Raw genomic sequence first — 144,179 nt, forward strand, 5'->3', positions numbered from 1 at the left:
AATACTCATCATCCTGTTATCCCTTTCCCCTACCTTCCTCCCCTCTGAAACCACCAGATTGTTTCTTGCAGTCCATAGTCTCCCATGGTTCATCTCCCCCTCTGATTTCTCACCTTTTGGATTTCCCTCCCTTCCCCTATGGCCCTCTGTGCTATTATTTATGTTCCACATATGAGTGAAACCATATGATAATTGTCTTTCTCTGCTTGACTTACTTCACTTAACACAATCTCCTCCAGTTCCATCTATGTCAGTACAAATGCTGGACATTCATCATTTCTGATGGCTGAATAATACATATAAAAAATAATCAAACTATGCAATTTTGGTTAGTAAGCTGATCTTGAATATCTAATAAATACTTCACCATGGCACTATATGCTTTCCCTTATGAACCATTATCAGTGCATTTGAGAATCTGGGAACTATTTTTTAACTAATTATCTAACATGGTATTGAACATTTTGCAAATGAGTCCTCAAAATTTCAGGCTTTGTTCAAAATTATTCAAAAATCTTGAGTGTATTCACTGAATGAGGTGTCAGAATACTTCAGACTTTGAAGCATTTATTGAATTGCTATTACTGAAAACAAAGCTTGCAAACAGGAAGACATTAAAATTTATTACTTAATATCAAGGGAGCAATTAAACAAGTTGAATATTAAGAGCTGAAATGATGTACAATATTAAATTTTAAAATTCTGTAATTGTGCTTTAGAATTGTATTTTCCAAACTATCTGTGATAAAGAACCAGTTTTGTTTTTAATTTTCAATAATATACAGAACAATAGTTTTGTAAATTATAATAACAAAAATAAAATGGACAAAAAACATAACAAAATTCAAGCCCACATTTTTCATCATTAGTTTATGTAGACATAAAATTACATTTTAATAAATATAATTACAGCTTTCATAACAGAGGAAAAATAAATTATAAAAATTACACATGTTGCTCAATGAAACTGTGCATATAGGCAACTAACATTTAGGGATTTTATTAAAATGTTTTTTTGTCATTCCACAATCATAACACAAGTAAAAATTATGATTGAAATTGGTTTCCCATATTAAGCACCTATATGCACACTTTCAATGAGAAGCATGTAAATCAATATTTAAAGTTTTTAATGTGACAATCGAGTTTGATTCCTGATTGCTAATTTATGTACTTGTAAGAGACAATATATATCTAAAGTTGTTCCTTTTTATATTAGTATGAAAACACAGTAGAGAAACCAGAGTCACAAATATGTTGATGGAAATAGCAGAAGAGATTTTTAAAACTCTTCCAACAAGTTCAAGGTATTATTTATTAACTATTATTTAAAATTGAGCAGGTGATACTTGATGTTAAAAATTCATATTTAATCCTTCAGTAACCAGTTCTGACAGTTTGTCCTATAAAGTTAAACTTCTTATATAATTTTGTTAAAGAAATGAATTTCCTCTGCAGGATCTTCTTGTGATGAAAAATAAAATTCAAGACATTCCATTCAATTCAGGAAGTATTTGATGTAAATTTTTACATACATATATACAGTATCAAGTTCACTTCCTTGATAAGTGTTGTTTAATCACAGAACATGTTAAAATAATCTATAGAAACTCTGTCTTCCAAGCTTCTAACTTAAACACTTTTCTAAAAAAAAAGTCTTTTCTGCCATTGAAAAATGTACTGCTTTCCTTCACTGTATGCATGCAATAAGATCATTAAAAATTCCAAAAAATATCAATAAGCATATTTAGTGCCCAATTTACAGCTTTAAAAACCTGAATCAAGTTATTTTCTTATCTTGCATAAACCCATTCTTGACAGAACTTTACCCTTGATAACAATCATACCTCCACATACAACAGCAGTTATAGATGATCAGTTCCCCTATTATCACATAACAGACAATATTTTATATTTTAACATCTTTATAAAACTAGTATGAAATCTATTGTTCTCTGTTTCTCCCGGATCACTTCCAACAACACCATCACTGTTTCATTTACTACTATCATCACATTCAAAGAAGGCCTGTCTTTCAAGTATCAGAGCAAAGCTAATTTTGCCATCATTAAATTAAATTAAATAAGGGTCAAAAATGAGTAATAATACACTAAGAACCAAAACAATCCAGGTGAGCCAAATGAGTCATTTGGAAATCCGTTAAAAAACTGAGTACTAAAAACCCTAAATGATCCAAATTCCAGAAAGTTACATTCTCACAAAAAAGAAAAACAATTCGCATCTGCTGTCATCTCTGAAATAGACCGGGAACAATCTGCTGCTAATAAAGGTAATGAGGACCAGCCTACCTTAAAATAAACCTTTTACGGTTATGTGTGAGCTGGTCTGTTGGATTAATAACTTGAGCCCAGTGGTGCACCTGGGTGGCTCAGTGGGTTAAAGCCTCTGCTTTCAGCACAGGTCATGGTCCCAGGGTCCTGGGATCGAGCTCCACATCAGGCTCTCTGCTCAGCTGGGAGCCTGCTTCGCTCTCTCTCTGCCTGCCTCTCTGCCTGCTTGTGATCTCTGTCTGTCAAATGAATAAAATCTTTAAAAAATAAATAAATAAATAACTTGAGTCCAAGACACAAAAGAAGACTATACCACTTTCCAACTCTTTCCCCCACATCTTTATTGGGGGTGATACCCTTAAATTAGGGCAGGGAAAAAGACCTGAAATTGCCCTTAGCACTTCAAGCTTTCAATTAAGGAAGAACATGAAGGGGCAGGAAAAGCTATGTGAAATCTCTCAGGGGTAAGTCCTGTTTCACAGAGTGTAGACCAGCAAAAGCAACTCTCCAAAGGCCAAGAATGGTTAACAGGGATGAAAAAGATCATCAATTTTTTTTCCACAGAAAGCAGAGAAAGCAGAGGACAGGACTAGAGAGCAAAGAGAACTCCCCAAAACACCCCAAAATGCTGACAGTCAAAATGTAAAGTGAGGAGAGCTCTTCCACAGTTCAGAAGTCATGCAGTTCAGCAATGAGAAGCTGCAGAAATCCTGAAACTTGCCAGTGCTGGGATCCCAGGCCCTGCTGAAGGGAAAGGCTAGATCCATTCCAGATCCCATGATGCATTGTTTTATTGACCCAGTAATCATCTAGATTTTCCCATTTTCCCTTCTTTCTGTTGACTTACATTTTTTCCTGAATCTGAATTTTCTTTTGGAATAATTTTTCTCTTCTTGAAGAACATTCTTTAGTACTTCCTTTAAAATAAGTCAACTATAAGCTAAATGTCTTCACTGTATCTCCATTTTTGGAGAATATTTTTGCTGAGCCAATAATTTTATTACGTAACAGAACTACCAGTTTAATGCTCTTTATATGGCCCTTCCCTTGAAATTTCAAGGTATTCTCTCTTCATTTGAGGTTAAAGGTAATTGAGCACTGTCTCCCAGAGACGCATATGCTAAAAACAGACATAAATTGAAGATCTCTGTGAGGTACCAGACTCTTCATGACCCAAAAATCTTACCAATATTGGTAGGATTTGGGGCACTCAACCCATCAAAACTCACACTGACTTAATCAACCCTTCATAGAAGCTTATACAATACCTTTTGAAATCAGAACCAAAGGAAATATCAAGACCTATCTTATACCATAAACACCAAGAGAAATTTGATGTAATATACATTTCATTATCCCTTGAATTACTCCTGCCTTAGGTAAGAGTTCAAGATCCTAGGGCTATTAATAGAATGATTATACCTTACTTTTTGGAACTGCTGAATTCTCTGAATAACATTTTTATAGTCATCACTCTATGCTAGTCAGTCATTTCCTTCCATTGGCCCCTTCTGATACTTAACATATCCCTGCACTACCAGAAATACAACAAATTAAGAATAAGCAATGGGGTTATTTTTTCTGCCTAGTTCACTTTTTCTCCTTAGAGACTCTTCAACAGCTTTATAGGAGTTTTTCAACTCCACGGAATCTTCCTTTCCCCCCAAATTGTTGTTCCTGTTATATTAAATGATTCCAACATTACCACATAGGCTGTGCCCTCTAGGATACTATTTTATTATATAAAACCAATTCTTTGCTTATTTACCACTAACAACCAATCCCTTGGGAAGTAAATCTCCTGGAAGTATGTGCCTAGGAACTTAGGAAATGAAGTCACATAGTATATTCTGGAGAATTAACCAGAAGAATCACTAATGTACCTTTGTATTGACACCATTCAAGCAATAGCTCCTACACGGTTGTTTATACAAATGGAAAGAAGGTAAGAAATTAAACCTTAGCTGATATCACAAATCATAATTGTATCACTACTGAAGCTCATTAGACGAATCTGAACTTTTTAGTCCAAGTATTAAAGACCAAAATAAGAGCTTTGGATTTTCTATTAGCTAGTTAGTGTGGTAACCATCTCACAGCTATACTTCAGCTGCACTTGGATGAACACTACTGGCCAAATAGAACAATTCATCTCTAAGGAGATATTCACCTGGCTCTTTAAAATAGATCCAAATGAATTCTGCAATGTGGGTATTTTTGTGTTTTTTTTTTTTTTCTTGCTCAGGATTTTAATCATCATTTTACTCTGATCATTTTGTTAATGGCCAAATGTGAATTCTCCAGAGTCTTAAATGTCTCTGCACAGCCACTGTCACATCACATGATGTAGCAACTCCTAACTTGATAAAAGGAGGTAAAAAGACAAAATGTGGTCCAAAGTGGTGTTTGTTGTTTCTCAGATTACATACTATCTAGAGATTAGGACAGCAGTGTAGATCTGGAATGAGAGTCTTCTCTGGAGGGAGATGGTGGAAGATGGACTTGATCGGTGATAGGTATTAAAAAGGGCACTTCTTGTGCTGAGCACTGGGTGTGGTATGTAAACGGAGAATCACTGTATTCTACTTCAGAAACGAGTACTGCACTGGATGGTAAGTGAAATTTAAATTAAATTTCAATTAAGTTAAGAAAAATAAATCTTTTCTAAAAAGTCTTCTCTGACTGCCTCTCTGGCCTGGCTAAAGGCTGGCCAAAGGAGAGTGGTACAGAAAAGACCAAGAATAGAAGAAATCACCATCAGATACGCAAGACTGAGAACAATCTCTTATCAGCTAAATATTTATAAGCACATGAAGTCACGATTTGCTTAATACTGCTTAGTTCAGAATATCATCTACTTTGCATTGATCCTCCCACCTTAAATTAATCAACCCAAAGGCTCATTCTGCTTCTGATATCATAACCTAAGAACTTCTGATGCCAATCCATAAGCAATACAAACCCATGTTTTCTTTGTTAACTAAGATGCTTTTTAAGGTTTTCCTTGTATTGGTTCTCCTTTACTACAGAGTGTGAATAAATCTCCTGTTACTTATGTCATAGCAGCTTTCTTTGAGTACAAATACATAGAATACAGAACAACACATAGAATACAGAAACACATACACAAAATACAAAACACATAGAATACAGAAACAACATACATACAAAATATATCCAATTAGATTATAGATTAATATAAATATGCCTGGCTTAAAAAAGAAAAAAATGATTAAACAGAACTTAATCTATAAGCCAGAAAAGTAATCTCTCATCACAGAGCATCAAAATGCTATATTGTTTGATAACTCTTGAAAAATGGCATGTTAAACTATTCTAATAATTATTAGTAATACTGAATCATAGTATGAAAATACAAAAAGATATTCCAGACTAAAATAATAACATTTTATACTAATGACCACTGAAGAAATCCTGGGTTGAAGACAGCTTGCTAGATACTTTAGACCTCTATCTTCTCACATAAAATAAAATGATAATATCTGCCATGCTCAACTGAAAGTGTTACTCAAAGAGTAAAAGTAAATAACGAATGTGGAAAAATTGTAAAATGTCAAGTTCTATACAAACTTAAATGATTGTGACTGGGTATATGCTTCAGGTTTTATACAGCTTTTTTCATGATTTACACCAATGCCACACCACTCTGCTATCCCCTGGCCTATCCATTCTAAATTCCTGTGCCAAAAAAAAAAAAAAATCAAAATATTATAGCATTTGGAAAATTGAATCTACACATTGTAAACTGAAGATCCCATTCAAGTTACTTATTTACTTGAATTTAAACCAGTAGTAGGATTGAGGGATCGGGATGCAGCATAACAAATCAACTTCAATAAATGTCAACACTAAGAAATCAACTTCTCATAGTTTTGGTATATATAGTTTGGGTAACTATATGAATCAAAAAACCAATTCATTTAAAATGTAATTTTGCATGTGATTAATCTATAATCTGGTCTGATTGCCTGTGGTACATTTTTATAATTATAAATTGAATGAAGAATAAAGATAATTCAAATAATCTTATTGGCTAAGGCACAGGGCATTAATTCAGTTTATAATGGCAATAATGACCTCAGCCCAGGGCATTTCCAGGCAATTAATGACTGGTTGGAGTTAATGGCCCGAGTTTCAGCCAAGGACCATCAACTCTTCCTCGCTGGCCATCAATCCTCAGAAATGCCCAGTGCTCAGAGCACAGTCAGACCCATTCAGAGTTTGACATCATCTCAACTTTTAATTTTCAAGTATATTTGTTGCTATATTTTCCCTATAAACCCATTTTACTTGTAATCTAGGTTAAAATGATTGATACTATTTTTGAATAATAAATTAATTCCTAGAACATAAGAGCTGGATGTCACAAGGCATAATTTATTAAGTAGCACTGTAATATTGAAAACAGTACAGACCCAAAATATAAGATATCCATTTTCCAACTCTATGAATGCCTCAAAATAGTCCTACTAAGGATAGCCTGGGTGGTGAGCCCCCATTTTCATGGTTTTATTTTATGTATCCCAGAGTGAAAATTGGAGCTAATCTGTAATAGACACATTTCTACTTTCTACCTAATAAGCTGCCCTGTTTGACTTTAAATTTTTCCTAAGTAGGAGACAGCAGAGAGAAACGTGATTTTTAATATGCAAGCCCAAGCAATACCACATGACAATATCATCAGTCATTTCAAGCTCCTATAGAGGACTTAACATATTTTTTTTTCCATCTCACAGGAGACATATGAAAAAGATGACCTAGATCACAGGCATGTCACACACAAGCTCTTTGTGAACCATTCAAGTAGAGAGAAGGATTCAGCCGGCCAGCCCCCATCTCTATGGGAAGCCACCAGGATGCTGCTCACCCAGGGAGTCAGAGCCTACGGGAAAAGCACTATACTGTCTCATTGAATTTGCCCCCCACCAGCTTCCCTCTAGCACTTAAAAAAACAAAACAAAACAAAACAAAAAGATTTCTTTGTTGTTTCAATCCATTAAAGGCAGAAGTCATGAAATAACAGTGTATAAAGTGGCCTGTACAGTTAGGGTCACTGGCCCGGAAGACATGAATTCAAACCACCTGTGGTGGTTAATGAAAGAGATGCCTTTATTCAGAGATTACACATGCCTGTAGTCCTGTTGTGGATGAACTTTTTGCCTTCTATTCATTATCTATTTGAAATGGCAATCCTTTTAGAAGTATGCATATTATATTCAAGTGGACAATTCATTATCATTATTACCCACATTAAGAGCCAATGCCCACAACAGGCTTCATGCAGGCTATGCAAAGTCGTTGTCCATATAGGGAAAGAGAAAGCCCCCCAGAAGCTGAACTAATGCCTCCCAGAGGGGATTTCTCAATGGGACTGGGAGATGCATTGCTAAAGAATAAAGTCTGGTTATCAAAGATGATTGATGACAAGAATAGTCAAAATAATGTTAATAATAATACACTTTAAAAATAAAGGAAAACATTGCATTCCCATGTTTTCTTATTTATTGGGATGATGAGTATCTATCATTAAAACCATTATTTTTCCTGTCAAAAGACAGAATGAAATAACTCAAAAACTGTCACAAAGAACATTTACGTACTGATGGTTTGATGCTTGATGGTGCCAAAAAGAAAAAAGAAGTCTAAAATATGGGACATTGCTCATGCTCTAGGATGGCTTTTAAGGGAGTCTGAAGCTTCAGTCAGAAGATAGCAAAGAAGTGATGTCAAGGGGCGCCTGGGTGGCTCAGTGGGTTAAAGCCTCTGCCTTCGGCTCAGGTCATGATCTCAGGGTCCTGGGATGGAGCCCCGCATCGGGCTCTCTGCTCAGTGGGGAGCCTGCCTCCCCCTCTCTCTGCCTGCCTCTCTGCCTACTTGTGATTTCTGTCTGTCAAATAAATAAATAAAAACTTTAAAAAAAAAAAAAAGAAGTGATGTCAATATCCAAATGGCAAAGCATGTTTTAAATATTCCCCCCCCCAAATTTTAAGCATTAATAATCAAGAATCAATTTTGCAAGTAGCATAAAAGTAGTCTAAATGTTATTTAAACTAGGCCTGTAAGAAAAAAGTCATGCAGTTAAACATTGACTTCCAACAGAGTTGAGGAGGACCAAGAAAGAAGTAGAAGTATGTATACTTTTCTGGGAACCAAGTTGACAGTCTGTCTTCTTAGTTCCTAGGATTAAAGGGTCTCTAGGATGTGTTTATCTTGTGAACTCCTATATTTAATTTCCATTAAAATTATACAGTAAGCATTAATTGATGGTCTTTCCTCTGTCTACTGAGAATATGCTTTAGTGGTTATTTCTACAGATGCTCTGAGCATGTACAGTGAAGTTGTTTTACCTTTAGAGAGCAGAGTTAGGAAACTGAAAAACTGAAAAATCTCCTACCAAAGGAGATAGCTTTTAATTCTCTTTTAAGATAAATATTGCAGGAGGTTATGATGAAAACACCTCAGTCTACCTCCTTTTTTACGGAGCTGACACAAGATGCTCTTTCTAAAGGCAGTCCATTTTTAAGATGTGGGGCACTCTCTTTAGAAGTATAATAACAAACCCTGAAATACAGATAGGGAATTAGTTTCAAAATAGGCCTTATTCCCAATATCTATAAAGTCGTTGGTCAAACTGACTGCTTTTTCCCTTATAACTGTATACATAGGGATCATGTTGCTGAAACATTGCAGAAAATCAACCTAATTATTAACATAGTTGAAATAGGACCTAAGATCTAGGTCCTGGGATCAGACCTAATAGTGCAGAGAAGGAGAAGAGAGAAAAATGACAAAGTAAACGTTCTTTTCTTATCACAAACATCAGGGATGAGCCTCAGAAGAGTTTTGAAACAGGCAAATTGTATCTTGGAAGTTTCCTCACTTCCTTTTCTATATTGCTCCTGAGTATGGTATTTCTCTCCAACGCTGACCACACGGCCAAGGCTCTGCTCTTCAGCTCCCCTTCCCCAGCTTCACTCTCAGAGATCACTTACTTCATTTTCCTAAAACCTCATTTCAATCTCTTTGTACAGTAGTACTTGGGTAGGAGGTAGAAAAAAAAAGACAATTTTAACTTAAACCCCTATACTCCATTTTCTTCCGGTGAAAAGTGGTAATAGTCCTTTGCCTAAATCACGTGCTCGTAATAAGGAATAAAATTTAAAATACAAACAACATGAACTGCAAGCTGAATTTTAGGTGTTATTTTGTTGAATGAATTTACACAAATGTGTGAAGGACTTGCAGCCCATTAACACTTTAAGAATTATATATACTTTAATCAGTGAATAATGACTAACCCTCATTAATCTTAAATGGGGAAGATTTAAGGTAGCATTAAAAACACTAGTGAAACAGTCGGTAATTTGGAATAAAGAGACTCTGGGCAAAGGGATCATTCAGATAGCCAGTCCCACAGAGTCTGCCAAAGTTGGGTCTAAGAGATCATCCTGATATCTCAATTTTTCCCCTTTCTTTCCTTTGTTTTTATTCCTTATCAGAGACAAAGATATATAGATAGATAGATAGATAGATAGATAGATAACCTTGCCCAGCTGTCCATTCTATCATCTCTGATATGATAGCACAAAAATTTCAGCTGCAGGAAATGATTCAAGTCTATAGTTTCTCCAATCTGGGAAAGGTAACCCATTTTCTTGGTGCTAAATGGCACATGAACTAAGTCTGCATCTTAAGACGTATGAGTGACGATCAACTACAGAACTTGCTCTAGAACACGTTTTAGATTAAAAAAGGAAAGACCATATGAAATGGTATATGAGGGTGCCCTCTACAGGAAGGTCAAAGAGACAAAAACATTCAGTGGATTGAGAATGGACTAAATAGCTTCAGGATCACTGTGTGTCTCTGTGGTTCTTCACAGTAAATAATGGTAAAGATAATTTGATCTTACACTTTAAGATAAAAAAATTTCTCCTGACCACATCTTCTCCCATCAAAAAGCCTTGTAACTTGTCAAGACACTTAGGTGGAAGACTTTAGACATACTATCATAGGGCTTTAGCCCACAGTGCTCCCTTGTTCAATCCCTGAAATATTCTCAGGAGAGGTTGAATCTTGATAAGTGCAAAAAGGCATTAGGAGCACTAAACGTTATCTGATCACTGTCTGTGATGGACCAAGAGTAGAAACCCTGGGCAACTGAAGGGTAGCATGCCTTCTGCATCAGTTAGTTATCACTGCATAAGGAACTATTCCAAGTTTCCTACCTTAAAACCACAATCACTTACTTAATCACAGTCCTGTCATTTGGGGAAGCTGGGTAGAAATGGCTTATCTCCATATCATATCAGTTAGATTGCTCAAAAGGCGATATTCCGTGGAAGTTCAACTGAATTTCCACTGGATATCTTGATATCCACGATGGTATTAATGTAGGAAACAGCAGCAGAAGAAAAATTATTAAATTTCCTTACCTACTGACAAGCCCTTAAAACAGGCAGAGTGACTCTCCTCTTAGGGACTCAACTATCCTCACCTTGAGGCTTTGCTAAGGGCAAAGGACAATCCTAGCCTGACTGACCCCTACCCCCAACCAGGATCCTGTAGGTCTACTTTAACAATTCCTTTAGGAAACTTTATCTCTAAACCTCCAAGACAGTGCCAAAAATCATTCCCAAGCATATGGCCCACTGATACACATCTAAAGGGTATCATGAGAAGGTTTTATTACTGGTAATGAATAACCTTTTCCCCAGACAATAGCTAGCCCCCCAAGGTCCTAGAAACCTTGCTTCTAAAAATTCCTTAGAGACTTATGCTATCCCTAGTCCCTTCCCCAACTTACAAGTATATAATAGACCACTCCTCACATGCCCGGGGCAGCAGCTCTTCCTGCCCACGGGTCCTGTCCCCGCGCTTTAATAGACCACCATCTTGCACCAAAGATGTCTCAAGAATTCTTTCTTGGTCATCGGCTCCAGACCTCACCCCACCGAACCTCACCTATATTCTAGAACTTCATCAGTATCACGCTTATGCATGATGATTCAGCTAGATGGCTGGAATATGTAAGACCCCACTGAACATCCCTGTTTCCATATAGTCTTTCCATCAGGATAGCTGGATCTCTTTATAGGATTGCTCAGAGTTCCAAAAGAGTGAAAGCAAAAGTTCCAGGTGTCTTAAGACTTAGCTCTGGCACTGGTACGGTGCTACTTCCATGGCACTCCTAAATATTCAAACATATCACAAAGCCAGTTTTCATTCAAAGGGGAGATAAAGAGACTCTTGATGGAAGAGCCCCCCCCCAAAAACACAAAACTTTAATATACTATATTATTATTATTATTTTTAAAGATTTTATTTATTTGACAGACAGAGATCACAAGTAGGCAGAGAGGCAGGCAGATAGAGAGTGAGAGAAGGAAGCAGCTCAGCAGGGAGCCCGATGTGGGACTAGATCCCAGGACCCTGAGATCATGACCTGAGCCGAAGGCAGAGGCTTAACCCACTGAGCCACACAGGCGCCCTTAATATACTATATTAAATATAGTATATATTTAATATACTATATTAAATAATATACTTTAATATACTTTATCCCTGCATGTAAAATTTGGCAGTCATTCTAAATAAGATAGAACTTAATTCAGAAAGGGAGACTGAGAATGACTTAAGACATTTGTTGGTTTTTTCTTTTTCTTTTTCCAGTTTTGTAGCCTGCTGGCCAAGCATAGGGTCTTTGGTCCTACATTTAAATCTGACCATTCACAACCCCTTTAGCACCTATTTATCAGAGCAATAAGAACAGCAGTGGCAAACTACAGCCATGTCAACTGTTTTTGTATTTAAAGTTTGACTAGGACACGTCCCTTCCCAGTCATTTATATATTGTTTATGGTTGCTTTTGTGCTACAACAGCAGAGCTGAGTACTTGTGACAAAGACCAGTGTGGTCCTTAAAGCCAAAGTTGTTTACTTTGTGGCCTTATTTGATTTGCTGGCCTACCTTCAACTAGTACAGACCGGGTGGCTTAAACAACAGAAATTTATTTTCTCACAGTTCTATAGGCAACAAGCTTTGAGATTAAGGTGTCATAGGGTTGATTGCTTCTCAGGGCTATGAGAGAATAATGTGCTTCTGGCCTCTCTGACTTGTAGATGGCCATCTACTCGTGTCTTCGCATCATCTTCCGTCTGGTTGTTTATGTCAATTTCCTCTTCTTATAAGGACACCAACCATACTGTGATTAGGGGACAGCCTAATGACCTTGTTTTAAATTATCTCTGTAAAAACCCTTCCTCCAAATAAGGTCAGATACTGAGGTACTGGGGATTGGGACTCCAATATGTGAATCTGGGGATGGGGGAAGCACGATTCAACCTATAACAATGGTTGTTTACAGAAATAATTTGTTAACCTCTGGAAAAGAAGAAAGAAGACAAATCCAGCTATTGGAAACCTTGGATTCTAGTTTCAATTCTGGGCCTTACTAGCTGCGTCACTGTAAACAAGTCACATAAACTCTTTGATTCTCTATCTACATTAGTAAATTACATACACTCAGGGTGCTTGGACTACATAACCACACAAGGTGATTGTAAGATCAAACTGTGATGCTGTGCAAAAAGTAGCATGAAAAATAAAAGCTGGGGACGCCTGTGTGGCTCAGTCCATTAAGTGTCTGCCTTCAGCTCAGATCATGATCCCAGAGACCTGGGATGAAGTGCCCCCAACCCCCCAATCAGGTTCCCTGCTCAGCAGGGAGCCTGCTTCTCCCTCTGTCTCTGGCCCTTCCTCCTACTCATGTGCGCGCTCTCTCTCTTTCAAATAAATAAATATTTAAAAAGAGGTGTTACATGAGTTACATATCTACTACATATATTGAATAATTTATTAACATTTAACTCTAGGGCTTTGTGTATTTGAACTTGAGGTTGTCCTCCATTTAGTGGGAAATATATTAGCAGCTTTCTCCTGGTTGGAGAAAAAAGTGACTACAATGGTCAGATTTCCTCAATGTTTCTGAATCACACTGTTCAGCATACACTGACCTATAGTTTTCTTGATTTCTAGAAGATTCTTCAGCTTTTGACACACTTTCTCATTCCATGGACCCTCTGGTCCCTTATTCTGCCTACATCATTTGCTCATTGCCTTATATCACTCTTCAGTAACTTTAGCGTGGAGCCTGAGGCTCCAGTTTGATTGAGGTCCAGGACCTTATTTCAATTTCCTCTGTGTTCTGCCACTAAAAAGCACAGCAAATCTCAGACTCCTGCCTTGTACCTGAAAAAGTTTCTAGAACTAAACTCCTTCAGAGGTATGACCCATCCCAAATCTTTTTAATTCTAATCTCTACTTCCATCTCTGTGTTCTACCTCCACACCTCAAAAAAAGAAGCTAGAAAACTCACACTTTTCCCTTTGATACTAAGTTGCATGAATCAGGTAACTCCAATTCAAGGCAGAGATTCCTAAGTCTCCTATTTGTATTTAGATGTCCTAAGACAAGCCACTAGATAAGAAAGCAAGGATGATTCCATAAGGTGAACATTAGTGGTAGTTTGTTCATTTTTTTGTGGGTAACTTCTTAGTTTTTCAAGTAAAAGTTATTTTTAAAAAGCTCAGGAAAAATTTGTGGGTTTTTATGAAATTTCTAAAGAATAATAGAAAAATTATTCTAAATTAAATGACCATCCAAAGTGGTAAACTCAACTAAACAAAGAAGTCTCCCAAAGAGACTAATGAAATCATCCAACCTCAGCAAAACTAAGTATTAGTCTTTGGTGACCATGTGTTTGGGTAGATGGGTCCACTCAGCAATACCAGGAGAGATCTCCTGTTGAATTGCTTAATGGAGAAAGATAAGTTGTTATTAATTTTATCTTGATAAATTATGAAATGCCATGCCAATCTCTCTCATGTTGACTTGCCACCTTGTCTTTTTTGCCCCCTACTTGCTGAGCCTGAACTTTCTAGATTGAGTCATAGAGCTTGGCAAATTTGCTGAGATTGCTGAGATGTGTCACTGTCATCCTGGAAAAAGAGATGAAAGTGTTACATGCCATAAACCAAAAGTCACTTATCCATGGAATTCTGCCACTCTGCCATGTATTTGCTGGAAAATGAATGCCAACAGATCTTGAAATCTTCAGAAGATCCAATTTTATCACTATTCACTACTACTAGCCTATTTGTATTTGCCTTGACTTTGGATACATACCCAGTGACATCAGTGATATGGTGATTCAGGCATAGTTCTCTTCATCTAAGTATCACATCAATTAAAACAAAATACTGGAGTTAAAAAAAAAAAAAACCCTAGGTTCTTTGACTTCTGGATGCATTCTAACCAACTCATTAAGCTTTAGCTTGGTGCTACATCTACGTTTTGTTGAATTAAAATTTATGGAAAAGATTTAGCTGAAGACAAGCATAAAATTAAAAGTGTAATATGAGCTGAGGTCTCTACTCTGTCATTTTAAAAAACATAGGAGGTCTCCAATTATCCAATAGAATAGAATTAATAAAAGTCATATATAATGTCATAATAGATTTTATTACAATAGAACAACATTATTACCCCTGATTGTAAATCACACAAATATTTTCTGGCAACCAAAAGGAAAAAATTCACACTGTTGATAATTGTGCAGCTTCTCACATACCACAATGTATGAGGAGTATATGTTACTTGTATCATTAAATTCTTATTATATTATAATGTAGTAATCTAATTTCTCTAAGTGCCTCATTATTTTTCATTTCAACTGCCAAATGCACATATATTTTATGTTGTTAGTGAATTAAACAGAGAAGCATGCTAAAGAGATTGATATTCTAGATTCACTCTGTGATTTAAATGTACTGATTATAGTATAAAATAAGACATGGAAAAATGTGCTGTTTCCTGTAGGTCACACCCAGTGGTTTATAATAAAGGCAATCTGTATTGTGCCCAGAAACATACTGTATGCAAACAACTGGTGTGATAAATAATACAATTTCAAGTGAGTCTAGTTGCTTATTTGAATCAGAATCACTGAGATACAAACAAAATTGGAGCTAAAATCTGAGAAAATTGTGTTGTGTAACATCCAGCACAGCCTAATGAAAGTGTAGCCACTTAATAACTACCCCATCCCTAGAAATGACATCTCTTGGGTGAGGATAGGCATGATTAACACAAAGAGATACGACAGAATGGTATATTCACTAGGAATTACTGGGTAACAAACCACACCAAAGCTTAGTCTCTTTTGGAAAAGGAAAAAAAAAAAAAAAAAAACCTATTTAGCCCCTAATACTGAATATTGTCAGGATTAGTCTGTGCTCAGCTGAGCTGTTCTGGTCATGGTGCAGTCATTTCTTGTGGTCAGCTACAAGCTGCACCAGTGGTTTTGCTGATCATGTCTGGGTTCTATTTCTGGGGCCTCAGCTGGGACAACTTGGGTATATACAGCTATGGCGATTGGTCTCTCAACCAGCAGCAGAGTAGCCTGGGTTTTTGTCACATAGCCAGCTTAGGGGCCCTAGGAAAGCGAAGCACGTAGGGCTTCTTGGTGCCTGGGCATGGAGCCTTTATACCATCACTTCCACTGATTTTTATTGGCTAAGCAAGCCTTGATTTAAGGGAGGAAAGACAAATTTTATCTCATGAAGGGAGGAGCTGCAAGGTTACATGACAAAGGACATAGACAAAAGTAAAGGTAGAGATTTGTAGTCATTTTTGCAATGTCCACAAGTGGTGATATATTAAAAGTGATACTGAAACAAATACATTATATGTTAATAAAAAAAGTGATACTTATTAAAAGAATTAAATGTATTAATAGAATCTACCACCTCTCTTTTTACTAGGACCTGTCACGGAATCACAAATATTACTACTAGAGACTGAGGTAAGTCCAAATTGTGCGCTATAAACCTTCTACACCCCCTTTTGTCCCCTGTTGTGGTGTTTCAAAGAAGGATCACACAAAGAACCATAGTCAAATAGATTCAATTACTATTTCATTGATAACTGCTATAAGGCCCTGATAATCCTTGATCAGCTGCATGTGGGAGGGACATTGGTAACAGCTACTAAGTGTGGCTCTCTAACCTCTCAATCAGCAAGTTTCATGGAGAAAAAAATGTGGAGACAAGATCGGCTATTTTTCTTTAATATAAAACCTTCATTCATTTGGAAAAAATTCAGAGAATATTCTGGACCTCTGACAGTTGATATTAGCAGTTGTTCCTCTTCTTAGGATATCAGTAGCTAAGAAGGGGGTCTGGTCAGAAGTCGGCCTGGCCCGCCTCCATCACTTCAAATCCCAACACACTGGGTAAAAATTAACAAAAATAACAGTAACAAAGAGAGTTTGAAGCTAGGTCTCCTGCCAAAATCTTAGCCAGACTAATGCATGTAATTTGCACATATCACCAGTTCCATCCATTCCTTCTCACAAAACAATAACCCAATATGCTCATGGTCCTGTCCTTTGGCACAAGCTGACACACAAAAATACTGGTAACTTCATTAACACCTTTACAGCTGCAAGAGTAACCTGGAAACTCTTGCTATAGCTCCTTCCTCTTCCATTATTCAATATATAGGAAGAGACTATCTAAATTCTCTAAAATGACACTTTTCCTCTTTAATCCAGGTTCATAATTTTACTCTAGAACAGTAAAGTAAACAAAATCCCCAGACTAGAACTGCTAATCTCAGCTCTATAACTGTGCAATCTCAGAGACAGCTGGGGTAATAATACCTTCCCTTCTCTCCTAATTTCTCCATATTAGAACTTACACATGCTTAAGCCTCTTGCAATTCATAAAAAGTAACATAATTTAAAGCCTCCTCGAATCCCTCATTCTTATATAGTAAACAACCTTCCCCATCTCTTCCTCGCAGTCAAATTTACTTTAAATTCCCTCCATTTCCCCCAATGTTTCACTCATCTGTGAGCCCCCTAATTCCACCAATCTTCTGCTAAAAGTGACCTCCATGTTATTACACCCAGTAGAAACTTCTCTATCCTCATTTTGGTAACTGCTTAGAAATAATCTGATACAATTAACCTTATTCTTTTTCAGAATACTCTCTGATTTTAGTGTCCCTTCACTTCCTGGGTCATCATTTTCTACCTTACCACCTCTCTACATCTCTTTTCTGAGCAGTTATAACTACATGTAGACAAACCCCAAACTGAGCTCCACACCCGTATTTCCAACCATCCATTCTCTCTCCATTTGTATGCTCCAGAGGCAGCTCTTGTCAAATGTCTCAAGCTGACCTCATCATCTTCTCCCCCTAACTAGCCCCTCTACCTGTATTCTCAACCAGAAACTGGAAACCATCAAACTTCTCCCTCTGCTGCTCCACAACATCCAAATAATCACCTCTGTCTCATGAAGCTATCCATTTATGCCCATCTCCCTTTCCTCAAACTAAAATAATCTTATTCTTGGCAGGTATAAGTTGAGAGTTTTCTAGTTGACCCCCCACCCTCTACCCCACTTCCTTTCGCTCTTACTGCCTGTGACTCATTATCTGCTTTTCTGCCCTACAGATGTAAATCTGCTCATGTCAATCCTCCATTTCAAACCAACTTTCCAATGCTCTTTCATTTCCCTTGGGATAAAGTCAAATCTCTGAAGAGAACCTAGCAGGTATTAAATAGCCTCCCAGTTATTATTAAATCATCTCTTGCAATTCTCCCTTGCTAGTTATATTTGGCCTTCTTTGGGCTTCTGGATCATTCCTTGCTCTTTCTTATCACTGTACATGCCTTTGTTTATCCACAGGAATACCCTTTACCCCATTTTTAGTTTTGGTTGTTTTTTTTTTTTCCTCCCTCTGGCCCTCTTGATAAATGTGCACTTTCCTATCACTTTCAATTGCTAATTCAATAGCTGTGTTCCCTGAAGATTGTGTATTTCCTGAAAGCATGGGCTCTGCTATAACCTTTATGCTTAGTAAGGTGCCTTACACATAGTAGTGGCTTAATAAATTTAATTAATTAAATTTTAAATTTTTAAATTTAATTAAATAAAATACTATTTAAGGAAACAGTATTTATAGACCCTTGGGTTACCATAACCATTTCTAAAGTAGAAATGTTTACTTTTGTCCCTACTTCTGGTATTAGCTATTTCTTGAAGTTGTCTAGATTATATAATTAGTAATATTTTTTTTATAAAATAAAGGTGAAGGTCTTTCAAACACAAAGCCTTTTACAAACCAAAAGAATATTATAACCACCTCTATGTACCATTCACATAAATGACTCAAGAAGGACTTGTGAAGACTGAGAACCTATATTATCATGAAGAAAAAATAGTTTCAAGTTTAAATGATAAAAGTCAGCAACCTTAGGCACTTGAGTTGGAGGCCGATCATTACCAATATTACCATTACCTGATTATCTATATCACTAATTTTTATGCCTTGCCAAGATCCTGCTAGCTTTCTACCCAACACCAAATCAAAGTTTAATCACTTGCTTTTCTCTCCTTCTCCTTCTGGTTTCATTTTTAAAATATTTATTATGAGGCAATCACTGTACCAAGTTATAGGAGTAGAAAGCTAATTATTAAATAGTTTTAGAACATTTCCACTTGCTATTAAAACTGTGGAAACCATCTGATAAAATTTTGAATTTAAGAGGAAAGAATGTGAGACCAGAAAGGTGGGGCTTTGAATCTCATCTTTGCCACTTACTAGATCAGTGATCTATAGTACATTTCCATTCATCAGTGTCCTTATCATTAACATGGGGTAGGAGGAGGGGGAAAACAACCATCAAAACTACTACTAACATCACCATTAGAATTAAAAGAGGTAGCATTTGAAGCATCTAGTGTGTAGTTTGAATTTAAGTAGATAATTACCTGTAAATAACTTTAATATAATAAATTAAATTAATAAAAAATAAATTAATAAATTACCTAAATAAAGTAGAATTACCTGTAATAACTTGGTAACAACCCAAAACAGCAAATACATTGTTAAAATACTCAACAAAGGAAAACTATTTTAAGTTGCTTTTTACTGCATATGAACACAAATACCTCCTTTAACAAATTTCCAGTTTCTGTTTATGCTGTGATATATAACTTATCACATAAGTACATCCTCTAGCACAAATAGGTGCTTAAATAAAATATTTGATTATCATCAAATATTACTTTAGAAGTTCTTTAGATCAATGATTTCAGAAGTAAGGTATATACACCCTCAGGGATAATAAAAAGGATATATTAGAGCATGAATTTCTATAAACTTTTATTTATAACCAAGAAATAAAAGTTTTCTAAGAGTTAATATGCACAAATAACCATGGAACTCACCCTGGGTCTATGAGGGAATAATGAGAGCTCTACAACATTAAAGGTTTGCTAGTAGCACATCACTGGTAGCTTTTCTTTCAGAGATCTGTGTGACACTGCAGTTTTCTTGTCCCCAGTTTGGTATATGCACAGATTAGATTATTTAGTCTGAACCAAATTAGCCTTTGCAAAACAGACAAGTGGCTAGGAGAACCGTAATCACCAAGCACAGAAGCAACATTAATAATTCATGCACAAGTAAACACCAAGAAAATGGAAAACTAGATACTTTTTCTATTACAAATCCTAGCTCTTCATCAGCTACATTATGAAGAGATAAAAAAATAGTGATAATCCAAACTTATTCAACATATGACTTTTCCTAGAAATTAATAGTTGAAGAGTCTTGAATACAATGTTTGTGTACATTAACAAATATAACCAGCTAGTGACTGATGCTTAATTCAAACTTTGGTGACACCTTTAGGTACATTCTATAAAAATTACCATATTTACAGAGCCCATACATATGCTTGTTTTGGTTTTAAGTACTGTACATATATTAACTCATTGAATCTTCACAATAACCTATAAAGTAGACCATATCATTATCTCCATTGAATCAACATGTAAGCCAAGGCACCAAAAGATAATGTTACCAAGTTCATAAATTCAGTAGATAGAGGAAATCAGGCAATATGAAACAAGAGTCCCCAATCTTAAGCCTTCTATCTCATTAATGTTTTGCCTATATTACAATAGTACATGTAACTGATGTATAAATATATAAATATACATATTTTATGTCTGTGTCTATATCTCATCCAATGCAGTGTTTCATCCAAAAAATTAAGGTCCCCATTTTGGACCACAGAGAAGAAACTCCTGACAGAGAATTCTGGGAAGAGGACAGCACAAATAAAGCTTGCTATTCTTCTATTCCAAAAATTAGTCCATCTTTCCTAAGACAAAAGTTGCTGGGGCAAATTAAAAATGGATGTAAGCAAGATCTTAGGCTCTGTGGGAAAGATGTGGTATGGAGCTTTCTCCTTCATGAGCTAGTGAGAGGCCGGACCCTAGAATCAAAAAGCTGTAGGGTGATAACCTGGATGCTTTAGATCTAGGAAAGATGTTGGCTTTTACCGTTCTGTAGACTCTGAGAAAGAGCTGGCATCAACCTTATGGGATCTAACTAAACTCCCTGCACCCAATGAAGCCAAGAAATCACTCAGTTGGGATATTAGTTCTATACAGAGGTTGGGAAAGGGTGAGAGAACCCTGGAATGGAAGGTCTCTTCTGGGTACCTTTGTGGACAGAGGAACCCTGCCTACTTCTGCACCTAGTCACCCACCCGTGCCTGAGCTATTCTAACCACCAGACAGACCAGAGATTCAATGATGAGAGGAACTCATATCCCACCTAAGGAATCCTATCAGCAAGAACATTAAAAGCCGAAAATAGATAACCCACTTAACTGCTAGAGTACTGTATTCATTTCCTTTTGCTGTACAACAAATTATCATGACATCAGCAGCATCAAACATTAATTTACTATGTCATAGGAATCTGGGCACAGCTTACCTGGGTTCTCTGCTACAGTTCCTTGTATTTGTTTGACTGAGGTCTTCATTTTCTTGCTGGCTGTAGTCTGGGAGCCACAATTGGCTCCTAGAGTGGCCTACCCCTCTCTTACCATGGAAGTTTACTTCTTCAAGGCCAGAAGGAAATTAACACAACATAAGTGTGGGAGTGACCATCTCATCACCCTTCTGATATACATTAACCTAACAAGTGGGTAACTATCCCATCACATTCAACGTTCCCTCCACACTTCAAAGCAAGGGAATTACACTTGTGTATACCAAGAGAGAATCTGAGGGCTGTCTTAGATTCTGTCAGAATCTAAGGAGCTATGTGAGAATGCGCAAGAAGTCTGAGAGGGTGTGACCCACATAACAAATCCTAGAGAAATACCTGACTAAGTACTTAACCTAACATAAATGAAGCAGAATCGAAACTTCACTCACAATAGGGGAAAATAAGTAAGAACTAAAACAGCGGTGAGTGATGAACTTTACAATTTATATAATCTAAACAAATGATAATAGATCACTTAGAAATATATGATGAAAGCTCTTGAAACAAAATAAGATATTTAGAAAAACATTGTGATGATAAAGGGTAACATTTTAAAGACAATAGTCATAAACCCATGTGGAAATACTATATAGCAGCTAACTAGAAAATGCCAATATTCAAGAAATTCCAGGAAAACCAGATTAAAAATATAGTTAGAGACTTTGATATGCTTCATTCAGAGTTAAACAACTCTACTACAAACTAAAAATGAATAGATCATGCAGGACTTCAATACAAATAATAAAAAAAATTAGTAGACATATATCCTCGCATCTCTACAAATATGATAATTTTGCATATACACTAGACATTTAGGAAAATATCAACTTGTCCATAAAGAATATCCTAACATTTTTAAAAAGCAGAGGACACACTTTCTGATTATAATCCATTAAATATGGAAATAGCAAAAATTTGGCAAGAAAATTACTTAAAAACTGAGATATGTTCCTAGCTATTGCTCAGATCAAAAAATAACTCAAAGGGAAAATAAAAACTACCTAGAAGAAATTAATAAGTGATTATGTGATATCAAAAACTATGAAAGACAACCAAAGCTGTTTGCAAAAATTATTAACCTTTATAATCAATTTTTAAAAAGGTAGAAGATAGGAAAGGAAAGGAAAAGAAAAAGAAAAAAAGAAGAAACCTTATTACACATCATACAAAATTAGAGAAAAAGCAGTTCTCAGGATGACTCACTTTGGATCTTTTTTATAAGCTTATTCACAGCATTAAAATGGGTCAAAACTTGGTTGTGTATATAGCAATATTTGCTTTATTGAAAAAATAATCCCAATGTGAAACAAATCTAACCTGAAAAGATTCAGTTCTTAGTAGTGACTGGTTAACTCAGGCAAAATGAAAAAGGATACCTAAATATCAAACTAGAGTGTAAATTAGAAAAATTATTATGGTATGGTAAAAGCAATAACAAAACATCCAAAGAACTATCTAGTACTTTCTGATGATATCTACCAGTATCATCTGTTTAAAGGTATCTGCAGTAAAGGTGCAGGCTTTGTTTGTAGAGTATGCAAATGTGACATGAGAAATTCTAGAGTAGAGGTACCCTAGGATGCTAAGTCTTACAGATACCCCCAAGAAGCCAGACCTAGATGAAATGGCTCCATGTGTCAGACATGAAATTTCTTTAAGAAAGAAAACCCTATCCCTAGAGGGACACACAGAATAACTAAAGTATATGTCAAACGACTCACTATAGGATGAGTAACTGTGTTGTTCTGTGCATGCAGAAGTCTCTAGCTCCTTGTGCCCCCTCTAAAAATATCATAAAATGGCCAACATAGAGAAAAAGTGGGAATTCTAAATCAGCACTACTCATTAAAGACCTTACTTTGCTTCTCAAGTTAGTAAAAAAAAAAAAAAATAATAATAATAATATTTAGTACCAACAAGGTATATTGAGATGGACACATTCCAAACTTCTGGTGAGACTGCCTACTGGAATGATATTTCTGGACAATACCTGTGCAAACTGTGTCCAGAAACTTATAAGTGTTTATATCCTTTGGCTATAATTACTTCTCTAGAATTCTATCTTCATGAAACCTTTTCACTACAGCCTAATGATCAGAAAAAGATTCAAAAGAATATAAATATGTAACAAAAGATTAATTAAAGTATATTTATGGATCATCCATATTATGCAATCATTAAAATATCTATTAAAAACATGCTTGTTGGGGTGCCTGGGTGGCTCAGTGGGTTAAAGTCTCTGCCTTCAGCTCAGGTCATGATCCTGGAGTCCTGGAATCAAGCCCCGCATCAGGCTCTCTGCTCGGCAGGGAGCCTGTTTCCCTTCCTCTCTCTGCCTGCCTTTCTGTTTACTTGTGATCTCCATCTCTCTCTCAAATAAATAAATAAAATCTTTTTTAAAAAATGCTTGTTATGTAATATTAACAAAACATGCACTCTAGAACTCTTATCTCCTGCTAAAACACAATGTAAAATGGATTAAGAAAAATCCTGAAACAAAATGCGACAAGATATTACCAATGACTATATTACGGAAAAATAAAAATTTTGTTTTAAAGACTGTGTTCCACTTTCAAGGAATAACATTTGCAGGATTTTTTAAGGAAGCTGCCTTTCCCACTTAAAGCTTACAAGCTCCATGAGTTTCGTGATCTGTATCACAGGTCATTTATCCTTATCTTATAGAACTGTTCCCTCTTTGGTTTAGATTCAGGATCTTTGATCAAATTATTCTTTTCTAATACCATATTATATTAGCTGAGTTCCAAATGAAGCCTCAGTTATGCCTATCATAACACTGTATTCTTGTATGAAAATTTTCATTTTGCTTGGTAAGCACTTTAATACACAGATACACGGAACCAGAAGTATAACTCCCTATACTGTCCATCTGAAAATTATGGATTTTTTTCCCTGCCATATCCCCTCTTTAACTGGCTCTCATTTTTGTCTCCTACCTGCAGTTTTACTAGGAGTTTTTCTTTCCACCCATTAAAATTCAGATTAAAATCAAGTGATGAAGCTTTATCTTTCTTCTTCTAAACATAGTTTCCATGGTGTTCATGATGCATATGCTAAATCCCTTCCAGAAACCTTTATTTCACTTAATATGATATATACATATACATATATACATATACATATAATATGATATATACATATGTGGACTCTTCATAGTCTTTCAGAATCATAAACACCAAGTGAAGAACCGAAACAGTCACCAGTACTCCCCTCACCACTCCCCCCACCCCATCCAGCCCGTCTTGGAATTTTCTTTCATAATATTAAATGCTTAGAGCTGTAGCTGAGATTTTTACCTGGATGTGTAATGAATTTCCTCGGGCTTTAGTGGAAAGAAATAGTCCTCAGTAAATTTAAGGGATTGACCAAAAACCTCATCACATGAGTCCAAACTACAAGTCCAAGAATGCAGGTCCTGCAGTAATCCTGGACAAAGCTACCACCTAATGGCACTGTGGCCAACCCCCATGACCTTAAAGAGTTGACAGGACCTCTTCAATTTGTAGTCCCTGGGCTTTCCTGCCTGAACTCTCCTCCGGTTGGACAGTGATGAGCCCTCTCTAAGAAGATCTAAGTGACCAGAGATGAAAAAAATCCCCTGCTTTAAAATATCCCATGTGCTTCCTTTTCTGCATCTTTTATTTGTTTGTCTTTGTTAAAACAGATTTACTACCACACTCAAAATTCTATTGCCTAAGAATTCCCTCCATCCAAAAGTCTTAATAACTTTATTTTACCTAATGGGTGTAAAAATCACTTGGAAAGATATTATGTTTTAAATGTATGCATGCAGGTCCCTGGGCCCATCCCCTGGAAATTCTGTCTTAGTAAGACTAGGCTGGGTACAGGGAATCTGCATTTTTAACATTGTGCTTGATTCTAATAGAAACGCTTATCTAATTGTAATTGAGAAGGCTTGCTTTTACCTTCATAAGAACGTAGGAAATCATTCCTCAAGCTCCTTTTCCTATAACAGGCTCTAGTTCTCAAAATGGTCTGCTTCCAAGGGTTCCTGGTACATGTCATGTTAAACCTACTTTGTTCTATCCATTTGATGGCTGCTGAGTATTAACCTACAGAGTATTTAAATACTCTTTTGTAGGAGACATATATACTTATGGCAATAACAAAGTACTTCCTACAATCGTTAAGTTTTCCTTCCTTAGAGTAGCAGGCAGCACCCTAAATAGTGTTGACTCACCTTTCCCACTTATTTCTGGACTCCTCCTGTACCCAAGTACCTGGGTCACAGACATCACTAATTGCAGCTTTCACTACCTACAGTTTCATGGTCAATTATGTCATGTAACTAGTAGTTACTTCTGATTTCTTGAAAACATTTAAATCACGAAAGCTGCATTTAATTTCATTTTAACGTGTTTGCATGTAATGCACACATTCAACCTCTCTTTCTCTTGCCCCTTCTCACCCTTCTATAGTTTTTCCTACTTGTTCCTCTAATTATCAAATCAGCATAAACTTCTGCATTTACAAACCCTTTCCAAGTCAGCCCCACAGCTATACAAAGCTTGTAACAGTGTTTACTGTTAAGAGTAAAATGATGTTTGCTAATATTTAGGACCTTTTCAAGCAAGATGTGGGTTCCCATTATGTAATCAAGGCAGAGCATTACAATAAGTTGTGATATTTTTTTCTTCCATTCAAACATCTCACTTGAAACAAATGATCTGTACCCAATTAAAGTAAATTCTATGTTCAATTCTAGGGCAGAGTTTACATATTAGAAACCTTAATTTATAAAATAGCCATTATTTTTTTCATTCTCCAGTTAAGGTGACTGACAGTTTGCAAAGAAGGAATGGTTAGGAAAAAAATCATAAATAAGCCTAGCCCTTCATTGAGACCATGAATGTACAGCCATTTCTCACAAATGCACATTAAGTACAGCTGAACATTCTTTTTGAAATATGCATACTATCAGCTTGCCAATATCATCTTTTAAGCTAATGTACTCAGACATTTCTTGGGAGAAAAATGACTTCTGTGATGAATTTTAAACCAAGTAACAAAAATATGTTATAGTTTCAAACTGTATGACATTGCATTTAAATGTATCCCCACTTACAAATATTATAAATACTTACTGACTATAAATATGATGAATATAAAATAAGTGGAAAGTGTTTTCCCTTGAAATGCAACTTAAATCAGAGATTATCTCAATATTTTTCAACCATCTCTGAAAATGACTTGAGAACAGGAATAAACTGATGTCCTATGCAGCAGAAACTAAGAAAGAAATCCCTGCTATTCAATAGTTTGGATTGAAATCCCCCTTCACATCATAAAGTAAGTTATTTAATCTGCTTATACCTCTGTTTCCATATGTGAACAATGAAGATTATCAGAGTTCCTGTCTCACAGGGTTGTTGGGAATATCAAATGTAAAATTAAATGCAATGTATTCTGTATGTATTTTTGTTTGTATTTATATTTATGTACTTCACATATATTTCTATATTTTAGACATATGCATAAATGTGTAAGAAAATTAATATGAAGAAAAAATCTAAAAAAATTGCTCATTGGGAAATTTCACTAACTATTCATTATTGTTATTACATACCATTTTAGGGCACTGAAATTTCCCAAAGTGATTAAATTGAGGTGCCTCTTTTTTAAAAGTTTTTAATAACTTTTTTTATAATTTTATATCTTTTTAGACTGAATTCTTGCAAAACTGGTATTTCCCAATGATACTCTTACAGTCAAAGTCTAAGATAATAAGCAAGTAAGATGATTTTAGGGCAAAGCACTTTCAAAAAAATCCTCTACAAATGTCAGGCATTATTATTATTTTTCATGACACTGGTGACAATGATGATGATTACACATTCCTCAAATCTTAATGTCATCCAGATGGCCCCATTTTTCCCAGCCTTCATGAGTCACTCTTCCTTTTTACACAAGTAACGGTAGTTTAAGTCTGTTTCCCCCACCACAGAGGACTAAGGAATGCATGCAGTGACACAGTTAGATTCTCTGTCCTGTTCTCCAATACGCACATAGCCTGCCCAACGACACCTAAAGCACAGTTAAGACCAAGGGGAACCAAGGCAAATGAAGGATAATTGTAATTCAGGAAAAGAAAATATAACTCTCCATTCCTTCTTCCACAGTAGTCACTTATTCTCTCTAGCCCTTTAAACAGTTCTTAGCATTTTACCTGCCAACATATTACAGAATTCACTTGCCTTTCCCCAACCAAAGTTCTTTTATACCATGTCCTTCCTATTGAGAACGAGGTGCATATGTTCCTGGTAATAGAAAGAAAAGTAGCATTCCCCTGCTCACCTTAGTCTAAAACCTCAGTCCCAGACCTGCCTCCTGCCTACCCAAATGACACTCAAGGGTGGAGGCATTTAGGAAACAAAACAAAACAAAACAAAACAAAGCCAACTATCTTAATAGCCAAGATTACATTTTCCAAAGTTTGGAAGGCATCATATGAAAGTCACAGTTCTTCACAATACTTTTTTTTTCAAAGTATTTTTTTTTAAAGAGGATATTATATTTGCATATCTTTCAAGTCTTCTAATCAAGAAAGAATGAGAAAGAGAAAAGACAGAGAGAAAGACCCATCTGTCAATGACAGATATTTAATTTCCCGAAAGTCTAGCCAAAAGCCATATTTAGGAGAAAATATATTAGGCTCTTTCGGGCAGCATACCCTTAATAAATATATGCCCTTTAACAAATTTAACATATCAGCCCATGGCAACTGCATTTTGAAAATTAAGACATAAAAATATTATATGTTTCAGATGTATAGCATAATGATTCAATATATGCATACATTGTGAAATAATCACCATGAATCTAGCGAATAATTAACATCCATCACCATGCATGGTTATGATTTTTTTTTCTTGTGAAGAGAGCTACTCCTTCAATTAGTAGTTTCTCAAGTACCATGAGCTAAATATATGCTTCATATCTTGTTGGTTAAAACTGCTCACAACACTGGACTCTCCCACAAAAAGAGAGGTTTAATCCCCAACCTAAATTCCCTGGTCTACTGAAGTTTAGAAATAATTACCATCTCTTAAGTGGCGTTTTCTCAACTTCATCTGTTTTAAGATCTGGGGACATCCAATTTTGTAAATATGAACATGGATCCATATTTAAGTATATATAATGTACAAAAAGATATGGTCATTTTGGAAGGGATATAGGAAGCATATATGTACAATTCATGACAGGATATTCTAATAGCTATGAATTCTTATAAATATCAAATTATTGATCTCATATTTGCAGCTGAGAAATAGGAATTCCAAATAACTGTCATACACCAAAAAAGAACCAAGTCAAATAATGAGTTGATTCCATGATAGATTTTTCAAACAAGAGCATATTTGCTCTTCTAATCCTTATTAGGAAAAAAATTATTGTCTATTATTAGACAGCTTAGACTACTTATTAAATATAAAAAAGCATACTTATAATTAGTTATATACTAATTTAGAAAAAAAGAAAGATCAAGACTAAGAGGAAAAAAAGAATCATCCCCCAAACTACTTATAGTCAGATACCTTCACAATATACATACAACTACAAAGCACAAAGACTAGAGTCCAAAAGATATCCAGGCACCAGTTAAACTTACGATCTGAAGTGAGAGTTCTATGGTCCTATGAGAGTCTTACCTCCATCTGTAAACTTGATGTGTATGTGGCTTGGAGGGTGATGGGGCTATCCAACGAGATACTGAAGGCCCAGCATAACCCTTCTGGGATCTGCAAGGGGTCAAATAAAACTATCATGTTAAAAACGAAAAATAAGCAATGGGAATTCATTCTTCTTTGATCAATTATTGATAATAAAAAGTTCAAAGAAAGGTGATGAAACTGCCATCATCTTACTGCCTTGGCTGCATAATCAAAAGAAACAGCTTTAGTCTGAAGGCGGTTAATTACATTACTAACTAAAAAACTACCAGAAGTGTTTGAACTTCTGTAATCTTAATATTATTGCAATTATCTAAGCAAACATTTTTCAAAATCATAGTTTTTCTTATTTTTTTAAATATTTTATTTATGTAGTTGACAGACAGAGATCACAAGTAGGCAGAGAAGCAGTCAGAGAGGGAGGAAGAAGCAGGCTCCCTGCTGAGCAGAAAGCCTGATGCGGGGGCTCGATCCCAGGACCGATCCCAGGAGCCTGGGATCATGACCTGAGCTGAAGGCAGAGGCTTTAACCCACTGAGCCACCCATGTGCCCCAATAGTTTTTCTTATTTAAAGCATGATTTACTTTCCTTCTTGCACTAAAAAATAACTAAACATTATTCCTTTTCTAGAACATTTTCTTTTCTCTGAAGGCATATTTACCACTTGTAAATCATCAGATTTATAAGAATGATATAAAAGATGACATAATAAACAGTTATGCAATTCAATGAATCAATTTGTTGTAATTGTTTTAATCTTTTTTCAATAAAAAATTGATTTTACTCAAGTAACTTCCCAATTCTGTCAAATTGTCAAGCTTGTAAGTGATTCAGATCTGCGTGATTTTGATATTAAACTATGCTATATTTAAACCTAGATTATCTTTATACCTTCCTGAAAATTCTGATATTGGGAGCATCTTTCTTTTCATGGAAATTTTTTTACATTAAGACATGTTCATGAACTTTGCATTACTATTGCTAAAAATTTACTAAATTTTCCTTAATTCTGAAAATAATTCTTATTTCAATCTTTTGCTCTTTTAAATGGTTTATTTTATAGGTCCACCCACCTACGTAGGAGTAAGTCAGGATTTTATTTTCTATTCTTTAATTCTCAAGTTTCATAGTAAAACAGAAGAGACTTCATAACTTTAGAAAGACCACCTATACTGGTTACCTACAAACATTGCCCTCTGGTAATGAAAATTTAATCACTAATGGTGATAAAAGAAGATTCCATGCGTTGTATTTCAAAGTCAAGCAATAGTTCACTTTTTTTTCTAGATCAGTTGGCACATGGCTCACAATAGCCTTCCCATCTCTTCAGGAGAATACCCAGGCTTGTGTTGATTGATTGCATTTTTAACTATGTTGGAAGTAATGCTTTTTTATGGATGACAAGCAACAAATCCCTTCAATTATTTCTTTATTAATATCATTTTTTCCTGTGTAGTTGTCATTACTAATCCTCTCACCAATATTTCCTGTTATACAATTCCAAGAAGAGGTAGGTTTCTGCCATTCGCTGAAATATGTTGGTTTCCTTTTACTATGGTTTTTTTCTTTCAACTAAGAAATAGTTTGCTAATTGTAGGCTAATTATATAGGATCTTCTAATTGTTCATGTGTCTAGGCATAGGTGATGGCTCACAATGAGAATATATATGCATTAACATGGAGCGTCCACACATAGGTATAGTCAGTGGTGCTTTAGAAACTCTCTTCCGTTCAAACAGCACTCAATAATCAGTGCAAGACAGGCACACAGAACATACTCACACACACAAAACAAACACTAACTGGTGAAAAAAAATATTTAGCACCTATGTATCTCTATATTGAGTATCTTGCCTAATTTTCACATAACCCAATGAAATATTATCTATAAGATAATGAGAAAAAAAGAACACTTAGTAAATTTCCCAAGGTTTCATCTGGACTTCAAATTCCTACTCTATGACACCTAATTTGTAACCACACTCTCCATGAAAATAAAAATCAGTATGTGGGGTCTCTCATTTCTAAAGTATTATAATAACATTTCATTAGATGCTCCATTCTGAAGGAGGATATTTTAGTATTAGTTGATATTTAAGTATCAGTGTAGACAGGGAAGGAGCAGTGTGATCTGTTGCATATTTTAGAGTCCTGGTGACGACATGGTATTTATGAGGGCCTGTTTATTTGCAAATGTTTCTGAAAAGGAAGAATGAGGACTTCAAAAATTATCATTTAGTAGCATTGCAATAGATGAATATCAGTAAAAACCTGTGTGACAAAAGTAAAATAGTTTTATCAGCAGGACCCTAAGAATGCCTAGATGTTGAGACAACAGTCAAGGATGACTGTATGTTTCTAGCTTCCATGAATAAGGGAATTTTCATGCCATTAATTTAGAGAGAGAATATAGTTGAGAAATAGACTTTAGCTGAAATTACTAGTCATTTTTAGAACATGTAGTGATCCAAATTCCTGTAAGATGTATAAGTGAGATTTCCAGGAACCAGCTGGATTTATGGGTCTTGAGTTCAGGACAGAATTTAGGGCTAAAAATGTAACATGTAAGTGGTAATTGAAACCATGAATATGGTTTAAGTAATCTTATGAGTATGAATAGTAAAAGGAACACAGTGCCAAAGAAGATGACTAGGAGAATGTGAATATTTAAAGAATAGGCAGAAAAACATGAGCCCACAAAGGAAACTAAGAATTCTAGAAAAATAGGATGAAGTCCAAGAGAAAATAAAGTTGCAGAAGCTCAGGAGGTGTTTCTGGCTTAAGGGAGAGAATGGTCAACAATGACAAGTAAAATGAAGACAAAAAGGATCTATGTTATATGTCATTCTTCATCTTGGGGAAAAAATAAACAAGGAATGAATTTGTACTGAATTGGTAGAAGTATTTATTCCTGTATAAAGCAGCTTGATTTTCACAAGCTCGGAACTCAGATATAACTAAAAGAAAATGTGATGTCAAGAGCCACTATTTTAAAGAGAGGAGAAACCTCATGCTACACTTTTCTTCCAATAGTTCTTACTTGTGAAAAAGTCAAGAGGTAAAACTATTGAGTCAATCTGAACCTATGATTTTACAAAGGATTTAATCAGAAAGACAAGGTGCAAGAGAGGCAGCATGATGGTGACAGATTGACTGACATGACTGACTTTAGAATCAAGGTTAGAAAGGGAAGAAAGTGAACCTAGAAAGAAACAGATTAAAAGGAAATGGAGTAGTTCAGATCCTGAAAGTTTCCTAAAGTCCAAGAGTAGGTGTATTGGTATTACAGAGTTGGGAAGAATAGGTTGTTACAGTTAAAGAAGAATGATAAATTGAAGCTGAATATTTCATATATAAAGTGTTCTAGGTTTTGATATACTTCAAGATGTGTCAGATACTGAATTAACTTAGAGGTGAAGACCATTAGAATTGAAGTCAGAGAAGTGTCTTGAATTGAGTCACCCACAAAAACACTGAAGTCACTTTGGAAGTTACTGAAATTAAAGTAAAAACTTTAGACACTAGAAAGACATTGCTAATCAGTTTTATGTCGGCCAACTAATAGGGCTTTCTCTTGGAATTCATTCAAAACTGAAAATGAATTGAAAGTATAAAATGTACACCATAAAATGAAAATATAAAATGACTACAAAAATAGTCAAATAGGAGCTGACTTATTTTGAGAATTAGCCAGGGCAACTCAAACCATAAACAGCATTATGGAAAATAGATAAAAATATTTGGATATTAAGTTTAATTGATAAATATCTTCCTAGCAAGAATCTACTGGGTTTTATTTTTCATTTTTTGTACCAGCTTCTAAAAAACTGTCCTTAAATATTCTTGATTATGTCACCTTCATAGGACACATACAATATTATATAATGGTGGTGTATATTTTTCTAAACGACACAAATATATTACTGTTCCTTTTTTGTCCCCAGTTTTACTGAGACCTAACTGACATATAACATTGGATATAACATATAACAGCATGATGCTTTGATGTATAAATGCATTGCAAAGTGATCACCACAATAGGGATTGGACATGTGGGCAAAGAAGTTGTACCATGGAGAACGAGAATGAAAATGGAAACAAAAAGGATCTCTGGTTTATGCCATGGATTAAACTCAAATCCATAAGCTTGCAATTGGTACCATTTTCCTAGTTAAGTCAGTTGCTCTAACAGTTAGCCACATTCATGAGAAAGAAATCAAGGATCTATGAACATAAAATAACAAAAACGTAAGTTATACAGTGAAATGACTAAAAATGAAGTTTCACTTGGGATAGAGAGAAGTAATATGTGGAAGGTTCTAAATTCTTCAATAAAGGTCAGAGGGATCAATGCATGGCTATTGCAGAGAGGACAAATGCAACTGAAGAGACATGAGAGGCTAGTAGAGGCTAGCTAAGTGGTATCATTCTCAGAAGTCTCACCCAGATACAGAAACCTATCAGTCCTTAACAACATATATTTTTAAAAGAAAGGCTAATTTTATTGAATGGAAGCATTTTTTAGTGTTTTGATATATAATCTCAGATTAATTCCTCAACAGTTTATATTATCAATATTAATTATGGAAGTTTTGCATTTACTATTACTACATGTGGTCAAGTCAGTGCAGCATAATGCACATGTTTGAACCAATGCTAAGACAAGACCTCTCATACCACCTTCTTAAAATAGTTGTGTGTGTATTTAGGGCCAATCAGAACCAAAAAGTATTATAAGTTTCAGACGTTTAGATTCAGTTTTAACGTAAGAATTTTCAGTAGTAAGATCTTTCCTCTGAACAACCTCTGAAGATGATTTGTTTATTGTTTGGACACGTTCAAACTAGGTAGCAATGTTGGAAAGGGGATTCTACTACATGAAAGGCTTTTAAAAATTGATGAACTTATAACCATCAAATATGTTTATGAAAATGTATAAAATTCCAGGTATTCCATTTATGAATCACATCTCCAAATAAAAGTCACAGAGACATGATTTTCCTATCAGGGCTCTTGAAGAAGATTTCAAAAAATGAATTTAACCAGTCTGGCCCATAGACCACAATATTTGGGTATACAAACAATATCCAACCTACTCAGGAAGCTTCTTCCAGCTTAAGTATAAAGGGAGAGGAATGTGAGCTGCTATCTCCATGGTTTCTACCCCTGTTAATGTCTTCTTGTGACTGGAGAGGTATTCCCATCACTTCCTATTAGAATGGTAGTAGTGTCCCTGGTGCTCTCAGAGGTACCTCTGGCACAGATTAATCAGCAATCTAGTTGGTGAAGTTGTCTGAAAAGGAAGTCCTTCACAGTGAATGTATCTTCCCAGCATGTGCCAAACACCCAAGTCATTTTCATGGCTCCAGGTTCCAGGCTAGGTGACTCAAGTCTTAGACCAAGAGTAGGCATTTTTCTCCAAGTTTATGCAGTTCTAAGGGAATGAATCACTTCTTCTACACAAGAGGACCAAAATCCCTATGCACTCCACTAGGTTTATTTTCTTCCCTTTGCCTTCTTCCATTTGCTTGCCCACCCATATCATAATATAGACCCAATTTCTCCCAAAGAGAATTAGTAAACTACCTTCATACCCCTTCTTGTATTTTGGAGTGGGGGGGTTCTCTTATACCATCACTGGTTGGATGGCTCATTGAGTTTTAATGGTAACTGAGGGATTTGCCATTTCAAAGGAGAAACAGCCACAGTAGAAGAAGTCATATGTCTATCATGGGAATTATGTTGGTAGATGTGTACAATTTTCCAAATATATTTCCTAAAACTTTCCATGGCCTATGTTTTCATTTTTCTCTTTAATTGTTTACTTGTAGCATTCTATTTGAACTCTTCCATAGCCAAGAAATCCTGTATGAATGTATATATTCTTCTAAGAATGAATTTGATAGGAAAAGTTACTTACAACTACAGATTCAAACCAAATTAATAGTTGAGTACTGTAAGGATCTATGCTTAAGAAAAATTATGGGTGGAGCCAAGATGGCAGAGGAGTAGCAGACTAAGATGACATCAGGTTGTTGGAGTTCAGCTAGTTATCAAACCATTCTGAACACCTACAAACCTAACAGGAGATTGAAGAGAAGAAGAGAAGCAATTCTAGAAACAGAAAATCAACTACATTCTGAAAGGTGGGACATGTGGAGAAGTGAATCTGAAGCAATGGGAAGACAGACCACAGCGGGGAGATGTTGGCACCTGGCAAGTGGGGGAGCAATGGAGCACAAAATCAGAACTTTTAAAAGTCTACTCCACTGAGGGGCATCACTACAGAGGCTAAGTGGGGGTGTGTCAAGTGGTCTCATGTCCCCTGGGGTCACAGAAGGATCAAGGGTGCCTGAGTGTAGCAGAGCTCTCAGGTATCAAAGTGGGGAAGCCAACTACAGAGACAGAGCTGAGGAGTGAGCACTCAGCTTGGGGTTACCTTAAACTGTGACCCGTAGCACAGTTGGACCACTGTTCTTTGAGCAGGTACCCCACAAGTGGCAGATACAGGGAAACCCACCTTCTTCAGCCAGAAGAGCAGTGTGGCAGGAATCTGCTGGGTTGGAGACTCCAAACAGGGCAATGTGCCAGATGCAGAAACACTTGGTCACAGGAAGGGTGAGCTTAAACTACGGCTGGAGACCAGGGAGATGGGAGTGATTGACTGCTTTTCTCTGAGGGTGCACTGAGGAGTGGGGCCCAAAGTTCTCAGCTCCTCCAGGCTGGAGATTGGGAGGCAGCCTTTTTCATTCCTGTCCTCCAGAGCTCTACAGAAAGCATTCAGAAAACAAAAGTTCTGGAGAACAAACCCAAGCAGATTACTTAGCCTGGCCCCTGGCAAATGTGACACAATTCTGCCCCTAGCAAAGACATTTGAGAATCACAGCAACAGGCCCCTCCCCCAGAAGATCAACAAGAACATCCAGCCAAGACCAAGCTCACTGATCAAGGAGAACAAAAGAATTCAAGAGGAGGAGAAAGCGAAGCATGGAATTCATGGCTTTCTCACCATGATTCTTTGGCCTTGTGAAGTTAATTAATTTTTTTTAATTTTCTTTTTTTTCTTATTCTATTTTTTTAAACTTTTACTCTTTCTTCTGTTAAGATTTTTAAACTAGTTCATCTTATCAATACCTTTCCTTAAAAAAACCTTTTTTTTTGAAACTTCATTATTATAGTCATACTTTATCCTTCATTATATTTAACTTTATTTTGTGTGTACATATAGGATTTTGCTTCCAAAAAATTTTGGGATAAAATTTCTCCTAATAAATCAAAATATACCTTAAATCTAGCACATGCATTCGTCTCCACCCTGAGCAAATTCTCTCCACTTTCTTTAACTTTCTTTTTCTTACTTATTTTATCAATTCTTTTTTAATAATTTTTTTTAAATTTTCATCTTTATAGTCAAACTCCATCCCTTCATCATGTTTACCCTTATTTTTGTATACATACAAATTCTTCATTTTTTTTAATTTTGGGAGGTAGTTTCTTCTAAGAGACCCAAATACACCCAAAATCAAGTGGGTGGCTCTGTTCTATTCATCAGTCTAATATATATATTTTTTTAATTTTAATTTCTTTTTACCCCCATCTTCTCCCCAGATTTGGGGTCTCTTTGGATTTGGTCAGCAAACATTTTTCTGATGTCTTTGCCATGCTTTTAGTATTTTATTCTCTCATTCATATATTCTTATCTGGATAAAATGACAAGGTGGAAAAACTCACCAAAAAAAAAAAAAAAAAAAAAAAAAAACAAGAGGCAGTACCAAAGGTTAGGAACCAAATCAATATGGACATTGGTAATATGTCAGACGTAGAGTTCAGAATGACTCAAGGTGCTAGTTGGGCTCGAGAAAGGCATAGAAGATATTAGAGAAACACTGTCTGGAGAAATAAAAGAACTAAAATCTAATCAAGCTGAAATCAAAAAAACTACAGTGAGGTGTAATAAAAAATGGAGGCTCTTATGGCTGGGATAAATGAGGAAGAAGAGACAATTAGTGATATAGAATACTAAATGATGGTGAATAAAGAAGCTGAGCAACAGAGAGACAAACAGCTACTGGACCAAGAAGGAGAATTTGAGAGATAAGCAATACCATAAAATGAAACAATATTAGAATAAATGGAATTCCAGAAGAAGAAGAAAGACAGAGAGAGGCAGAAGGTATATTGGAGCGAATTATTGTAGAGAATTTCCCTAATATGGCAAAGGGAAAAAGCATCAAAATCCAGGAGGCACAGAGAAGCTCCCTCAAAATCAATAAAAAAGGCCCACACCCCATCATCTAATAGTAAAATTTACAACTCTTAGTGACAAAAAAGAAAATCCTGACAGCAGCCTAGAACAAGAGGTCTGTAACATACAATGGTAAAAATATGAGACTGGAAGCAGACTTGTCCACAGAGACCTGGCAGGTCAGAAAGGACTGGCATAATAAATTCAGACCACTAAATGAGAAAAACATGCAGCCAAGAATATTATATCCAGCCAGGCTACCACTGAAAATAGAAGGAGAGATTAAAAAAACTTCCAGGACAAACAAAAACTAAAATAATTTGTAAGCATAAAACCAGCCCTACAGGGAATATTTAAAGGGATCTTCTAAGCAAAGAGAGAGCCTAAAAGTAGTAGACCAGAAGAAACAGAGACACTATACAGTAACAGTCACCTTACAGGCAATACAATGGCATTAAATTCATAGCTTTCAACAGTTACCTTGAATGTAAATGGGCTAAATACCCCAATCAAAATACACAGGGTATCAGAATGGATAAGGAAAAAATCCAACAACATGCTGTCTACAAGAAATTCATTTTAGACCCAAAGACACCACCAGATTTAAAGTGAGGGGTGTAAAACAATTTACCATGCTAATGGACATCAAACAAAAGCTGGGGAGGCAATTCTTATACCAGAAAAATTAGATTCTAAGCCAAAGACTATAATAAGAGACGAGGAAGGACACTATATCTTATTCAAAGGTTCTGTCCAATAAGAAGATCTAATGATTTTAAATATCTATATGTCTAAGATGGGAGCAAACAACTATATAAACCAAATAATAACAAAATCAAAGAAACACATTAATGATAATAGAATAATAATAGAAGACTTTAACACCCGCCTCACTGAAATGGACAGATAATCCAAGCTAAAGATCAACAAGGAAATAAAGGCCTTAAATGACACTCTGAACCAGATAGACACACAGATATATTCAGAACATTCCATCCCAAAGCAATAGAATACACATTCTTCTCTAGTGCACATGGAATAGTCTCCAGAAGAGCTCACATCCTGGGTCACAAATCAGGTCTCAACCAGTATCAAAATATTGGGATCATTCCCTGCATATTTTCAGACCACAATGCTCTGAAGCTAGAAATCAATCACAAGAGAAAAGTTGGAAAGAACTCAAAAATTTGGAAGCTAAAGAGTATCCTACTAAAGAATGAATGGGTCGACCAGGAAATTGAAGAAGAAATAAGAAAAATTCATGGAAACAAATGAACATGAAAACACAACTGTTCAAAATCTGTGGGACACAGCAAAGGCAGTCCTGAGAGGAAAGTATATAGCAATACAATCCTTTCTCAAGAAGTAAGAATGGTCTCAAGTATACAACCTAAACCTACACCCACAGGAAATGGAGAAAGAACAGCAAAGAAAGCCTAAACGCAGCTGGAGAAAGGATAAAAGTCAAAGCAGAAAATAACGCAATAGAAATGGAAAGAACAGTAGAACAAACTCAACGAAAATAGGAGCTGGTTCTTTGAAAGAATTGATAAGATTGGTAAACCCCTGGCCAGACTTATCAAAAAGAAAACAGAAAGGACCCAAATAAATAAAATCATGAATGAAAGAGAAGAGATCACAACCAATACCAAAGAAATATAAACAATTATAAGAACATATTATGAGAAACTATACACCAGCAAATTTGACAATCTAAAAGAAATAGATGCATTCCTAGAAACATATAAACTACCAAAACAGAACCAGGAAGAAATAGAAAGCCTGAACAGATCCATAACAAGTAAGGGGATTAAAGCAGTTATCAAAAATCTCCCAACAAACAAGAGTCCAGGGCCAGACAGTTTCCCAGGGGAGTTCTAAAAAACATGTAAAGGAGAATTAATACCTACTCTCCTGAAACTGTTCCAAAGAATAGAAATGCAAGAAAAACTTCCAAACTCATTTCATGAGGCCAGCATTGCCTTGATCCCAAAACGAGACAAAGACTCCATCGAAAAGGAGAATTACAGACCAATAACCTTGATGAACACAGAATGCAAAAATTCTCAACAAAATACTAGCCAATAGGATCCAACAGTACATTAAAAGGATTATTCACCATGAGCAAGGAGGATTTATTCCTGGGCTGCAAGGTTGGTTCAACATCCACAAATCAATCAATGGGATACAATACATTAATAAAAGAAAGAACAAGAACCATATGATACTCTCAATAGATGCTGAAAAAGCATTTGACAAAGTACAGCATCCTATCTTGATCAAAACTCTTCAAAGTATAGGGAGAGAGGGTACATACCTCAATATCATCAAACCCATCTATGAACAACCCACCGCGAATATCATTCTCAATGGAGAAAAACTGAGAGCTTTTCCCCTAAAGTCAGGATCCCGGCAGGGATGTCCATTATCACTACTGCTATTCAACATAGTACTAAAGTCCTAGCCTGAGCAATCAGACAACAAAAACAAAAAAATTTAAAGATATCCAAATCAGCAAAAAAGTCAAACTATCACTCTTTGCAGATGATATGATACTTTATGTGGAAAACCCAAAAGACTCCACTCTAAATCTGCTAGAATTTGTACAGAAATTCAGTAAAGTTTCAGGATATAAAATCAGTTCACAGAAATCAGTTTCATTTCTTTATTCCAACAACAAGACAGAAGAAAGAGAAATTAAAGACTCGATCCCATTTACAATTGCACCAAAACCATAAGATACCTAGAAATAAACCTAACCAAAGAGGCAAAGAATCTGCACTCAGAAAACTATTAAGTACTCATGAAAGAAATGGAGAAAGACACAAAGAAATGGGAAAATGTTCCAAGCTCATGGATTGGAAGAACAAATATTGTGAAAATGTCTATGCAACATAAAGCAATCTACATGTTAATGCAATCCCTATTAAAATACCATCCATTTTTTTCAAAGAAATGGGACCAATAATCCTAAAATTTATAGGAAACCAGGAAAGACCTCGAATAGCCACAGGAATGTTGAAAAAGAAAGCCAAAGTTGGTGACATCACAACTGCAGACTTCAAGCTCTATTACAATGCTGTCACCACCAAGATAGTATGGTACTGGCACAAAAACAGACACATAGATCAATGGAACAGAATAGAGAGCCCAGAAATAGACCCTCAACTCTATGGTCAACTAATCTTTGACAAAGCAGGAAAGAAGGTCCAATGGAAAAAAGACAGGCTCTTCAACAAATGGTGTTGGGAAAAATGGACAGCCACATGCAGAACAAAGAAACTGGGCCATTTCCTTATACCACACACAAAAATAGACTCTAAATAGATGAAAGTCCTCAATGTGAGAAAGGAATCCATCAAAACTCTTGAGGAAAACACAGGCAGCAACCTCAGCCATGGCAACTTCTTCCTAGAAACATCGCCAAAGGCAAGGGAAGCTAGGGCAAAAATGAACTATTGGGATTCCATCACAGATCAAAAGCTTTTGCATAGCAAAGGAAACAGTCAACAAAACCAAAAGATAACTGACAGAATGGGAGAAGATATCTGAAAATGACATACCAGATAAAGGGCTAGCATCTAAAATCTATAAAGAACTTATCAAACTCAACACCCAAAGAACAAATAATCCAATCAAGAAATGGGCAGAGGACATGAACAGACATTTCTGCAAAGAAGACATGCAGATGGCCAATGAACATATGAAAAAGTCCTCCACATCACTCGGCATCAGGGAAATACAAATCAAAACCACAGTAAGATACCACCTCACACCAGTCACAATGGCTAAAATTAACAAGGAAATGGCAGATGCTGGCAAGGATGCAGAGAAAGGGGAACCCTCTTATGCTGTTGGTGGGAATGCAAGCTGGTACAGCCATTCTGGAAAACAGCATGGAGGTTCCTCAAAAAGTTGGAAATAGAGCTACCCTAAGACCCAGCAATCGCACTATTGGGTATTTATCCTAAAGATACAAATGTAGTGATCCGAAGGGACACGTGCATCCAAATGTTTATAGCAGCAATGTCCACAATAGCCAAACTATGGAAAGAACCTAGATGTCCATCAACAGATGATTAGATAAAGAAGAGGTGGTATATATATCCAATGGAATATCGTGTAGCCATCAAAGAAATGAAATCTTGCCATTTGCAACATGGATGGAACTAGAGGGTATTATGCTAGGTAAAATAAGTAAATCAGATAAAGATAATTATCATATGATCTCCCTGATATGAAGAATCTGAGAGGCAGAGTGGGGGGTTTCAGGGGTAGGGAAGGAAAAAATGAAACAAGATGGGATCAGGAAGGAGACAAATCATAAGAGACTCTTCATCTCAGAAGAGGGGAGAGGGGTGTGGAGAGGGTGATTGGGTTATGGATATTGGGGAAGGTATGTTCTATGGTGAGTGCTGTGAAGTGTGTAAGTCTGATGATTCACAGAGCTGTACTTCTGGGCCAAATAATATATTATATGTTAATAAACTAATTAATTAATTAATTAATTTTTAAAAAGAAAATGAAAATTATTTATACACTACTCAGGTATATTTTAGCTTGAAATGTCATACCATAATTTATGGGCAGCATCCATTAATAATAAAGCTGATTTTTAGAACATAAATGATAAACAGAATACTAATACTTATTATAGTTATGTTGCTTATAAATTTAGTACCAGCATAGAGATCTTTTCTCTTTCCCTTATTTAATCACCCATTCAGTATTTTTCTTCTGTTCTACCTTTGGAAGCTAAGAAATTATCTGAAAGCATTTATATCCTTTAATATGAGTATACTGAATTATAAATTATATAGCTGTAGTAGAATTAAGTGAGTTCAAGCAAACTACTTAGTATTTCAAAGCATGAATTTGAGACTCATAGGACTTGAGTTGACTATAGACAGAGGTTTTTTTTGTTTTTTGTTTTCTCTCCACATGAGGAGACAAACCAGCTCTCCTGCTCCATTAATATTTGGGGAAGTTGATAACAGACAAAATGGTTTCATCAACCTCAGCTATAACTGGGAACTAAATTTGCTCAAAGAAGATTTCAAGGAAACATTGAGTCTATTCTGAGTTAATAAAATTCTACTTTTGCTTTAAAAATGGCCATTTCCAAAATTCAAACATTTTAAGCAAACACTCAGAACATGTTACTCATAAAAAAAAATTAAAGACAAATTTTACTCTTTAATCACTTCTTTTGACTTTTAAAGTAGACATTTCTAATTGGAAAAAGTGGAAGGTATAAGTTACAAAAAAGATTAATTTTCTTTCTCATTACAAATGCCATAGTCCTTCAGTCATTTATAACTTTTTCCTGGCAGAGCTGCCCTGCAGCATTCATATGATCTTTTCCCAACCCCTAGCCAGGTTTCTATGGTGCTGCTTTCCAGGTATCTCTGGAATTAGAACCTTATTTTTCTTGTCATTCTTTTTTTCCTTCAGTAATTACGTCTCCTTTTTCTCTGTCACATTTAGCTATTGGATATGCTGGCTAACATCACAATGGTATAAAAAAAAAAATTCTAGTCCCTATCTAAAAGATGGTATCAGGCCATAATCAACCTCATCAATAAGAGCTGTATGGAAAATCAATACTTTCAAAACTTTTAAAAAGATTTTTATACTTACTTAACTTTTTAGCAGTTTGAGATATAATTGCCATGCAGTAAACCGTAATTAAATTATACAATTTGATAGGTTTGCACATAGGGGTACACCCAGGAAAATCATCACCACCAGCAAGATAATGTAGATATTATTCATACCCCTCAAATTATCCCATGCCTGCTTATAATCCTTGCCTCCAACCCCTCCCCATATACCTTGTACACTCTCAGGCAGTCATGATCTGCTTTCAGTCATGATAAATTCACTTGCACTTTCTAGTATCTTACATAAGTCATTCAGCATGTATTGTATTTTATCTAGCTTTTTTCACACAACATAATTATTTTGAAATTCATCCATGCTGTGGCATATTTACATAGTTCATCTGTTTTATTGCTGAGTAGTGTTTAGTTAAATGGATATATCATTTTGTTTATCTATTCGTTGATAGATATTTGGGTGGCTTCCAGTTTAGGGCTATTACAAATAAAGTTGCTATGAACATTCATATGCAAGTCTTTGGACATATGCTTCTATTTTTTATAAGTAAATACTTAATAGTGGAAAAGTTTGATCATATGGCAAATGTGTGGAGAACTTTTTAAGAAATCCACAAACTGTTTTACAAAGTTATTGTACCATTCCACATTACCATTAGCAGTGTATGAGAGTTCCATCTCATTCCTGTCCTTAGCAACTTGTAGTAGGGTCTTCACCCACTACCTTTTAGCCATTCTATTAGATATATAATGATACCTCACTGTGATTTTAATTTGCCTTTCTCTAATGATTAGTGATGCTGAGCATCTTTTACTACTACTCTTCCTGGGGTTACAATGGAACCAGTGGTTTTGATATTTATACAAATATGTTGGGATTTCAGAAACTAAGGTCTCTACATACAAATGGTTGGATTAAGTGAGATCCAGAGTACTCCCATAATGGGAAATCTTAGAAGTGTGTAAATCTCTCAATTAAGATGACAAAGTGAAATAAAACATACACCTGGTGAAATTATATCACAAATCAGGAAAGGGGAAACACTCTTTAAAATTCAAAGAGATAGGTCAGGAGCAAGATGGTGAAGGAGTAGGAGACCTAAATATCATCAGGTCCCAGAAGTTCAGCTACATAGTTATCAAACCATTCTGAACACATACAAACTCAACAGAAGATAGAAGAGAAGAAGAACAGCAATTCTAGGAATAGAAAATCGATCACTTTCTGGAATGCAGGACATGTGGAGAAATGAATCTGAGGCAACATATGGGAAGATACACTGCAGGGGGAGGGGCCAGCTCCTGGCAAGCGGTAGAGCAGCAGAGCACAAAACTGGAACTTTAAGAAATTTGCTCCACTGAGGGACGTTGCTCCAAAGGCTAAGTGGAAGATGGAGCCCTCACAAGGACAGTGTGGTCTCAGGACCCACGGGGTCACAGAAAGACCAGGGGTGTTTGAGTGTGGCAGAGCTCCCAGGTATCAGAGTGGGGAGGCCAGCTGAAGAGAGAGCCAAGGAGTGGGCTCTTAGTTCAGGGCTACCTTATACCATGGTCCGAGATACTATGGGCCAACCCTCTTTGGGCAGGAACCCCACTAGTGTCAGATCTAGAGAGATCTGCTCCTTCTTCCTTCAGAAGGAGCAGGGTCAGAGCAGCTGCAGGAATCTTCTGGGTTTGGAGACTCCAATCGGGCCATGCACCAGAGACAGAAATGCTCAGTCACACGTTGGGTAAGCACAAACTGCAGCCATAGACCAGGGAGATGGGAGGGATTGACTGCTTTTCTCTGAGGGGGCACTGAGGAGTGGTACCTTGAGCTCTCAGCTCCTTCGAGGCTGGAGATTGGGAGGCTGCCATTCTCTCTCTCGTCCTCCAAAGCTATATGGAAAGCCTTCAGGAAACAAAAGCTATCAAGAGCAAACCTGAGCAGATTACTTGACATTTGGCAAGGGCAGAGCAACTCTGCCTTGGGCAAATACATTTGAGAATCTTTGCAACAGGCCCCTCCCCCAGAAGAACAGTAAGAAGATCCAGCCAAGACCAAGTTCACCCATCAATAAGAACTGCAGAACTCCAGAGTTAGGGGAATGCAAAACATAGAATTCATGACTTTTCCCCCATGATTCCATAGTCTTTCAAAGTTAAATTTTTAATTTTATTTTTTTCTTATTCTATTTAAAAACATTTTTCCTCTTTTCTACTTTAACATTTTTTAACCATTTTATCTTATCAATACCTTTTAAAAATCTTTCTTAATTTTAATTGTTATAGTGATATTCTATCCCTTCATTTTATTTAATCTTATTTTTTGTATACATATAGTTTTTTTTTTTCTTTAAAAATTTGGGATACTGGGATGCCTGGGTGGCTCAGTTGGTTAAGCAGCTGCCTTCAGCTCAGGTCATGATCCCAGCATCCTGGGATCGAGTCCCACATTGGGCTCCTTGCTCCGCAGGGAGCCTGCTTCTCCCTCTGACTCTGCCTTCCACTCTGTCTGCCTGTGCTCGCTCTCGCTCGCTCTCTCTCTGACAAATAAATAAATAAAATCTTTAAAAAAAAAATTTGGGGATACAGTTTCTTCTAACAGATCAAAATATACTCTAAATCTAGAGCACAACTTTGTTTTAGTCTCCAGCCTGATCACATTTTTTTCCTTTCTTTCTCTTTTTTCAACAAACTTCTTATCATTTCCTTTTTTAGATCTTTTTAAAATTTTCATCTTTACAGTCATACTTTCCTTTCATCATGTTTACCGTTATTTATATATATATATATATATATATATATAAGTTTTACTTTCTTTAAAATTTTGGGAAGCAGTTTCTTCTAACAGACCAAAATACACCCAAAATCAAGTGTGTGGCTCTGTTCTATTCACCAGTGTAATATATAAATGTATTTTTTTTTCTTCTTTCCCCTTTCTTCTCAGTCCAGTTTCACATCTCTTCTGATGTGGTTAGTGTGTATTTTTTTTCTAGAGTTGTTGCTCCCTTTTTAGTATTCTGTCATCTCATTCATCTATTCTTATCTGGATAAAATGAAAAGGCAGAAAAATTCACCAAAACAACAACAACAACAACAACAACAAAAAAGCAAGAGGTAATACTGAGGGCTATGGACCTAATCAATACAGACATTTGTAAGATGTCAGAACTAGAGTTCAGCTGGGCTTGAAAAAAACATGGAAGATACTAGAAAATCTCTTTCTGGAGAAATAAAATCTGTGGTGTACCTCGTGGCTCAGTGGGGTAAGCCTCAGCCTTCAGCTCAGGTCATGATCTCAGGTACATGGGATCAAGCCTTGCATTGACCTCTCTGCTCAGCAGGGAGCGTACTTCCCCCTCCCCCTCTGCCTGCCTCTCTGGTTACTTGTGATCTCTCTCTCTTTCTCTCTGTGAAATAAACATCAAAATCCAGAAAGTACAGAGAATCCCCCCTCAAAATCAATAAAAATAGATCAACACCCTGTCATCTAATAGTAAAACTTACAAGTCTCAGTGACAAAGAGAAAATCCTGAAAGTAGCTCGGGACAAGAGGTCTATAATATACAATGGTAGAAATATTACATGAGCAGCAAATCTATCCACAGAGACCTGGCAGGACAGAAAGGACTGGCATGATATATTCAGACCACTAAATGAGAAAAATATACAGCCAAGAATACTATATCCAGTGAGGCTGTCACTGAAAATAGAAAAAGAGATAAAAAGCTTCCAGGACAAAAAAATTAAAACAAAACAGCAAAACAAAAACAAAACAACCCACCAAAAAAACTAAATGAATTTGCAAACACCAAACCAGCCCTACAGGAAATATTGAAAGGGGTCCTCTAAACAAAGAGGGAGCCTAAAACTAACATAGACCGGAAAAGAACAGAGACAATATACAGAAATGGTCACCTTACAGGCAATAAAATGGCATTAAATTCATAGCTTTCAATGTTTATCCTGAATGTAAATGGGCTAAATGCCCCAATCAAAAGACAGTGAATCAGAATGGATAAAAGAACAAGACCCATTGATAGGCAGTCTGCGAGAGATTTATTTTAGACCCACAGACACCCAAAGACATATGGACATCAAAAGAAAGCTGGGGTAGTAATCCTTATTTCAGATAAATTAGATTTTAAGCCAAAGACTATAATAAGAGATGAGGAAGGACACTATATCATAATTAAAGGGTCTATCCAACAAGAAGATCTAATAGTTTTAAAAATCTATAAGTCTAAAATGGGAGCAGCCAATTATATAAACCAATTAATAACAAAATTAAATAAACACATCGATAATAATACAATAATAGCAGAAGACTTTAACAACTGCCTCACTGAAATGGACACATCACCAAAACAAAAGACCAAGAAGGAAATAAAGGCTTTAAATGACACACTGAACCAGAAAGACATCACAGATATATTCAGAATATTCCATCCCAAAGCAAAAGAATTCTCTAGTGCACATGAAACAGTCTCCAGAATAGATCACATCCTGGGTCACAAATCAGGTCTCAACTGGTACCAAAATATTGGGATCAATTCCTGCATATTTTCAGACCACAATGCCTTGAAACCAGAACTCAGCAACAAGAGGAAAGTTAGAAAGAGCTCAAATACATGAAGCTAAAGAGCATTCTACTAAAGACTGAATGGGTCAATGAGGAAATTAAAAAAGAATTGAAAAAATTCATGGAAACAAATGAACATGAAAAGACAACATTCAAAATCTGTGGGACACAGCAAAGGCAGCCCTGAGAGGAAAATATATAGTAATACAAGCCTTTCTCATGAAACAAGAAAGGTCTCAAGTACACAGCCTAACCCTTTACCTAAAGGAGCTGGAGAAAGAACAGCAAAAAAAGCTTAAACCCAGCAGGAAAAGAGAAATAAATAATAAAGGACAGCAGAAATCAATGAAATAGAAACCAAAAGAATAGTAGAACAAACTCAACGAAACTACGAGTTGCTTCTTTGAAAGAAATAATAAGATTGGTAAACCCCTAGCCAACTTATCAAAAAGAAAAGAGAAAACAACCAAATTAATAAAAACCATGAGTGAAAGAGGAGATCACAACCAACACCAAAGAAATACAAACAATTATAAAAACATATTATAAGTAACTATACACCAGCAAATTTAACAATCTGGAAGAAATATATGCATTCCTAGAGACCTATAAACTACCAAAATAGAACCAGGAAGAAATAGAAAACCTGAAGAGGCCCATAACAAGTAAGGAGATTGAAGCAGTCATCAAAAATCTCCCAAGAAACAAGAGACCAGGGCCAGGCAGCTTCCCAGGAGAATTCTACCAAACATGTAAAGAAGATAATGCCTATTCAGAAGATATTACCTGTATAGAAGATTAATACCTACTCTTCTGAATCTGTTCCAAAGAATAGAAGTGGAAGGAAAACTTCCAAACTCATTTCATGAGGCCAGCATTGCCTTAATCCCAAAACGAGACAAAGACTCCATCGAAAAGGAGAATTACAGACCAATATCCTTGATGAACACAGATGCAAAAATTCTCACCAAAATACTAGCCAATAGGATCCAACAGTACATTAAAAGGATTATTCACCATGAGCAAGGAGGACTTATTCCTGGGCTGCAAGATTGGTTCAACACCCGCAAATCAATCAATGGGATACAATACATTAATAAAAGAAAGAACAAGAACCATATGATACTCTCAATAGATGCTGAAAAGCATTTGACAAAGTACAGCAACCTTTCTTGATCAAAACTCTTCAAAGTATAGGGAGAGGGGGTACATACCTCAATATCACCAAAGCCATCTATGCACAACCCACTGCAAATATCATTCTCAATGGAGAAAAACTGAGAGCTTTTCCCCTGAGGTCAGGAACACGGCAGGGGTGTCCACTATCACCACTGCTATTCAACATAGCACTAGAAGTCCTAGCCTCAGCAATCAGACAACAAAAAGGAATTAAAGATATCCAAATTGGCAAAAAAGTCAAACTCTCACTCTTTGCAGATGATATGATACTCTACGTGGAGAACCCAAAAGACTCCACTCCAAAACTGCTAGAACCTGTACAGGAATGCAGTAAAGTGTCAGGATATAAAATCAATGCACAGAAACCAGTTGCACTTCTATATACCAACAGCAAGACAGAAGAAAGAGAAATCAAAGACTCGATCCCATTTACAATTGCACCCAACACCATAAGATACCTAGGAATAAACCTAACCTAAAGAGGCAAAGAATCCGCACTCAGAAAACTATGAAGTACTCATGAAAGAAATGGAGGAAGACACAAGGAAATAGGAAAATATTCCATGCTCATGGATTGGAAGAACAAATATTGTGAAAATGTCTAGGCTACCTAAAGCGATCTACACATTTAATGCAATCCCTATCTAAATACCATCTATTTTTTTCAAAGAAATGGGACCAATAATCCTAAAATTTATAGGGAACCAGGAAAGACCTTGAATAGCCACAGGAATGTTGAAAAAAAAAAGCCAAAGTTAATGACATCACAGCTCCAGACTTCAAGCTCTATTACAATGCTATCACCACCAAGATAATATGGTACTGGCACAAAAACAGACACATAGATCAATGGAACAGAATAGAGAGCCCAGAAATAGACCCTCAACTCTATGGTCAACTAATCTTTGACAAAACAGGAAAGAAGGTCCAAAGGAAAAAAGACAGGCTCTTCAACAAATGGTGTTGGGAAAATTAGACAGCCATATGCAGAACAATGAAACTGGGCCATTTCCCTTTACCACACACAAAAATAGACTCCAAATGGATGAAAGTCCTCAATATGAGAAAGGAATCCATCAAAATCCTTGAGGAAAACACAGGCAGCAACCTCTTGACCTCAGCATTCCTAAAAATTCTTTCTAAAATCAATCTAGCGAATATATATGAGTATACATGTATATACACATTCACACACATACTTATATGTGCATATGTATATGTAGATATAAATATATATTGCAAATCAAATTATACTTTTCATTGTCAAGATTCATATCATATAACTGATAACCATTTGGCAGGAGCCCCCAACTTTTAAACTTATCTTTAATAAACAAATAGAAAGTCATAGTTTTTAACATTTTCATTGACAACAGCACCCTCTTCTCCATGGAAATTCCCTCCAGAACTCCACAGACGAGCATATTGAAGGGGCTCTGCTTTGGAGGGGGCCTAGATGGGACAGGTGGAGGACTACGCTCTCAGAGACCCCAGGGTCCACTCCGTTAAACACAATTTGAAACAAATGACTTTAGAATTCACAAATATCCACCATATTCACTGTCTCATTTAACTATTTATTTTGTGGTTTAAATAATGCTGTTGGAAAAAAATAATAATAATCCTGTTGGGTATATCAGTGTAGAATTTCTCTTATTTTAAAGTTATAGAAATGGAGGCTCCAGTTAATCAGGTGTTGGTCATTATTGGTCAACTATCAGTTGTGTTCTTTATTGCCCCATTGACAGATTTTGGAAGACAGAAAAGACAGTGGGCAATGTGAGAGCAGAGAGCAAGTTGCTTCCTAGCAATGCTTCTTGGGAGTCCATTTTCATTTGTCAAGTAGCCCTAAAGCGGAGGGTGGGAGAGTCCATGGATTGATGGTGACATACATTATGGTTTAAGAATTAGCAAATGTCTTGACCACCAATCATTTTTTGTAGTGACAAAAGTAAAAAAATCAGAAAGGGAGGCTTTTAAAATGAATAGGGGTAGTAACCCACTGCAAATATCATTCTCAATGGAGAAAACCTGAAAGCTTTTCCGCTAAGGTCAGGAACACGGCAGAGATGCCCATTATCACCACTGCTATTCAACATAGTACTAGAAGTCCTAGCTTCAGCAATCAGACAACAAAAAGAAATTAAGGGCATCCAAATCAGCAAAGAAGAAGTCAAACTATCACTTTTTGCAGATGATATGATACTATATTTGGAAAACCCAAAAGTCCTAGAACTTGTACAGGAATTCAGTAAAGTGTCAGGATATAAAATCAGTGCACAGAAATCAGTTGCATTTCTCTACACCAACAACAAGACAGAAGAAAGAGAAATTAAGGAGTCAACCCCATTTACAGTTGCACCCAAAAACCATGAGATACCTAGGAATAAACCTAACCAAAGAGGCAAAGAATCTATACTCAGAAAACTATAAAGTACTCATGAAAGAAATTGAGGAAGACACAAGGAAATGGAAAAATGTTCCATGCTCCTGGATTGGAAGAATAAATATTGTGAAAATGTCTTTGCTACCTAAAGCAAGCTACACATTTAATGCAACCCCTATCAAAATCCCATCCATTTTTTCAAAGAAATGGAACAAATAATCCTAAAATTTATATGGAACCAGAAAAGACCTCAACTAGCCAAAGGAATACTGAAAAAGAAAGCCAAAGTTGGTGGCATCACAATTCCAGACTTCAAGCTCTATTACAAAGCTGTCATCATCAAGACAGTATGGTATGGGCACAAAAACAGACACATAGATCAATGGAACAGAATAGAGAGCCCAGAAATAGACCCTCAACTCTATGGTCAACTAATATTCGACAAAGCAGGAAAGAAAATCCAATGGAAAAAAGACAGCCTCTTCAACAAATGGTGTTGAGAAAATTGGACGGCCACATGCCGAAAAATGAAATTGGACCATTTCCTTACACCACACATGAAAATAGACTCAAAATGGATGAAGGACCTCAATGTGAGAAAGGAATTCTTCAAAATTCCTGGGAAGAACACAGGCAGCAACCTCTTAGACCTCAGCTGCAGCAACTTTTTCCTGGGAACATCGCCAAAGGCAAGGGAAGCAAGGGTAAAAATGAACTATTGGGATTTCATCAAGATCAAAAGCTTTTGTACAGCAAAGAAAACAGTTAACAAAACCAAATGACAACTGACAGAATGGGAGAAGATATTTGCAAACGACATATCAGATAAAGGGCTAGTATCCAAAATCTATAAAGAGCTTATCAAACTCAACACCCAAAGAACAAATAAACCAATCAAGAAATGGGCAGAAGATATGAACAGACATTTCTGCAAAGAAGACCTCCAGATGGCCAACAGACACATGAGAAAGTGCTCTACATCACTCGGCATCAGAGAAATACAAATCAAAACCACAGTAAGATACCACCTCACACCAGTCACAATGGCTAAAATGAACAAGTCAGGAAACGACAGATGTTGAAGAAGATGCAGAGAAAGGGGAACCATCCTATACTGTTGGTAGAAATGCAAGCTGGTATAGCCACTTTGGTAAAAAGTATGGGGGTTTCCCAAAAGTTGAAAATAGAGCTACCCTAAGACCCAGCAATTGCACTACTGGGTATTTACCCTATAGATTCAAATGTAGTGATCCAATGGGGCACATGTACCCAAATGTCTACAATAGCCAAATGTCTACAATAGCCAAACTATGGAAAGAACCTAGATGTCCAACAACAGATGAATGGATAAAGAAGAGGTGGTATGTGTATACACTGGAATACCACACAGCCATCAAAACCCCCCAAATCTTGCCATTTGCAGCAACCTGGATGGAACCTGAGGGTATTATGCTCAGCCTAATAAATCAACCAGAGAAAGACAATTATCATATGATCTCCCTGATATGAGACAGGGTGGAGCATCATGGGTGGAATGGAGGGAAAAAAATGAAACAAGATGGGACAAGGAGGGTGACAAACCATAAGACCTTTAATCTCAGGAAACAACTAAGGTTGCTATGGGGTGGGGAGGGAGGGATGGGGTGGTTGGATGATGGACATTGGGGAAGGTATGTGCTATGGTGAATGCTGTAAATTGTGTAAGACTGATGATTTACAGACCTGCATTCCTTAAGCAAATAGTACATTATATGTTAATAAAAAATAAAATAGAATTCATAGAGATATAATTCCTTAGATATTATGTAGTGTAAGAACCAGAAATATATATTACATATATATTTTTATGTAAAATGCATATAATATATATTTTATAATTTATAATAATTTTATTAATTATAAAATATATTATATATATTATCTAAAATATATATAATTTTGAAAACTACTTGTTCCTCAATAATTTATAAAAAGGACTGATCAGAATAGAACAGGAGCAAAACACCACAGGAAGAGACTGGACTGAGATTAAAGTTCATCCATATAAAATGACAATAAGTATGACATCTTGGAATGTTTGAAGGCAAATGTGTGTGATGCTATATTTTTATTCTCGCCAAATTGCCTTTCATCTAGGAAAGCAACAAAGATATTCACAGATATGTAAGAGTTCAAAAAAAAAATCAGTAAATCACTCTCCTTTTAAAAAAATTAAGATGTACCTCACTAAACTGAGGAATGGCTTTATGTATTTGCTAAATAAATACTGAACCATAGTCATTATCAGATTAATACAAACTTTGTAGTCATTTACCACTTACAATAAATGGATGGGAGCAACCAATTAATTACTAAATAATTGAGTAAATATGTAAATAAAATAATTTGATTATGAAGTCATCTGTCACCTTTACTTTAAGATTCATAGAAGATTTCAAGATTGTACATGTCATAGTTTCCTTTTTGTACCCTATAAGCATGTGCTTTTATTGTGAATAGCTGTGAACAATGGCTGGTTCAAAAATTCTGAATAATCGATGAAGTTAAATGTCCATATAGAATAGATTAAGTGACAACTAACTATTCTGTCCTGCAAATGATTGATTCGGCAAGGAGTGGAAGGAGGGAATCTGATTGCCATGATTTCTCTGACCCACTATCCCTAGATTAGACACAACCTTGATAAAGCACTGAAGGCTTTTATGTCTCTTATATAAATAGCAACTTGGAAAATGTAAGAATGTTGATTCTTACCAGACACAGCACCTGAAAAGCTTTTCTGACAGAAAGCTCCAGAACAACTAGGCTCCAGAACAAGGATAAAGAGAAGAGCTGCTCTCACAGAGTCCCTAGAAACTGTGTAGTCTCCCTTCTTTAGAGGGGAGAATGTGTACTCTCCCTTCTTTAGAAATCCATGTTGTTTCCAGCATTTACTTCATGTAATGGAAGGTTTTTTTGTTAGAACCACAAGGGGGGGAGGACTTCAGAAAAACAACATAAATTTCTCCGCTATTATTTCCACATTCCTTGTTGACTCACATGCCTCTCCTGTAATAAATAATTTACTGTAATAAAAAATTTACTACACTAAAACTATCATTAAGGTCACTGAAAGAATAAATCATCATGTTTTACAGAGTATGCCTAGCTAAGCTAACCAACTTTACTGCTTGGATTTTTATTTGCTGGGTGATGGGATGTGCAAGGCAATTAGAGGAAGTAGGGATTACTGAATAAAAATTAAAACATTCCTACAGTAAGCCACCAGGATTGAACTTGACCTTTGGGAAACAAATTGAAGAGTCTCATAAAAGTCATCCTTCAAACCACATCAGAGTTATTTTTATGGACAAAATCTGCAATGAGATCGTTGACACTGTGTGTACTCATGACTCTCAAAGGAAAGAACAGAACAGAATGCCAGTTTGTTAGTATTCCTTCAAAAACAATAGGACACTTTCAAGTCATTCTGCAATGTAAAATACTAATAAAAACTCCAAGAAAACTCCCTTTAGCCAGTGTCATTTTATTTATATGTATGCATGTGTATGTATATATATAAATGTATGTATCTGTATACATATTTCCTATATAATATGGCGCTAGGGTTGCTCAGTTGGTTAAACGTTAGCCTTTGGCTCACGTCATATTTCAGGATCCTGGGATCAAGCCCTGCATCCATCTCCCTGTTCAGTGGGAAATCTGCTTCTCCCTCTCCTCTACTACCTCTTCTTTTCTCCCTACTATTCCCACCACCCCCCACTCCCTTTCTCTCTTACATAAATAAAATCTTAAAAAAAGATATTTCCTATATAATGAATTGGGTCTAATGGAACTGCTTTGGATAACTGTTTAATAACGGATTTAGATAACAATGTAAATAAACCATTATCTAATCACCAAATGAAATTTTAGATATGTTCCAAATTGCTTTATGAAACCTTTTTGTGGAATGAAGTATTGCTCAAATATAAATGACACTCTATAGTTTTAAAATATGAGAATAAATTCAATGGAAAAAAGCAAACCTGTGATGAGACAAAAAAAAAAAATCATAGTACTTACTAAACCTTGTGTTATTCACAGTTAGAATTACAAAAAAAAAAAAAAGGGAGAATACTATTTGATCAAGTAAACATAATATTTACACCTGTGACTCCAAAGCAGACTATAAAGATAACTGAAGTTGAGCTCATAAACTCAAGAAGCCAGAGTATCAGCAAGGTTATCTATCCATGGGGAAACTGAAGTCACTGGAAATGTTGCCAGGTTTCAAATGAAAAGAATTTGGAGTCATGTGCAAAATCTCGAAAGCCAAGAATTGACAATGGCCTCACCTTCACTCATGTCTTTAGCATTTTCCCTTTCATTGTAACTATGTCCTCACACTCAGTAAGTAGAATAAGAGATATCATTTCTTTGGTATAAGGCTTTTAAGATTTCTTTGCGGTGACCCAAAGCCAATGGGTAGGAAGAATGAGCCACCTCATTCTTCTGTACATCTGCATAAGGCAGATGTACATTAGGACTAACCTGGACTGGAAAAAACAACCTAGATCAGAGGATGTGACCAAGTATAGCAGAAGGTTCAGGCACAGTGCCCAAGAGGGACAGTGACCAAAGTCACTCTTGTGGGAACTGAAGAACAGTAAGTGAAGCATGACAACACAGAAGTGGGGTGAGTACACCCCAAAGTCTGAGGACTGGCAGGCAACTATTCTCCATTCCTGAGCATCCCCAACTCAGCTGCCAATCAGACTGAGAAGAAAGGAAAAGTCTCCCCAAACAAGGAGACTGGCAAGAACAAGAGAGGAGAGATATCCCCAGGCACTGAGCAGAAGCAGGGAAACACTCTACTGGGTGAATGACAGAACAGGACTTAGAATCAAGGCAGCATCCCACACCCTCAAATCAAGCCAATACAAGTGAAAAAGATTCCAAGTGTGCAAGAGAGTTTTGGGAAGGCTAAGCAGGATAAATCCAGGTGTTTTAAGACCTGAAGTTTATATAAATGTGAGAGCCTCTTTAAGCAAAATAATATAATATTATGAAAACCAAGTATTAGGACTCTTCTTAAAAACTTGAAAGTTGTCCATGCACATAGGGTTCTGTAACTTAAACTCCATTAGCTTTATAGCTGTGCAAGGAAAGGGGCTTGAAAAGGATACTGTGAAAACTAACTCTATTAATAGTTAATTAATTCTATTAATATTAATAGTAATAATACATATTAATAGTCATTCCTAAAGCACCTACCAGTTTCTGGAGTAAAATCCTGAAACTACTACAAGAAAGTATTTTCTGCCCTCTCTGAATGGCCTAGGAATCTGAGTTGACCTTACTTACCTTCAACAGCTGTGATCACAGGTGATAACCGTGGCAACATGGAAAGGATGAAATCAGAAAAGTGAAGCAAGAAATTTACATAGAAAACTTTTATTTGCAAAAAAGGATGAAAACATTGATTTCCTTGCCAAATTTTAAAAGATGATTTATATATCTGAAAATATGATTACATGAACATGTATGCATATTTGAGCATTACTTTTTTATGTTAAAGAACAAAATAGCAGGGGCACCTGGGTGGCTCAGTGGGTTAAGCCTCTGCCTTTGGCTCAGGTCATGATCTCAGGGTTCTGGGATTGAGCCCCGCATGGGGCTCTCTGCTCGGTGGGGAGCCTGCTTCGTCCTCTCTCTCTGCCTGCCTCTCTGCCTACTTGTGATCTCTCTATCAAATAAATAAAAAATCTTTAAAAAAAAAAAAAGAAAGAAAGAACAAAATAGCAATGTGAAGGATAAAAAAACAAATGCCAGAATAGAAGTAATAGACACCAATTGGCAAGTTTTATTTTAAATAACTTTTCAACTATAAAACATGTAATAACCACATTTTTTAAAAAACAGAGTAATCATTACCAACCCAGATACATCCATTTTAGTTTTTGTTCATTTTTCTCAGGTTTTTAAAATATTCATCTTTGCTTATATAATCCCTTGTCCTTTGAAAGGCTAATACTTTACTAGTAGTAGTGAAGTTCCTCAGTGTTAAAACCTATCTCTATTACTTATTCACTAACTTCTAAATGCCCCCCCTCCTTTCTTTGAATCTGGTCAAGCTGCACTTCATGCTTTAACCATCATTTTCATCCCTGTTGCTAACTGCTTAACAACAGCTAATGCAGCCCTCGATTTCATTAATGGAAGCATAATGCCCAGAACACAGGTGTTAATAGGCCCTCTTTACCCTGGGCTGGGCAGACCACATGTAGATCACTGTGTTCATTCTCAGAAACACATTTTATAAGGGTCATTGACAAATGGAATTACATTCGTTCAAAAGAGGATTATCAGGATGGTGAATGCCAAATGAGGGACATTAAAGAAATTGAGGGTGTTTAACCTTGAGAAGAAAAGCCCTGGAATGAAATGGGGAGATGTGATAGATCCCATCAATTATCTGAAGTTTTGTCATGTGGAAGAGGCATTAGGCTTGTTCCATGCAGCTTGACCGTTAGGTGGAAGTTACTGGGAATCAAGTTGCTGCTCAATCTCAGTGAACTTTCTAACAAGGAAGGCTGCCTGAAATTTTAATAAGCTCTCTGCTCCCTGTCCCTAAGAGTGTTCAAGCAGAGATTGGAGCACCACCTAGCAGACGTGCTTAATTGGAAGTTAAGTCGAACTGGCTGGAGTCACAAACTCAGATGTCTTCAAAGCCCCAGGCAGGTACGTGAGAGGAAGTAGATCAGAGTTAATATGGAGAGATGAAGCATGGGGCACTCCAGAGGGTGATGCCCCTACCCCCTCTACCACCTCCACCCAAGGGCTTTCACTTTCATTTTTGAGGTGTTGTGAATACACACACACACACACACACACACACACACAGAGCAGGTCATATTCAGCCTATAGGCACCAGTTCATAACCTTTAACTATGTCATTTCTGAGATCTCTTCCAAGGTTAAAGTTCCTGCATTCTAGGACTACGTTCAACTCTCTGTGCCCAAGAGATCATATAATTCTGTTATGTTAATGATGACAATTTAGTTCAAATTAAAACAAAATTATTTGCCAATAGTAGAATTTGACATTTTGTACTTTAAAAAAAAAAACATAACTTTTATAAGTCGGAATACATTACCATTTTTTTCTCATCACCACCCCAAAACCCAATGTGAATCAAGAAGTAGTCCTTGTTAATGGCATTACCATTATATATGTAAATAAACAGGATCCTTAAAAATGGAGGATTCTAATAATATTCACATTTACATTCTTTCCCAGTATTTCACACTAAATTTCCTACCAATAATTAACATGGAAAAAGGAGATTAAAATTAATAGCTAGTACTTAAATAACTGTCCTTTTGTCCAGATAGAGGAATAAAATCCTTATCTTTGTTTCAAATAGCAAAATATAAAGTCAATTTTAACATGATTTTATAAAATACCATTAAAATGATAGGTTTTCTATATGTAAGTAGTTGTATTATTGACAATCAACTGCACATTTGAGAGCCATGAAATAATGCAAGTGGGAAAACAAGCTTAAATATACAATAAATTGTTATTTTGCTTCCAGGTCTCTGGTATATGAGGGAACTGATTGATAAAATTAGATGTGGGATTTGGTAAGGTGGTATTTTTCATTGACAAATAACTGAATACCAATAATTGATAACTAAACAGGAGGAAATTATTTGGGAATGGGAATGACAGTTATGAATTTGGTTTTGGAATTCCCATGTGTTAAAGATAGACATAGATGGTTCTAGAACTCAAGGGAGGGACTTCAAATTTTATAGCTTGAGTGCAAATCTAAATACTACTTAAAGCCAAAGGAGCAGATAAGCCCATGCAAGACGGGTTAGTCAAGTAAAAAGGGAGTGAAAGACAAACACTGGGATCTGTAATAGTTATAATGTGGGGAGAGTTAATCTGAAAAGAGGGGCACTTGGGTGGCTCAGTTGGCTAACCAGCTGCCTTCAGCTCAGGTCATGATCCCAGAGTTCTGGGATCAAGTCTCACATCGGGCTCCCAGCTTCATGGGGAGTCTGCTTTTCCCTCTGACTGTCTCCCCTCTCATGCTCTCTCTTACTTGCTCTCTTTCTCTCTCAAATAAATAAATAAAATCTTTAAAAAGAAGAAGATCTGGAAATAAATCAGAGTAGAGGAATCAGGGGGCTAAGAGCACTCCAGGGAATATTACTGCCTGGACTCCCAATTAGCCCAATTTCAAGAAAAGAAGGTGGCCAATAAAACAAAATATCAAGAAGGAAAAATGTCCCATGGTATGAAGGGCCCTTGGTGACCATAGCCAGAGAAATTTAAAAGAGGGAAGAACCTGAATCCAAATTAAAGTGGGTTAGGAAGGGGTACATGAGGCTGCAGCCATGTATTGGGAGTTCTTTAGTATTTTTTGTGCTGTTATCTTACACATATATTTTTCCCAAAAATATAAAATACCTCTTTTAACACTTTTAGATAATGCTATATCTTTTTTCCTTCTCTGCTCAAGTAGGTTCTTCAAAGTTATACAGTAGCTCAATTCTGCTTCCTCAGCCCTCCTTACCTTTCTATTTGTTGATATCCACCTTACAGGAATATAAACACTAAGACAGATATACAGAAATATTCAAAAACATTAGGAGAATAATTAAATTTAGAGAAAACCAAAATATCGTAAATTGAGGGAGCATTAAATAAATTATCAATTACTATGGAACATACACCTATTAAAAATGAGCGAGATAGACCTGTATATACCAATGCAGAAAAAAACTTAGTATGTTGACAAAATTTAAAAAGCAAATTTCAGAAAAGTGCCAAAGAATACAACCCAAATTGCTAGGAATTTTGTATTAGTTTAATGTTTACAATACCTAAGTATTATTTCCATATCTTATATAAATTTGTTTCTCACAACCAAGTGCTTTTGTAATAGCTTTTAAATTTTAAGTATGATGCTTACTTCTCCTTACTCTATCAAATTAAAACCCCCTTTTTTCCATTCCTATCTCACTGAATTATCAACTCGATATTGTATTTTAATTCACACATCTTTTTGGCTGTTAATTCCATTGCTCAATATCCTGCAGAATACCTATATTAGAATGTACATGCAAAAAAAAAATTGCTACTACATTACTTGTAATAGTCCAAATTAAGAGAATACCCCAATAGCCACCAATGGAAAGATAATTAAATAAATTACACTACATAGACTTGGAAGTATGCAGCAGTTAAAATGAAGGCACCTTGCCAACAGGTACATGAAAAGATGTTCAGTACCATTAATCATCAGGGAAATGCAAATCCAAATAATGAGATATCACCTTACACCTTTTTAAATGGCTACTGTCAAAAAAAAAAAAAAAAGAAATAACAAGTGTTGACAAAGATGTGGAGGAAAAAAATATCTTTGTGTACTTTTGGTAGGAATGTAAATTGTGGAAAATAGTATGGAGATTCCTCAAAAAACTAAAGTAGAACTACCGTATAGCTTAGATTCCACTTCTGGGTATGTATCCAAAAAAAAAATTCCAAAACACTAACACAAAAGGATATGTACCTCCATGTTCATTGCAGCTTTACAATAGAATATTAGAATATTAGAATAGAATATTATGGAAACCACCTAAGTGTACATCAACAGAAGAATGAAGAAAGAAAAAACTAAATGGAATATTTTTTCACCCATAAAAAGAAGGAAGTCTGCTATTTGTGACAACATAGATGACTTTGAGGGCATTATGCCATGTGAAATAAGTCAGACAAATAAGACAGGAAGACAAATACTGTATGATCTCACTTATATGTGGAATCCTAAAAACAAAATCAAAAAAACCAAAAAACCAAACAGCAACTCAGAGACAGAAAACAGGATGGAAGGAGAAGAAAATGAGTAAAGGATGTCAAAAGGTACAAACTTTCAGTTATAAAAAAAGTCATAGGCATGTTAATGTATAGCATGGTGATTATAGTTAGTCCTATATTAGGATTCAAAAGCTGCTGAGAGTTAACATTAAGCTGTCAACAGAAGAAAATGTTTTAACAATCTATGCCAATAGATGTTAAATAAACTTAGAGTGATCATTTTCTAATATATAGGAAGATTGAATCATTACATGTATACCTGAAGCTAATGTTATACATCTATTATACATCAAAAAAAGAAGCATTGTCTGCATTTATGGCCATGGTTTTGTTCTTTTAAGAAATTGTGACATCCATTTGCTAATATTTTATTTTCCATCTTTTCTCTTAAGTGAACTTAGTCCATGTAGTATTTTGCTACTGTTGCTGTTCATTACAAAGTTTTACTATTAATCTAATCTCACTGAAAGGGTAAGAACCTTTTATCATTTTCCCGTGATTTTGCATTTAATTATAGTGTACAAGAACTATTTTTTCAGGGAGGAGTCAAGATGGCAGAGGAGTAGCAGGTTGAGATGACATCAGGTCACAGGAGTTCAGTTAGATAGTTATCAAACCATTCCAAACACCTCCAAATCCAATAGGAGATTGAAGAGAAGAAGAGCAGCAATTCTAGAAACAGAAAATTGACCACGTTCTGAAAGGTAGGACGTGCAGAGAAGTGAATCCAAAGCTACGGGAAGATAAACATGGGGGGAGGGGCCTGGCCCAGCAAGCAGTGGAGCAATGGAGCACAAAATCAGAACTTTTAAAAGTCAGCTCCACTGAGGGACATAGCTCCAGAGGCTAAGCGGGGATGGAGCCTTCATGGGAACAGCGTGGTCTCAGGTCCCGCAGGGTCAAAGAAGGATCAAAGGTGTCTGAATATAGCAGAGCTCACAGATATTAGAGCGGGAAAGCTGGCTACAGAGACAGAGCCAAGGAGTGAGCGCTCAGCTCGGGGTAACCTTAAACTGTGATCCGTGGCCCAGTCAGGCCACTGCTCTTTGAGTAGGGACCCCACAAGTGGCAGATCTGGGGAGACTGACCTTTCTTCTCTGGAGGCAGGAATCTGCTGGGTTTGAAGACTCCAAATGGGACTGTGTGCCAGAGACAGAAATGCTCAGTCACAGGCCGGATAAGCTCGGAGCATGGCCAGACACCAAGGAGATGGGAGTGATTGAGTGCTTTTCTCTGAGGGCCCACTGAGGAGTGGGGCCCGGAGCTCTCTGCACCTCCTGGGCTAGAGACTGGGAGGCTGTCATTTTCATTCCCATCCTCCAGAGCTCTACGGAAAGCATTCAGGGAACAAAAGCTCATGAGAGCGAACCCAAGCAGATTACTTAGCCCGGGCCCTGGCAAGGGCCATGCAATTCTACCGTGGGCAAAGAAACTTGGGAATCACTACAACAGGCCCTCTTCCAGAAGATCAGCAAGAACATCCAGACAAGAACAAGCTCATTGATTAAGGAGAACAGCAGAATTCAAGAGGAGGGGAAAGCAAAGCATGGAATTCATAGCTTTCTCACCACAATTGTTTAGTCTTGCAAAATTAATTAAAATTTTTTTATTTTATTTTTTCTTATTCTAATTTTTTTAACTTTTACTCTCTCCTCTTTTAACGTTTTTTAACTAGTTTATCTTAACAATACCTTTCTTTAAAAAAATCTTTTTGAAACTTATTATAGTCATACTTTATCCTTCATTGTATCTAACTTTATTTTGTGTATACATAGAGGGCTTAATCTTCTGAAAAATTTTGGGATATAACTTCTATTAATATATCAGAATATGGGCACCTGGGTGGCTCAGTGGGTTAAGCCGCTGCCTTCGGCTCAGGTCATGATCTCAGGGTCCTGGCATCGAGTCCCGCATGGGGCTCTCTGCTCAGCAGGGAGCCTGTTTCCTCCTCTCTCTCTCTCTTCCTGCCTCTCTGCCTACTTGTGATCTCTCTCTGTCAAATAAATAAATAAAATCTTAAAAAAAAAAAAAAAAAAATATATATATATATATATATATATATATATATCAGAATATACCCGAAATCTAGCATCAATATATATGTCAGAGCAGAAATCAATGAAATAGAAACAAAAAAACAATAGAACAAATCAACAAAACTAGGAGCTGGTTCAGTGAAGAATAATACAATAAACCCCTGGCCACACTTATTAAAAAAAATACAAACAGAAAGGACCCAAAAAAATAAAATCGTGAATGAAAAAGGAAAGATCACAACCAAAACAAAAAAATACAAACAATTAAAAGAACTTATTATGAGCAACTATACACCAGCAAATTTGACAATCTGGAAGAAATAGATGCATTCCTAGAGACATAAACTACCAAAATGAAATCAGGAAGAAATAGAAAACCTGAACAGACCCATAACAAGTAAGGAGATTGAAACAGTCATCAAAAATCTCCCAACAAACAACAGGGCCAGACAGCTTCCCAGGGGAATTCTACCAAACATGTAAAGGAGAATTAATACCTACTCTTCTGAAACTGTTCCAAAGAATAGAAATGCAAGAAAAACTTCCAAACTCATTTCATGAAGCCAGCATTGCCTTGATCCCAAAACGAGACAAAGACTCCATCGAAAAGGAGAGTTACAGACCAATATCCTTGATGAACACAGATGCAAAAATTCTCAACAAAATACTAGCCAATAGGATCCAACAGTACATTAAAAGGATTATTCACCATGAGCAAGGAGGACTTATTCCTGGGCTGCAAGATTGGTTCAACACCCACAAATCAATCAATGGGATACAATACATTAATAAAAGAAAGAACAAGAACCATATGATACTCTCAATAGATGCTGAAAAGCATTTGACAAAGTACAGCATCCCTTCCTGATCAAAACTCTTCAAAGTGTAGGGAGAGAGGGGACATACCTCAATATCACCAAAGCCATCTATGAACAACCCACTGCAAATATCATTCTCAATGGAGAAAAACAGAGCTTTTCCCCTAAGGTTGGGAACACGGCAGGGGTGTCCACTATCACCACTGCTATTCAATATAGCACTAGAAGTCCTAGCCTCAGCAATCAGACAACAAAAAGGAATTAAAGATATCCAAATTGGCAAAAAAGTCAAACTCTCACTCTTTGCAGATGATATGATACTCTACGTGGAGAACCCAAAAGACTCCACTCCAAAACTGCTAGAACCTGTACAGGAATGCAGCAAAGTGTCAGGATATAAAATCAATGCACAGAAACCAGTTGCACTTCTATATACCAACAGCAAGACAGAAGAAAGAGAAATTAAAGACTCGATCCCATTTACAATTGCACCCAACACCATAAGATACCTAGGAATAAACCTAACCTAAAGAGGTAAAGAATCCGTACTCAGAAAACTATGAAGTACTCATGAAAGAAATGGAGGAAGACACAAGGAAATAGGAAAATATTCCATGCTCATGGATTGGAAGAACAAATATTGTGAAAATGTCTAGGCTACCTAAAGCGATCTACACATTTAATGCAATCCCTATCTAAATACCATCTATTTTTTTCAAAGAAATGGGACCAATAATCCTAAAATTTATAGGGAACCAGGAAAGACCTTGAATAGCCACAGGAATGTTGAAAAAAAAAAAGCCAAAGTTAATGACATCACAGCTCCAGACTTCAAGCTCTATTACAATGCTATCACCACCAAGATAATATGGTACTGGCACAAAAACAGACACATAGATCAATGGAACAGAATAGAGAGCCCAGAAATAGACCCTCAACTCTATGGTCAACTAATCTTTGACAAAGAAGGAAAGAAGGTCCAATGGAAAAAAGACAGGCTCTTCAACAAATGGTGTTGGGAAAATTGGACAGCCACATGCAGAACAATGAAACTGGGCCATTTCCTTATACCACACATGAAAATAGACTCCAAATGGATGAAAGTCCTCAATATGAGAAAGGAATGCATCAAAATCCTTGAGGAGAACACAGGCAGCAACCTCTTCGACCTCAGCCTGGCAACTTCTTCCTAGAAACATCGCCAAAGGCAAGGGAAGCAAGGGTAAAAATGAACTATTGGGACTCCATCACAATCAAAAGCTTTTGCATAGTAAAGGAAACAGTCAACAAAACCAAATGACAACTGACAGAATGGGAGAAGCTATCTGCAAACGACATATCAGATAAAGGGCTAGTATCCAAAATCTATAATGAACTTATCAAACTCAACACCCAAAGAACAAATAATCCAATCAAGAAATGGGCAGAGGACATGAACAGACATTTCTGCAAAGAAGACATGCAGATGGCCAACAACAAACACATGAAAAAGTGCTCCATATCACTCGGCATCAGGGAAATACAAATCAAAACCATAGTGAGATATCACCTCACACCAGTCATAATGGTAAAATTAACAAGTCAGGAAACAGCAGATGGAGGTGAGGATGTGGAGAAAGGGGAACCCTCCTACACTGCTCATGGGAGTGCAAGCTGGTGCAACCATTCTGGAAAACAGCATGGAGGTTCCTCAAAAAGTTGGAAATAGAGCTACCCTAAGACCCACCAATCACACTACTGGGTATTTACCCTAAAGATACAAATGTGGTGATCCGAAGGGGCACGTGCACCCAAATGTTTATGGCAGCAATGTCCACAATAGTCAAACTATGGAAAGAACCTAGATGTCCATAAACAGATGAATGGATAAAGAAGAGGTGATATACACACACACACACACACACACACACACACACAATGGAATACTATGCAGCCATCAAAAGAAATGAAATCTTGCCATTTGCGATGACGTGGATGGAGCTAGAGGGTATTATGCTGAGTGAAATAAGTCAGAGAAAGACAATTATCATATGATCTCTCTGATAGGAGGAATTTGAGAGGCAGAGTGGAGAGTTTCGGAGGTAAGGAAGGAAAAAATTAAACACAATGGGATTGGGAGGGAAACAAACCATAAGAGACTCTTGATCTCACAAAACAAACTGAGGTTTGCCTAGGGGAGGGGAGTAAGGACAGGGTGGTTGGGTTGTGGACATTGGGGAGGGAATGTGCTACGGTGAGTGCTGCGAAGTGTGTAAACTTGGTGATTCACAGACCTGTACCCCTGGGGCTAATAAACCTCATATTTTGATAAAAAATTAAAAAATTTTTTAAAAGAATTATATTTTCCCTTAAAATCATGAAAGAACAGGCCTAAAAACCATGTGGTCCTGGGTGTTTTGATTCCCTTTAACCTTCTTCTCAATTTGTTCTGTAGTAATGGTTAAAGAAGAAAGCATGATGGAGAAAGTTGAATGTTTTGCTTTTGCAGGAAGTCTCATTTAAGTAAAAGCTTTGAGGTGAAAAGAATATTCCAAGGTCAAACTAAGAACATGGGCAATTTTGCTTTCAGACAGTACATTGGATCAGAGGGACAGAGAAACTACAGTGGATAGAGCCTCAGAACAATAGGGGCAGAAGTGTCCTCTTGATCAGAGTACTCTTCAATTTGGGCCATGCTTGCATCCTGCAGATAAAAGCCCATTCAGAGGGAATTAGCTACTCCCAGGGGTCCCAAATTTAAGACAAAATCATATTGCTTTGGTATCAGAATTATTTGCAGCAGTGTCTAGGAGAATTAAGTCTTATGTAAAAGATGCAAAAGCAGACACTCTGGATTGGAGGAGTCCATGATGGGCCACAAATCCCATCCAATTTGGGGGACTTGTCATATAGTTCCACTCCCTCCAGAAGCCGCCTCTATCTATTGTGATCTGTTCTTTCTCTTAAAACCAGTAGCTCTTAGTAACATTTGTCTAATGATAACATTTTTTATTAGTAAATGTTTTATTTTAAAATACTTCAGAATTGGAAAATTTGCAAAGGTAGTCAAAAAGTACATATGCATTTTCTGCCAGTTTCCTTAATATTAATATTAATTAATTAGTATAGTTGTCAAAAATAAAAACTTGGCATTGGTACAAAATAATTAAACTATAGACTCTATTCAGATTATACTGTTTTTCATTGATATTCTCTGTTCCAGGATCCAATATAGTATACCATGTTGCAGTTAGTCATGTCTCCTTATTCTACTCTAATTTGTGACAAGAGTCTCAGTTTTTATGCGTTTTATGATTGAAAGTGGTAGAGTATCAGCCTGGTATTTGGTCTTTTAATTATTTGTCTGTGAAAGTACAGAAAAAATACCATAGAGGCAAGGTGTCCTTCCACTACAGACTCAATGTTCGTATCTCTCAAAAATTCATATGGTGAAGGCCCAACCCCCCAGTGTGATGGTATTTGGAGGTAGAGTCTTTGGAAAGTAATTAGGTCATGAGATACAACTCACATGATTGGGGTTACTGCCCTTAAAAAAAAAGATGAGAGAAGGGGATACACTGTATGATACTATATGGTAGATACCTATCATTATACATTTGTCCAAACTAAAAGAATATCTGAGAAGGCTGCTGTCTGTAAACCAAGCAGAGAACACTAGCTGGACACTGTTGGCATCTTGATTTTGGACTTCCCAGCTCCAAAACTGTGAGAAATACATTTGTTTTCTTTAGGCCACCTAGTCTATAGTAACTATTACAGCAGCCTGATTTAAGACACCCTCTCATCACAAGATACCAAGAATATATGATACCAACATGACTTATCACTGATGATATAAACCTTGACCCTCTGAGGTGGCGTCTTCTAGGAATTGCCACTCTAAAGTCATTATTTTTCCCTTTCCATACTCTATTTTTTGTAAATTAATTGCTAAGACCAGCTCAGACTTCAGGGGAGACAAAATTAAGCTCAGTTTTCTAGAGGGGGGTTATTCACATATGAATTCCTCTGTAAGGAAAATGTGTCCCCTTTTTTATTCCTTTCATTCATCTACTTATATGAGTATGGTCTCATGGATACTTACTTTATTCTGTGGATTATAACCAAATACTGTCACTATTTTGTTGCTCAAAGTTAAAGTTCTTTAACATGTCACCAGATGTGTTTGTTATCTTTACCCTTTTCCTACCCCAAACCTCCAGATAGGCCCGACACTCTGAATCTAGGCTGTGCTTGTAGAGAAATCCTTTGTTCTCCTCCATGGCATCCAGCATATATCACTAAATATAGTCAATATTTGTCAAATACCTATTGATAAATATTAAGTAGAGAGAGAAAGAGAGACAGATGTGTTTCTGCCACAAGGTTAGTCTATATGAAAATCATGCTAACTAGATAATTTTCTGCCTTAATCTTATGGATCTCAGGGGGGAAAAATGTTAGAGATTGAGGGCATTATAAGCACACTTAAGGAAAGTGACATCTTCAAGACAATTCTCAGGGGTAAAAAACTGTTTATATCCCACTTAACATGAGCCTTGCCTTTTCTCTTTCTACAATGTCCCATGTATGTTAAGCATTCTGGACTTTCCCATAAAACTGCCTATGTACAATGAAGAGCTGCAGATTAAAAAAAAAATCAAAACTCTAAAGATTAATTTTAAACCAACTTAAAGTTAAAAAAAAAAAAACTAGCGTTTACCCAACATAGAAAGGAAACACTACAAATTTTAATTACCCTAATTTAAAAAAAAACAACTGTTATTATTGCAATAATCAATTCCAAAGCCGCATATACTAATGAGATAAACACACCACTCTGATACTTGAAAGCTCTTGACCCTAATGTACTAGAGATGTGTGATTCTCTAATTAGGATTCACACCATCATGTGCTATTACATTTATCAGCTGAGGAATGCGTTTGTAAATTCCTTCCTGTGAGCAAAATGCCAAGTGCTCAAAGGCCAAGTCTAAACAATCAAAATGAAGCAGAATACCAAGTAATTATACAACAAATTCAGACAGTGTAGACAATAATTACCAAGGCCAAAGCATTCATCCTAGGCTATGGGACAACTAAGTGACCTAAGCATTGGGCTAGCTGCATCTAGAAATAATATTGACTTAAACATATTTAGTAAATAAAGTTTAAGAAGTTTGATTGCTATTTATTCTAATTAAGAACACAAAGCTAACTATGTAGAGGCAACTGTTATATCATGATTGAATTTAAAAAAATCAATTGCACAAACAACATTCCAGAGCCTGAACTAGGTTTGCAATACAGTTGGAAGAATGTTCTGGAGGGGTAGGGTTTAGGTGGAAGAAGCTCATCAGTAATGAAAGTCTATTTTTCTTCTTATTTCCTATTTGAAGTCATCAGATTTGACAAGCTGTTAGCCCCAAAACAGTTTAATTTCCTAATAGAATTGGCAATAGGCTGTCTGCTCTTTTCACACAGGGTCAAAGTTAGAGTGTGCATGCTGTACATTGACAGCTTCTAGAAATATGATTTTCCCTTTGCTTACTTCGGGAAACACAACACCTGATCCCCAATTAACACAATGATTTGCATAAAATGAAAACCCTTATTTCTTTGTTTCCCTGTCATCCATGTGTAGTGTTCCCAGACAGGGCTACATTTAAAGCAACACCTGGCAATTAGAAATGAAGAACACACACACTCATACACACACACAGATGAAACCACCATTGTTCTCTTCCACAAGTCTGGACGTATTGCACATGGCGGGCGGGAAGAGAGAGAGAGAGACTCCAACTTCTTAAATTTCCAGCACTAACACTTCTTGTTCCTCTCTCCACAGTTATTTCAAAGCACAGTTTCATCCAGTAACTGGGGGACATCAGAGCAAAGACCTCAGTCATTGTGGGATGCATGGCCTCTTTGCCTCAGAAAAGCCTCAGGGTTGAAAGGGGTCCTGCTCACTGCTGTTTCAAATTCTAGTTTGTTATATGTGCAGAAGAAATAAAATTGTTTGGGGAAACCAGGAGTGGTGGCTGCTACATGAGGAGTGCATGGCAGTGGGCCAATTACCCAGCTCCCCTGCACTCCGGAACAGTGAGCCAGGAAGGTGCTCTCTGTTGGGACCACGCCCTCTGTCCCATTTCCATCACTTCTGAAGCCATCTATTACAAGCGGTTCTTTAGAAAGATAAAAAAGAAGAAGAAATTAGACAATGGTAGTTTATGAATACTGAATGAGGTATATTCTCTTCTGAAATGACGATCAAGCACATTAGTTAAGATTTATTTCATTATCAATTAATGTGTGTTAGGCAAAGCTGGTTTGGATGTATTTTTTCCAGTGTTAAATGAAATTAAACGGGAGAAATTGGAGGAGCAGACTCTATATTCCTTATTCCTTTCCATATTTATAGTTATTACCTATCAAAGACTAATTTTTGTTTCTCTCTCCCAGTACTTTTCAGCTATTTATCATTACTATATGAGCACGATAGGTAAATAGTTTATCTTGTAATATTTGAGATGTAATTTAAGGGGAAATAAAATTTTCCTTTGGCATCAAGGTACATATAATGGGATAAAATTATAAGTATAAACCTTGAGATACCCAGTGTTTCATAGCTCTGAATTTGAAATTCTGAAGGTATGAGAATAACCATCTTGAAACAGACTTTAGGTTTTTGGTTTTTTTCTAAGAAAAGGTAGAAAGAAACTTAATATTTTCATTTCACTAAAAGACAGGAAACTTATTTAAAAAAATTTAAGACCTTGCCAAAACATAACACTGGAATTATGAAACGAGAGAAGCTTACAAAAAAGGTTTAAACATAAGAGATCAGAGGAGGGAGACTTAGGATCACTTTATTTAGAGAGAGTTTCACTATACAAAACATTAAAACATACTTATATTTTATATTCTTTGGACATGAGAAAATGCAGTTATGATTAAATCCAGGTGGTAAATTTTACCAAGAGTGGCCAGGTGGTCCCTGTGTTAGAGGACATCATGCCACACCAGCAGTGGCCAGGAGGGAAGCATAAATGAGTAAAACTGAACTAGAACATGCTGTGGAGAACAAGACAGGAAAGGGCTCCAGCCAACTGTGACATGTGAAAAGCTGGCCACCCCGTGTTGCTATCATTGTTACTTTTTCAAATGATGCTTAGAATTTGAGGGTCCTCTTATTTTTAAGCATTGAAAATTGTCATTTTTTTTCCTTTTCCAAAAAATTTTTAGGCCAAACAACACAAGGTTGGGTCAAGCCCTCAGAAAACCAGCTTATCCCTTGGATTTAGAATGATTCTACAGCGCAAAGGATTGATAATGTTAGGAAGGCAATCAATCAAACTAGAAATGTCACTGTCACTCAGCAAGTGCACTGACATGACCAATTTACTGGGGATACAATGTAACTTCTAAGGATGCTACTACAGACTGAATGTTTGTGTCCCCCTCCACCCACCAAAGGAAAAAAAAAATCAGGTTAAAGTCCTAATCCCAATGTGATGGTATTTGAAGGTGAGGCCTTTGGGAAGTACTTAGGTTTAGATGAGGTTATGAAAGTGGAGGCCCCATGCCGAGATTAGTATAATTATAAGAAGAGAAAGAGACCAGAGCCCTTTCTCTCTGCCATGTGAGAAACAGGAAGGTGGTGGCCATCTGTAAAGCGGGAAGAGTGCTCTCACCAATAACCCAATCATATCAGCATCCTGATCTTGGACTTCAATCTCCAGAACTGTGGAAAATAAATGTTGCATTTTTTAAGCCATCTGTATATAGTACTTTGTTATAGCAGCCCAAACTTAGGCAGATGCTTAACTTAAAATTACTGAGTAATTCTTGATGAAGTTCAATATCCTTATTGTGATATTTACATTAATGTATATTTTTAATTTCACATTAATGTTTATGATGATGATGCAATGCTCTGCTTTTTAAAAATATTTTTAATGATTTTATTTATTTATTTGACAGAGAGAGAAAAATCACAAGTAGGCAGAGGCAGGCAGAGAGGGGGAAGCAGGCTCTCCACTGAGCAGAAAGTCAGATGCAGGGCTCGATCCCAGGACCCTGGCTGGGATCATGACCTGAGCCAAAGACAGAGGCTTAACCTACTGAGCCACCCTGGCACCCCTCCCAGTGCTCTGCTTTTATGTGGAAGAAATGGAGAAGTCACTTATGGTATTTGGCCAGGACTGCCTAAATATTGTGACAGGAAGGGCCTTATAGGAATTTTGGTCACAAGGTCAGCAGACAAATATCATGGACTCTGGACTGAACCCAATAGGGTTTTTCCTTTGTTCTATGCTTCCAAAGATACCTTGTTGCAGAGGAAGAGGCCAACCTAGTCCTCAGTAACAAATCAGAAGGCAAACAAGAAAAAGGTAGACCATATAGAGAGAACAGTCATAGGAAAACAAAGATGGAACAAGGTACAATGTGAAGGGAGGAAGTTCTGGAGAAAGTCTTGGTTCCACCTCTATATCTTAGCATCCCTCAGACAGGTAACCTTGGTCAGCATCATAGAGGAGATAAAGGCATACAAAGAGACCAAACAAGCATAGATTTGGAAAGACCCAGGAACTCCAAGAAGGGCAGATATACAACAGCAGATTATTAAATACAAGGATGAAACAAGGACAAATTTGGATATAACTTTTCTGAAAATAATTGAGCACAGTTGTAGATAAAATTATACTTCTATGGTGCTCAAGGGTAGTGCTAATAGCTGCCTTTCTTAGTCTTTGTATTTAAATGACACTTCAAACATACTTTAAAAAGCATTTTTGGCACACGGGTACAGTTGCAACCAGGAGTAGAAAATTTATCTTCAAATAACAATCAGTGAAACAACAGAAACGCCCACAAGAAGAACAAGATAAAGACTTCCCCAAGTCTCAAGCCGTTCAGTCTTATTTTCTTAAAGAGGCTGTTAATACAGATCCACATCAAAGAGAGTAGCATGTATAATATTCCTCCAGAGTCATCATAATTTCAGCACGACCTTAAATCTGTGAAGCAGCATGCTCATGTAAATAGTGTCAAACCACAGTATAAAACTGTACAGCATTTGATATGGCCACACCTCTTTATAATCTAAGTTGATTTCAAGGAATCGTTAGGGGGTCATGAAATCCATTCTGTGCCTCATATAATCACTTGTAACCTCTCTCCTGTCTCCTCTTTTTTTGTTTTGTGCTTCCCATTGAGTATATATCCAATCTCGACAGGATGGTCTTTGGCTTAACTTCAACCTTTTCCATGACAGGAAACACCAGGAAACCTTTTGTACCAGTGATTTCTACTCTGGTAGGAAAGTTCTTTAAAGTCTACAAAGAATCTGTGGAATGCATGACCATGTGAACAGTTTTTCCATTATCATTTTGTTTCAAAATGGCTGAGTGAATTAAAAATAAAATTGTGGTTAAACCATTTGGCACTATTCTAAATATGGACATACCTATAATGTCCCTTAAATTATGCAAAAATTTCAGGTTTGAAAAAGCTATAAATTACTCTCCCTGCTTATCAACTGTCCTCACCTATTTTTGCTTTCTATTATTTATATTGACTTTTAGTTATTTCACTTATTACATGTGAAGAAATTGTTGTGTACATTCATTCAAATGTCCCATTGAACCTTTATGTGTCAAGTACAATACCAACTTATTCTGTTCAGAAGCAGCTAAGTTGGTAAGTAAATGAGTAAAGAATTTTGTTTTGAATAAATACATTTTTTTTAGAACTGTCATGGGTTGAATTATATTCCTCCCACCAAATTCATATGTTGAAGTCCTTACCCCCCTACCTCAAAATGTGAGCATATTTGCAAACAGGATCTTTATAGAGGTGATCACGTTAAACTATCAGTACAGTGGGTTCTAATCTACTATAAATGGTATCCTCATAAAAAGGGAAAATTTTGACATTCAGATACACACAGAGGAAAGGCAATGTAAAAAGACAAAGACATCTACAAGCTAAAGAACAAATTCTCCCTTTTTAGACTCAGAAAGAACCAACACTGTTGACCTTTTGATTTTAGACTTCAGACTTCAGAACAATGAAGTGAGACTACATTTCTGCTAAGTAAACTACCCAATCTGGTACTATGTTACAGCAGGCTTAGCAAACTAATACAAGAACATGCATTTTTATAGTATATTGGAATAAGCACCAAGTAAAACAGGAATGGTTTTCATTTCCAGGCATTTGGTACTACCTGGGAACATTTTTGGTTGCCACAACTTGAGGGGTGGGTACTACTGGAATCTAGCAGGTATAGAATATGGATGCTGCTAAATATCCTACAACATATAAGACAGCCCTCACAACAAAGAATTATCTGGGTCAAAATGCACATAGTGTTAAAGCTGAGAAATGAATAAAGCATCAGAAATCAAGGTCTTTGTCACCTACCATGACTTGTCAGATGCTAAAATAATCATGAAATTTGATGTTAATAGCTATAAAATGGAAGTATACAGTACAGATGAAAGAAATAATGTATATGGTGGTGTGCAAAGAGGAAGGTAAGTGAAAGCTAACAATTGAAGTCATGGTGCCTTTCAGCGAGAGGTAGTGTTGTTATGTGATGGGCAGGGGTGAGGTGGAAGTGGGATGGGGAAGGACAGTCAAATACATTACCCACTCTAAAGCCAAATCATTAAGGGAGGTACTTGTGTAGAGAAAAGACAATTTTTGCCTCCTATTCTATTAAGGTCAGTCTTTGTGGTAACTTTGGGAAAATTAGAAAGATGTACCCTGCTCTGGGAAGACTGTTCTGCTCAGGCAAAGCAAAATGTAGCCCCTTCTCCATGGTAGACACTATCCTCTCTTGGGCCAAGCTACATGAACTAGACTTCAGTCCTCCATGCCCCCTTGACTAGGCACTTTTGTGTACAAGTTTCCAAATTGTACAGCAAGGTACAGGACCTGACTAGGGCTCTGAGGGTATATTGCTAATTCCAGATTAATTTACAGAATAAGTGGGGCGCCTGGGTGGCTCAGTGGGTTAAAGCCTCTGCTTTCGGCTCAGGTCATGATCCCAGAGTCCTGGGATAGAGCCCTGCATCGGGCTCTCCGCTCAGCAGGGAGCCTGCTTCCTCCTCTCTCTCTGCCTGCCTCTCTGCCTACTTGTGATCTCTGTCTGTCAAATAAATAAATAAAATCTTTAAAAAAAAAAAAGAATTTTAATTTACAGAATAAGTTACACTAATGCATTCCACCTGAGACAATACATCTATTTGTAGCCCTTGAAAGGGCAGATGACGCCCAGGGAAGGCTGAGAGAGCTGCGTAGGGAGAAGGCAAAACAAAGACTGATGGGAACGTCAAGCAAGAACACATCTTCCACCACGGAAGGTAAGAAGACACAAGTCAAAAGATTGGGACTTAGATGCATAGGACCTTGCAGAAATGTTGATTAAGGCAAAGAAGATCCATATTTCTCATATTCCCTGTGGTACTAGGAAATAGGGTATGTCCAAAGAAGCTCTGTATTCTGTAACACTATCTGAGAAACTTGCTAATTTCATTGAACTAATTAAATATGATGGTTAATTTGATGTCACATTGGCCAGGCCACAGTGTCCAGACATGTGGTCAAACATTATTCTACATGTTTCTGTGAGTATTGTTTGGAATGAGATTAACATTTCCATCAGTGAACTCTGATTAAAGAAGAGTACCCTCCACTTTAACCAATAATATGGGTGGGCCTCTTAAAATCAATTGAAGGCCTTATGGATCAAAGACAGACTTCCTGAAACAGCAAGGCATTTTGCCATAAGACTGCCTTTGGTATTGAACTTTAGCTTTTCCCTGGGACTAGCTATCCTTCCACAGTTGCAGTAAGCCAATTCCTTAAAGTCTCTGTCTCTCTCTCTCTACACACACACCCTGTTGTTTCTGTTTCTCTGCAGAACACTAATACGTTAAGCACCTACTATAAATAAATAATAAATTTAACATTTTTATGCTAAGAAAGCCAGGAAATACATCAAGCACTTAGCATGGGTTTTTCCATTTGAGACTCAACTCAATCTGGAGGAAGATAGTGCTATTCTTCAAAATATACAAATGAGGAAACTGAGGCACAGGAACAGTAAGTAACTTAGCCAAATTATTTAGCTAGAGATTCTACCTCCCTGGGGCACCTGGGTGGCTCAGTCTTTAAGCATCTGCCTTCAGCTCAGGTCATGATCCCAGGGTCCTGGGATCCAGCCCTACATCGGGCTCTCTGCTCAGCAGGAAGCCTGCTTTTCCTTCTCCCACTCCCCCTCCTTGTATTCCCTCCCTCACTGTCAAATAAATAAATAAAATCTTTAAAAGAAATAAAAAGTAAAGAGATGCTACCACTCTGACATCAGAACACATAACCTTAGCAATGGTCCTATTGTAGTCAAAGCCAGGCACCAAGCTAAGTCCAGGGGATAAATGGTAAGGTGGGTATGGCATTAAAGGCATATGAAATACATCTGGCCCTACAGTGAGTGACCCATAAATGTTTGTTCAGCTACAGTAAAGCATAGGACAGTAGCCCATCAGGTTAAATAAGAACAAAATTTTGATGAAGTAAATATCAGATACTTTACTACTCCTGTCCAAAAAAGGCAGGGCAGAGTGGGCACCAACAGTGGCCATTTTTCCCACAGTATATTCGTAAGTTGTATGGACCAGGTATAAAATTTTAAAAAAGCATTACATTGCATATAAAAGTGGCTCTACCCTACATCTGGAAATTACTGAGCCTTTGGAAAGAGTGATGCTTAGATAGTGTAATGTTAGTCTCTTGAGAGAAAAATGAACTAGATTTGTTTTTTAAAAATTTTCTCTTGTATATTTCAAGGTTTATAACTCCCAGAGAGATTCGTGTGCATCTCTGCTTGAACGCAGGCTCATTATGTTTGGAACAAAACCGGAGCAATGTGTCCTGCAGGTGTGATGTTTTTTCAAGCAAAACCATTAGTCCACCAGGACTTGCCCATTAAGCGTGTGTCTTTTTACAACCAGCTGGATCACTTCCTATTACTCATAACAGGGTTATTTACAAATGAGAAGCTGAAGGTGTAACTTGTTGTCTACCTCAGTCAAGGTACTTTCTGTTCTTTTAAAAATATACAAAATTAAGCAACAGAAAGGAAACACATTTCCTGCCAGTTAACGAGATGCTAGTTAAGAGCCTGAGGCAAAGCCCAGGGCCCTGAAGCTAACCGGTCATTAACTGCTAGGAAATGCCTACAGAGAGGTCACCACTGGTGATTCAGGAGAGCCCAGTCCAATGTAGGGGAAATGCTCACCTCTGCGTGATGGGATCACTGAAGGATGCAAGACAAACACGGAACAATCCAAGGAACCTTTTCTCATAGATTTCACCTGAAATCAGTTCCATCATGCTACAGCTTTTTTTTTTTTTTTTTCAGTGAAAAGAAAATAATGACATCCTATTTTTTCCTCCCGGTTTTTTATTTTTCAAAGATTTTATTTTCTTCTACGTAATGGCAAACTCCACATGTAGGATCTGATTACAGATATGGAGCAAACAGTAGGAATTTTAATAAAAGACCTTAAGATGAAGGTCTGCTATGTTCTATGCTTCATTTTGGTTATGAATTGCACACAGTGCTGTTTTATTCTGTCTTGACCAAGGACCAAAATGAAACCAAACCTCTGCCAAATACCTAACTTGGGCTAATCTTAAAGCACTAGTAAATTTACGCCCTAGAAATATTCACAACATGCCATTCCTACTTGATTAAAGATGTGAAAAATCAATTTGGGTTTGAAACAGCCTTATACCTTGGAGCTGCTGCTGTGATATATTTCTTTTGGCTTTGGTTTCCAAAATGTCAGCACAGATGGAGAACCTAAAAAGTAGAATGATGTGCATGGGTCCAGGAAAAAGAAACCAGAAGGTTTCTCCTACTGCTGAATGTCCCAAGTTCCTTGATCCCCACCCCGACTCAGTGTCGTACTCTGGGACACTTCTTACTGCTCCCTCTATGGGCCTTCCTTCACACATTTCCATTTGTTTCTCCTTGACCACCAATCGGCAGGGCTTCAGAGTTCTTCAGAAGCTCCAGAAATTGTCAATTAACACCAAAAGTAGTAAGGAACAATGCAGACTGTTCCCTAAGATTAAATGGAAGAAATAGGAAGGTCTTACATGATTTACCTTATAGAACCGAATCTCTTTTTTTTAAGATTTTATTTATTTATTCGACAGAGAGAGATCACAAGTAGGCAGAGAGGCAGGCAGAGAGAGCGAGAGGAGGAAGCAGGCTCACTGCTGAGCACAGAGCCCAATGCGGGACTCGATCCCAGGACCCTGAGATCATGACCTGAGCCGAAGGCAGCGGCTTAACCCACTGAGTCACCCAGGCGCCCCTAGAACCGAATTTCTTAATTCAACATTTCTTTATCCAGATATCCCTGCTTTTGCTATCAACAAGGGGTAGGTGTTTGAGCACTGGATCAAGAAAGATTCTGCAAGAGCACATGTATTGTCCCAAACTTGAATGAAAACCTAGTGAGTGTTAACAGTGACTATCCCTTCAGGAGACAGTTTAACTATCTGTTGATACTCCCCAAAACATCCCTTCCAGTCACATAAACACTCACACTGTAAGGAATCTGCTAAGTGAAGTTTTCTCCAAAAGTATGTATGATCTTATACATACTTTCAAGCATGTGGAATTTACCAACGTAAGCTAGGTTTTGACTCACTTTTGAGAGGTAACTGCTCATGTAAAGCATTTAAAGAGGCAAAAGGAGGTGACTTTGTCAGAATGTCTTCTTAATTCAATATGGAATCCATCTTCTTTCTATAAAAATCCTACTGCTATTAGTAAGAGAAATCCAGAGGAAAATCATTAGTGATGCCATTTTAGTAGAGGCTCTTCTCAGTTGGGAATTTCATTAGGTTCCTCACTCTGCTGGTCCCAAACATTTGGTAAAGTTGAAGGTAGGGAGGGTAGTGCTTACTCAATTTAAAAGGATGGGTGAAAGGAACAAGCAGAAGAGTATGTTTTGCTAGTGAACCTAGGTACCTAGGTTACCCAGAATTTCCTTCTGCAGAGGAGTTAAAGAATAGCATTTTTCTCCTGTCCATCATACGATCAAACTTCACTTCTTATCGGATTCAAACATCTTCATTTTTCTGTGTGTTAGTAAAGCAAAGATAGTTATTGCTATAAATGGAATTGGACTGATTAATGTTAGACATGTTAGACAGCTAAGCATTCAAGGGCACAGGGTTTAAAGTGAACTTTTCATGGCTGCAGAAAAGGTCAGCCAAAATTGGGAAGACTTTGGTTTCCCTAAATTGTTAGGGATTGTTTTTTTTTTGGAGGGTGGGGTTGTTCTTCGTTTTTTTGGCATGCTTATTCACACAATCAGGGAACATAAACCTAGTCTAGCTCAAATTCTCCAACAAGCTGAATGAAGCATCTTATTCCTTATCTCTTATTTCAAATATTGTGTTTGAGGAGAATAAGTTGTTTCATGCCACTCCATCAGGAATTACATATTCAAGGGGTGCCTGTGTGGCTCTGTCAGTTGAGTGTCTGATTCTTGATTTCAGCTCAGGTCATGGTCTCAGGGCTATGGAATCAAGCCCCAAGTAGGGCTCCATGTCCAGCAGGGACTCTGCTGGAGATTCTTTCTCTCTACCACTCCTCTCCCTCTTTCTCTGAAAATAAATAAATCTTTAAAAAGTAATTACAAATTCAAACCAAAGCAGATCATTACCAATTATAGTACTCTCTAGTTATAAGACACCTTAAAGTCATTTTTAATTCTTGTGTATGTTTGGAATTGGGAAATAGTAGAGCTTCCCTTTTTCGTGCAAAGAAAAAAAAAACATACTTTTATAAGGTAAGTGATTATAAAAATGTCAAGTTCTTCAGTCATAGAGGATTCTTCTTCAACTACTACTTGCTATCCTCATTTAACTCCATTCTCATGGTAAGACTAGTCATTATCTTACTTGTCTCTAGTCTTCCATAAAATTAGTTGGGTTTGAAAATGGAGATATTTTGCATGTATAATGCACGTAAATTTTTCAATCTAACAATCAAATCTTTGGGACAGCCTGACATGAATTTGTCAATCACTATAACTGCTCCAACACTATTATAATTAGTTCATTGCTTGTCATTACATATGCCAGTAAATACTTTTCTTTCAGACTGTGCTTGTTCTTGTCATTTACTAAGGCATGTACATCTTCCTCATGTCAAACCAAGACTTTCTGTGCAATGACTTCAGAAAATAATTCCAAAACTTTCCTGAAGAAGCTGAGTGAGGAAGGCACTGCAGCCTGATTGCCTTAAAACATCAACCAAATTTCACCCAAATTATCTAGATTAAAACTGTATATTTTATTGGGTTACAAAAGGTTTCATAATCATGGATCGGTGGCTGCGCATGTCATGAGAATGTACAAAGAGTAATGTTTGTGTTTTTAGTAAAACAACGGCTGCTAATTTGTCACCATACGGTCTCACATGCCTTTCTGTAAGTTAGGGCCTAGATGCAAAGTAAGCTAGATTCTAGTGGAGTCTAGTGAATGGACTTGCACTCATACAAGGGAGCAAGAATGAAGACAATCACTTATTATTTAAGTGAAGACAGACATACAGGTAGAATAACAGAGAAAATGTTATTACTAGATGTGTATAATGTTTTAAGAAAGGGAAAAACCATTATAAGACACTATGTACAGTATGATTCTCACCAGAAGTGAATTAAATACTAGAAATATATAGTCATTAAGGACAAAACTAAGACAAAGTAAAAATTTTTAGATTTAGAGGCTTAACAATAATAATATCTTCATCATCTTTTCCCTTTGACTATATCACCAGTACTTTTAACTTGCTTGAAACCAGTTAAGTAGATTCATAATTATATCATTTAATTTTGGTGAAATTAAAGGAAGATAAACCACAGAAGACTGCAAGGGTGTTTTAAAGCCACCTGCCAAAGAAACTACAACTTGCCATTAATATTAATCCTCTACACTCAAGCAAATAATTAAGTGGTAAAACTGACATCTCCCACTCCTATATTAGATCTTCACTAACCAAATCACACCTTAGAAGCAATAACCATCTGACTATTCAAAATAATCAAGAAGAGTATTTGGAGTATGCATGTCTACACATATTTGAGAATAGTCTCAAGTGCATTCTGCCTGAAGATATAAACGATAGTATAAAACTATCACATTGGCAACATATAAAAAATGAACTTCCAAGACAAAGACAGAACATGAAAATTTTAAGGGATGTTTAAGTTATGTCATACACAGTGACATAACTTATATATAACATAGTATTTTAACTAATTTCTCTATGAAAACTTATGGCATGTGTTTAGAAATTTCCTAAGACTCTTTCACTACTTTGTGAAAAACCCAATGCCATGCACCAATGAGGAAACTCTTTCCAGCAATAGGAAATGGATGGCAATGACTTAATGAGAACAGGGACACAGTCTAAAACATGAGCAAAGATCATTTCTTTTTCAGAAAACACTGCTTGGATATAAAAGGCATTGCCAAAGACTGGAGGAAACAAGTCACATATCATATAGTGAAAGATTTGTTCCTGTGAATCAAACCATGGATTATGGTATATTTCAGCTTATGGTATTCATTATGTGTGGTTTCAGTAATAACTGGTACAAAGAACTACGATTTTTGTGTGAGGCACTAAGGGTAGTTGCCTGTGACTGGACTGGAGACAGGGATTTGCTTTAAGAAGTCAGATATATTCTGCCTGTGAAATTCATTCACTGCATCTTTCATAGAGCAGCTGTTGCAGCCAAGAGTTGAAACCAGTAGCAAATAAACTCAATAAACTGCTACAAGATGTCAATCAGGCTCCTGAAGCACAGCGCCAACCACCTGCAATATTGTATGAATAATATACCTTGGGGCTGGGCCACAATGGAGGCCTTGCTTTAGGTATGGTCCCAGCTTCCCATTGCAGAAGGGTATTTCAGCATCTGACTCTTGATTGCAGCTCAGGTCATGATTTCAGGGTGGTGACAGTGATCTTGGGCTCCCCACTGAGTGGGGCATCAGCTTGGGATTCTCTCTCCCTCAATAAATCAATCAATCAATCTTGAAAAAAAAATACTAAAATATATTAAACCCAGCAGGTACTAGAGGGAAAAAATGAATACTTATTACCTTATTTTCAACAAATGCTTTAGAAACCTGGGGATGAAAAATACATTTTATTATTTGGTAGACAGAACCATTTAGATCTATCCTTACGAAAAAATATTTTTCAGCTGTAAAAGCCTCGAAATGTAGTATCAAAATAAACCTCCAGAACCAGATTTTAAGTTGTTATATCATGAAATGCTCACTGCAGACTTAAAGAAAGAAAAAAAAAATTCAGTTATATTGCTCTAGTTTTAATAAATTTTGTAGGTGTAACAGTATTTTGTACTGGTAAAGAAAATTCAAAATTGAATGTTTACTTCAACTTTTGCCAATCTTCTGAAATTTCTATTTCATGTATATTTCCACTATTTAATTATGTTAGTTCACTAGCAGAAGCAAAAAATAAATAAAAACCAATGTATATATATTCATTCGGAGATCTAAATGTTTACTTAATAGGATATGTAATTTTAAAAATGTAGTCAACTGCTCTTCATAATAGATGTGTTCAAACTTTAAACATAGTAAGAGAATGTTTAGAGGAAAGATCCCTTTCATATTATAAATAAGCATATCTAAATCAATTTATTTTTTATATGGATTAGGTCAGAAGTTAAAAAGATATTTCCCCATGCCAATATTATTCCTCCCAATTGTGTCATGCCTTTTTGATAACACTGTTTTTGCTGCTATGAAGGTTTCCAGGACCTCACTGTTCTAGCAGTACAGTCAGAACACCAGGTAAGCAGTATCTGTTACAGAAAGAGATCATTTCCCCAAATGAGACTGTGATCTCCAGAGAGAATAAGACCTTTATTTTTTTAAGCCTTCTGATAGCTCATGCTTCTGTTTAAATACCAACACTCTATAAAAATCATAGCCATTTATCTTGCAATTCAAGAATTCTCTACGGTTGCCACATAACGGTTTTATTACAGAAAACAAATGGGAAATAAATTTCTTCACTATCCCCAAATCGGATAATGGAACTCACATCTTTCTCCTTGTCCAAGTTATTTATCTGGGACTTCCTGGTAAGTACTCTGTACTTCATGTGAGCATCATATTGGGTACACAAAGTGAGTATTTGACTTGGGAATGGGGATATTGTTTTCCATTTGTTTGCTAACAGCTGAAAGTTTATTTTGAAGTCACAACTAACCATCAATAAGATCATGAGGATTAAAGGTGTGTGTGTGTGTGTGTGTGTGTATCCCTAAATGACAATAAGTTTATTTCCATTATGTTTTGAAATTTTGAAAAATACTTTTCTTATACTAAGTCAAATAAATGTTCATTGTAAAAAAATAAGAATAAATAATGAAAAAAATGTAAAACAATGAACTCGCATATAAAATGGGTGTAAGAATAAATTGATAGCCCCTCTAGTAAAATTAGAATTATATATCCCTGTGAGCTAACAATTCTACTTCTAGGTATATGCCCCAGAGAAACCTTTACCACCAAGCACCAGGACATACAGTTATCTTCTTGGCAGCACCATTCATTATAGCTCTAAACTGCCAACAAATAAAATGTCCATGGAAAGTAGAATCCATTATTGAAAGTTCACACATAGAATACTGTACAGCAGAAGGGGAACAAATGAACTACAGTTACACATTATATGGAATACTGCACAGAAATGTAAATAAATGAACTATTACTACATGCTATGGGAAATACCAAGAAGAAATAGAAATAAATGAAAACTACATGCTTCATGGAATACTGTATAGGACTGAAAAGTAAATGCCAACTGCATGCTTGATGTGGAATGCTATTATATTTGTTCACCTGGATCAAGATCACCAACAATGTTAAGAAGGTTATTCTCATTTATTACATCTAAAGCAAGAATAGAACTAAACTATATTTTAAAGATATACTTTTATTTAAAAAAAGACAACGGTCTTAAAGATATATAACAAGTGAATGGTTATCCCAAATCAGGGTAATAGTTATCTCTTACCCTTATCTCTTATCTCTTACAGGCTCCTATAACAAAAATACCATAGACTAGTGGTTTAAACAACAAACCTTTATTTCTCACAATTTTGGAGGCTAGCAAGTCCAAGATCAAGGTGCCAAAAGATCTCACTTCTGGTAAAAGCATACTTCCTGGCTTGTACAGTCAACTTTTCCCTGAACTTTCACATGGCCAAGAAAAGAATCATCTCCTCCATGTCCCTTTTCTACAAGGGCACTAATCCCATTCTTTTTTTTTTTTTTTTAAGATTTTATTTTTTTTATTTATTTGACAGAGAGAGGGAGATCACAAGTAGGCAGAGAGGCACACAAAGAGAGAGGGGGAAGCAGGCTCTCTGCTGAGCAGAGAGCCGGACGTGGGACTTGATCCCAGGATCCTGAGATCATGACCTGAGCCGAAGGTAAAGGCTTAACCCACTGAGCCACTCAGGCGCCCCACTAATCCCATTCTTAAGGTTTCTATTCTCATTATCTAATTTCTTCCCAAAGTCTCCACCTTCCAAATACCATCATCAGATTGGAAACTAGGCTTCAGCATATGAATTTGGAGGTAGGGGAGGAGACAGAAATATTCACTTCAAAGCATCTTTAGACAGAAGGGAGAGAAATGTGACTACTGAAGGGCACATAGGCTGGGTTTTAGCTCAAAAGTAAGGTGTTGATAGAGTTATGCTTAATATATAATATCTACCTAAATAATCATAGCATTCACCTCAATTTTTATCAGAACATCCACTCAAAATAGATACAAATGAGAAAGGACACAAAAATTTTTTTTAAAGATTTTATTTTTTTATTTATTTGACAGAGAGAGGGAGATCACAAGTAGGCAGATAGGCAGACAGAGAGAGAGGGGGAAACAGGCTCCCTGCTGAGCAGAGAGCCCGATGCAGGGCTCAATCCCAGGACCCCAGGATCATGACCTGAGCCAAAGGCAGAGGCTCAATTCACTGAATCACCCAGGCGCCTCAAAAGGACACAAGATTTTATAAGACTTAGTAACAGGTTATTTCAAAGATACTTAAAAACAACAACAAAAACTAAGGTATATCAGTTACAGACTGCATTCAACTGCAAGTAACAGAAAATAAGACTAGCAGTGGTTCATCATATATACTAAATCTTGGGTTAGCAGTCAGGGGTTGATATAGCAGCTCTGAGTCATTAAGAGCCAGCTTCATTTTTTCTTGCTTTGCTGTTCTCTATAAGGCTTTTGTCTTCATGGTAGCATAATGCCTACTATATCTTAATACATCACGTCTAAAAGGTAAGCAGTGAACTCATGGCAACAAACAACTTGAGTCCTTTCAACTTATACCTGGCATTGCAGCAGCTATCTTGTTACCACAAAGACACAAATCACATGCTGAAGACAGTAGAGGATAAAAATAACAAGACGAGATCTTTGCATTTTTCTTCCTTTAGAAGATGTGTTCAGAAAAAGGAATGAATATGAAAATAAAATATTTTGCTTTTTATGAATATTAGGACAAATATGAAAATCAATATGCAGATTTAAAGAAATTAGGGCCTATAATTTCTTTTCTCTCTGTTCTCACATTTCCAACTTTTTTTTCTTCATGTATCCAGGGAATTTATACTCCCTTATAACCACTGAAAGGGCTGCAAGGAGCTGAAAGGGTAAGTAAAATCCTTCTGTCTTTTTTAAAGCACTTCTATTCATCCCGGTTCCACAAATAATTTTTGTTGAAAGTAGGAGAACTCATCTTCCATGTGGAAATCCAGAGTCTGGGATACGACACCATTTGGACCTATCCTTGTTCCCAATAAATCATTCTATCTAAGTTCCTATAACGTGATTTTTTTAAGGACATTTTTTTTTTAAGATTTTATTTATTGAGAGAGAAAGGGAGAGTAAGTGAGAAAGAGCACAAGCAGGGGGTGAGGCAGAGGGAGAGAGAGAAGCGGGCTCCCTGCTCCGTGGGGCTCAATCCCAAGACCCTGAGATCATGACCTGAGCCAAAGGCAGATGTTTAACCAACACCTGAGCCACCCAGGCACCCCACCCTAGAACATGATTAATATCATGGGAGCCCAAATGTTTCATCTACGTAGTGGTCTTCTAGAATTCTCCTAAACCTGACTTAAGGATAACTGTGACCTTCAGATGCCTAATTCTTTCTTGAAAGAACAAGAATTTGCATTTCCACCCTTCTCACATCTTCTCCAGGATGAAAACAGAAACAAACAAACAAACAAACAAACAAAAGTACACTGAAAATGTATAGAAATATTGAGGTGAATACTTCAGAATTGTCTGAACTCTTTCTATTTCCATAAAGACATCAAAACATTATGACAAGGTAAGACATATGGTAAGACATATGGTAAGAACAATAATGGCCATGGAGACAAACCCAGTTTTAAGTTATTTACCGGTTGTGTAAGTTTCTGAAGCTTCTTATTCCTCATCTGCTATGTCAGAAGAATAAACCTATTTCCTAGAGTGATTATGAGTATTATCGGAAAACAACATGTCTCGTGCTTCTCAAAATTCCTCAGAGTACTTTGCTTTGAGTCAGGAAAAATCATGGTGCAGCCTCCTAGAACATAAATTTTATTCTAAGATTGAGGAATAAGGGAAGTTAAAGTAATTTGACTCAGAATGTAAAATATTGATTAGATATTAAGACAGGCACATATCATAGAGTTCAAGATTCACATGAATACATAAGCTAAAACAAAAAAAAACTTCAAAGAAATTTGACTTTCAGTGAGCTGTCACAAATATACACAAGGCATGCATACATTGCTTCTAAAACTTATCACCAAAGTATACATAGTGGAGAAGCATGAAATTTGGGGCAGCTTATTGTTGTGGATATATTAATAGATTCTCAATAGCAATAAAGAAAATTTCCTTGTCTGGGCAAAATTTCTTTATTAATGGAAATTCCTTATGAAGTTAGCATTATACATCACACCAAGTATAATATATTCACAAAGATGAGTAAAGAAATTATAATATATCATATAAATGATAAAAAGCATAACATGTGTGACAATCAATAACCCCTTGAACCTGGCAGACCAGGAAAAGAATGGGATTTGGGGGGAATTAAGAACCTGAGGAAGGGTTGCTAGCCTGAGGCAAAGCCAGAGGTTATTTGTCCCATATAATCATTTGCTTCCTAAAATGCCTTCTTTACCAAAATATGTACAGACATTGGTTGGTGACAACAGAGAGACACACTGACTTGCTAATAAATTCTTAAGTTGGCAACTTGGTGCCTAAACGAATAGGAGCAATATGCACCTTTCTCTTTTCATCCTTTGTATCATCTTACAGATGTAACGAATAATACTAGATTAGCTTTTACGGTTTTGTAAGTAGGTATAGAAATCAAGATTTTCAAACAAGACTGCAATTTATTAGACCATAGTACAAAATTCAGCTAGTCAACTAAATTTTTGGTTAAATATAACTAAGTATTTTAGTGAATTTGAGTAGAATATTTTTTAAAAAGATAGCAGAGAGTTTTTATGTAGTAAAAGTAAGTACTGTATTTAGAAAATACTGTATTTAGAAAAATAGAAAAATTTAGAAATACTGTATTTAGAAAAGTAAATGTTTCTAGAAACTTTTGCTTCAGTTATCTGTGAACTGGATTACTGTGTGTATCTGAGGCTGGCCCCTATGTAAAAGGAATTGTGTATTGTAGGTGGTAGGGAAAGCTTGAGAGCCCCTGATGGAAAGTATCCATCGATTTTATAGATAATGAAACTGGAGCTCAAGAGTTTAGAGGTTTTGCTCAAGTCAACTGTGAATTTTTTGTTAATGTTAGCCTTAAAGTAACACTCAGGTCTCCTGATTCACTCCAAATTTATTTTTTTGTTTTCTGCCAAATTTTTCTATCTTGCCAACTAATTAAAAGCCTTGAAATCTTATTTCTTCTTTAGGAAATACCCCAGTTACATTTAAATAAGTACCCAAAATTTTAAAGTACTTTCATTTAGAAAAATATGAGAAACTAGGTTTATCCTCAAGGGCTTTGCCTCTTTTCATAAAAAGTTTGTGGTAGGCAATCTCTGAGATGGCCCCCAATGATTCAACTTCTGGTATTCATCCCCTTGTGTAACCCCCTGCCCTTGAGGCTGGGCTAGACCCAGTCACTCACTTCTAATGAGTAGAATGCAAAAAAGTGATGTTACATCCAAGGTTGGATTCAAGGAGATTGAAACTTCCATCTTGCTTGCTTACTTACTTACTTACTCTTTCTGTTAACTGCCCAACAGTGTGGCCTCTGTGGGAATGAGCTAAGGGAACCTCTAGCAACACCATTAGGAAACTAAGGCCCTCAGTCCAACAAGTGGTAAAGAACTGAATCCTGCTGACAACCACATGAGTGAGCTGGGAGCCTCCTGCTCCAGTAAGCAGGAGTGAAGACCAGAGCTCCAGCCCATACCTTGATAAGAGTCTTATGGCAGACCCTGAGCTAATGGACCCATCTCAGCTACCTGTCAATTCTTGACCAACAGAAGTTATAGAAAATAAACTGTTTGTAGTTTCAAGCTGCTAGGTTTGCAATAATTTGTTATGAAGCAATAGAGAAGTAATATACCATTTTCCCCCATTGGCATATGAAAAAAAAAATCAGTAAAATAGTGATTTTTCCCATCAGAAAAAGAAATGGTCACAGTGGCTTTTAACACAAATAATATCAGAGGGCTGACAAGATGGAAAATGAGGAAAAGTGAAGCAAAGGCATAGGAGACTATAATGTGAAATATAGGGTTGATAATAATAAGTTACAAAAGGTACTGTGATTTTTAAGTTTTTAAAAAATATATAGATAAGTATTGATAAGTATAGAGAAATTAGAAAACCTCATACATTGCTGATGAAGATACAAAATGGTACCATCACTGTGGAAAAGATTTTGGGGTTTCCTCAAAGAATTACACATAAAATTCCCATTTAATCTCAACAATTCTACTCCTGGATACACACCCAAGAAAATTAGAAACACTTGTCCATACAAATACTTACATATGAATAGTGTCGCTCTGAGCATTCCAACAGTCAAACGGTTGAAACAACTCAAGTGCCCATTAACAAATGAAGGGATGAACAAAATGTGGCCTATCCATACCGTGGGTTATTATTCGGGCATAAAAAAGAATGAGGTACAAATAATCCATGCTTACAACATGGGTGAACCTGGAAAATGCTAAGCTAAGTGAAAGAAGCCAACTCTGAAGGCCTCACATTATATGATCCAAAGTATATGAAATGCCCCAAACGGGCAAATCCACAGAGAGAGAAAGTAGACTACTCGTTGCTAGGGCTGGAGCAGGTAAGGAAGGTGGTGTGACTGCTTAATGAGTATGGGGGAAATTATTCTGGAATTAGTGAATGGTTGCACAACACCAAATATACTAAAGACTACCAGAATTGCATACTTAAAAGTTAAAAATGTGAATATGATGTCATGTGAATTTTATCTCAATTCCTTTAAAAAAGCAACAGGAGATGTATCAACATGGATGGGACTGGAAGAGATTATGCTGAGTGAAATAAGTTAAGCAGAGAGAGTCAAGTATCATAAGGTTTCACTTACTTGTGGAGCATAAGGAATAATACAAAGGATATTGGGAGATGGAGAGGAGAAGTGAGTTGGGGGAAAATGGAGGCAGAGATGAACCATGAGAGAGACTGTGGACTCTGAGAGACAAACTGAAGGGTTTTGGGCAGGGTGGGGAGTGGGGGGTGAGGTGAGCCTGGTGGTGGGTATTATGGAGGGCACATATTGCATGAGCATTGGGTGTGGTGCATAAATAATGAATTTTGGAACACTGAAAAAAATTAAATTAAATTAAAAAATAAATATTAAAAACAGAGAACAAAACAAAAATGAAAAAAAGCAATAGGAGATGATGGAACGATATAAGGGGTAAGGGAATGAAGCAAAACTGAGGGAAAGAATTCTATATTATTGATTCTTCTCCTCCCAAAGCACTGCTATTGGCTTGGAGCAGTCACTAATCCACTGAGGACCAACAGTGCCATCTAAGCCGATTCCCTGGGAATAACCCATCTGCTTCATCACACTACCACTCAGTAATTGCTTCCAGGCAAGAATGCATCCTATCCTATGTTCTCATTAAACAGCAAACCCACTTCTTCCCTAAGCCAGCCAAACTTTTCTCCCCCATCTTTACAGTACATTAAGGCCAGACCTCATTTCTTCCAATGTAAAATTTTATAGGGGTCAGACATTTTATTCTTTCCAAATTATTCCCTAATGGAATTTTGTAGATAACCTACTAGATAGGAAATTCTTTGAAGTGCTTGAGGAAAAATTAAAAGCCTGTCATTAGGTCATAAAAGGAGAAAGGAACATTCCTTCAAGCAGCAGCATTTAATCAAGATCCCAGATAGAAGAAAACCTGATGTGTAAAGGATGAATCATTTTGTTATATTTCAGGAAGGAGTGCTCTGAAGCTGAAACAATTTATTAGGTTTTTACAAACCAAGTATATATAGATTATAAACTCTCCCATGGCTAGTTCTGGATTCCTTCTTCCCATCCACACCCCATACCTAAGCTCTGAGTCTAAGGCTGTTTCTCTTTTAATTACAATGGCAGGCTTTTTTTTTTTTTTTTAAAGGTTTATTTATTTGAGAGAATGTGCCCAGGGACACATAAGTAGGGGGAGGGGCAGAGGAAGAGAAGCAGACTCCAGACTGAGTACAGAGCCCAGGATGACATAGGATTCTATATCCTCAATGCATGATACCAGGCTTGATCCCAGGACTCATGAGATCATGACTTGAGCTGAAATCAAGATTCAGATGCTTAACCAACTAAGCCACCCAGGTACCCCACAGCAATTCTTCTAATTTCTCAATCTAAGCCCTCACCATTTCTTGGCTAGTTGTTTTTTATTTGTTTATTTATTTTTAAATAATTCCTAACTGGCTCTGGACTTTAAATCTATGTACCAGATTAGGATCTTGCTCTAATCCCTACTCTGAAGTCAAATAATTTTTCTACAAGTTAAGTATGATAGGTCATTTCAAGTATTCTTTTGCACTAGAGGCAGTAAACTCTTGGTGCGTCAAACCACTGAGTGGATCTTGAACCATTTTTTTCCCCTAAGGAAGTATAGAAAACACTAGAAGCAGAAAAAGGAATAGTAATAGGAAAAAGGAAGAAGAAAAATGAAGGACGTACCTTATTAATTGTAAGCCTTGTTTCAGGTGACTTGTTTTAATTACAATTAAAAAAAAAAAGTTTAATTACAGTTTATTTAGAATTTCCTACTGTCAGGGTCAGAAAAGTTTGAAAGCTACTGATCAAGGAAAATCAAGGTTTAGGCTGATCTACAAAACCGGTTTCATCAGGCTTTTGCCTGCCTCCCCAACCCTTTTTGGTCCCTCCAAGTTCTCTCACCCCCGTGCCTTTGGTGTTCAAAGCAGTCTTCCCCTACCTTAGCTGGCAAATGAGTACTTATCCTTCAAGAGGCAATCCAAATGTTTTCTCTATATACACAGCAGCTCAACTTCTAGGCAGGAAGCAACACTTCCTGTTCCAAGCTGCCATCAACCCTATTATAAGATCCCTTATCACACTGTAATCATTTGCTGATATACTTGCTTTTCTAAGGCTTGTGAAAGGCAGAATTCTGAGCAAACACATTATCTGGCTTGTACTAAGTGTTCAATAAATGAATATAAAATGTATGAATAAATAGAGCTTAAATAGTCTTATGTTTACATACTATTATACTGCCTCTTGATTAAGGTATGCCTTCAGAATCTGTCAGTTATGCCACAAGATAAGCAAGGGCTTGAGAACCTTCCCATCCATCACTAATTACACAGGTTGCTGCTGCTTCTCTCCCCACGGTTTACCACACAGGGTTTAGCATCCGTGTAGGAAACATTCAGCACGAGTTCTGCATCCAAGTGCCCACGTGTGAAGCCTAGTTCCATAACTTCCTAGCTGCGACTTCAGGGAAATTACACAGCAGTTCTTTGCTTCAGGCTCCTCATCTGATGATAATAGTAAGGCTTAAATTATTTAATACCTATAAAGACCATAGAACCGTCCCCATCCCATAGGAAGGGGTCAATAAATATTAGCTATAGTTATTGCCCAAGTAAGAAGCAGAAAGTCAATACATATAATTCAGAGCTTCTACGCTAATGACTTTCAATTTGAGAAGCACTATTTAATTTGTCTGAAAACCTATTTGTTCTCTCTATCCTCAGCTCTTTGATATGTATGGCATACTTTCCTATCGTAGTCACATGGGCCTCTTGTTGTTGCTCAGGTTCAGCTACCGTGGATATTAACGACTTATCTCTGAGTTGCCTTCCAGGCTGTATATCATAAAGTCTACATTTAATTTAAACCAGGTCAAACACAGTTCTCAAATATCGAGAGTGAAAAAAAACAAAACAAAACACCTAGTTGTTTCATGGGATGAGATAACAAACTCAATTTTTTTTTTCCTTTGGTAAAGATTTCATCTTTTTGTTTTAGTACTGATAGGAATGTTGACTGCCAGTCTGTCATAACTTATTTATTAATTTGCAGGTGCTATTTGTGTTCTATTCCTTACCTGGGTAATGGTCTATGTAAATGACATTTGTGAGTATTCCTTGCTTTGAGCCCTTATGACTTGTGGATGTTATACTTCAGTTAAAATTTATTTTGGAAAAAACAAGCTTATTCAAACTGATTCATGCCCTGTGAACGTCTGTCTTATATGTCAGAGTATTCTGCCTGTTATAGTATTTCCAGTAAGAGAGAGCTCATCTCAAACCTCTCCCAAAAGAAATTTTCCCTTCACTAGTTAACCAGAATACTATCCACTCAATTCTCTACCAGAAACCACAGAATAAAAATTGATTCCCCATCTCCATTATTACCATAAATACCCAAATAAATCAAGTCTCACTAATTCTACTTCTAAAACATCCCTCAATGCCCATAAAATGCCTTGGCACTCTCAAGGTCAGAACCCTAACCCCAGCTCTCAGCATTTTTCATTTGGATTACTGCAAAGGCCTGTTGACTTAACCCCTGACTCATGGTTATCTCCAACCAATCCTCTTCAATACTGCCAATGTCTCTTTTCTATGAATCCTAAGTGATCATGCAGTTTATACACTTAAATGTAATTAATGTCTTTCTATTACCTGTAGCATGAAGTGTATATAATTTTAAAAGGATATAATTCAAGGCTTCCCCAAATTATCCCATCCTACTTTTCCAAGGTCATCTCTAGCTATCACCCAACCCAATAACTATCCACCATAGGTTTCTTTTTTTTTTTTTTTTAAGATTTTATTTATTTATTTGACAGAGGAGAGAGAGATCACAAGCAGGCAGAGAGAGAGGGGGGAAACAGGCTCCCTGCTGAGCAGAGAGCCTGACTAGGGGCTTGTTCCCAGGACCCTGAGATCATGACCCAAGCAAAAGCAGAGGCTTAACCCACTGAGCCACCCAGGCGCCCCCACCATAGGTTTCTGTTACATGTATTATTTCTCATCATTTCCCAAGACTCTAATGTAAGTTCACGCCTTTATGCATTTCTCCACTTGGAAAAAATCCTGCTCATTCCTCAAGTTTCAATTCAAATACCACTCCTTCTGAGCCTTTCTCCCTTACCTGCACTGCATTTCCACACAGAGCACAATTAATCTTTCAAGTATCCTCACTTACCTAACTCTCCCTTCACATTTTCAGTATAGCATTACCATGCAATATTTGTTAGTTGTCTACATATTCATTTGTACATAAAAGGGTTTTGAGCATCACTTACATGCTAGGATCTCTGCTGGTTCCTTGGAATTCAATTATAAGTAGACTAGCTAAAGAGTCTGTTCTATTTTGTCTTCTAGACTGAACTGCTTGACATTAGAGAACATATGTTATTCATCTTTGTATCTTCAGGTTCATCTAGAGCCTAGCATCTAATTAGTAAATTTTCAATTGAATGCCTGCTCTCTCAGAATAGAGACTGTACCATGGGTACCTGAAAAAGATCTGGCACTTTTTTTTAGTTAATGCAAACATTAATATTTAATAATTCAACCAATTAATTTTATTTTCTATCCCAGTATCAGTGCCCTAATCCAGATATTGGATTATCTTCTAAAGAATATCAGATAGTGCTTTGCTAAATGAACCTACTTTTCAATAATTTGCTGCCATTGAATTGAATTACTGTTCAAGAAAATTAGGATAAAGTCTTGAAATATTTCTGAATAATATAAATCTTCCAGAATTAAAAAGTCCATTGTTGTGTCACTTAAGTATAGGATGGCAAATAATCCTTGAGACCAGACTTTTCAGTGGGAATTCCTGCCTTTTTCTTCCCACAAGCATCATTGATGTCCTGCGTCTGTACATTAAGACCTGCTCAGTTTTCAAACCAATGCATATTAGACTGAAGCAATCCATTAGCAGCCTCTCCTAATTGCCCTGGGCCTTCCATGTGTTGGAAGACATGTAGTTCCCTGTTTGACCACTGGATCATTCTTTTCATTTTTCTAGGCTATCCTACTATCCATGTAACGCAGTTATTAGTGGCAACTGAAACCCTGACTTGAGACATTGACCATCAGGCCTAAAACCCAGTTCCTTTCTCATAAGCATAATTTTATAGCTTAGGGAAGAATTCTGCAGCTGAATCATTTATCTCTGCATCATACCCTGCTTAGTCCTAATATCTATCCTAACTCTACCAGTTTATATTACAAAGATCAGATCAGGATTTATGATAAAAATAACACTAAGTTAATCTAGTATGGCCTAATCATTACCACTACTTCCTTCCAAATGAAATATGATATTGTTCAGAAATTCAGTATCTATGTGCTCTATGAGATCCTTCTCAAACCACAGAAGTGAGAGTTAATTTTGCCAAGACAATTACAGCAATTCCATTCCTGCTGGCAGCAAGCTCACATGTGACACAATCCTACCAATGAGACAGAAGAGACAATCCGTTTGAGGGCATCAAGGAAAGTATCTCTTCAAAGACAGAAAACAGGCACCTATGACATCCTAACTTTGGAGCTGGTCATAGAGGATAAAATGCTTAAGGCTGCAACAAACAACCTGTTAACAAAAACCCAAGAAAACCTCTGAGATTCTAAACTGAAGTCCCAATGAATCAGCCAAATCTGTAATCTCTGAACTCCAAAATATAAGCCTTTCTATATTTTCCTCATTGTTTAAGTCTATTTTAGTTGTGAATTCTTTATGTATAGGTAAAGGCATTCCAACTAGATTTATATTCAAGTTCCAATAGAAGCCTGAGAACCAGGATGGGTACAAAATTTCCTTCAAAAATTACAAACATATAAGAGGTAAATATGAGAACGCCTAGAACAAGAGAGAGAAAGTGTATACCTGGAGGGCCAGTAGATACGTAGGAAAATGTGAACTGCCACTTGGACTTCTTCTCTGGAAAAGATGAAGTAGACCCATTTCTCCCTGTTCCTCCCCCCTAGTGCAACTATAAAACCTAGAAATAATGCAAAAGGCAACCAAAATAAAGGTCTGCAGTCTCTAAGGAGAATTCAAACTGGTTTAGGTGATCAGGTGTGTGATTTCTTCCACCCAACAGAAGAAAGCCACCCAAACTCAGAGTTTCTGACCAGAAGTTTCATCACCAGAAGGCAGCCCAAGAAGGCCGGCTCCTCTCCTGGATCCACCAGGAGCCTGGAAAAAACAAGTTTTAGAAGTGATTGAATAGCTAAGTGGTTGTCAGGAGTTTAAAGGGGATGGAGTATTGAGAGACGGGGGTGTAGGGATCCTTGGGGTGGTAGATACATGAACTTACACTTGTCATAAAATTATACAGAAATATATACACCCACACATGAGTACAGGCTAAACTGAAGAAATATGAATAAGAGCAATAGGTTGTATCAATTCCATTATCCTGGTTGTGATACTATTCTATATCACCACTGGGGAGAACCTGGTAAAAGATACAAGAGATCTCTCCGCATCATTCTTTACAACTCCTCTTAAGTATACAGTAATCTCAATAAAAGTTTCAATTAAACACACACACAGGACCAAATAGAACACCATACTGTACTTCAGTTTCTGATTCCTACTTATGAGCACCTCTGGATGGTCAGAATAGTTCTAGAAATACCCAAGAAATACAAGATCTCTCTTCAGGTCTTGGTGGCTTCGATAAACCTCTCAACCCAACTCTTCACAAAAATATCTAGAAAGGTCCAATAAACTCTGAGAAACCTGTTGTGTCAAACCTCCCCCTACCTTTTGCTCTTTCTGTATTTGTACTTCCACTTTCAACATACAGACAAATCCGGGCTCCTGAAGACAGCAAGTTTGCATGTGTATCATCTACTAAACCCTAGGTATTTCAGTAAACATAATTTACTCCCTGGAGATAACAAGAGCCAGGGAGATAAAGGGATAATGAAGGAAGTTTACAGTGAACATTATAGAAGTGAATAAAACCATGAAGTGCTATGCTAATTAGGTGAAAGAGTTGCCAAGAAGTCCTTACAAGGAGGACGCTATGGCTCCTGTACCAGCCATATGCAGCCTGCTTAATATATACTAATGTATACCTTCATCAGTTTTCATATGCAGACATAGTCATACCTCATGTAAATCAAAATGAATACCGAAAATCATCCATGTGTGGAGTTACATAGTAAGACATTAAGTACCTCACTTTTCTAAATATTTTCCATTCTGAGACTCTTCCCTCTTCCTCTGACATACCTTCTTCATGCTTCATCGAGTAGAAGAGAATGGAGGAGAACACACACCGAGGCATTCAGTGCTAGCTACTTCTTGTATGAAGTCATTTCTTCCTCATTCCTGGAAGGTTTCATGGGGAAGACAGTCCTCCCACTGCAGGAGAATTGAGCAGATAGGATTTGGTCCTTCCTGAAGCTCACATATTAAATCGCAGCTTTAAGAAATTTACTTGAGTCTCTGATATTCTGGATCAACTTTATCACTAATGGTTTTCCTTATGAAAAAATATATAAGAACTAATTTGTAATTCTTTAGCCAAAATATCTGATTTCATTTTTTTCATTATATGATTAATTTTTTTAAAGATTTTGTTTATCTCAGAGTGTGTGTGTATGTGTGTGTCTTAGAGTGTGCACATGTGCATGCAGAAACAGAGGAGAGGGGCAGAGGGAGAGGGAAAAGCAGACTCCCCACTGAGCAGGGAGACCCATGTGGGTCTCAATCCCAGGACCCCAGGATCATGACCTGACCCAAAGTCAGATGCTTAACTGACTGAGCGACCTAGGTGCTCCTTCATTCATTTATTTTCTTAAAGGAAGTTTGCTTATGCAAGTTGTAATAGGAAATAAAATAAGGCAGGGGCACCTGGGTGATTCAGTTGGATAAACATCTGACTCTTGATTTTAGCTCAGGTCATGATCCAGGGTCATGAGATCGAGCCCCACGTTGCACTCCACACTCAATGGGGAGTCTGCTTGATATTCTCTCTCTCTCTATCCCTTTGCCCTGCCACCACCCTGTGCTCTCTCTCTTTTTCAAATAATCTTAAAAAAAATTAGTAAATATAACATAAGACATTGAGCTAGATAAAGCTAGAAACATTAAGCTTTTGTTACCACTCAGCTTAATATTATACTTTTTTTGTTACCACACAGTGCATGGGCCTAATGGTGCTTAAAAGATGAGGGAACAATCACACTGGAAGCAAAGATAACATTTTACTCTAGGCTGCGGTGTGAACTACTGGACATGATTTTGACAGGAAGGAAAATATAAAAGAAGGAACTATTGAATTCTCCTTAAGATTGTAATTCAGTAAGTCACAATGCCTCCTGAGGCCCCTAAACCCAAGTCCCTACAGTCATTCAATTTATGACTTTTTGTCAATCTTTCTCTCAATTTATTTCTAAACCACTATGGACATTAGATCTAAAAATTGGATTCATGAAAAAACCCAAAGGGCATGTTGATACCTGTTTTAGGCTGTTGATGAAAACTACCTTTATGAATATATTAAACCTATGGCAAAACCTCATTTAGAAATGTTAATATGGAAACAAAAAAAAATCTGAAAATGATGTAATCCATTTATGAATTCAGCTAAAATATCCATAAAACTAAACTGCTATACCTAGTAATTTTCTGTCATTGTACTGTTTATTATAACTTTCTGGTTCACTAGTACTGCAATATGCCACAATTACTTAAGCTATATCTTTAATTAAGCATTAATAAAATATGAGTTAGATAATTATTCCAGCAGTTTTATTATATAATTAGTGAGTAAGTTAACATGAGATTGCATAATGAGATTTCATATAAAATTTAGTATGTGCACATGAGGTTAATTTCATGACAAACCATCCTCAAAACAAAAATAAAGGTTGTTCTGAGTAAATGTTCTCTGAGTTCTAGAAATAATTCCCAAAGAGAAGGAAACTTTCCAAATAGTTGTGTTGTGACATTGTAGAAGCAAAAATAAGTATGTACCATCTGTAGTTTTTAATTTTCGTCTTTGTTCCAGGGTACCCAATCCCCCTCTATAAAAATTGTCACATGTAGCAGGACAAGTCATGGTATAACTTGGTTACAGCATAGGAACCAAATGCAATGCCACAGAGCATTTAAATTGTTTGCCTCATCACACCATCTTTCAGAGGTGAGGCCAGATACCCAAACCTCTGGTTAGTTCAGTTCTCTCTTTCCCAATTGCCTCAGCCTCTCTGTAGTAGAAAACATTAACAATTTAATGTTGTGATAAAATAAAAAATATATACACTAAGTTTATTGCTAAGAGAATTTAAATCCGTGTTAGAGCATTCGTTTTAAAAACAGTAACCATGACATATGACAAAGTGGGTAAATGAAAAAAAAAAAAAAAAAAAAACAAACCCTAAGTGAACCATAATATGAATGAGTGCAGAGTAAATCAGGTGGGGTGGAGGGGGTGAGTAATCTTTCCTTTACTGGTTTGACTTTATCATAAATTATATTTGGTTCTATTTCTAGAATACCAAAATCTGGCCTCAGTACATGTTTATCATTTCTGCAGTATAAAAACTTTTACCTTAGCATTATAATTATTTCAGTTGGTACTTCATTATTTTTCTTAAATAAATGTTTTCTTTATTTAGAACTTAAACTTTTCTTGTACAGTTTTTTCCTTAGGTGTTTTTGTGGCAATTTTGTTTATATGATGTGTGTAACTAGCCTATAATTACGTTCTCTTGTTTCTAAGTGATTCAGATGATGCTCTTCAATTATTCAAGCATATTACTCACATATGATATTTTTAACTTTTTTTTTTTTTCCATTAGGGTCCATGTGCAGCATGGAGCCTAATGTGGGCCTTGAACTCATGACCCTGAGAGATCAAGACCTGAGCTGAGATCAAGAGTCAGATGCTTAACTGAGTCAGTCACCCAGGCTTCCCAGTGGTTTTAACTTCCTAAGAACTTTCTAACAATTTTTATTTCTATTATCTAGTTGTATAATCCTAGAGAGATAAAGAATTACAGAAGTCATGAAAACGTTCTTTATCATTCTTTCATAGCAACATTACCTATTTGCCACTATAATGGCTTTTGTTTGATCTATGCATACCTAGAAATATAAAGGTATACATACATTCACACACTTATGTGGGTATGCAAATGTATATTTGTTATATGTATACAATTATGTATAACAGTCACTTTAAAATATACACACATTGGGGAGGTATAGAAAAGTAATACTACAGGTTTTAAACAGGATAGAAATTGTTCCATCAAATGCTTTTGGGAGACTCCATTCAAGTGATAGGATTTTTACCCAATTTATATGGTGAATGATATTAGCATGACTTCTAACATTAAATTCTGTTGTACTCCTGGTGAAAATCCCATTTTTGGTGTCACATTATTCTTTTAAAGTATAATGAATTCCATACCTAAGATTATTCTGTAGTATAGCTACTATGGAAGACAGAATGGAGGTTCCTCAAAAAATTAAAATTAGAACTACTATGTAATAACAGAAGGGATCCGCCTTCTGGGTATATATGTGAAAGAAATGAAGTCACTATCTCAAAGAGCTATCTGCACTCGAATGTTCACTGCAGCATTATTTACAATAACCAAGATACAGAAACCACCTAAGTGTCAATCAAATGGCAAAGGGTTAAAGAACATGTTATTATACTGCCTTTTTTTTAATATCAAAAATTAAAAAGAAGGAAATCCTGCCATCTGCAACAACACAGAAGGACCTTAAGGGCATTATGCCAAGTAAAGTAAGGGAAAGGCGAATACTGTATGAACTGACTTATTTGTGGAGTTAAAGTACACACACACACACACACACACACACACACACACAGAACACATTGGTAGTTACTGGGGAAGGGGATGGGTGAAGGTGGTCTAAAGTTATAAACTTCCAGTTACCAACCAAGTAAGTCCTGGGGATGTAATGTACAGTGTGGTGACTGAGGTTAAACATATTGTAATACAAATTTAAAACATGTTAGGAAAATAGATCTTAAATTATCACATGAAAAAATTATAGTGATGTTTGGTAATGTTAATTTATTATAATCATTTCATAATATAACCATATATCAAATGATTACACTGTACATATAAGACTAATGCAATGTTATTTGTCAGTTTCATCTCAAAAATTATTCTGAAATTAAAAGAGTTTTTTGTGGTAGTAGTGATGGTAGAGAAGTTGCTATCATAACTGCTCTGTGTGTGTGTATGTGTGTGTGTGTGTGTGTGTGATTTTCAGATTTAGGTATCAAAGTGATACTGGCCTTGTTAAAAAAGATGAAACATGAGGCCTTTCTTTTCTTCTCTGTGCCATTAAAAATGTAGAAGAATAATGGAATAACCTGTTCCTGAGAGTTACAAATTTTTACCTGTGAAACCATTTGGGGCCTGATCTTACCAACTTCTTCCATCGCTATTTGTCTCTTTGGGTTTCCTCTCTCTTTCAGCTCTGATTTAGATAAGATATCATTGATAATTCTACATTCCATAGATTGCAAAATTCTAAGCAAGCATATTATGAGCCTTCAGTTCATTTTACCTTTGACTATTTCCTAGTATTCTATTTTAACTTTTGCTCACATTTCTCCTAAATTAGTCCACTTAATGATTTATCTACTGTATTAAGGAGGAGTATGTACTTTTTTCTAAAGAGCCAGCTGTTCAGTTGGAAAGCAAAAACACTCATCAGAAAAATGTTGCCATAAAGCAGATAACATTTGGACCAAATATCTGTATGAATTAAAAAAGTAAAAATTGGGGGCACCTGGGTGGCTCAGTGGGTTGGGTCTCTGCCTTCAGCTCTGGTCAAGATTTCAGATCCTGGGATCAAGCCCTGAATCGGGCTCCCTGCTCAGTGGAGAGCCTGCTTCTCCTTTTCCCTCTGCCTGACAGCTCTGTCTACTTGTGCTATCTCTCTGTCAAATAAATAAATGAAATATTTTTTGAAAAAGTAAAAATTGAAGGAGCTGCCTCTATCAAATAAAACCACAAGTATAATTACAAGCACTTATAAAGGTACTTAACAGTATACAAGTGCTATGAATAAATTAACTCATTTAATCCTCACTATCTTCCTACCAAGTAAATGATTATTACCTCGATATTAAGCTAAAGAATTGAAGGCCCTGAAAAATTCCAAGTTTACATAGACGGTAAGAGGCAGTAGTGCAAGGTAGGGACATAAAAGCTTGGGTAATCTGTGACAGAGGGAGATGCACTAGCTTTCAGAGAAAAATACAACCTTCTCAGTTATGGTAACTGAAAACTGGTACATTGAAAAGAGAGCAGAAAGGAAACTAGACCCAGTGGAAGCACAATAAATATCATGATGTTAAAGGCAGAGAGAAGCAAGTAAAATGAAAAATTTAAAAAGGAGTTGCAAATCACATAGGAAAAAATAAAAGGCAGGTTAAAACATCCAATATAGGTATTGAGTACCCCAAAGAATAGAACTGAAATATATTATAAAAATATTTACAGATAAAATTCAAGAAACCTTGTCAAAAAAAAAAGAGACTTATCTATAGACACAAAAGGACATTTTCCCATAGACTGACACAGAAGGCTCAATACCATGGCATACCTTAATAAAGTTATTGAAATGAGAAAAGAACCAAAAGGAGGCACTTAGACTAAAAGAGCAAGCTACCTTTAAGGTAAAGATTAAAAAACAACAACAACAACAACAACAACAAAAAACAGCCTAACTTTGGACTTCATAGCAATATTCAGTGCCACAAAACAATGGGCAAATACCCACAGAGTTCTCAAGGGGGAAAAAAAAAATGACCCAATATTTTAATTTCTCTCATTTGAGAATAAATGGAACTGAAAAAAAAAAAGTTTCCATAAGTTCTTAAATAAAGAAATAAAGGACAAATTTCATTTAACCAGGGGGCAAAAAGCCTATTGCAAATGAACCAGCCATGGGTGTTGGTTATTTTAAACGGTAGACTAAAACTAAATATCAGGGTTAGAATTATAGTACAGATTATAAATGGGATAAAACAAATAAATGTTGGAAGCAAAGGTGAGAGAAGTAGAAGTTTGCAGGCTTCCTTTTTATGTAATAGCTGGTACAAACGTAAGTCTTTAGGAGTTTATAAACCAAGTAAAGATCTAAGTATATTTAAAGGTATAAAATCCAGAAGAAATATAATTAACTAAGAATCAAGTGATGGAGAAGTACGGGGAGTTAGGAATATAATAATTGTGTCACCTCTGAAAACAAAAAGTCAGCTGGTGACTTGAGTAGAAATGGAGAATTAAGTATATTACCTGTTACGGACTGAATGTTTATGTCCCCTGAAAAGTTTCCATGTTAAAATCCTAACCTCCCGATGTGATATTAGGAGGTGCAACCTTTGGGGGAGTGCTTAGGTCCCTCCTAAATAGGACTGGTGCCCCTTTAGGAAGGGGCAGGAGAGCCTGCTGTGTCTCTGTGCTCTCCACCATGTGAGAACACAGAAGCTGGTAGGTAGCAAGCAGGAAGAAAGCCCTTATTAGAACGCAACAACAGTGGCGCCCTCATCTTAGACTTCCAGCCTCCATAATTAGGAGAAATCTCTGTTGTTGATAAGCCACCCAGGGTACGGTACTGCTCCATAGCAGCCTGAGCAAAGATTTTACATAAACTTTAATTTTATCTTGACTAAGCCTCTATCGAGGGCATTTAGACAATAACCAACAAAACTAAAATGTGTACCCTTTCACCCTGAGCTTCGGCTTTTAGGAATTTATCACAGATATACCTAAACACGTAATATAAATATTTATGGGATATTTTTTGTATTACTGTTAGATTGTTACAAAGTCTTTTACTAAGTATCCATAATAAAATTCACTAAATTCTGGTAACTTCAGACAATGAAATGCTCTGTAGTACAATGTCCAAGATGTGTAAGTGAAAATTGAAGCTTACAACAATGTGTATAGTATGCCATCAGGTAGGTCAAAATACTTAAAAAGGAAACCGTATATATGTGCATGCTTCCATTTGCATAAAATTCAAACAACAGAATTAGCATGATAGACATGTTTGTCAAGTAGCCCCCCAGTGTGTGCTTAAAAATAAACACTTTTTGGTACTAAGTGGCTCCATAAGAACACAATTGCAATCTCTTAAGATTTTTGCTTTAGTTTGAGCAGAGCAGAATTTATGAGGCATACAGGTATTTAAATGAAATCACAACTCTAATTAATTGAATGCATAAAAGCAAAATGATGCTATGTAAATACACTTAAAGTATAATGACATGTGAATTAACATAAAATAGGAAAGACTCTACATCATACATGCCTAAACTCTGAAACATGCCCAGAGAAAAGTTAAGATCTCTATACAGATACCCCAGTACAGGCACAATCTGGCTTGATGTTTCCATTGTTATTCAAAACTGGTTATCAGGAACAGTTGAACCTCCAAATGAAGCTCACAGCAAGTACAAGCTATAAAAAGCATTCGCTTGTCACTAAGAGAATATGAACAGGTTTAGCACATCTACTTTTCCACACTTCAAGTTTTCAAATGAGACTGTAAGGCGATTATCAAGGGATTTTGCAAGAAGATAACTTTCCCTCTAAATCTTTTCATCCAGGCGTGATATACAAATGTGCAATATATCTTTCCCATAATTAAGTAAACTGTTTCCTTGCTTCACAGTTACTCAGCAACAAATGACACCTACGCAGTCTCTCTGGAGGGGAAAAAATTAAGGCTTATTGCCAAGTAAACTCTCAGGAAATGGACATTTTAATTGATTATTCTGGTAGAAAATAATTGAGAAAATACTTTATCATATTTCTTCTTTATAAGCCTCTTTTATCTTCTTTTGAATTCTAGTCGTACTGTCAAAAAACTGCATTTTGTTACTTTGTTGTCTTGCCTCAAATGAAAAATGTCTTTCTGGGGAAAACTGTTTAGTCAAAAGAAAACAGGAGGGGTCTAAAGGGAAAAATACATATACATTGAGAAAATATATAGAAAGAGAGACACTCCTTTAGTGACGCTATCACTAATAAACACCAGTTCTGATAAGGTTTTCGAATTTAATAAAAACCCAAATGAGGGTTTAAGACTGTGCAAGATTGTTATATATATGCAATCTTTTGAGTTCCTTTTGGCATCTGTTTGAGAACTTTTCTTTCAGAGTCTGAGTTTAAAAATGGGACACATTATTTCTGCCTTCAATGAGATCCTAATGTAAATATAGATGTATAAATTTAAAATATAATTAAACTATCAGAAATACAAAAAATAGTCCACGTATGTCAAAAGATTAAGTAATGTGTTACAACTGGTAGATAGTAAGTGAAATCAGAATTTTATCTGAGAGGATCTCACAGAGTTCACCAGGATAAAAGAAGAGGAAAGTCCAGGCAGCAGGAAAGGCATACACATAACCATGACATGTGACACATCATTGTGTTTTCAAGGAACTGTATAAATAATTGAGTATTGCCAGAAGGTAAACTGTTGAAAATGAGGACTGATAAAGAGATCAGGGATAGAGAATTAAACTTAGGCCGAGTTAAGACAAACCTAAATAAGACAAACTTTAGGAACTGGGGATTTCATCTTGAGAGAAATGCAAAGTTCTAAAGATCTTTTAGCAGAGGAATAACATCAACTTACCTACCGAAAAAAGGCAAAGCAGTTGCAATTAATAAGGGCCTAACTGTAGGCAAGGAAGCCATAAAAATCACATTATAGCTTTTGAACTAGCCTAACCAACATTTTTCTAATCTTATGCCTGTATTATTTTCACTTTTTGAACAAAAAAATTATTTTAAATATAAAATAATTATTTTGTAATAATTATTTTATAATAATTGTTTTAAATGTAAAATGGTAAACTATAAAAGGCTCTATGCCAAAATTTTTCAGCCACCCTTGTCCACAAGTCATCCAGACTCCCTCCTTGTAGGTAGCTAATAGGACTAGTTTCTGCCCATTTTTCCAAAGATATTTACACAGAAATCCTTACATATGCCCCTGCCCTATTTTTTACACAAATAGTTGCATATTAAACATACTGTTTTTCATTTTGCTTCTTCACTAAATGTATTTCAGAGATATTTCTGTCTTAGTGCATCTTCAGTCTTTTTTTAACTACTACCTACCTACATACATACATATAAACTATAACTTAACTGTCATCTATTGACATGAACAGTTGTATCTATAGGATTCTCTTGCCATAACCTATTGCTGGACAACAAGATACTGTAAAACCTAGTAGCCTAAACCAGTAATTACTGCTGTATCTCACTATTTTGTAGGTCAGGAATTGGGAAACCTTGGAGCAGAAGAACATCCTAGCCGTGATGCATCAAAAGGGGGTCACTTTTTTCCAGTTAATTCATGGGTGGGTGGGTTGGATTGTCCAACATGGCTCAGTCTCTCCTCTAGCACCAAGGAAACAAACTTTCAGTTTTATGATAAGTTGTGGGCACCTAGTGTATAACATCAGGACTATAGTTAATGATACTATACTATGTACTTAAAAGTTGCAAAGAACATAGATCATGAGTGTTCTCACTACAAAAAGAGAAAAAGGTGAGGTAATGGATGTGTTAACTAACCTTATTATAGTAATCATTTCACATTATACATATCTCTCAAATCATCACGTTTTACACATTAAACTATGTTATAGGTCAGATATTTCTCAATAAGGCTTAGGAAAAAAAAAAAAAAAAAACAGGAAAAAGACCGAAGCACTTGTTGCTGGTATCTTGATTAAGGGCCAGTGCTATTTTGTGGAAATAGTTATCTGTGGCTTTTCACTTCACCCTCTGGGTCTTTGCAACTCACCTTGTGGTCATGTTTTATTTTCCATAACAAACAACCCATTTTGTCTCTTGAGCAACATTTTTAACTTCCTCTCTACTCTTAGACAGTTGAAGACCTGTGGGATTTTGTTTTGTTTTGAAATATTTCTGTCCTTTATTCCAAGTTGATAGTACTAATATAATTCTCTTATAAACTTTGTGGGATTTCTATAAATCTTAATAAGGTTCACTACATTGGATTAAAGTCATAACACAAAAGGCAGGTTCCCTTGAACTTGGTATAAAGATCAGGAGGCTACAGAAGAATGATTAAGCTTCCCATAAGGCATTTTGTCTAGTTGAGAGGTTCTATGAGAACCTTCATAACATCTTAGAGAAGCTGGGAATAAGAAACAGTTTTACTCCTAAATGGCAAGATAAGACTATCTTTTCTCTAAATCCTATGAGAAAATGGAGTTTGTCCTTTTGTAGCCCATTTCCCTTCATCTGTACTTTATTATATATGGCTAAAAAATAATAATAATATGGTACTTGAAAAACTGTTCCCAAAAAATGTCTGCCAAATTGGCCAGCTTTATATTTATATATTGATATCTATCTATTGATACCTATCAATATCTATACCTATTCACAGATAGATATCAATATATATTATACAAGTGACAATGTTGCCAAACTTCTAGCTAATATATAAAAAAGTTTCACTTTCTCTAGCCTCCAATAACAATTTCCTGATTTCCAAAGTCAATGAAACATGTTTTAAAGTTTATGACAGCACTTCACTTCCATCTATTGAATTCTGTATTGCTTATCTATTCCTGTTAACAAATATGCTAAAACTTAGTGGTTTAAAGCAAAAACAATTTGATTCTATCTCATAATTTCAAAAGGTCAAAAATGGACAGTGCTCAGGTAGGTGACTCCTTCCCACATGACATCAACAAAAATCTTTTGATGGCATTCAGCTGGCAGATAGGCTGGCCTTAACAGTCTAAGATGGTTATGCACATGTCTGATTGGTCTCTATATTCAAAGCAATTGATATAAAAACCCTAATGTGGTTTGTGAGAAATTTAATGAGCTGACTAAAAAATTTATGTAGAATAACAAAGCCCAAGAATAATGAAAACAATTAAAAATATGCAAGGAAAATTTCTCTACTAAATCTCAAGACTTATTGTTATAATACGTTAACTAAGATGAGTGTTACTGGCATACAATTTGACCCACAGTGCAGAATACAGAGTTAAGAAGCAAAACTACATGCATATGGAGAGGTGTATGTGTAAAAAGGAGCATTGTAGAAAACAATTATTCAACAAATTGCCCTAGGAACATTGAATATATATATATATATATATATATATATATATATATATATACACACACACACACACACACACACACACACACACAAGACAAGGGACTTCTATATTACATCGTACACACACACAAAATGAACATTTTATATTACCCCAAAATATAGACAGATATTACCCCAAATACTGCCCCAAAATATAGATAGATATTGTCCCAAATATTACCCCAAAATATAGATAGGAGACAGATAAATTCAACCACATTAAATAGCTTTTGTTCAAACACACACACATGAAAAGTGGCAATAAAGTTGAAGATATTTGTGACATATGTAACTGACAAAACTAATTATCTATGAAGGAAAAGTAGTTAAATGGATGGATGGAGGGAGTTGGGGTGGCAGTAGGGGAAGGGTGGTTTGAGTTGCAAGGGAATATTATCACTTAATAAACTGCAAGAGAAAATGACAACATATATTCAAAGGTATATTCCAAGAAAAATAACTGACAAATACAAAACAACCTCAATTTCATTCATAATCAAGGAGATTTAGATTCATAGTGAGTCATGATTTTCCCCTAAGAGGTATGCAAAAGTAATTGCATTACTAGGTACTGAGGCTTGAAGAAATAATAACTCCAGTGCAATGTAAACTGGTACAACTACTTTGAAAATCAACTTGATATTGTCTTAACACACTTGAACACTTAATACACTACACACTCACACACTATACAATCACAGTGTTTCAATAAGTATGCCCCAAGGACAGGTACTGGTTCTCTATTCATTAAAAATGGAATGAGATAAAGAGCTTGTACCAGAATATAAACAAACAATACTTCATTGAGGAAATCTGGAAACAGCAACTTGGCTGAATTAAAGGGTGGAATTGTAATGACAGTTTGAGTGCAAGCTCCATATCTCATTCTAGATTGGATTTTTCAATAGCACGGGCCTAAAACATTTGTGTTTGATACTAATTAGCGGACCATGAAATAAGTTTCTAAAGTTACCTGGGACCCACTATATATGTTATACACACACACACACACACACACACACAGTTGTAATCAAGAACTTCTTCTTCTGTAGGTTCCTGCTAAAAATTTTTGAAAATATTCCTAAATAAATCCTATATTCTAGAAGACATATAGAAAGATTAAAATTATATAAAGTATTTCCTCCAACTACAACAGAATGTAATTAGAAATAAAAGATATTTAGAAATTCACAGATGTGGAACTTAAACCATATACTCTAATTGCCCAATAGATCAAAAAAGAAATCACAGGGAAGTTTGATAATACTTTGAGATAAATGAAGATACAACATATCAAAACTTATGGGATACTGTGAAAACAGTGCTCAGAGGAAAATTCACAGTTATAAGTGCCCAAATTAAAAAAGAAGATAATATTCAATCAATCATTAAATCATCTCACCTTAAGAAATTAAGGGGGAAAATGTGCAATCTAAATGCAAAACAAGCAGAAGGAAAGAATTAGTAGAGATGAAATAAATATATGGAATATAAAAAGGAAAAAGAAAAATGTTGATTCTTTACAATCATTGAAAAAATTGGTAAGTATTTAGCTAGACTGAATAAGCAAAAAACAAGAAGTCTCAAATTACTAAAAACAGGGAAAAAAGGTGACATTACAGACGCACTGAACTTACAGAAAATTTTAAGTGAATAGGAAAAAAGAAATGCCAACAAATTAGATATCCTAGATTAACAGACAAATTTTAAGAAAGATACAAGTTTCTGATATTGACAGAAAATTTTTCTGATATAACAGAAAATTGGCATAGACTTATAACAAGAAAAGTGTGAAGGATTTTTTATGATTAATCATCAAAACTCAAACCCAGATGAATTCACTGACAAAATCGATCAAACGTTTAAATGAGAATTATGACCAAGTGTTTTTGTGTCAAAAATACCAACTGTAGAAGACAAAGGAATACTTTAACTCTGAAACCATCATTACCTAGATGCCAAACCAAATCAAAACATCACAAGAAAATAAAACTACATACTAGTATTCCCACTAAATAAAGGTAAAATCCTCAACAAAATACTAGAAACCAAATGCAGCAGCATATAAAAAAGAATATTCACCATGACCAAGTAGGATTTATCCCAGGAATGCTAGGTTGGTTTAAATATGATTTACATACATATGATTTACATGTATGATTTACATACATAATATGATTTACATAGATACATAAAAAAGACACCTGACAAAATATAACATCCTTTAATGTCAAAAAGACTCAAACTAGTAACAGAGAGAAACTTGTCCCACCTGATAAAGATTAAAGAAAAAAAAAAGACACAGAACACAACACTAAAAGACTGAAAGCTGTACTCTTAATATCAGGAATGAAACAATGATGCCTATGCTAGCCACTTCTATTCAATGTTGCACCAGAGGTTCTGGTCAGGGCAATTAGGGAAAAATAAATAAGTAAATAATAAAGACATCCTCATTGGAAAGGAAGAAACTATATCTGTAGTTGACGAGATTTATAAATAGATAACCACAAGGAATCTACAAAAACACTAATACATTAGAGCAAACAAATAAGTTCAGTAAAGTTGAGGGGTAAGGATTATTATACAAACATCAATATATTTCTGCTTATTAGCAATGAATAATCTAAAAGAAATGTTTAGCATTTGTAACAGTATCAAAAAATACTTAAAGATTGACTTAATGAAAGTAGTATAAGACATACATATTGAAAACTATCAAACATTGTTGAAAAGAATTAAAACCATATATACAGAAAGACATTTCATGTTCATGAATGGGAAGATTAATATTGTAGTGATGGCAGCATTCTACAAATTGATCTACAGATTCAGTGTGATCTCTTTCAAAGTTATACTTCCTTTTTATATGAACTGATCCTAAAATTCATGTAAAATTTTAAGGGAATAAGAATAGAGTACAAGAATAGTCATAATAATCTTTAAAAAAGAAGAACAAAGATGAATGATTCATATTCTTCATACTGAAGCTACTATAAAACTATAGCAATCAAGATAATGTGGGACTTCCATAAAAATAGATTAATAAATCAAAAGATAAGAATTGAGAATCCAGAAATAAATCCATCCATCTATGCTCAATTGATTTTTTTCATTAGAGTCCTAAGACCATTTGTATTTGTTTCCCATTGCTGCTGTAACAAATTAGCACAAACTGAGTAATTTCTAAAGTAATAGATTTTTTTTTTTTTTTTTTTTACAGTTTTAGAGGCCAGAAATTCAAAACCAATGTGTCAGCAGGGTCTTACTCCCTCTGGATTCTCTAAAGTAAAATATATTCTTCGAGCTTTCCAGTTTCCAGTAGTTGATACTTTTACTGGCTTGTGGCCATACCATTCCAATCTCTGCCATTACCTTCACATAGCCTCCTTCTCTGTCTGTCTTTCTTTCTGTTTCCTATGAAGGCACGTGTCAACAGGGCCTACCCTGATAATATAGGATAATTTCATATCAAGATTTAATTTAATAGCATCACAAAGATCCTCTTCCCCCAAAATATCACGTTCACAAGTTCTGGAGATTAGGATAAGACCTATCTTTTGAGGGGTCACCATTCAACCCACTATGTTATTCAACCCACTATGTGGTGAGACAGATTACCACACAGGGGGAGCCCACATGGGAAGATGAATCGCCATAACAATGGGCTTGGAAAGAGAGCCCAAGTTTTTTGAGTTCTTGCAACCAACAGCTCTTCAAGCCTGGAGTTTTAAAGGTCAGAGTGCTTGGCTCTGGGAGAGCTCATAGGACATTAGAGCTGCTTTTGGAGAAAAGACAGGGCAAATAGCCCATGGATATACAGTGTGGAAACAGCAATCTGAAGAACAACTAGGGCACACAGTGGAAAGATTAGTTGCTCACCTCCGAGTGCATGCCAGAGAGGCAGCACTCATGGAGAGTCCCTCTGGGTACAAAGGAACTGGCAGATGCCATTTCCCTCCTCCACCCTTCAGCATAAACACACAGTCACCTGCATGAACATGCACACTCCCCACCTAACTTGCTTACATTAAGCCCTCATATCCTCCCCCACCCTATTCTGGGAAAACTGACCTTCCTAGTGATGTTTGCCTCAGTCCCGGTACAACAGGCTCCCTCCCCCAGAAGACCAGCCCAAACTTCCCTGACTCAGGAGTTGTCTAGTTTCAGTTCTGGTGGTGGTGGCAACAGGTCTCATTTCACAAGCAGACCATACTACAACTAGTTGAAACTCACTACATTCAGGCCAGGGACCAAACACTGCCCCCAACAGACAAAGAGAGGCTCTGCAGATGACTGGTCTGAAGGATAAAGTACCCAGAACACAACAGCAGAGCAAATGCAGCACACAATAGAGATATTCCCAAAAGTACCATACTCTTTGGAATGGGAGACACTACATTGCAGGGCACTATAGGAAATTATCTTTATAAGGTCAATACTTTCAAGAGCAGGAGACACAGCTGACTTTCATAACACAGAGAAACAGGCAAAGAGACTTAGACAAAATGAGAAGACAGAGTAATTTGTACCAAATGAAAGAAATGGACAAGGCCATGATCTAACCTAAACTGATATAATTAACATGCCTGATGAAAAATTTAAAGCAATGGTCATAAGGATCCTCAATGAACTTGTGAAAATAATGGAAGACATCAGTGAGACCATTAACACAAAGATAAAGAGTAACACAGCAGAAACAGGTCTCATGAGAAACATGTTTGATGGGATGAATAGCAGGCTTGAAAAAGCAAAGGAATAAATTAATGACCTAGAAGAGGGAGTAATGAAAAGTAATCAAGCTGAACAAAAGAAGAGGGGGAAAGAACTAATCAAAACAAGAATATAGTTAGGGTACTTAATGACTTCTTCAAATGTAATAACATTCACATTATAGGAGTCTCAGAGGAAAAAGAGAGAAGGTGGGGGCGAGAAAGTATTTGAAGAAATAATAGCTAAAAACTTCCCTAATCTGGAGAAGGAAATAGATATTGAGATCCAGGAGGCACAGAGAACCCCCAACAGAAATCAACAAAAGCAGATCCACATCAAGATATGCTGTAAATGGTAAAATATAATGATAAAGAAAAATATTAAAAGAAACAAGGCAAAGGAAGACAGTTACATACGAAGGAAGCCCCAAAGGGGTATCAGCAAATTTTTCACCAGAAACTTACCAGGCCAGAAAGGAGTAGCATGATATTTTCAAAATGATGAACTGGAAAAACCTGCAGCAAGAAAACTCTATCCAGGAAGGCTATAATCAGAATAAGTGAGATGAACCATTCCCAAACAAGACTAAAAGAGTTCATGACCACAAAACAAGCCCTCTAAAAAATATTAAGAGGTATTCTTTGAGTGGAAAGGAAATATTAAAAATGACAGTATGAAGGTAGAAACACAAAAGCTGTAAAAATTAACATTTCTGTAAAACAAAATGAATGAAAATAAATAAAAAAATCAATCAAGAAACTTACAAAATAAAAAAACCTAATATATGACACCATATATCTAAAACATGGGAAGGAAAGTATGAAAGAATGGATTCAAACTTAAATGGTCTTCAACTTAACACAGCTGTTATATGCAGAAGATGTTACAGACAAACTTAATGACAAGCACAAATCAAATACCATTAATAAATATGCAAAGAATAAAGAGAAAAAAATCCAAATATATCACTAAAGAAAACCAGCAGACTATGAAAAAGACAAGAAAGGACCAGAGAAAAATCTTCAGAAATAATAACCACAAAACAAATAACAAAATGTCAATAAATCCTATTACATACCAATTATTACTTTAAATGCAAGTGGACTAAATGCTCCAATCAAAAGACATAGGTTGACAGAGTGGATAAAAAAAAAAAACCCAAAACACTCAACTATATGCTGCCTATGAGAGACATATTTTAGACCTAAATACACCTGCAGATTTTAAAGAGAGGGGATGGAGAAACATTAACCATGCAAACAGATATAAGTATTGCTACTCCAACTTATAGCAGGACAAAAAACTTTCTTATAGCAGACAAAACAACTTTAAAAAAAGACTTTAACAAGACAAAGAAGGACACTGTATAATAATAAAGGGTACAATCCAACAAGATATAACAATTATAAATATTTATATACCCAAATACATGAAATCATCAAGAAAAAAGATTAGTTTCTAAATGATAATAATAATAGTAAGGGACTTTAAAACCCACTTATATCAATGGATAGATCATATAAACAGAAAAATCATTAAGAAACAATGGCTTTAAATGATACACTGGACCAGACAGATTTAACATATATTCAGAACATTAAATCCTAAGATAGCAGAAAACACAGTCTTTTCAAGTGCATGTGGAACATTCTGCAGAATCCTGGGCCACAAAACAAGCCTCAACAAGTTTAAGATCAAAGTCAAACCATGAATGTTTTGTGACACAATGCTATGAATCTATAAATCAACCACAAGAAATAATTTGGAAAGAGTACAAATACATGGAGATTAAATAACATGCTACTAAACAATGAATGTGTCACCAGGAAATCAAAGAAGAAATAAAGTATATGGAAACAAATGAAAATGAAAACAATGGTTCAAAATCTTTGGGACATGGCAAAAGAGGTTCTGAGAGGGAATTATACAGCAATATAGGCCTAGCTGAAGAAGAAAAAAAAAAATCTCAAACAACCTAATCTTTCACTTAAAAGAAGCTAGAAAAAGAACATATAAAACCTAAAAACAGCTGAGGTAGGAAATAAAGAATGGAACAGGAATAAATGGCCTAGAAACTAAAATTATACACACACACACACACACACACACACACACAAAACCAAATTGATGAAACAAGGAACTGTTTCTTTGAAAAAGAAATCAATAAAATCAATCAACTTCTAGCCAGATTTACCAAGGGGGGGAAAAAAAAGAAAAAGAAAAATGACTCAAAATCACAAATGAGGAGAAATAACAACCAATATCACAGAAATACAAACAATTTTAATAGAATATATTAATAACTATATGCCAAAAAATTGGTCAACCTGGAAGAAATGGATAAATTCCTAGAAACATATAAGCTACCAAGTGATAGAGGAAGAAGCAGAAAATGTGAAAAGATCAATAACTGCAAAAAAATGAATCTGTAATCAAAAAACTCCCAACAAAAAAGTCTAGGACCAGATGACTTCAGAGGTGAATTCTACGAAACAAAAAATTATTAACTATTCTTCTCAAACTATTAAAAAAAAATAGGAATAGAAGGAAAACTTCCAAATTTCTTCTATGAGGCTAGCATTACCCTGATACCAAAACCAGATAAAGATACCACATAAAGAGAGAACTATAGGCCAGTGTCTCTGAGGAACACAGATAAAAAAATCCTCAACAAAACACCAGTAAACCAAGTTGAACAATACATTAAGAATTCATTCACCACAATCAAGTAGGATTTATTCCTGGTTTGCAAGGGCGGTTCAATATTCACAAAATCAATATGATACATGATATTAATAAGAGAAAGGATAAGAATCATATGATCATTTCAATAGATGCAGAAAAAGCATCTGACAAAACATAACATTTATTCATGACAAAGAACCCTCAACAAAGTAGGTTTAGAGGGAATATACCTCAACGTAATAAAGACCATATATGAAAAACCCACAACTAACATCATTCTCAATGGGGGAAAACAGAGGTTTTCCCCTAAGGTCGGGAACAAGACAAGGATGTCCATTCTCACTACTTTTATTCAACATAGTACTGGAAGTCCTGGCTGAAGCATTCAGACAACAAAAAAGAAATAAAATGCATCTATACTGGTAAGGTGGAAGTAAAACACTCACTATTCATAGATGACATAATGCTCTATATAAAAAACCTGAAAGACTCCACCAAAAAAACAGAAACAAAAACAAAAAAACAATACTAGAACTGATAAATACAATCCCAGGAGAGAAAATTAACACACAGAAATGTGTTGCATTTCTATACATGAATAATGTAGTAACAGAAAGAGAAATTAATAATCCCACTTACAACTATACCTGAAGTAGTAAGATACCCAGGAATAAACCTAGATATAGATGAAAGACTTGTAGTCTGAAAGCCATAAAACACTGTAAAAGAAACTGAAGATGAGACAAAGAAATGGAAAGACATTCCATGTTCATGGATTAGAAGAATATTGTTAAAATGTTTATACTACCCAAAGCAATGCATATATTTAATCAATGTCCATCAAAATCCCAACATCATTTTTCGTAAAACTAGAACATACAATCCTAAAATTTGTATGGAACCACTAAGGACCCTGAAAAGCCAAAGCCAAAGCATCTTGAAAAAGAAAAGCAAAGCTGGAGGCATCACAATTCCAGAGTTCAAGTTATATTACCAAAGCTAAAGTAATCAAAACAGTATGGTAGTGGCACAAAAACAGACACATAGATCCACAGAACAGAATAGAAATTCCAGAAATAAATCTATAATTATTTGGTCAGTTAATCTTTGACAAAGTGGGAAAGAATATCCAATGGCAAAAGGACAGTCTCCTCAACCTATAGTATTGGCGAAATGGAGCAGCAACATGTAAGAAATGAAACTGTACCACTTTCTTATGCCACACATAAGAATAAATTTGAATGGATAAAAGACCTAAATGTAATACCTGAAACCATAAAAATCCTAAAAGAGAGCACAGGCAGTCAGTGGCCATAGGAACTTTTTTCTAGATAGTTCCTCTGAGAAATGGAAACAAAAGTAAAATATTGGGACTACATCAAAATAAAAAGCTTCTGCATAGCAAGGGAAATAACTGAAAAAATCTAAAAGATAAACTATGGAATGGGAGGAGATATTTGCAAATGACATATCTGATAAAGGGTTAGTATGCAAAATATAGAAAGAAATTATAAATCTCAAAACACAAAAACAAATAGTCCAATTAAAAATAGGCAGAAGTCGGGGCACCTGGGTGGCTCACTGGGTTAAAGCCTCTGCCTTTGGCTCAGGTCGTGATCCCAGGGTTCTGGGATCGAGTCCCACATCAGGCTCTCTGCTCAGCAGGAAGCGTGCTTCCCCCCTCTCTCTTTCTGCCTGCCTCTCTGCCTACTTGTGATCTCTGTCTGTCAAATAAATCAATAAAATCTTTTTAAAAAAATAGGCAGCAGTCATGAACAGAGATTTTTTCAAAGACAACATCCAGATGGCCAACAGACACATGAAAAGATCCTTAAGATCTGTTATCAGGAAAATGCATATCAAAACTGCAATCAGATATCACGTCACATTTGTCAGAATGGCCAAAGTCAATAACACAAGAAACAATAAGTATTGGTGAGGACATGGAGAAAAAGGAATCCTCTTGCACTGTTGGTGGGAATGCAAATTGGTATAGCTGCTGTGGAACACAGTATGGAGGTTCCTTAAGAAGTTAAAGAAAACCTTATAAAAAAAATTTTAAAAACCTTAGGAATCAGCAATCACACTATTAGATATTTACCCAAAGAACACAAGAATGCTAATTCAAAGGAGTACATGCACCCCTACCCCATTTTTTTTTTAAAGATTTATTTATTTGACAGACAGAGATCACAAGTAGGCAGAGAGAGAGAGAGGAAGAAGCAGACTCCCTGCTGAGCAGAAAGCCTGATGCAGGGCTCGATCCTAGGACCCTGGGATCATGACCTGAGCCAAAGGCAGAGGCTTTAACCCACTGAGCCACCCGGGCACCCCCATACACTATGTTTTTAGCATTGTTTACAATAGCCAAGTTACAGAAGCAGTGCAAATGTCCATTGATTGATGAATGGATAAAGAGGTGGTATATACAGACAATGGAATATTATTCAGCCATAAAAATAAAGAAATCTTGCTACTCACAAGGACATAGATCAAACTAAAGAGTATAACGCTAAGTGAAATAAATCAGCCAGGGAAAGACAAACACCATATGATTTCACTTACATGTGGAAACTGAGAAACAAAACAAGCAAGCAAAGGGAAAGAGAGAGACAAATCAAGAAGCAGATTCTTAACTGTAGAGAACACACTGACGGTTATCAGAGGGGAAGTCGATGGGAGGATGGGTGAAATTGGTGATGGGGATTAAAGAGTGCACTTGTCATAAAGAGCACCAGGAGATTATAAGAAAAAACAAACAAAAGAGCTTTCCTTCAGTTAAAAAAACAAAAACAAACAAACAAAACCACATCATGGTTAAGTAAAACAAGCCAGACACAGCTGGAAATGTTTCAAACAGGAAAATCCAAAAATATAGTTGGTTGCCAGGAGCTGCGAGAAGGAAAAAATTACTGATTGTTAACAGGCAGGAGTTTCTTTTGGTGGTGATAAAACCATTCTGGAATTAGATATTGCTGCTGGTTGCACAAATTTGGGAATTTACTAATGAGTAAATTATACATTTTTAACAAATGATTTTCATATTATGTGCATTTTAGCTCAAAAAACTAAAATAGGTTTTAAAAAATAAATGAAGTACAGCTACCTACACCATGGATGAAAATTATAAAATTTTAACTAAATTTTATTTTTAAATCCTAGAGACACCAGATGTAAGAAGTTTCCATTTTTGTACAACTTAAACATGAGAAATTCTAAAAGGGAAATGAATAACAAAAATAAAATTTGGGAATTTCTTTAATTGTGGGAGTAGCCCAAAAACATATGCAGAACTAATAGGGACACCTGGGTGGAGCAGTCAGTTAAGCAGCCAACTCAATTTCTGCTCAGGTCGTGATCTCAGGGTCCTTGGATAGAGCCCTGGATGCAGCTCTGTGCCCAGCAGGGAGTCTGTTTGAGACTCTCTCCCTCTTGCTCTGCTCCTCCCACCCTGGAAACTCTCTCTATATATCTCTCTCTCTAATAAACAAATAAAATCATTTAAAAAAAAACCCTACTGGTAATATTTTTATTAAAAATGGTGTATGTTTGAATGTGTTAAGTTTAAGTATGCTTTTTACTGAATATATAGTTTTAGCATCCTTTAAAATATTTTATAATAAAAACATTTAAGTGACTTGCAGCTTTAGGTGGCTGGGAAAATGCTAGGGTTGCTAGTAAAAACAGTGGTGTTAAAAGCAGATGATCTGTCATTTCATGACATGGGTCAGCCTTCCTTCTTTTAGTCAATCTGCATCACCAGCCTCCACTAGTGATTGCTTCTTAGTCACCAATTTGTTGATGCCCAGCCAGCTGAGTTAGGAGCTGTGCTTTTTATAGATCTGGAGCATCAAAAATGAGTCATCTATTCCCTTCTGTTACAGTTCATTTCAAAATTCTTTCACTCCCCATCAGCTAAAATTAATCTGCCTTATATCTAAGCAGTTATCAGCTATTATGCTGTTTAATATTTTAAATTCTTAATTTCCCTTAAGTTGTGATGTCCTGTGATTCCTGATTTGTTACATGAAAGTACTTCATTGCGTCATAAGAAGGTTATACACTGGATGAGAGCAACAACATCCTTGCCAAGAGTATGTCGATTTGGACTTTCTAAGTTCAGGTTAAGGAAGTCACCTTGAAAAACAAATTTATTGTAAGAAGAGTTTTGTTTTTTTAAATTATCATTTTGGGTTTTTAAAGGGTTTGGTTTTTAATTCTAAAAGCTTTATGACTTCATCATAAGGGACAGCTCATGGGAGAAGAGGCTACAGTAACTCTTCAGGTTTTGGGATGCAGTTTGGTAAGGGAAGAGGCAAGCTGATTCAAGAAGAGAGGTTAGAAATGAAGTCTCGATTCATTCCATAACTCGATGTTTGTATCCCCTACTCCACTTCGCCCATTTTGTCTATTCACCCCCGTCTCTGACAACAACCCGTTTATTCTCCATAGTTACAGGTCAGTTTCAGCTTACTGTTTGTTTATTCATTTTTTTCTTTTAGATTCCACATACATGTGAAATCATATGTCATTGGTGTTTCTTTGTCTTACTTCATTAACATAATACCCTCTAGGTCTCTCCATGTTGTTGCAAATGGCAAGATGAACTAGTACTAATTATCACCTTTGAACAGACTGGTATACTAAATAAAAAATTCTACAGAACCGTAGATCAACAATCACCAATGTAAGAGGAATTCTACGTAATTTAAAAACAAATGGTATACTAATTAAATAAAAGGGAATAATGTGGCCTACTTCCTAGAAAATAAATGTCATTAATTGTTTTGTTAAAAAAAAAAAAAAAAAAAAAAAAGAAATGAAGTCTCAATTCCCAGCCTTGGGATCAAGCATAAGGTGGAGAAAATTACACAAAGGAGAGGAGACATAGGCTGTGTGAGCTTGCAGACTCTTCAGCAAAATAATCATTAAACTGATAAAAATTCCCAAACTACAAGTATTTAAAAATCTCTGGAAATTGACCTTAGATTAAGTAATTAATTGAGAAGCATTTATTTAAGTAAGTTTACAGAGTGTTAGCACAAGTAGTGCTAATCTGTGGCATTTAGGTTAGGAAATGCTCCCATCACCCATACCCCACTTCCTACTCAACTTTCCAAAAGGTTTATTCTGGTTGCGCAGGCCAAGAAGAGACTGGCTCCCTTTTCCCTTCTCCTCTCCCACCCTCTCTCCCAATTAGAAGGCAATGGTTTCACTCTGAAAGAGTTGCCTCAAAGCCAAACCTAAGATCTAGGTTTCAGAAGATGCATACCTAGAGGGTACAGCCAAGGAGATAGGGTCTCCCGCCTACTCTACTTCACTTATAGGCCAAAGGCTCTATCCTGGTCAGACAATGGCACACCAGGACAACAAGACTTGGGGCTTCCATTGCCTCTGCCTTATCCCCCAAACCCAGCATCTGTTCATAGGACAGAAGTTCCAGGTCAGTTAGGATAACTTAAAAAAAAGGAGACTACCATTTTCCTAAGCTCCCTCTTAGGGCAAAATAATAATAATAATAAAAAATAAAAAATAAAAAATAAATAAAAATAAAAATCACTCTGGGAGAAGCAGACCCTATTCTATTCCCCTTCCCAGCACTGTAAACAAAATTTCTTTTGGGGGGAAGGAGGGTGGGAAGCAAGATTTGAGGCCTGGCAGTTCCATAGCACTGCCTTGGGGGGCTGACTTAATCTGGAACAGAGAATACAGGAACTCCTTCATACAAGCTTACTCTGTCCAATAGAGTCTTAATAATATACAATTACAGAAGCAATTAGATACTGGTAGCATCGAACAAATAGTAGACCCATCAGAAATTTCACAAGGAAGGGCATAAGGGAAAAAAGACAGCCAAAAAAGACCCTGAAAGGATCACATTTATCCCTACTAGTCTGAAAGGCTGTACATATAAACTAGGGTACATCCACTCTGAAGCAATTGAACTGTTAATCCCTGGCTAAAAGCAGTACAGATTTGAAATCTTCCTGAAATGGGTGGATTCTTTTTTTTTTTAATAAAGCTTTGTAGTTTATTATAATTTTTTCCAAATATAACTTTTAGTTACATTTTTTTCAAAAGATTTTTATTTATTTATTTGACAGACAGAGATCACAAAAATGGGTGGATTCTTACTGGCTCAGAAGGCTTACTCACAGTCCTTAATCCATCACTGACTGAAAACTAACCTACACTGACCCAGGAGCAACTTCTAGTTCTAGTAAACTATAAGAGATAAAAATTCTAGGCATAATTCTATAAAAATTCTAGGCATAATTCTAGGCAAAATTCTAGACATAAAAGATTGCACACTTGAGAAATGGACTTCACAAAATTAATCCAAGCAATGTGCTAAACAAATAGAACCAAGCAACAATAAGTCCCAGAAACTACAAACATTGTATAAAATGTCTAGTTATGAAAAAAAAGAGACATGCAAAAAACAGAAGGTGTGATCTATACATAAGACAATCAGGCAATATGTTAATACTATTGAGGAATCTGTATGTTGGGCTTAGCAAAGATTTCAAGTGAACAACTACAAATTGTACGAAGAACAAGGGAAATCACTCAAGAGAAAAAGGAGAGGAAATGAAGGGAAAGAAAAGAAAAAGGAAAAGGGAAAGAAAAAGGGGAAAGAAATGGAAAAGAAAAAAAGAAAAGGAGGAAAAGAGAAGAAGGAAAAGAAAAAATTAGGATTCAAATACAGAATAATAAACATACAGAAAATACCCTCAAAAAAGGACATTCTAGAGTTAATATGTACAATAACTGAAGTGAAACATTAATTTACTAAAGTGGACTCAGAAGTAGGTTTGACCAGCAGAAGAATCTGAGAACTTGAAGGGGGGAAAAAAATTCTAGAGATTATCCAATATAGAGAAAGAAAAATATAGTAAGAAAAGATGAACAGGGACGCCTGGGTGGCTCAGTTGGTTAAGCAGCTGCCTTCAGCTCAGGTCATGATCCTGGCGTCCTGGGATCAAGTCCCGCATCGGGCTCCTTGCTCGGCGGGGAGCCTGCTTCTCCCTCTGCCTCTGCCTGCCATTCTGTCTGCCTGTGCTCGCTCTCTCCCCCTCTCTCTCTCTGATAAATAAATAAAATCTTTAAAAAAAAAAAAAAAGAAAAGATGAACAAAAACATGGAAAACTTTGAGACATCATAAAGATAAGCAACATCTAAAATATGAATATAACAGAAAAAGGAGAATACAAAAAATTGTTTCAAATAAAATCACTGAAAACTCTCTAAATATGATAAACATTAATCTGCACATCCAAAAATTCAACTTGCTCCAGTAGAATATACACAAAGTGATCCACATCTAGATAAATAATCAAGATATTGATATCTAAAGACAACAAGAAGATCTTGAAAGCAGGAGAAAATGGACTCACCATACAGTGGGACTAAAGTTCAAAGAGCAAAGTTGCTAATTTTAGAAAATAAGGCTTCTCAATAGGTGTTCAAAGTAGGGATTGTTCAGACACTTTATACCTGTAGTGTTTTTGAAACAAACTGACTTAGTAAATTCAATTTTTTTCCCCTCAAAGCAAGCATCAAGTCTTAAAGATTTGTACCAAAAATAGTTCTAACCAAACCCAAGGAACATGCTGAGGCAACTCCAAATATAACTCTTCCAAGGAGATGAAAAAGAGCCCTTCCCTTATTCACTTTGTGAAACTGGTATAACTTTAATACCTTTTCTACTTGGAAAGGTCCCCTCTTTCTCATGAGTTTAAAGAGGTTTTCAGAAGATGTTTCAAGTCACCCAGGATGGCAAATTCCTTGCCATTGATCATCAATAGTTTATCAACAGACACTGATGCACAGAGATCTAGATCACATCACTAATAGTGTCAAAGTTTGGAATTGAGGTTTAATTGTCTGGTTCCAGAATTCATGCTCACATTCCTTGCTAAATACTTAGCACCCACAAAACAAAACTCACTAAATACTTAGCATCCACAAAAATAAAACAAAACTCGCTAAATACTTAGCATCCACAAAAACAACCTCTTTTATTTTTCTAGCATTTTATACAAATTTATATTATATATGAAATTATGACTTGGCACATATAGTTTTAAAGAACTCTTAAAAACACTTTTCCTAGTATTATGTTTTAGATTTATATTATATATAAAATTATGACTGCACATATATTTTTTAAAGACTGTTAAAAAAGACTTAATAAGAACAACTATGATAGAATAAAAATGCTTTAAGAATTGTAACTGCAGAAATTTGGGGAGGAGCAAGATGTTGGAGGAATAGGAGACTGAAATATCATCAGACTCCAGAAGTTCAGCTAGATAATTATCAAACCATTTTGAACACCTACAAACTCAAGAGGAGAGAGAAGAGAAGAAGAGCAGCAATTCTAGGATCAGAAAATTGACCACTTTCTGGAAGGTAGGACATGTGGAGAATTGACTCTGAGGCTGTAGGAAAATAGACCCTCGGGGGAGGGGCTGGCTTCTGGCAAGCATTAGATTAGAGGAGCCCAAATCAGAGCTTTTATAAGTCTGCTCCACTGAGGGACTTTACACCAGAGGCTAAGCAGGGGAGGAGGGTGGAGCCCTCATGGGGACAGTGTGATCTCAGCATCCCCAGGGTCACATAAAGACCAGGAATGTCTGAGGGTGGCAGAGCTCCCAGGTGTTGGAGTGGGGAAGCTGGCTGCAGAGATGGAGCTAAGAAGTGGGCTCTCAGCTCGGAATAACCTTAAACCATGATCCAAAACACAGGCAGGCCACTGATCTTTGAACAGGGACCCTGCAAGTAGCAGATCAGGAGAGACCCACTCCTTCCTCCTTTGGGAGGAGCAGGGTGGGAACAGCTGCAGGGATCTGCTGGATTTGGAGACTCCAAAGGGGGCCATGTGCCAGAGGTAGAAACACTTTGTCACAGGCTGGATGAGTTCAGAGCATGGCCGGAAACCAGGGAGACAGGAGTGACTGACTGCTTTTCTCTGAGGGTGCACAGAGGAATGGGGCCTGGAGCTCTCAGATCCTACAGACTGGACATTGGGAGGCCGCCATCTTCATTACCATCCTCCAAAGCTGTATAGAAAGCGTTCAGGAAACAAAAGCTCTGAGAGTGAACCGGAGCAGATTACTTAGTCCAGCCTCTGGCAAGGGCAGTGCAATTCCACCTTAGGCAAACATTTGAGAATTACAGCACAAGCCCCTCTCCCAGAAATTAGCAAGAACATCTAGCCAAGAGAAAGTTCACCTCTCAATGAGAGCTGTGGAACTCCAGAAGCTAGGTTGAAGCAACACATAGAATTCATAGCTTTTCCCCCATGATTCCTAAGTCAAGTATTTTTTAATTTATTTTTTTCTTATTCTATTTTTAAATTTTTTTTCTCTTTCCCATTTTAACATTTTTTAACTATTTTATCTTATAAAGACCTTTTTAAAACTCCTGTTTATTTTCAGTATTATAGTCATATTTTATTGTTTCATTATATTTAACCTTATTATGTGTATACATAAAGGTTTTATTTTTCCTTTAAAATTCTGGGATACAATTTCTTCTAATAGATCAAAATATACCCTAAATCTAGCACATGGCTTTGTTCTAGTCTCCAGCCTAATCGCATTCTTTCCTTTCTTTTTTCCAAACAACTTCTTATCAATTCCTCTTTTAGAACATTTTAGAATTTTCATCTTTACAATTCTATTCAATTCCTTCATTGTGTTTACCACTATATTGAATATATTTACCACTATATTGAATATATATAAGTTTTTCTTTCTTTAAAATTTTGGGAGGTAGTTTCTTCTAACAGACCAAAATACACCCATAATAAGTGTGTGGCTTTGATCTATTCACCAGAGTGTGTGTGCATATTTAAATATATATATATTTTTTTAAAATATATTTATATAAAATAATATTTATATAAAATAATATTTATATAAAATATTTTATATATATAATATATATAAATATATTTATATAAATATATATATATTTTATATATATGGGTGTATTTTGGTCTGTTAGAAGAAACTACCTCCCAAAATTTTAAAGAAAGAAAGAAGAAAGCGAGGGGAATGAATATATATGAATATAATATATATATTCATTCCCCTCGCTTTCTTCTCCCCACAGTTTTGGCTCTCTTCTGATTTGGTTAGTGTATATTTTTCTGGGGTCATTGTTCCACTTTTACTATTTTATTCTCTCATTCCTCTGTTATTATCTAGATAAAAAAAATCACTCCCCCCCCCAAAAAAAAGAAGAAGAGGCAGCACCAATGGCTAGGGACCTAATCAATACTGACATTAGTAATATGTCAGAACTAGAGTTCAGAAAGATGATTATCAAGGTGTTAACTAGGCTGAAAAAAAAATCATAGAAGACATTAGAAAATCCCCATTATGGAGAAATAAAATCCCTTTATTCAAGAAAAAAAAAAGAACTAAAATACAAACAAGTAGAAATCGAAATGCAATTAATGAGGTGCAATCAGAAATAGAGGCTCTTGCTGCTAGGATAAATGAGGCAAAAGAGAATTAATGATATAGAAGACCAAATGAGAGAATTAATGATACAGAAGACCAAATGACAGAGAATACAGAGGTTGAGCAAAAGAGAGACAAACAACTACTGCACCACAAGGGGAGAATTCAAGAGTTAAGTGATACCATAAGATGAAACAATATTACAATAATTGGGATCCCAGAAAAAGAAGAAAGAGAAAGAGGAGAAACTATATTGGAGCAAATTACACTAGATAATTTCTTTAATTTGGCAAAGGGAAAAACATCAAAATCCAGGAGGCACAGAGAATCCCCTCAAAATCAATAAAAATAGGTCAACACCCTGTCATCCAATAATAAAACTTACAAGTCTCAGTGACAAAGAGAAAATCCTGAAAGTAACTCAAGACAAAAGGTCTATAACATACAAGGATAAAAACATTAGACCTGGCAGGCCAGAAAGAACTGACATGACATATTCAGACCACTAAATGAGAAAAATATGCAGCCAAGAATACTATATCCAGTTAGGCTATTATTAAAAATAGAAGGAGAGATAAAAAGTTTCCAAGACAAACAAAAACTAAAAGAATTTGCAAACACCAAACCAGCCCTACAGGAAATATTGAAAGGGATCCTCTAAGCAAAAAGGGAGTCTATGAGTAACATAGACCAGAAAGGAATAGAGACAATAAACAGTAACAGTCACCTTACAGGCAATACAATAGCACTAAATTCATATCTTTCAATAGTTACCATGAATGTAAATGAGCTAAATCCCCCAAACAAAAGAAACAGGGTATCAGAATGGATAAAAGAACAAGAACCATCAATATGTTGTCTGCAAGAGATTCATTTTAGACCCAAAGACAACTCCAGGTTTAAAGTGAGGGGGTGGAAAACAATTTGCCATGCAAATGGACACCAAAAGAAAGCTGGGGAGGCAATCTTTATACCAGATAAATTAGATTTCAAGCCAAAGACTATTATAAGAGATGAGGAAGGACACTATAACATACTTAAATGGTCTGTTCAACAAGAAGATCTAACATGGGAGCAGCCAACTATATAAACCAATTAATAGCAAAATCAAAGAAACACATCAAAAATAATACAATAATAGCAGAAAACTTTAACACCCACCTCACTGAAATAGATCACCTAAGCAAAAGAACAACATGGAAATACAGGCTTTAAATCACACACTGAACCAGATGGACCTATCACAGGTCCATCACAGATATATCACAGGATATATCACAGATATATTCAGAACATTCCATCCCAAAGCAACAGTATGCACATTCTTTTCTAGTGCACTTGGAACAGTCTCCAGAATAGATCACATCCTGGATCACAGATCAGGTCTCAACTGGTACCAAAAGATTGGGATCACTTCCTGCATATTTTCAGACCAAAATGCCTTGAAACCAGAACTCAACCACAAGAGGAAAGTTAGAAAGAACTCAAATAGATGGAAGCTAAAGAGCATCCTGCTAAAGAATGAATGGGTCAACAAGGAAATTAAAGAAGGATTTTTTTAAATTATGGAAACAAATGAACATGAAAACACAACTGTCCAATATCTGTGGGACACAGCAAAGGTAGTCATGAGAGGAAAATATTTAACAATACAAGCCTTTCTCAAGAAACAAGAAAGGTCTCAAGTATACAGCCTAACCCTACACCTAAAGGAGCTGTAGAAAGAACAGCAAAGAAAGCCTACACCCAGTAGCAGAAGAGAAATAATAAAGGTCAGAGCAGAAATCAATGAAACAGAAACCAAAAGAACAGTTGAACAAAATCAATGAAACTAGGAGCTAGATTCTTTGAAAGAATTAGTAAGATTAATTAATCCCTGGCTAGACTTATTAAAAAGAAAAGAGAAAGGACTCAAATTAATAAAATCATGAATGAAAGAGGAGAGATCACAACCAACACCAAAGAATTACAATTATAAGAACATATTATAAGCAACTGTACACCAGCAAATTGTTCACCCACAGTGAACATCATTCTCAATGGGGAAAACCAAGAGCTTTTCCTCAAAGGAGGAACATCCACTGTCTCCACTGCTATTCAACATAGCACTAGAAGTCATAGCCTCAGCAATCAGACAACAAAAAGAAAGTAAAGGTATCTGAATCAGCAAAGAAGTCAAACTCTCACTCTTTGCAGATGATATGATACCCTATGTGAAAAACCAAAAGACTCCACTCCAAAACTGCTAGAACTTATACAGGAATTCAGTAACGTGTCAGGATATAAAATAATGCACAGAAATCGGTTGCATTTCTATACACCAACAGCAAGACAGAAGAAAGAGAAATTAAGGAGTCGATCCCATTTACAATTGCACCCAAAACCATAAGATACCTAGGAATAAACCTAACCAAACAGGCTAAGAATCTGCACTCAGAAAACTATAAAGTGCTCATGAAAGAAATGGAGGAAGACACAAAGGAATGGAAAAACTTTCCATGCTCATGTATTAGAAGAAAATATTGTGAAAATGTCTAGGCTACTTAAAGCAATCCCTATCAAAATACCATCCTTTTTTTTTTTTTTTTTCAAAGAAATGGAACAAATAATCCTAAAATTTATATGGAACCAGAAAAGACCTCAAATATCCAGAGAAATGTTGAAAAATCAAGCCAAAGTAGGTGGCATCACAATTCCAGACTTCAAGTTCTATTACAAAGCCAAGATAGTATGGTACTGGCACAAAAACAGACACATAGATCAATGGAAGATAAGAGAGAAAGCCCAGAAATAGACTGTCAACTCTATGGCCAACTGATCTTTGACTAAGCAGGAAAGAAGGTCCAATGGAAAAAGACAGTCTCTTCAACAAATGGTGGTGGGAAAATTGGACAGCCACATGCAGAACAATGAAACTGGACCATTTCCTTATACTGCACACAGAAATAGACTCCAAATGGATGAAAGACCTCAATGTGAGAAAGGAATCCATCAAAATCCTTGAAGAGAATATAGGTAGCAACCTCTTCGACCTCAGCCATGGCAACTTCTTCCTAGAAACATCGCCAAAGGCAAGGGAAGGAAGGGTTAAAATGAACTACTGGAACTTCATCAAGATCAAAAGCTTTTGCACAGCAAAGGAAACAGTCAACAAAACTAAAAGACAACCAACAGAATCGAAGAAGATATTTGCAAATAACATACCAGATAAGGGGCTAGTATCCAAAATCTATAAAGAACTTAGCAAACTCAATACGCAAAGAACAAATAATCCAATCAAGAAACAGGCAGAGGACATGAACAGACATTTCTGCAAAGATGTGCAGATGGCCAACAAACATATGAAAAAGTACTCCACATCACTCGGCATCAGGGAAATACAAATCAAAACCAAAATGAGATACCACCTCACATCAGTCAGAATGGCTAAAATTAACAAGTCAGGAAACATCAGATGTTGGCAAGGATGCAGAGAAAGGGGAACCCTCCTACAGTGTTGGTGGGAATGCAAGCTGGGGCAGCCACTCTGGAAAACAGCATGGAGGTTCCTCAAAAAGTGAAAATAGAGCTACCCTAAGACCCAGCAATCACACTACTGGGTATTTACCCTAAAGATACAAATGTAATGATCTGAAGGGGCATTGCACCTGAATGTTTATAGCAACAATATCCACAATAGTCAAACTATGGAAAGAACCTAGATGTCCATCAACAGATGAATGGATAAAGAAGAGGTGGTATATATATACAATGGAATACTATGCATCCATCAAAAGAAATGAAATCTTGCCATTTGCGATGACGTGGATGGAACTAGAGGGTATTATACTGAGCGAAATAAGTCTATCAGAGAAAGACAATTATCATATGATCTCCCTCATATGAGGAATTTGAGAGGCAAAGTGGAGGGTTTGGGGTAAGGAAGGGAAAAATGAAACAAGGTAGGATCAGGAGGGAGACAAACCATAAGAGATTCTTCATCTCACAAAAGAAATTGAGGGTTGCCGGGGGGAAGGGGGTAGGGAGAGGGTGATGGGGTTATGAACACTGGGGAAAGTATACGCTATGGTGAGTGCTGTGAAGAGTGTAAACCTGGCAATTCACAGACCCATACTCCTGGGGCTAATAATACATTATATGTTAATAAAAAATTAAAAATTAAAAATGAAGAAGAAATGGGGAAGGGGGGGAAGAAATACCCAAATTCTTTATTCTACCAGTAATCAAATTGAAAGAATGCAATGCCATTTTGTGGGTATTTAATTAGCCAAAAATTTAAATGATAGCAATGCTTGTAAGGAAGTAGAATAATGAAGTTAGAGTTGAGACTGTAGCCTCATTACCCTGTGTTTGAACTTCCAACCCATAATTTACCAGCTTTTACTTAATATCTTGTTCTAAAATGTTTAAATCTTGGTTTTCTCATCTTTAAAATTTGCCTAGTTTTTCCACTCCACCATTTTGAGTATGGAATAATTTAGTATTTGTAAACATGCATCTAATAGTGGTTAATATGTGTGAGATATAGTAATACTTCCATAAATGTTAGCTGTAAGTATAAGTAGGAATTTCCATAAATTGGCATGCTTTCTAAGAAAGAATTTTCTGCACTTGAGCATAAAAAGGACATTTAAAAAAGCATTAAAAAAGACTTATATTTTTAATCTACTAACCCCCCTTCTAGGAAAAGTAGACCAACATAACAGTCACTAATTCCGACACTTATGTACAGTGATTTTTTTTTAATTAAAGAGTTTTGATAAATTGGAAGTCACTGAAATATCCAATATTTGGAACAAAATAAAAATCAATAAAATTAAGGCACTTATAATAGACTTTGTTTAAATGCTATTAAATTAATATGGAATACCTACTACAGCCAAGCTATAAAAATAAGGATCTAATTTAACTTCCTACCTTAACTAGAAAACTAGATAAAATAAATGAAATAAAAATAAATTTTAGATATTGGGCAATAGGTCAGGATTGTAATTCCTAAAAAGATGGAAACAAATGAGTTTAAACCCTACAGTTGTCCCAGTGTAGCCAGAAGCAATTTCCAGTTTGTAATGCAGTGAGGAGGAACTCAAAAGAACCTCACTTTTTGCTGAGTGAAGGCCAGTATCAGAGAGAGAACACTAGAGATCTGCAGAGGGATCCTCTCAAATCTTTGTCTTAGAACTGATTTATATATGTGAGAGGAAAGGAAAGGTACCACTGGTGAAAACATTGGCAGCTTAACTTCTGAAGCTCACGTAAGACTGAGAATTTTTTTGGAACCCCACAAATCAGAATGTAAAGACATCAAACTGCCTGGAGCATTGGGTAGAGTTGTTACAACATACTACCTTAGTAATGGGAGTATATTACCACTACATAGAAGACATCTTTATTCCTTCCTTAACAAAGCTTAAAGGCTTCAAAATGATTTAACTAATTCAGAGTAATTTAACTATATACCATAACCAAAAAACAAAACAAAAAAACAACAACAAAAACCAAGAATAAAAACCAAAAAACTCACAATGTATAAAGTAGTACAACAGAATTAATGGACAAGGACATTAACACATCTATTGTAAATAGTCTTGTGTTTAAGATCTAGAGTAAACTGTAAGCATCTAAAATGAAAAAGATCCAAATATAGCTTTTATATTTTTAAGAGGAATCATTTTACATGGTTTTTATTTTCAGAAATATCAGAATAGTAAAAAGCACATTTGATGCTGGTAAAGACTTATAGTTCCTTCCTAAATCCATTCTTCTCTTTGTCCATAATAATAGAACTTTGACCTAGTTACCCTAATGAGACAACTGCAAGAGAAATTAGGAAATGTAGTGTTTATTCCATATGACTAAAGTCAAATATAGCTTTCAGAGGTAAGACCCACAGTATCTGAATTTTTTTAAAAAGGCAATAACAGCAGATGAGACAATGAAGAAATCAGTCCCATGAATACATTATTAAAAAATATATATTTTTTAAAAAAATGAACAGAGCACCAGTGAACTTATGGAATACCACCATGAAGTATCTATCATATATAAAATTGGAGTCCCAGAAATTGAAAAAAAGGCCTGGGGAAGGGGAAGTGCTTGAAGAAATAATGGCCAAAATATTTCCAAGTTTGATTTTAAAAAATTCACAAATGCAAAAGCTCAAATATAAAAATGAATAATCTTAAAGAAAATTATATCAACTTCTAATCAAATTACTGAAAGCCAGAAATAAAGAAAATCTTAAAAGAAACCAGAGGAACAAAGGTAAATAACAGTAGACTACATTTCAGAAACTGAGAAAAGCAGAGACATACCTTAAAGTATATACATAAAAATAACTAGGTATTAGTAAGGATGTAGAGAAATTGAAACCCCTACAGACTGTTGATGGGAATGCAAAATGGTACAGCCACTATGATTATAGGGGTATAGAAATTCCTCAAAATATTAAAACTAGCACTATAGTTATGGTCTGGCAATTCTACTTCTGGGTATTTAGCCAAAGGAATTGAAATAAAGATTTTGAAAACCTATAAGTACACCCAGGTTCATTGTAGCATGATGCACAATAGCCAAGATATGGAAACAAACTAAGTGTCCACACACAAGTGAGTGGATGAAAAAATATATATATATACAGTGGAATACTCTTCAGCCTTTAAAAAGAAAACTGCAGTAAGTAACTCCACAGATAAACTTGAGGACATTATATAAAGTGGAGTAAGCCAGACATAAATAAATACTGCATGGTTCCACTTATGATTTACCTAAAACCATCAAATTCATAGAATCAAGAATGGAATAGTAAGTACCTGGGGCTGGAATGAGGGAGAAACGGTGAGGTACTAATCATCAGGAATAAAATTTCTGTTAAGAAAAATGAATAAGCTCTTGAGACCTGCTATACAAAATTGTCCCTATAGTCAACAATAAATATATTACACATTTAAAAATATGTCAAGAGGATAGAACTCATGTTCAGTGTTCTTTCTGCAATAAAGTTTAAAAAAAAAAAGAAAAGGGAAATCATCTAGAATACTGTACTAAGCAAAAACTGGTTGAAAATTAAAGTGAAAGAAACTCACCTCAGACCTAAAGGCACATGCAGACTGAAAGTGAAAGGATAAAAAACACATTTACCATGAAAATGGAATCAGAAAGAAAGTTGGCATAACAATACCTATAACAGACAAAATACACTTTAAATAAAAAATTGTAACAAGAGACAAGGAGACTACATAATGTTAAAGGGAACAATCAACAACAGAACATAACAATTGTAAATATCTATGACCCCATAGGGGAGTACTGAAACACATAAAGTGACTACTAACAGAAATAAAGGAAGAAATTGACAGTAAAACAATAATAGTATAGGACTTTAACCCTACACTTATATCAATGGATAGATCAACCAAACCAAAAGAAAGAAAGAAAGGGAGGAAGGGATGGAGGGAAGAGGGAAGGAGGGGAGGAGGGGAAGGAGGAAGGGAGAAAGAAGGAAAGAAAACTGAAATCAGCTAGAAGCTTTGAATGACACACTCTATCGGATGGACTTAACAGATAGACTTAGAACATTCCATTGAAAAACAGCAGAATGTGCATTCATTTCAAGTGTACACAGAACACCCTCCAGAACAGACACATACTAGGCCATAAAATCAGTCTCAATGAATTCAAAAAGACTGAAATCACATCATGTATCTTCAATACAGAACTGCAACAATATAGAACTAGAAGTCACAAGAAAAAAAATCTGAAAAAAACACAAATACATGGAGGGTAAATAATATACTAACAAAAACAACAATGAATGGGTCAACCAAGAAGTCAAAGAGGAAAATCAAAAAATACATGCAGACAAATAAAGATGAGAACACCAGTCTGAAATCTTTGGAATGCAGCAAAGGCTGTTCTAAGAGGGAAGATTATAGAAATACAAATTTACCTCAATAAGTAAGAAAAAACTCAAGTAATCTACCTTACATCTAAAGGAGCTAGAAGAACTACAAATAAAACCCAAAGCCAGTAGAAGGAGGGAAATAAACATTAAAGCAGAAAAAAAAAAAAAAATTAAATAGAAGGAAAAAACCTCAATGGAACAGATCCATGAAACCAGGAACTGGTTTTCTTTCTTTCTTTTTCTTTTCTTTTCTTTCTCTCTTTTCTTTTCTTTCTCTCTTTCCTTTCTTTCTCTTTCCTTTCTTTCTCTCTTCTCTTTCCTTTCTTTCTCTCTCTTTCTTCCCTTCCTTCCCTTGCTTCCTTCCTTTTCTTCTTTCTTTCTTTCTTTCTTTCTTTCTTTCTTTCTTTCTTTCTTTCAGATTTATTTACCTATTTGAGGAGGCAAGGGGCAGAGGGAGAAGAAAAATCCTCAAGCAGATTTCCCTGAGAACAGATGGAGCCTGACACGGGGCTCAAACGCAGGACCCCAGGGTCACGACCTGAGGCAAAAGTCAAGAGTCAGCAGCCTAATCAAGAGCCACCCCGGTGCCTTGGGAGCTGGTTCTTTTAAAACATCAACAAAATTGATAAACCTTTAGGCAGACTGATCAAAAGAAGAGTGAAGACAGACGAATTCAGAAAGGAGAAATAACAACTAACAACACAGAAGTGCAAAGGGTTATAAGAAAACAATATGAAAAATTATATACTAACCAATTGGACAACCCAAAAGAAATGGATGAATTCCAAGAAACATAACCTTTTAAAACTGAATCAGGAATAAATAGAAAATTTGAACAGACAACCAACAAAGAAATTGAGTCAGTAATCAAAAAACAATCAAAAGTCCAGAACAGATGGCCTCACAGGTGAATTCTACCAAATATTTAAAGAAGAGTTAATATTTATTCTTCTCAAACTCTACCAGAAACTAGAAGAAGGAGAAAAGCTTCCAAATTCATTCTATGAAGCTAGCATTACCCTTTACATCAAAACCAGATAAAGACAATTAAAAAATGAATTATAAGCCATTATCTCTGATAAACATAGATGCAAAAATTCTCAGCAAAATATAATCAAGCCAAATCCAACAATACATTTTTAAAAAATCACTTACCACAATCAAGTGGGATTTATTTCTGTGATATTGAATCAAGGGTGATTCAATATTCACAAGTCAACATGATATATTACATTAACAAAAGTAGGGATTAAAACCATATGATCATCTCAATGGATGCAGAAAAAAACCTTTGACAAAATAAAACATCGATTCATGATAAAAATCCTCAACTAAGTAGATTGGGGGAACATACCTCAACATAAAAAATGCATATGTGCTAAACTCTTACAACTTTTGAAAATCCATTAAACAAAATATTTGAAGAGATATTTCATCAAATATTGTCTATTAATGCAAACAGGCAATTATGGGTTGGATTGTGTGCTGCCTGACCCCCCATTCTACATTGAAATCCTAATTTCCAATACCTCATATTGTCATTGTTTAGAGATGAGATATTTAAAGAGATAATTAAATTACAATGAGGTTATTAGGGTCATTAGGTACGTCCTCATCAAATTTGACTAATCTCCTTGTAAAAAAGAAATTAAGACATAAGCATACATAGAGGGAAGACCATGTGAAGACACAGAAAGGAGATGTCCATCTATAAGCAAAGGAGAGAGGCCTCAGAAGAAACTAACCCTTTTGATATCTTGATCTTGCGTTTCTAGTCTCCAGAATTTTGAGAAATAAATTATGTTGTTTGAGCCAGCCAGTTGGTGGTACTTGTTATGGTAAACTTAGCAAACTAAATACAGACATGAATATGTTTATTATCATTGATTATATGAAAAATGCAAATTAAAACATCCTAGAATGGCCAAATTAAAATAGACTGTTAATATCAAATGTTGGCATGAATTTGGGGCAACTGGGATTTTCATACATTGTTCCCGAGAATGAAAAATGGTACAGCCACTTTGGAGAATATTTGTTTTAAAGTTTTTTGGGTTTTGGGTTTCTTTTTTCTTCTTTCTTTCTTTCTTTCTTTTTTTTTTTTTTTTTTTGAAGTTAAATATATGCTCAACATAAACCCCAGCAATTCTATTCTCAGATACTTATGTAAGGGAAATGAAAACATACATTCAATAGAAGAGCCATATTCAACTATTCATAGATTAATTGATAATAACCCCAAAATGAAAATAACCAAAATGTCCAACTGCTGAATAAACAAATTGTGTTTTATCTCTATAATGGATTACTAATCAGCAATTTAAAAGGAAAATATTACTGACTCACGCAACACCACGGATGAATCCCAAAACTATTATGCAAAGAGAAGGAAGACAGATCAAAGACTACATGTATATGTTTCCATTTATAGGAAATTCTAGAAAAAGCAAAACTATAATGACAGAAAGCAGATCAGTGGTTGCCAGCTCACCACTTCCCCCATTTCTGCTATATATGTTTTTTATCTCAAGGCTTTTGTTAACCCTTAGCTTCTAGGTCTTGGTATCTTCAAGTGGTCATCTCTGTGTGCTTCCCATATCTCAAGATCAAGTTCTCCAGAGCAGCAATCAATCCCAGCTAATTATCATATGTGGAGATGCTAAACTATAACCTAAAATTTAGAGATACTTCTCTCTTTAAGAGATAGATGTTAATACCTTCCGCTCCCTTTGAATGTGGCAGACAGTGACGTTGTAGGTTTTTGAGACCAGGTTTTAAGAGGCATTATGGCTTTCTTCTTGTTGCCCTTGGCTTGGTTCACTTGCTTTAAGGGAAGGAAGCCAGTCACCATGTCATGGTAACCCTCAGGCATCCCTGTGGAGAGGAACTAAAGCTTCCTGCCAGTTGCCAGTGAGGAACAGAATCTTCCTGTCTTCAGCCATGTGAGTGACCCATCTCTGAATGGCTGACCCGGGCCAAGTCAAGCCTCGGATGACACAGCTCTACATACTCTCTTGACTGCAACAGCAAGCTGGTTAAGCTACCTCTGAATTCCCAACCTCCAAAAAAATAGAAGGTAATAAACGTGTATTGCTGTCACATAGTAGGTTCGGGGTACTTTGTCTTATAGCAATCCTGCCACATATAAGTCCTAAAATTCCTCGTGGAGTGACTATTTTAGGGCATCCAGGCATAAAAATAATCCAAGAGTATTCTCTCAGCAAGCAGTCTGGATTTGGAAATGAACTTCCAAGTGAAGAGATAGGCAAGAAAGATACTTTTATTGGTATCTCTATTTTATCCAGTAAAAAACAACAAACAACAAAACAACAAATAATAATAACAAGTAACACTGACTGAATAGAATAATAGGACAATCATCTACCTATCACTTAGGATAATAATCTACCTCCTTAGCATAATAATCTACCTACTACTACCTTTAAAAATCAGAAATAATTTTCTTCCATACAAACAGGACTCCAAATTAAGATAAATTAGTGTAATAAGCAGTTTCAGAGAAGCCTAGCATTCCTGAGAGTTGGTTTCTAAGATACGTTGTTTTGGGTTTTTAGATTTGCCACGTTAGCAGCGTAAACCTAAGTCAATTAGCCTTTTAGGGTCTCTTGTGTACAGTAGTTTTTAATCTAATTTTGGTCAAAGACACCTTTGTGAATCTAGAATCTTTCTCCTGATAAAGACATACTGCTATAGTGAGTTTTACACATTCTCAGCTTCTTCTGGAAAGTATTTCTAACCTGGCAACTTTGCCTAGTTAAACTTGAGTTATTCTGGTAGTTAGAGTCCACATAACTCTTGGTTTTCTGGCATTTTATAAATCTGAAGACTTTTAATTATACAGTTTACTACATACGTAGTACTTCACTGCATACACTAACTACTGCTTTATAAACGAAGTTGGTGTTTTTTTCACCAAGTGTTTTCTGTTCCCAAGGAAGCAGAGACTCCAAATGCTAATACAGAGTAGAGAGTTACCCATTCTTATTACAGCTGATTTATATAACCTGCTACAACAAACCTATCTGGTAAAATGTATGCTAAGTGTTAACAGTGGTAACTTATACTGGTATTCACCTAGGGAGACTAGATTTAAAGTAAACCCTCAGGATCAGCTCGCTACCATGTATTCAGCTTTCTGTTTAATTAACCTTTTTTTACTGAAGTCTCTGAAAAGTAACTCAGAATAAAAGGGTACATTGATCACAGATAAGCAGCATCATTTTCTCAACCCCATTTTGTCACACACAGGGTAGCATATAGAGATTATAGCACTGTGCACACAATCTCTGATTCTACTGTATTTAACTGATTTGCATGACTCCTCCCAACACTCATAGCCGAGTATAACTACAAATACCCACAAATACTTTTTCCATAGGTTAACCTCTTTATAGACAAAAAAAAAAAAAAAAAAATCAGAACAGAGTGCAGTTGAAATGAATCTATTAGATGCTTAAGATGGATCAATACCTCTTTTATGAAGGAAAGAAAAGAAGGTACTAAAGCATCTCATTTGATTACTGTTTGGGACAAGGCAGCAGGAAATCACCTGAGTGGGCTCATTCCTCCCTTATGGGTCCAGGGCAGAATATTCCTCAGAATCCATAACTTGCTCTCCAAAGAAAGTGCAAACCATGCTTCCCTACTTACTAAATGTTTATGCTAGCTTAAGAGATACACTCCCATGGAGCTCTCCTGATTGGAGCCTTCCTCAGTGTTTGGTTGCATAGATTTTTCATAATTTCACTTTCAAAATACATAATGATAGGGAGAATGGGGGATATTTAAATAATTCCTGACTGCAGCAAGAAGGGCAAAATAAACCCTTTCATACAATTCCTATTGTTTAAAAGATCCAAGTTTTTAAAATTTCTATTCCAAAGAAAGATACCCTTTTCTCTTTTGCATTAGAACACAGAACAAAAGAGAAACATTACATAGACAATTGGCTACACTACTCAAGTGTAAGGAGTGTTAAGTCACGGAAGGCCACCTCTCAACCCTCTCTGTGACCACAATTCCATGTTCTCCTCTTCGGGTGGAAAAAGAAAGAAAGAAAGAAATATTGAATCCAGCTAACATAATTCAAGTTAAAAAAAATAACAGTCTAAAGCAATTTAAAAGATCTTTAGCAATTTATGATAATGTACAATCATATTCTTTTCTCCTAAAAGACTTTTGCCTACGATTGTCGTTATTTCTTGTTAAGGTAAAATGTCACTCATCTTGAAACAGATGTGAAATTATCCTTATTAGATACTTTTCCTTAATGTTGGTATTTTAACACTGTGATTAAACCAGATGGAAGACAACTTTCTCCCCCCTTTTCTTGAAAAAGGGGAGGGAGGAAAATAAAACACACACACACACAACCAGGTACTTCCGGATTCTAGTTGCCATAACAACTTGAGTCAGCTTCCATCATTAAAGCATCTTTTGATCACCCTTATGGATTTTTTTGTGTAACAAGTAAAAGATTCATTATTTCACTTATTTTCTATTGAGAAAATTCTCCTCCTCTTTGAAAACAGCTCATTGTCTGTTTTATTAAACAAAAGCAGACAAGTACTATAAACTCCCCCTCAAACCTGTAAACCACAGAGGCTCCCCAAAGAAAGCTTTGAAGTATTATATTACACTTGCAGACTTCTAATTATATTTTTAAAGGGTATTTTGTTTCCATGAAAATTAAATACTTCTGGTAATTTTACAATGTGAGAATTATCCGTATATTTTTCTCTCTTTCAATAGGCCAATTCAAAAATTGTTTACGGTAAAACCACCAAACATATTGCAGTAATACACCTTCCTTCTGGCCTCTTTCGTCTATTGTTTAATCTCTAGGTCTGAACACATCTGGAAAACAGTGAAGTCAGTGGGAAGTGTGAGAAGCCGGTATCAAAGCAAGTTGCTTCCTAGCAACAGCACTCAGGAAAAATAGGCTTCATTTGTCAAGTGGCCCCAAAGCAGGAAATCAGGAGGCCATAGGGACTGATAATGGCATATATAAGGTGCAAAACATAAGTTAACATTTACCTTCCCAAGGTGGAATAGTTAATGTCTTCTATAAACAGGACATACAAACTAAACAAAGTCAAAAGAGCCCCAGTGGGTCAGTGTGGGAAACCTCCCACACTTCTGTGATGAAGGACCAGCTTGTATGTGTGACCAATTCATAAAATCGTTACTTTTGTAAAATACCATTTTAAGAAAGTCTTTAGAAAACTGAAATTAAAAGGGGCATTACAAATACAAACCCAAATTTTAAATAAAAGCCAGCCCCCCCCCAAAAAAATCTTTCAGATTAATTCCTTAAATGCTTTTAGCCACTTACGTTCAATTTCTGTCCAGACCTCCTCACAAACCAGACACAGTGCCTACACAGCAGAAAACAATGGGCCACCAGACCACCACACAGTCAATAGCTCTGGTTTAGCTCTGAGCTTCTCAAACTTACTGAGTGTCAAGTTCACCTGAAGAGTCCATTAAATGCAGACCCCTGAGCCTCAACCTCAGGGAGTCAGGTTTAGAAAATCTGGGCTAGGGGTGGATACTCAGCATTTCTAACAAGCTCACAGCTATTGCCAATGTAGGAGTAGCAGTGTGGAGAAGATCTGATGTACTATATGGCACCACTAACGCCATCTAACGCCATCCCTGTGGATGTCCCATTATACGTATGCATTAAAATCTTGAGAGCTGGGTGATGGTAGGATTACCCAGGAGGAAAGGGAGGAAACTAAGGTTTTAATTCCTCCAATGATTCCTCCTTATTTTCAACGAAAAGCTAAATGCCATGGCTGAGATCACAAAATGCCTCAAGATCTACCTCATTCCCTCTCTTTTTGCCAGTCTGTCTTTATTGTACACTCTTTATCAGTATGGAATGTATGCATCAGTCACAAGGAATTATGGGTAGATGGAATCTGACACTGCCAGAGTTCTGTTCTTGTGCCTTCCCCCTTTCATTCCCTCGCCTCCCCCACCCAACTCCTCTTCTTTCCTCTTATTTATTGTTTCAACAAATGCTTCTGGGCTACCTAACTGATGGGGTTTTATATGAGGTTTAAATGAGAATATATTTAGAGGACTTAGTATGGAAGGTAGCACATGTCAAGTACTTGAGAATCATGGCAATGTTGACAAGGATGATGGCAAAGATAATGAGTTTATATGCTGATTAGAATGTCTAGCACTTTGTTTTGTAACTACTGAGTCTTAAGTCACCTCAGTTAGACTGAAGTTCATTGTCAGAATTGTGTTTTCCACATCAACATTTCCATTTCCTAGTGAGGTCTCTAGGACACAGTAAGGTCTTAATAAACATTTGCTGATAGAATGGTAAAAACCCGAAGGGGTCACAACACTTAACTATTCTTAATCTTATTCAACTGTGCCATGTTGTATCTTAAAAAATTACCCCTTTTCCAGGCTATCACAGGGTTTAAAAACACAAGGGGGGGGTGGGGAACAAACCTTCCTTTCTGACATTTTAAATAATCCTTGGGAAAGGCAAGTAAATGTATTTCTTAGTGAACTTGTTGCATTATTTCAGAGCTCTTAGAAATGGCTTAGTTCAGAGTTCTTAGAAATGGCTAAACACTCCTCATTCATGTAATGGAAGGGGGTTGGGGCAGCTGGGCAGGTGTGTCCCTCAGACTCCCCCTCCAGAGAGAATTTGCCCTTTGGGATTTCCAGATTGTCTCAGCTTTCAACTCAAGGCCAGGAATCTCTCAGGCACCCCCAGTTCTGAGACTGAGGGTAACAGGGGAGTAGGACTTAGCTATTTTTGCCCAGTTTAGGCTTTACTCTTGAGCTTCCATTCAGCTAGCTTGGGCTTTCTGGTCTGCATCATGGTATGAGGCTCTTCTTCCCAAGCTGTTTTCTTTCCCCTCTTTTCTTTCACAGGTGTCCAATCAGCGATGCTGTGGGAAGGCTTTCCCTGCCCAATCCTGTATCCCTCGTGGTTCGCCTTTCACAGGTGTTACTTACCCCCTCCCTGTGTAATTCCAGCTTCATCGGAGCATCTCCTTCCAATGGCACAGGAGAATGAAAATGCAAAACCATGCTTTTGACTTTCTCAAAGGGAAATCAAGCATTGAATCAAACTGGGGTCTAGCTAAGAAAAACAACTTGAATAAGATATAAGCGAGACCTGCCAAGCACTTTCCCCATTTATCTGCGATTAGGCAGAGAGAAGTGTAATTGTGTCTCCCACCTGCTGTCATATTTCATTTTTTACCCCTCAGTGTGTTCCCTTCACTACTGCGATTTGGATTTCACTAAGTCTATCTTCCTTCTTCTCCATTGTGTATGTTCCTGATGCCTTCAGACGGCAGGACCAATATTCAACAAGTCACTCTTCATCTGGTTTGTATTCAAAGGGGCAGCACAGCCTTTGTGGGTGAGTGAAAACAATTTTAGGTTTCTTCTCAACTATTTAACAACTAAGAGCAAGAGTATGTAGCCAGATTTTCTTTCTTTTTACAGACAAAAGCTATAGCTATGTCAACATAGGAAAGATAAATTTATTCAAACACCTAGTAATAATTATAAAAAAATATGTCTGTACTGAATCAGGGGTTCTTAGTCTCTTTTGGAGTTTCAAATACCTTTGAATATAACACAAAAAGCATACACTCAATCCCTAGATTAAAAAGTACTACTATTATTAGAATGAAGAGCTTAGGGTATCTGCTCTACTATCATCCTTTCATTTTAATCAGTGTTTTACTACTAACAATTGTGAGTACAGATAGGGATAACACTTTGCTATATGAATATTTTCCACTTAACATCATTAGTTTTACTTAATTGCTCTTCTACAAATAAAACGACTTTGAATTCTGCCTCAGGGAGGGAAATTTTCAGTGAAATAAGCATACTAATACATAAAAGATACATATTTTCAGTGTTTGGCTTTTCAAAGCCACCTTCTTGGTCTAAGCAATACATTTGTTGACCCAATTTCTTTTATCCTAGAGCAGATAAAAATTTCTAGTGCACAGGGCCAGGGATGGGGAGCAAAATCAGAGAATTCAGTGGATTTTGCTAACAGTGACACTACTCATTCACAAAAGGGAAAGGGAGAGAATAGAAGGATAAAAAAAGATAATGTGCATATTTGAATGCAAGGTATAGAAACAAACAAGCTTAGGAAAAATGCCAGAGATTCAGAGGTATTGAAATATCATTCCAATATAAGAATGTGAGTCTCTACGAAATATTCCTACTGTTTGCTATATAACAAATGTCTTCCCACCCCAGCACCCCCCAAAATGCAGTAGCTTAAAATAATAACCATCTATATAGCTCATAAAACTGAGGGTTAGAAACTTGGGCTGGAGCAACTAGGTCCAGGGTTTCAGCTCTGCTCTCCAAAGCATGTTCAGTCAGCTGGTTTGGGAAAGCTGGGATATGTGGGTTTGCTGATCTTGGCTAGGCTACTTCGAATATGTGGGGGATCAGCTAGGACAACAGGGCTGACATAGCTCTGAAGCACATAGTATGCCACCTCCAGCAAAGTCAGCACTGTGAGCAAATGGAGGTGGGGTCCTGAGAGAGAGAGAACAAAAGTGTGGTATACAAGGTCTCTGTGGGACTCCAGTTGGAACTGAAAACCTATTATTTCCACTGCATTTATTGGCCAAAGCAAATCACAGATCCAATATAGATTTAAGGAGATGGTTAAAAAAAAAAAAAAAAAGATTACCTTTTGACTGGGGACTTTGCAAAGTCATATTATAAAGGTTATGGACTAGAGAGCAGTGAAGGATGTGGCCATTTTTTCAGTCTACACCATTTAATATGATAATCAGATTTAAATTACCTTGAGTAACTCTGAATAAAAACTCAAAACCATCCATCTCCATTTTACAGTGTCCCAGATCACCATATCTATCTTTTATATATAAACAAAAACAAATGCCTTTAGGACCCTAGTGAGCACTATGGTCCTTGGAAGCACTAATTAGTTCATCATGGCATCTAAGTGGCCTATTAGTCTGTGTCCTATAAAGGTGGGTGTCACCTTGGCAGTTTATCTGAGTCTCTCAAGTGCTACCTATTATCCCTCACTTCCCTGATACCTACAAGGCATCTTCCAGATAGAAACCAAAATTCTATCCCCTCTCTGACATATGCAAGACTTTGGCTTCATATTCTTCTGTTTGGATCATACTGACATTTGTGGACTAACTCATTCATTTACTCATGAACTAATATGCCTTTCTGAGCATAGGTTCAAAGATCAGTGGTGCAATTTTAGTATTTTGGTGGATTCACATGCCCCTTTGAGAAGGTGGTGAAAGCTACTGGCCTTCTAAAAAGGTACACCACACATCACACAAAATTTTGTACATAATTTCAGGAGGTCCATGGACCTCCTGAAACTTATCCATGGATCTTCTAAGAGACATTTAGATGATCTTGTTCTAGATTATGGAATCACTGCTCTTACAACTATGGCATTTAGCTAAGAGAATCAGAGGCAGCAGAAGAGCACATGGGAGCAGTCAAAACTCCTAAAGGCACAGTCACTGAGTTATGACTTCCTGAATGATGAATGTTCAGACATTATTCCAGGAGAGACAAGCCTCCGATTTTCTTCTCAAATGTTAAAGAACAGAGGCAGACTCACTAAGTATGGATCCCAGTATCAGTTACAGAATCACTACTTGTGATCAGGACAGCAAAATATTCCCTCAGACCACACCTTCCCTCAGCTGAGAAAGTAGAACTTGATGCACTTTGAGCAATGGCCATTTCAAGGATGACACTGTTCTATTCCAATGCTTCCCTATCGTACTTACAGATAAAATAAAATTATGTCAATGATCTGCTTCAAAATAATCCAGGGTG

The sequence above is a fragment of the Mustela nivalis genome, assembly GCF_964662115.1.
Source record: "Mustela nivalis genome assembly, chromosome: 15".
In the NCBI taxonomy this organism is placed as follows: domain Eukaryota; kingdom Metazoa; phylum Chordata; class Mammalia; order Carnivora; family Mustelidae; genus Mustela; species Mustela nivalis.